This window comes from Leptidea sinapis, chromosome 21, assembly GCF_905404315.1.
Source record: "Leptidea sinapis chromosome 21, ilLepSina1.1, whole genome shotgun sequence".
Taxonomy (NCBI): Eukaryota; Metazoa; Arthropoda; class Insecta; order Lepidoptera; family Pieridae; genus Leptidea; species Leptidea sinapis.
In genome coordinates, this window is record NC_066285.1 from 4029980 (window position 1) to 4174158 (window position 144179).

Sequence of the window (144179 nt, forward strand, 5' to 3'; positions counted from 1 at the left end):
ACAGAAATCGGTAAAATTCTCTATTGTCAAGACTTTTACAATTCTATTGAAAGCTTATAACTTTGATACCGACCTAATATATGTTATACGTTTTGTATAGAATAGCAGCAGATGTATTTAATAATCATATACTGAACTTGAGTTTTTACAAACTAAGTTCTGACTAAAATGCTCTTGGAAGGTATTTACAAACTTTTTCTATAGTATAAGAACTAATCCTAAATGAAACTTTATTCTTCAACAATATTTCTGGTTTTACAGTATTTAATTTTTTTTTATATGAGAGGGGGCAAACGGGCAAGAGGCTCACGGGATGGGGAGAGGTGAGGCAACCGCCCATGGACATCCGCAACAACAGGTGTGTCAAGAAATTCGTTGCCGGCCTTTTTGCACAATGCTTTTTTCTTGAAGATCCCTAAGTCGTATCTGTTCGGGAAGACCGATGCCGGTTGTTGATTCCACAAAGTGGCTGTGCGAGGCAAGAATTTTTTGAATAAAACGCGCGGTTGTGCAATGCCAGACGTCTACGTGATGCGGATGGTACTTTGCACGTAATGTCCGGTGGTGGAATTCGGCCGCTGGAGGCAGTTCGATTCAGGCAGGCAACGCGAGCACACGTGCCGCGTTATCTGTCCTCCTTCGAATATTTTTATTACCTGCGTTATCGCACTATCTGCTCAGGCCACCTGGGCTAGCTATTGTTATCGTGCGCTATTGTTCGGGACTCTTTGAGTCTCGCACCTGTTACGTTCCTTCGCGGAACGTACCTTAGTTATTATCTGTGTTAATTACCCGGTTTTACGATCGTGTTAGTTAGCACCTGTGCTGTGTTTCGCGATTCTGCACGCTAATCGTGTGTGTTTGTGAGTTGCAGTTCGTGCCGTGTGTGTCTTCTCCGCGGGGGCCTGCACAGCGTGCATCGGGGTTCCGGCCCAGCCAGTCTACATCCAGCAAAGCTAAGTCTTAGGCTTAATTATTATTATTAATTACTTTTAATTTTTGCATATTTTATTATTATTAATATTATTTATTAATGTGCAAGTGTACAACTTAACTATAGTTGTCCACTTAATTATTATATTCCCCCTCTGCCTGACCCGGGCAGCAGGGGATGTTGCCCGCCCAACCTAGTTAATAAATATGACAACCATGGCTTCACCAATGGTTCCCGACGAGGGCTTCTTCAGTGCTCTCTTAGATAGGTTATTTTCGGAGAAGATCGCTCCGCTAATGAAAGTAACAATCAACGAGACAGTGGATGCCGATATCAAAGCGAAATCCAACAAATATAACTCATCGTCTGACGTTTCGGGTTCCGACGGGGAATCCGAAATGGAACTAGGTAATGACTCCGACGCAAGCTCCGTAGCTTCGGTCAAACCAAGGAAAGTGATCACCCGATCAGCCCGTCCGCCTGTCCTTCAGGCGTACTTTGACGCGCAGGCGACCCCTAAGGTCCCCGCGGTCAGTCCTGACCGCACGGAAGCCCCTCAGGCTTCCAGTGCTTCACCGGCCCAGCCGGAAACCGCTCTACCGTCGAGAGCGGAGAGTGTCGCGTCAGATGCTGACGGTTTCATCACCGTCAGTCGCAAGAAGAAGCGCGGTCGCGAATCGCCTTCTCTTGATGGCACACCCGCCAAGAAAGCCGCGGCCACGACTGGCTCCACTCCCGCGCCCGCGCCCGCACCCGCTAAAGCCCACGTACCGCCTCCGACCAAGCGCCCGCCTCCTATTTATATAGGAGACCAAGGCCGCTGGTTGGTTATCAAAAACAGGATCCCGAAGACGCTCTCCTTCCAGGCGAGGGCGTACCAATCTCTCATCAAATAAGAGACCAAAGAGGTAGCGGACCACCGCGCCTTGACATCCCTTCTTAGAGAGCTGAGTGTGGGTTTCCACACGTACGCCCTGTCTGAGGAAAAGCGTCTGAGGGTCGTTATTAGGAACGTCCCCAGAGAGTTAGACGACGCCGACATTCTGTCGGACCTCAAATAGCAGGGTTACCCTGCACACGAGGTGCACCGTATGCGCGGAACCACCAACAAACAACCATTTAACATGGTTCTCGTCGTCCTCGACCTCACGCAAGAGGGAAAGGAAATTTTTAACATAAAATCGGTTTGCTCCCTTCAGGGCATCCGGGCCGAAGCTCCTCGCAACCGCGGGGGGCCTGGTCAGTGTCACAGATACCAGTTATACGGGCACTCGGCACGCAACTGCGAACACACCCCGAGGTGTGTGAAGTGGAGCCCCCGGCCTGCGTCTTGTGCGGGGAGAAGGGGCACCCCGCGAGCTATCGCGGGTGTCCCAAGGCAGCCAAACACAAGCGTCACCCAGGGCGCCGCCAGCCGCAAGGCAGAGCAGAGAAGGTGGAGTTCACTCCGACCTTCAAACCTGCGCCGCCTCCGAAGGTAAACGCCTGGGCGAGGTCTCCTCCGGCTGCCAACGCTGCCACAGAGGCCACTCTCGCGGCCCCCGCGCCCCTCCGGCCACCGCTAGCGTCCCGCCCGGCGGCGTCGGTCCCGCGACCGAGGCCACCGGCGCCCGCGTCCGCGGCAATAGGTAACCAAGGCGGCAGTACCTTTGCCTTCATGTTCAAACTGTCAGAGCTGTTCGACATAGATGAAATCATAGCCCTGGCCAGCAGGCTCGAGGCTGTCCGGGACCACCCGCCGTCGCTCCTGCAAGTTATGGCAGACATCGGCAAAATATTCCGTGCCCTCACCGATATAGGGCGAAAGTATAAAAACATTCGCGATGCCTAATTACGTAAGCGGACGGGTTAAACCACATACGCTCCGTATAGCGTATTTTAACGCCCAAGGCCTTAAGCCTCAACTAGACTTGGTGAAGGAGTTCGCTCACGAACGTCAATTAGACCTATTCTTAGTGCAAGAGACATTTCTAAAACCACGTATACGGGATCCGCGTATCGCTAATTATAACTTAGTCAGGAATTATCGCACCCGTATGGGCGGCACCCTCATTTATTTTAAAAGGTCGCTACACTGTATACCTATAGATCCTCCGGTCCTCACTAACATCGAGGCCTCTGCCATCTGGGTCAGTATGGCGAATCACCAGCCGATCACTGTTATTTCAGCTTATCTTCCGCCCAACAAAAAAGTATTATACACAGATATAGAAGCATTACTCGGCCACGGGGCCACAGTCATAGTGGGCGGCGATCTTAACGCCAAACACTCCAGCTGGAACAGTAGAGCCACAAATAGAAACGGAATCTTATTAGATTCGCTGACAGACACGCTGAACTTTTCAGTAATAGCACCCGACGAACCAACACATTATCCGGAAAACGTCGCGCACCGACCCGACATTCTAGACGTTGCGTTACTTAAGAACGTAACGCTCAATGTAAATTCAATCGAGGTTTTTCACGAATTAGAGTCAGACCACCGGCCCGTCGTCCTAAATCTAGGCCCACCGGTAAACTTTCAACCACCGACGAAAACAGTGATCGACTGGCAACGGCTGGAAAAGGATCTCGAGTCTATCAAGTCCGACGACCTTGACCTTATACCGGACGTCATCGACTCGGTCGACACGGCTCACAGTGCTATCTCTCATGTGACGTCACATATACAGAATAGGATCAAGGCCTGCTCCAGGCAGGTTCCGACGATGCAACCGCATCGCCTAAACCTGCCTCCTTTGGACAGACCGGGACTGCAGCCGGCGCTCGATGACGATGAGAAGGCTGAATGCCTCGCCGATAGTCTCGAGAGTCAGTGCTCTCCAAATGCAGTAGCCGACCCGACACACGTTGACGAAGTTGATCGTGAAGTTGAACGTCGCTCCGCTCTGAGCCCTTCAGGCGATGTAATAAAACCCACCTCTTACGAAGAGGTGAAGCTAATCATTAAGGAGCTTAACTCCAAGAAGGCCCCGGGGCCCGACACTATAAACAATAGGGTTCTTAAAATCCTACCCTCGACTCTTATTACTTTATTGGTTACCATTTTTAATATTCTATTGTCTAACAGCGCGTTCCCCGAACAATGGAAGGATTCCATTGTTATCGGTATCCCAAAATCCAATAAACCTAAAGCTAATCCGAGTAGCTATAGGCCTATTAGCTTAATTAACACGATCGGGAAACTTTACGAAAGATTAATTCTCGCGCGTCTTAATCATTACATCGCGGAGCTCAACCTGATACCCGACATACAGTTCGGATTCAGAACCGCTCACTCGTGTCCCCAGCAGGCTCACCGACTCACCGAGTACATTCTCGTACGGCATCAACTTCACGCTACCACGGCAGCCGTGTTTTTCGATGTCGCGAAGGCATTCGACAAGGTATGGCACAACGGCTTAGTATTCAAGCTGTATCAATTGGGAGTGCCAGACAGGCTCGTGCGCATCATACGAGCCTACCTTACTGATCGCTCCTTCCGATATCGAGTAAAGGGCACCCTATCCTCACCCAGACCCATCAGGTCTGGCGTGCCACAGGGTTCAGTCCTCTTTCCCACTCTTTTCTCGCTCTTCACGAGCGACAATCCCAAGTTTCCAAAGTTCAAGTACGCTGACGATACGGCACTCTACTTTGGCTCCGCTCTATTGAACCGCTCAACCTTGAACAGGAACATTAAAGTGCTTCAAGCCGCCGTCGATGAACTAGGCAACTGGTTCAGGAAATGGCGGATTGAAGTGAACCCCACCAAGAGTGCAGCGGTACTCTTCGGTAACGCGAATAGCATCCGCGCTAAAAAACGACCGACCCACGTCATTAAATTGTATGAAACACCCATACCGTGGGTGAAGGATTACAAATACTTAGGAGTCACGTTCAACAGCAATATGAACTTCAAGAAACATATAGATACGGTATGCAATAGAGCCCGATTTGTCCTCAGTCGCCTTTATCCATTTGTGTGTGGGCGAAGCAAACTTCCGCTCAAACACAAAGTGACGCTGTACAAAACCATCGTACGGCCCATACTGTCATACGCAAGCGTCGTTTTCGCGCACACCCGACCGAGCTACTTACGTCGTTTGCAAGTAGTTCAAAATAAATTCACGCGCATGGCAACCGGAGCCCCGTGGTTCATCCGAAACGTTGACCTTCACCGCGACCTAGAGCTTCCGACGATAGCTCAACACTTTAAAGAGATCTCGCGACGCTTCTTTGACAAGGCGCCTTACCATCCCAACATCTTGGTTAGGAAGGCATGTGGGTACACCACCCTTCACCATAGTCTCAACCCAATAAGACGTCCCAGACACGTAACGGTAGACCCGGATGACGACATCACCATCGCGAACGTGACACCCACACAAACACCGACACAGACACGCACACACCGCCTTCGCAGGCGTAGGCGCGGTCAACCACCGCAAACCACTGGCACTCGTCACTCTGACGATGGCCAGCGGCCCGCACCCTAGATACACCACACATTGTTTTGATACCCGACGAGACGTTAGTCCTCGTCCTGTAATCGCTGCACTACACTCACTCACACACGGACTGACTGACGGACTGACATACACCACTTACACAATCACAAACACACTCCACAAACAGACACAAACACAAACATACATGCACACAAACATTTACACTACGTACATACATACAAACACACATACATACAATCATAAACACATACATTACACAAAACATCACCACACTCGCCGGCGAGTGTGTTCTTCACCTTTTCATCTTTCATCTTCATTTTCATTCTCTCTCCTTCCCACAAGCACACAGCCGGTCTGAGGTTCGAGTCTCCTTAGGAGACGCCCCGCGACTGTTGTTGCGTAGTCTTTGCGGCCTCCACGGCCCACGTCCTACTTCGCTGTGAAAGCCAGGGCTGCTAACAGCACAGAGGAGGTTTTAGTCGGTATGGGGTGTCCGCTTACGCGGACACTCGAGTCCAACATATTACGCCCCGTTCCGGGGCGTAAATACGTAACCGTATTTCCTCCTCTCAACAAAAAAAAAAAATCGGCCGCTGGAATCAACCCGAACAGCTCCTCTGAACACTCCCCGTGATAAATGCGGTAGAAGATGCACAGAGAACTCACATCTCTACGCAATGCTAGAGCATCAAGCCGATCGGCGATGACTTGATCGTCGATGATTCGTGCCGCTCTTCGTTGTATGCGGTCAAATGGAAGAAGCTGGTACTGGGGAGCACCCGCCCAGAGGTGAGAACAGTACTCCATGTGAGTGAGTGAGTTAGTGAAGTACTGTCTCGCCTTACTGAGTACACCAAGCGTTTTTGAGGCCAGTTTGGCCTTCTCTTCCACGGAACTGAACGTCGCTTGATATATCGACGCCAAGTATGCCAATATAGGCTGTGGCAGTTAGAGGAGTGATCTCGAATCGAGGGGATACGACAAAGGGAGACTTTTTAGTGGTGAAAGGACAAACTTGTATCTTCTTGGGGTTGAATGGTACTAAATTTTGCCGGCCCAATTCCGAGACTTTGCAAAGCATAGTCTCGATTTCAGATAAAAGTTTGTTCCGGTATCCCGGGACATGTTGGCAAGGCCGGTGTAGCATACCCTGTGCTGTCGTCTGCATAGCAATGATTATTGCTGATTTGCAGCATATCATTGATATGCAGAAGAAACAGCGTAGGGGATAGCACGCAGCCTTGCGGGACACCAGCGTTTATGGGTTTTAAGTCGGAGAATGCACCGTTTATAACAACCTAGATGGTCCGATCAGCCAAAAAGCTAGTGACCCATTTGCACAACTTCTCGGGAAGCCCATAGGATGGCAGTTTCGCTATAAGCGCTTTATGCCACACCCAATCGAAGTCCTTCGCTATGTCCAAACTTACTGCCAACGCCTCTCCCTTCGACTCAACCGCTTGCGCCCATTTTTGGGTGAGGTATGCAAGAAGATCACCAGCTGAGCGACCCTGACGGAAACCGTACTGGCAGTCGCTGATCAGCTGGTGCCCCTCTAGGTATCCCAAGAGCTGGCGGTTGATGATGGACTCCATTACTTTGGAGAAAATGGAGGTAATGGCAATGGGGCAGTAGTTGGACGGATCTGAGCGTACACCTTTCTTAGGGATCGGGTGCACTAAAGCCGCCTTCCATAATTTCGGGACTACGCCTGATGAGTAGGAGAGCCGGAAAAGATGGGGAAAGAACGGCCCCAGTTCCGGAGCACATGTCCGCAGCACTATCGGGGGAATGCCATCGGGCCCGCTCGATTTGTGAATGTCCAAGGTGAGAAGCGCCTTAAGCACGGCGCCATGCCGGATTTTTACCTCCGGCATGTATGACTCGCACCACGGAATATGCGGTGGTGGTGCACCTTGGTCATCCAGAGTCGAGTTGGACGCGAAGAGGGAGCCCAGGAGATCAGCTTTCTCTTTCGCGTCATGTTGTTCGGTTGTGTCCGTGAGGACCCAACATGGCACTACCACTCCTAAAATAAAATCCTCCTATAATAAATTCTTATATTTCATACATGAAAATAAGGGATCAGACGAGCAGGACGTTCAGCTGATGGTAATTGATACGCCTTGCCCATTACAATGCAGTACCGCTCAGGATTCTTGATAAACCTAAAAATCCTGAGCGGCACTACAATTGCGCTCGTCACCTTTAGACATAATATGTTAAGTCTCATTTGCCCTGTAATTTCACTAGCTACGGCGCCCTTCTGACTGCAACAAAGTAATGTTTACACATTACTGCTTCACGGAAGAAATAGGCACCGTTGTGGTACCCATAAACTAGCTGGCATCCTGTGCAAAGGAGCCTCCCAGTGGTAAATAATTTAATAACAGTTTGAACTATGCTACCTATTTATCAGAAAAAATAGGCGATATATAGCTGGCACCCATAAGGTAGAAACCTAAATCTAATAAATAAATAGATATGGTTGGTTGACAAATGACAGCTGCATGTTGCATTCCATTTATTATATATGAATTAGTCGTAAAGTATAGTTATGGATAGATATATTTAAAATAGTGCATGGACAGAACACCAAACGAGACAGATTAAGACTCGTGTTTGAGAGAAAAAGTTACAAGGAGCGACACATAGGCATTTGAGAATGAACTAAGATGGCTTACTAAGAAAAATAGGCTAACTAAAATTGATATGGACAGCAATCCTACCAACCATACAAGCTAAGGAACAAAAGTGGAGAAAAGTTAGGAGAGGAAATGAGAAGAAAACAGCCGGACCTTACTGGCAACGAGAAACAGTTACCAGGACTGATTGGAGAGAGTAAGAAGAAACATTTGCCATTAGAAAAATTTTGAAAAAGGTTTAATAAAGAAGAAATCAATTGGCGGAATTGGTCATTCATAAAAAATAAAAAACTTTAAGTATTTTTTTAAATGGAAACTAATTAACATATTAATATATATGAATCCAGTGTCCTGATGATTGTTTCCAGTGATCTCCTAAACCAATGCACGGATTTTTATTTAATGGGGATTACTTCATGGAGTTTAGTCCAACTTGAGAGACAGGGTAGTTTTTATTTCGATTTGAAACCCATAATTATTTTTATTTCCAATATATGTTTAGTATGGACATATTTTCTATGAGAGAATTTATTTACGCACGGTTTAACAGTTCTACTGTAAGACAATTGCGTTATAATAAAAGGGAGTATATTTACAAAATAATTTTTGATGTTATGAAATATTGTTAATAAATTCATAGTTTTTTTTTATTTATTACGTACAGAACAACGTGTGTCGGATCAGCTAGTATGATATAAAGCTTTTATGCGGACTTCCTTGATAAGTGCTTAAAAATAGAATTAAACCCATACTTGCAGGAAGAAATGAAACTTCAGATGAATGTAACAGAACAATTGAATTATTGAATCATGATATCGTCTCAAGAACCTCTCTGATTCCGTGGAATTATTGATGCATGATGGTAAGTGGTTTCTATTGACTGAAGAACTAACTAGAATCTCTTATTCACATTGCTAAGCCTTCAATTTGTTTTCTTATATTAATCAGACAATACTTATACTTGAGCTATACAATTATTGAAGTATTTCTACGTTACTTTCATGTCTTATTTTTAAATTTCCTCATTGAAGTAATAATTTAACAGATAATTTCTGCAAGTATTATTATACAAGTAATTATTGTTATTCTATTAATTTTATTTTTATTGCTTAGAGATAACATAACAGATCTCCAAACATTATAAATGCGACACTAAATGCAAGAGACCTTAAGCGATAGGAGTTCATTTACGGCCGTTTTCAATAAAGTCTCTCTAGTTACGGATACATTGCTGTCACCGTGACAAGAATCTATCGATCTACAGTTATCTCCAATATAGTTATAGTTCATTGCATTATGACGATAGGTTATTGAAATGTAAGTAAGCGTAAAAGATTTGTCTACCTCTAGTAAGTTAAACTAAGAATAGATAGGTTATTGAAAACGGCCATTAACGGCCGCCCGCCCGCTATCTTTGTAAGATAGTAGTCTATAGTTCAATTTCGCCACAGAGTAATGTAGATTTTCGAATGGATAAAGTACGGTAAAAATACTTGTAGGTCAATGTAAGATATTAAAAGCATCGTCCGGTAACGCGGGAGTCCTCCCTTACACGTGGGATCGTTGTAGAATCAAACAATTTTATTGTTATTTTTTTTATTGTCTATTTATCATCCTTTACTTTACTACTTAATAAAAATATTTCATATTAAATCTGGCCAAAGAACATGATCTATTCTACTCTGTTCTATTCGATTACTTTTTTATTCGCGTCAATTTTCGAATTTGAATAAAATCTAATTATTTAGCTTTACGACCTTATAAGAATGAGTTCTTATATGCGGATATGAACTCCTTGTTACAGTCCCTTCTTTGACTGTTTGGCCAAAGCGCGCATTAGATACTCAGGTTATCAGTAAACTCACATGAATTAGTATTCAGGCAGGTCGCCTTTGTACGACTAATCTAGTTACATAATACTGGGCCTGAATATTGCAGCTACTAACAACGCTAGACGATGAAGTAACAGAGCGCTGGCTAGATTAATCATTATTTTGGAAATAAATTACCGACTTCAAATATGCAAGTACTTTATAAAGAGGTTACTAATTTTAACAGAATTTTTATCCACATCTTGAATTCAGTGCCAGGGTAAACATAATGATAGAACATCCATATAACGAATGTAAAATTTTAAATACCTAAGGTAAGTCATTACCAAGATGAATGGTGTGTCGAATGTACTAGATGTTATTCCATTTTCAGTAGGTACATAATATTATTAAGGATAAAGTCTACTAGGCTACATGCATTCTGCTGTAGTTGTTTTTGAACCCCGTTTTCTATTGGCTGATTATCATCTGATACTCATGACATTCGGTCTAAAGTATTTATTACGAAGACCTTGCCAATCATAAATACCTAAAGCTGCTTTTTATATAGTTAATAGAACTATGAGATGTGCCCTACTGTTTTGGTATAAAACTTGAATTTTGAATATTTTTCATTGATATTTGAATTGTGCTTAGATCTTTGACTATGCCTCTCATTAGTTCGTTTGGCTTATCATCAGCTCCTGAGGTTAGTCCTAGTTTTTATGAATTGATCGCTCTCAATTGCTTGCGAGAGTACTATTGGTATCTTACTAAAATATTCAATTAGCATATTACCCTCATTATGTGCTTGAACGGCTTCCTTATCTCCGATAAAGATTCCTGTAATAAACTGTGGCAAATTTTTGAATTTCTTTAAGTTTTGTTTCTAATTGTAGATGTTCTTTTTAACTGTTGGGCTTTATTCATTTCACGATATTCAAAAGTTTGATAATACCTTTTTTATTACATTTAAATTGGTTATAGTTGTCTAACTATCATGTATTGACAAGTATCATAACTTGCAATGTCCCGGTGGACTATTTTGACTTTTTCATCAGTTTCACTTTACCAAGTGATACGTTATAATATAAAATACAAATGATTGATTTGTTAATAAAAGAATAAAATGCTTAATGTATTGCCAGTCATACTTAGCCATACTTCAAATATTTTTATTCCAAATAGGATATACTATAACTTTTTGGAACGAAAAAGTATGCCTGAAAAAGTCCTGCTTAAATTGTATTATTGTAACTCATGTAAATATTTTGTATTTTTTAAGCAAGAGACGGCTGAAAGTGTATAGCAGTGATTAGAACTTTACGTCAGTCATACTAAAAGTTTTTAGACTAGCGATTTGTAAAATATTTATTAACCAAACAGTCACTTTATTTGAAAATTCAACACTTCCAGAGTACGTTACATTTTAGTTTGTGTGATTGTCATTTGTTTTAACATGGTGTCATCAATTTTGAAATTGAGAGGTGGTAGTGAAATGAATTTAACTTATTTACTCGCGCCATGATTCTCAAGGCTTAAGTCAATATCAAAGTTGCCAGAAACTTCAGTTGGTGATTTTTAATAAAACTTTATCTCGTAGCTCCATGTATTTGGTGAATTCAGACGTGGACTTCTGTTACCAAAACAAATATTGATGCCATTCACGAACTGATTGAAACTGATCAAAAATGTTTCAGTAACTTCATACTGTATTAGATATTCGTTCGAGCCAAGAGCAAACAATGATTTTACATTTACACCTGAAGGGCTAGAAGCTTTGCACTCGATTACGAAAGATCGAGTACGAAAGATTTAACGGTTGAACAGTAAATGACTACATATTGATTTCGATAGTTGCTTGAGTTGATCAGATAATTAATTTTGATGCCAGAGAGTGGCATTTAACCCTCAAATAATATGTGATTTTGGTAAGAATCAAAGAGGATGTAAATACTACGTAATAAGAGGCGGAACTGTCTAAGAAAAAGTATTAGTTTAGTATGAAACGTGCAGTCATTTAACATAAGTTTGAAATAGTAGTAATTACAGTATGGCTATTGGCGAAGAAGTATAATCCGGCTAAGTTTGAAAGCGAACACTTGCTTAAAACGTAGTGGATTTCGAGTATCTCCGTTTTTTACAAGATTATAGCCGTCATCTGTCAATCTATCAATGACTGCACATTTCATACAATCGAGTGAATCGCTTTTTTCTTATAGAGTTGAAAACCTATGTATTAGGCTATTAAAGTTTTTCATTTATTAATCTCATTTTGCAATCGGTGTGTAGTGAGGAAATCCGTGAACACGTGATAAGTGAGACGAATGAACATTAATTAAAGTCTTACAAGTAGTTTAACACATATAGAAGTGTTTCTCTTTGTTTGATCATAGAGAATAATATATTAGTGCAAGGCAAACTTAAATAGAATTTCTTACTTAAACACGTTCAATGGTTATTGAAATGTTATGAATAAAAAGCTCGTCTCAGTCGAAAGCAAACGTATTGAGAGTTATTCTTTCTGATGAAATAACAGAGGCTTTTGACTTTTACTGAATGTTAAAGTCAAAGTCAAAGTCAAATAAACTTTATTCAATTAGGCCTAAACTAAGCGCTATTGAATCGTCACTATAAAATATATCTTTTAAATTACCGAATCTACCAGAGCTCATACAAGAAGACCATACACGAAACTAAACGTCAACTCTTTTCAATCAAATAGAGTATGTATTTTATAATAGCTGTAATGCACATAACAAATAACTGCCTTGTAATGGGCATGGCGTATCAATTACCACCAGCTGAACGTCCTGCTCGTCACGTCCCTTATTATCATAAAAAAAAATAGTTAGTGAGGCGCTGCGCTGCATCCAACATATGAATCGAATTTAAATAATATTAAATATTTCATAAAAAGTAATTAATTCTATATAAATATAAATTATCCTATATTGGATGCGTCAACCTTTAGAGCATGCATTTATGTTTGTGTAAGGATGCATCGTGAACATGATGGTCGTGATTATTGTCATAATTAGTAACCGCATCCAACAATTACCTACACTGATTTATTAACTATAACAGGTCGACCTGGCACCACAAGCAGCACCAATTCACGAGTTGACGCATGGATCAGGCATCGTTTCCTTCACACATTTATTAGAGAATCTGACGACCCGGTACACAACGCCACCGCAAGCAGTTCCATTTCAGTGAGCATGATAAACCGTGTTACGAGTATATATAACATACCTACGCATGATAACTATCAAATTACAAAAATAATAATAATAAATTGAAGGATTCGCGAATAGACTTAGTTCTGCAGCATATGCGGTTAAGAAAATCAGACGGTTAACTGACATAGATACGGCGAGATTAGTATACTTTAGTTATTTTCATAGTATTATGTCCTATGGTATATTGTTATGGGGCAGTGCGGCCGATATTAATACTATCTTTGTGCTGCAGAAGAGGGCTATTCGCGCGATTTATAACCTAGGTCCTAAAGAATCATTAAGAGAAAAATTTAAAGAAATAAACATTTTGACTGTTGCTTCTCAATACATTTTTGATAATATTTTGTATGTTCATAAGCACATTGAGGAATTTTCTAGAAACTGTGACATTCATAATGTTAACACGGGGAACAAACATAAACTTGTTATGCCTACTACTCGGTTGGGTCGAGTTAGTAAGTCTTTTGTTGGGCGATGTATATGCTTCTACAATATGATCCCAGAAAATGTACAAAACAAATGTGTTACGAAATTTAAAAGAATTGTTAAAAAACGTTTGTGTGGGAAAGGTTATTATAGCATAAACGATTTTCTTACTGACACCACGGACTGGGATTAAAGCGAATACCCTCAGGCTCTATAATTATTAATGTTTATTATACGATATTACATTGTAATCCATATTTCATATAAAAAAAAAGCCCGCTGAGTTTCTTGCGCCCATTCTTCTCAGGTCTGAGGCAGTCTCTTTTGAATGGGTGGTAGATTTTGACGTTCAATAAGTGATTATAAATCCTATTTTGAATAAAAATATTTGAATTTGAATTTAAATACAAAGCAAGAACAAACCGAGGGCATCCTCAGGTTTGCTCTTGATGGAAATCACTGATAGTGATAATAGCCGTATCCACAAATGCCAACATGAATCCCGAGGTGTTAGTAACGGAAGCGTAACAAAGTAGAGACCAAGCCCACAATCCGCAATCGTTTCTTTGGACACTTCTGTATCACATCATCAGCCGGAAGACGTCCACTGCTGGACAAAGGCCTCCCCCGAAGATTTCCACGACGATCGGTCCTGCGCTGCCCTAAAGTATATAGTGGGCTTACCACTCGCCAACAATCACTACACAGATTTTTAAAACACACCTTCTAATATTATAAGTGTGAATGTAAGTTTGTTTGTTCGCTTTCACGCCTAAACCACCGAACCGATTATGATAAAATTTACTACCCAGATAGACCAGAGCTTGATAAAGGAGGCTACCTTTCATTGCAAAAAATAAATGGAGGGGTAGAAATAGGGGATGGCAGTTTGAATGGAAATTCGTCATTATCGAAGATAAAACCATGAAACTTTGTATTTAGGCACTTGATAAAATATACTTTATAAACATTTGTTCTAGTATTTTTGAAACTTTGATCTACATGGGGATGAAATAGGAGATTAAAGTTCACAGGGAAATACTATTAAAGAGACTGTCCACAAGGACAAGGGATATGCGCTGTATCATACAAGAGCGCTGAAAGCGGAAAGAGCAGTTTGTGTGTGTATTATTTGAAAAGTATACTAAAACATAAAAAAAAATTGCCCAAAGTAACTATACAACGCGGACGAAGTCATGGGTAAAAATACTTTTTACCGGACACGAAACCGATCGCAATGGAGGCCCATTTTGTATGCCCTATGGCCCAGCTGGTTACAAGAACTTAAGTTAATACTATATACTAATATAATCTGTAACAAATAAATTCCCGAATTAAAAACGATCAATCCAACTTTAAGCTACTCTTACTAACACTGCATTAGATCTATAAACGTCACAATTTTATATCGCGTATTGTGTTGCATTTTTCCTTTATGCTGTAAATTTTAACTTGTATTGAATTTCTAGATTATATCCAAAGACTCACATAATTCAAAAAGATTTTAGAGACAAGTTTATACAAATATTACTCATATAATTGGGTGATACAAGATATTTCGTTCAAATAACATTAACATTAGCAACAAACGTACAATGTGTCGTAATGATAACACGTTTTTATATAAGTTTTAAGTTCAAAGGCAGAATACATTATTTTATGAACGATGTGTTTATATTTTAACATTGCGGAAAAAGCCACAATAAACATTTCGCTTTGATAAAGTCTAACATTTCTGTTGCTCAATGTTGCGAGAAAAAATATATTTGTTTTAATGAAAATATTATTAAACTGGAAACTAACGGTTTGCTCTCTGTTTGATGAAAACGCAGTTATTAGTCATTTTATTCTTGGGAAATGGTCTTTCTTCTGCAGTTTAATTAGAATTATGAATAAAATGTTATCAATCTTTAAGTAATAGTATCTTCAGAAATCCGTACTAATATTAATAATGTGAATGTATATTTGTTACGATTTTACGCCGGAGCTACTGAACCGATTTTGATGAAATTTGGTACAGCGATAGACATGCTTCGGTATAGGATTGGACTAGCTTGGGTATGGAAATAGGCTACATTTTATCCCAGAAAAATCCATGGGTCCCGCGGGATTTGTGAAAATCTGATATTCACGTCGATGATCACGAATCATATGTTTGTTGGGATCGGGAATCTTCAATTCCGAACTTGCTTATTATTTTTAAAAACCCTTTATCGACGCGGACGAAGTCGCGGGCATCAGCTAGTATAGTATACTTCTGGTCTTAATGACCGAATAAAACTTAGTCACAAAAGGGTATGTTATCAATTGTGTAATGGAATAATTAAGACGACTGCTCACAACTTACAGCCGCCATTATTGTCGCCATTGCTGACCTAACAGTCATTCGGGTCCCTTAATTACCTCTTCTTGGTTAAATATTGAAGTTGGCGCCAAATTTATGTTTTGAATTTCGAATGCTTGTGACATAATAAGGAATGGGCATTGTGTGCTACATATTAAGTGGTTGAGGAATAAGTTCCTTGGTAAATAATAGGTATTATAGGAAGTAATTACATAAGTAATTAGTTATTATAGATTCACTTAATTTTTACTAGTCAGTCGAGTAGATTTTTTTTCACACGTCAATTAAAAAAAAATGTAGAGTAAGCTGATGTCCTTCTTTAGAATAGCAAAGCAAATAACTCTAGAATTATATCAGAAATGCTAGTTCATACACGCGACATAGCAAACATTCGCCTTATCGCAAAAATGTGGCCGCAGCATAAAGATTCTAAAAGATTTTAAATATAAAACTCTGTAGTTCTCTGACGTCTTGAGTGCCTTTTCTGACGTCTTGAGAGCCTTCTCTGACGTCTTGAGTGCCTTTATTTAACTAGCCCGTTGACCTTGGCGTCGGTAACGCGCGGCGGCTTAAGACTTGCCATGGCGCCATGCCCTTTGTGGCAGTCTAGCCCAACGGACGGGATAAGGGACGAGACGAGCAGGACGTGCAGGACTGTGTCTGAGCGCGAGGGACTACAATTGCGATCTTCTCTTTGAGGCAGAAGATGTTAAGTCTCGCTTGCTCAGTAATTCAGTACAAGTCAGTCAACAGTACAGTAAAGATAAGGCGCCCTATAACGTAATAGCATGCTTACTTGATGACTCAATTTGATAACACTTCACTTTTGATTAACTTCTTGGTTTCGGGAAATCATGATGACGACCTGTATAGCCGTGTGGTTAGCAATCCTACCTACTAAGCTAGAGGTCCCGCGTTCGAATCCCGGTAGGTACAAGCATTTATATGATGAATATGAATGTTTGTTTCGTAGTCATGGATGTTTATATGTATTTATGTATGTTTAAGTAAGTATATTGTATTAAATATATCGTTGTCTTGCAACCCATAACACAGGCTATATGCCTAATTTGTGGCAAGATAATTTGTGTAAGTGTGTCAATATTATTATTATTATTATGATACGGTGCGCGCGCGTCATGAAAGTTTACTCCCATTATTTTTCTTCTTTTTCACAAAAATTAAACTGTATGACTCCTTGATAAGACACATCCACACCTAACCATTATTGAGGCAGAATTATGACCACGTGGTACTTTTCCAATAAAGCTTCTTTGGAACTATGAGCACTTTATCATTTTGCTTTTTGTATTTATCTACAAATATGTAAATTTTTTCATCAGTAAATAGATATTTCTTATTTAGCCGCGAATCGGGAGAGTAAGCACTTTGATCGAGCAACTTTCTCGAACTGTTGGCATTGACTACCAGTGGGAGGCTCCTTTGCACAGGATGTCGGCTAGATTATGGGTACCACAGCGGCGCCTATTTCTGCCATGAAGCAGTAATGTGTAAGCATTTTTGTGTTTCAGTCTGAAGGGCGACGTAGCTAGTAGGTACAATTACTAGGCAAATGAGACTTAACATCTTAATTTTTGGGTTTTTCAAGAATCCTGAGCGGCACTGCATTGTAATGGGTAGGGCGTATCAATTACCATCAGCTGAACGTCCTGCTCGTCTCGTCCCTTATTTTCATAAAAAAAGAATAATAAAGGCGTTATAAATTTGAATTCTAAAAATATAAGCTTTAAGTTATAACAATTCATAAATATTGTTACAACTTAAAAACCTACTAGGCCTAGTAAAATCATCAAATATAAATTAATCTAAAGTTCACGCAATTTATTACCGATTTTCACTTCAATAACACATTTTTTATCTTATTTTCTCGGAGGCTAAATCTGATCTTTTATTTTCTTTTTATTTGGCTTCAACTTACAAAAGCCAGAAATTCAAGCCGGCATCGCATTTACGAAGCTACATTCCTTTAATTAACATCTGCTCTGTCCTCCTGTTACTCTTTTAAAGTGTGCAAATCAATGAGCATGGGTATTCATTAGACAACTTTGTAATAGGAATCTTAATTACACAATTTGTGTACGAAAAATAAATGACATGAACAACATATTGTTTGTGTTTTATTAACATTTATCCCGGAGAGTGTTCCGAAGAGATGTTTCACCTGATTCCTGCCGCCGAATTCCATTATTGTACGATTGTTTCTCCACGATGCGGTTTTCAAGGAACTTTCTCCCACGTACAACAAAGCTGTGGAATGAGTTTTCAATTAATCCTACGTGGAATACTGTGTTGTAATGGGCAGGACGTAAAACTATTAGTTATAAAACAGTCGCTTTATCAACTCTATAGGCAACCATTATCTGCTTCCCGTACCTCTATTGGATAAGTAAATTAATGCATTTTAGGTGCCACGGATTTCTTTTATTCTACCCGCACTAAACAATCATATACAAAAAAGAAGGTTAAACAACATAGAATTGTACATAATTAGGTTTAGCAAATCGTTCACACATGAAAACCTTAGCTTTACCAATAATCTAATATTAAAATTACTTCAGCGTAATGCACAGAACAGCATATTTTTAAGTTGAACTCGTTGTTCGTATTTATTTCTTGCAATAATGAAAGCCAACTTCAGTTACCAATTATTACAACTTCTAGAGAATTAAACGAGACATTTCTAGGAAATAAGAACCGGTATATTTTAACAGACCAGACAGAATAGGTTTCTTTTAATAAAACGGTTTAGAATGGTTTTTGCATCGCCGAGTCATTTGTGAGAGCTTAAAATAATTTAATTAACAATTTTTTTCGAAATTGAGCATAATTTTGAAATGAATCGGTGATTCGAAATATTGTGTTTATAACCACTTTTAACACGGGATTTTTTATACGTAAGTTATAAACGATTATTACCAATGTAAGGGTATTTCGCCAAACTTCATGGAAGTTCTGAACAGAATTACGATGGGGTTCAGCAAATTCATGGTTAAATCTCTGTGAAACAAGGATGGAAAGCCGTCAGGCTCTTGTCCCAGGCAGTTATAAAAGCATATTCATCATCTAACCGAACTTACTCACCAACTCCATTCAATCGAATAGTAGGCATAACAAGTATGTGTTTGTTTTTAGTCATTTAACATTACGGCTATTGAAGTTATTAAATTAAATTATCAAGAATAATTAAGAAATAATAATTTTTAATTTTCAAATGACCCAACACGCAATTTGTGATTCAGCAGGATAAGTAAGATACTAGGTTTCTACTAGACTTTAATAATTTAATTTAATATCTTTACGCACGTAGCTAATTAAATATTTTATTTTCCTTTATTGTTTCTACTCACGAATAAAAAATATCTTATAAAGTAACAACAACAATTTTGGAAATTGTAATTTTCTCAGTAGCTTATAGCAGCATATAAATATTATGTAATTTGTTTGCCAACTACTTTTCTTCAACGTTTGATAATACTTCAGCTCAACCAACCACACAAATTAGTACAACTGTTCATAATACTAACTTTATTGGCAAAATTAATATTGGTCGAAAAAGCATCCTAAAACAGTTAAATGAACTTGATGTTCACAAAGGGGCTGGACCAGATGGCATTCCACCGTATTTCGTGTCTAGGTGCAGCCTAGCTTTAAGTTTTCCACTTTTTCTTATAATAAATAGGTCTCTTTCTACTGGTATATTCCCTGATATATGGAAAACTGCCAAAGTAGCTCCTATCCATAAAAACGGAGATAAAGACATTATTTCGAATTATAGGCCCATCTCAATTCTGTCCGTATTTGCGAAGTTATTCGAAGTATTGCTCTATCCGTATTTAAAGAGCCATACAAAACAACTTCTCGTACATGAGCAACATGGATTCACTCAATCCCGTTCAACGAGCACTAACTTGGTTGTATACCATAATGAAATAGTAAATGCAGTTGATGCTGGTGTACAAGTAAGCGCTATTTACATGGACTTTGCAAAAGCCTTCGATGGAGTTAGCCATATTATTTTATTGCAAAAAATAAAGTTATATGGAATAGGCGGGACGCTTTTGGAATGGTTTAATTCCTACTTATCGAACAGAACTCAATACGTAGCGGTGAAGGGCTTCAAATCCGACAATTACGCAGTGATCTCAGGAGTACCTCAGGGTTCTCATTTGGGGCCATGGCTGTTCAATTTATTTATTAACGATATTGTATCTCACATCCAACACAGTAGCACTTATCTCTTTGCAGATGACCTGAAGTTATGCAGAACTATAACAAGCCCTTTAGATTGCGATTTATTACAAGAAGATCTTAATGCAATATACAAATGGTGTACTAGTAATAAAATGATATTGAACACAAGTAAATGTTACTCTATCACATTCACTCGCAACCGCGATATACTCAGAACTCAATATAGCATTAATGGTTTAATTCTAGAGGATAAAACTGATATTAGAGACTTAGGGGTTTTTTTTGATAACAAATTAACGTTTCTGCCTCATATTGATAATGTTATTAATAAATCTTCCAAAATGCTAGGCTTCATCATCCGTAACTGTAAAAAATTCCGCAATCTAACAACTAAAATAACCCTGTATAATGCTTATGTGCGCAGTAATCTAGAATACTGTAGCATCGTTTGGTCTCCTCAATACAACATTCACCAATTAAGAGTTGAACGCATTCAAAAACGGTTCTTATGGCACCTTGCTTTTTCTTGTGGGGTACATAAGCAATTGCCATCGTACTGCGATAAGTTGAGACACTTTAACTTGAAAAGTCTTTCTGTTCGACGACAAATGCTAGATCTAATATTTTTATACAAAATAATTAGAAATCAGTTCGACAGTCCATCACTCGTGCACTCCATCAGCTTACGAGTTCCCCGCCGAGTACCAAGGCGTGCGCAGGTCGGAGCTGGCCTGTTCCATCAGCCATTTGCCAAAACTAACCTTAAGCAATTTTCTCCCATACCACGTCTATCAAGAACTTATAACTCCATCTGTGGTGAAGTAGATATTTTTAAAGATTCTTTACCTGCTTTTAAAAAAAATATTACGAGATTGTTAGGCGCCAAAATATGATTAATATTCTTCTTCTTCTTTTTTTTTCCTTCTTTTCAAATTCATATCTTGATTTTATAATTTTTGCTTTATTTTATATAATTGTTTTCTGTGCATGTTGTGACACCTTAATTTGTTGTACATTCAACTCATTATTTGTTAATATTTGATATATTTTAAGCATATTAGAATATAACAACTACTGGTTGTCCTATAAATAAATAAATAAATAAGTAATTCTTCAATACGATAGCACTGTATAAATTTTGTATGTTCGCAGATTGTGGTTTTGTGTATTTCTCCAACATAATGTCTGGAATATTTCTTATTTACAATTCAAATGTGCAATGTTGGTTGAATCGTGGAATGAAGAGTTATTTTGCCGTACAATTTCTTTGAGACCGAGATTTTATCATACTGTGTAATGTTAGCGTATTCTAGAATTAGCGTAGATGAAACATTCACGTCTTGTTTGAAATATAACTTTATCGTTTTAAAATTTTAGACGAGAAATTAGATATAAGAGAATAAAAGATCTTGCAATGTATAAATAGCGAATCGTTAGAACCATATCTAAACTCATCATGAATAAAATATATTTAATTACACAAATAAAATTTTAAAACAAATATTTATGAACCATGCGGGCCTCGAACCCGCGATCTTTTGCGGTCCGTGCCGGAGCTTTTCCCACTGAGCTAATCTTTCGAGTGACGTATGGTTGATAAATCTTGTATGTCTTGTTCAACTCTTAGGTTGTGGCTTCATCTACAGGATCTACTTTGCCGTTGAGAAGTGCGGGTTATCTGTAAAAAGAATAACAAATTGTTTATATTTAATTAATTCAATTTTTTTTTTTTAAGTAAGAAGCTAATACTCAGTTATATAATAATAAGGTTATTATTGTCAACAAATTGTCGAAGTACCTAGACTTAGCACATGAGGCTACTGACATGTGGGAAGTTGATTCAACAATAATTGTCCCAATAGTCGCTTCTGTAAACGGTCTTACAGCAAAGAGCCTCGACCATCATCTCAAGAGGCTCTCACTTAATAACTGGATTAAGGGTCAGTTACAGAAAGCAGCTGTTTTGGGAACGGCACCCATCGTGCGGAAGTTCCTCAGTCTGTCGCCCTAACCACCGGCGGAATTGTCGTGAACCAACGCCGGCGGGACTCTATTTTTTATATTTGTAACATTGTTTTTTATAAATATTTTATATATATATGAATTTAAAAAATAAGATGAAATTATAATAAAGAGAATAATAATAATAAATAAATTAAATTTAAAATTTCAATAATAGAATTAACCATTTTGTCATATAAAACAGCACTAGTGGCTACAGTTGATGCATGTAACAGAACAATTGAATAACTGAATTGTTATACTTAGGAAGACCAATTTAAATAAAACACTTTTAAAGGATTAAAACGCGTGTAATTGTAACGGTTTTACATGAGTTGTTACCGTAAAAGTAACATTTTTATTTTAGGTAACCCGACGTTTCAAGACCTTTCCAGATCTCGTTTTCAGGGGGACTGCAGATGAAGTGAGCCAAAGATAGTATTTGTCATAGTTGTCACTATGAATTTTAGCGCCATTTATTTCCTCGGAGGTGGTATTTGCTGTACACAGATGGTTTTTGGCAAAATTTACTGACAGTGTCCTCTTCTTTTTTGGTATGTGTAGTTATGGGTTTTAATTTAGAGATTATTTGATCCCAGGTGTTACATAATCTTATTAGACCATCTTCTCTATTGCAATTTGGGTGTTTTTTTATTTCGATGGCATCACGTACCAGTCTTGGGAGAAATCTATTCTCTTTTACCAAAACTTTTGGTTGGTCGAACCGGATGTATTGGTTAGGACGGTCTGTTATGTGTTCACATACAGCTGACTTAGAGTGACGTCTGTGTTTGATATTCGCAATGTGTTCTTTAAATCGCCTTGAGATATTACGTTTGGTTTGCCAAATGTAACAGGCCACAGTCGCAGTCTAATTTATAGACACCTGCATCTTGCAGTGGAATATTACACTTTACTGGTCTCAAGAATTGCTGGACCTTCTTGTGTGGCTTGAAAATAGTATTAACTGAAGCACGTTTTAGGATCCTGCTAATTCTGTCTGTAATACCCTTTACATATGGCAGGTAGGCTGGTTGACGTGGCACTGTTGGCGCCTTAATTCTGTTCCGATGCTGACGAGGAGGCCGCAGTTTGTTCTCATGGAGTACTTCCTTGATATGCTGTAACTCCTCATTGAGATGGTCAGCATCACATAGGCGGTGGGCTCTCTGAATCAAATTTGATTTGTTTCAGAGAGCCCACCGATTGATTATTGAATATATTGGATACCTTAAACTATTGTCCTAAAGTTGGCGTATAGACAATCCATGCAAAACTCTCTCGGGAAATCGTCGACTACATATAGTGCCGGAAGAAACTCTTATCATCTACCGAGGCCTCTCTTGAGAAAGTCGCGGAATGGGATAAAATGAAACTTGTTCAGTTTAAACAACAGATAACTCAGGTTTACGCATTAACCTTAAAGAATCCCATTGTTATATCTATATACTCATCTTCGACTACACTTCAGTGCCTCAATAAAGAAAATCAAAAACTAGCTTTGAGGAAACTGGGCGTCATTAATAGATTGAGAAATCAATTTATGCCGGCCTTAACGCTACCTCTCTATAAGTCTTAGGTCTGGCCAAATATGAAGTTTTTTTCTCGTGGTATACCTCAATATCAGTTCAAACCATTTGACCACGAGCAGTGAAATAACTGAGTGAATTATCAGGGATCTCTTTGAACGCATCAATCGCTTCGAATTGCGTAGGGATGGTGCTTCAGTGTGTATCTTCAATCGTATCACGAGGATTTTAAAGAAGAACTGTTACTCCTCCTTTCCACTAACAGCGATGATCGTGGAAAGGAGGCGTGATATGATCGTCTGTCATCGGCAAGTTAATCGTTGATCATCGTGTCAGCAACCACACAATCGTTCGTGATCATTTATTGTGCGGCAGTCCTTCAAGACGGACGAGCTTTATAGCTGCTGCTACCATTCATTTAATTTCAGTATGCAATATTTATGTTTGGGATTGCATATTTCTGGGTAGTTCTGATAAAGTTCTAATAATTTAAATGTTTCTTCATTTGACCACCCAGTCGTCATTGTATTTTACTCGCGCTATGTAAATAAAAGGAAACCAAAAAAAAACGTACTTCGCCCCGACGACTCGCGTCGACGCGAAGTACGTACGGCTTCGCTCACTGTCCAGTGTCCTCCAGTGAATGAATGACCTGCGATCGTGTGGGCACGAGCACCCGACAACCCGCGAGTACCCTTTGATGCGTGCCCGAAAAACCGATAAATCACCGATCGCCGCGATTACTAAGACGATCACAGACGATGATCGGCGACTAGAAGCGAATAAGCTCTCCACACGATCGTGCTTTCTTTTTTTTTCCCCGAGACCTTTAGACCCGATTTCTACCACAAACTTAAATATAATTCGCAGCACCTGGATTTATAGCGTTCCATGTGCGGTTTTCTAAGAACTTTCTTCCACTTACTACCAAACTATGTAATGAATTTCCTTATATGGAAATAAAAGGACAAGAGATTAGACGGCGGTGATCGCTTAACATCAAGAGCCATATTAACAAAATCGAAATGCGAAATTTCGGTTGCCGGATCGTACATTTTTCTATTACGAAATTATTTCGTATCCGAATAACGATACGAAGTTCGCGATTAGACATTTTGTATTTCGTTTGCCTTATTTCCAAATTCACTTGATATTATTATGATTGTAACTACAAGCTCACTTTATGTCTATGGTTCCGATTCAAAATCCGTCCGCACAATTCGGATCCAAAGTACTTTGGTAATAGGATTTAATTCGAAGTTCGACGTTCTTTCGTTTCGGACCGAAACCTCGGCGTTCGATTTTGGTAATAGAACTCCTGATATCCCACACGGTCACTTGCTTTTATTTGGAAACTGTTAGTTTTCAGTCCATTATCACTAACGAAAATATTCTATTATCTATTACATTACAAATGCCCGCAATACCAGCAGCGATCGCAGAAGCACATCCATATACTGGAACTCAGTAGGCAACACATACTATTCGATAGGTTTGCACCTTACTGCATAAACTGAATATAATAAGAGATTAAAGCGCGTGGTATCGTGATGTAATCATCTTTGAACGCCTAATGCTCTGCAATGTGTTTGCTGGGAGATTAATGTTATGCTCTCAAACATGAGCGTTTAAAAATGATGTAAAACAAAATACCATGTAATAAAAACTATTGGAATGAAGCTATTTTCAACTTTTATTTTGCTTATTTTACAATTATTTAAAAATTTAAACTACTGAGAAAGAATAGCTATTTCATTCTTTTTAAAAACTGAGCATATAAATAATGAGCTGTATAAATACTAACATGATTACAATATCATGATCATATTGACAACCCTACCTATCACCATATACCAATTTACAGCATTTCGTTAATGTACAGGGGCTTAAATTAGTTATAAGGTGAGCTAGGGTTGAGAGCCTAACTTGATTAGTGACGAATATCAATACACTGCAGTATTAAACCACTTAATTATATCGAAGTAGCCACCTGTATCGATTCTATGTGTAATTTAGAGTAGATATATACCCTATAAATATAAACATATAGATCCCGTCAAGTTGCAGAGGAAATTCATGCAACAATTGGTGATGCGGATGTCCATCACTTCCCATCACATACAAGTATTGCCCTTTTCGAGTCTTATATAAAAAACAATCAAGAGTTTTAATTTTAATCGTTTTATAAAATATGTTTGACTCGTGTACTGTTTTTCTCTTATAGCTGTCACTTCCGCTTGACTTATGGTCAAGAAAAATAATAATAAATCTATCTCCCGCACTAAGTGAAATATACACAAATTTAATAAAACAGAGAAATAAAAGAAAATAAAATTTAAGTTTTTTTTATATAAGTATGATCTACTATAAAAACAATCTGCAAAAAATTCAGCCTTGCACTGTAATTTTAGTGATACGGAAAATTTTAAAGCAAAAACGTATCTTTATATTACTTCGTTATCTGTCTGTCTAATTTTTTCAGGAATGCGTGTGGGAATCAAGTCGACAACATCAAATGCGTTGCAGATTCTTTAAACTTTAAACTTAAAAATGTAAACCGTGTGTAGAAAAATGCATGCGCAAATTTCGATGTTGATGCTATTTTAAAAAGAAAATTTGTCATTCAATAGTTTTATTAGACAGATATCTATTTTCATGAGAAGAGAGAAGGGAAGAGTAGTTACAAAACGAGAAGGCCAAAAGTATTATTAACATACTATAATCTATACTAATATTCTAAAGCTGCAGTGTTTGTTTGTTTGTTTGAACGCGCTAATCTCTGGTACTACTAGTCCGATTTGAATGATTCTTTCAGTGTTGGGTAGTCCATTTATCGTGGAAGGCTATAGGTTTGTTGGTATGTTTTTTTTTCAAAATTAGGAATCCGTAATAAAATTTGCTATTTTGTAACACAAGGTGTAAAATCGAAAACCAATTTTTGCGTGCGCTGCAAAAACTATTGACAATAGAACATAGGCAATATTTTATTACTTATAAAACTATTGCGTGAATTATACTTTATATGGCAAAACAACGTTTGCCGGGTCAGCTAGTCTATATATATAATGAATAAGGTCTTTTTTCAGGCTCTTTCAAGCCTAAACCACTGATCGTATCGACATGAAACTACCACCATTTGATGCGAAATTTTTCCTAGATGGTTTATGGCTACTTACTTTTCGAATTCCAACGTTCCTCCCTTTTAAAATTCGCACAGCGAAGCGGGCGGGAACGGATAGTTGTTAATATATTATATTTGAAGCATTTAAACAAAAAGCAATCATATACCGTGAACTTATAATGTCAAGAAAGTAATTTTTCGCTTCCAAAATATTATTAGAGCTTTAACCACGTAGAAAAGACTGTTTCCTTATTAGTTAAAAGAAATTATATCACCTGATCGATATTTTATTTTTAGTTTTGTTTAAGATTTGACTATGGATGTTTCACATCTATCAAACATAACGTGGTGTATTTTTAAGAGTGCCCGAGAGAGCACGATTCGCATTTATCCTGCACAAAGTTGCGGGTATAACCTGGTTCACCATATCACTACATATTATAAAACAAACTCCTCTGCGCGTCTGTCTGTCTGTCTGTTCAAGATAAACTTAAGAACTACAGCACCGATCTTCACGCTGTTTTCATCAATGGATAGCATGGTTCTCGAGGAAGGTTTTAGTATATAATTTGTTAAGTTTTTGTATACATTTTATATACATTACATATGTTGAAGATGTCGGAAAAAATAAGCCGTCTGGGGGCTATTAATGAAAACGCTGTCTTAACTCTTTGATAATATGTTTTACCATATTCAAATAATAAAAGAAAATATTTTCAGCATACCTACACATAGGTGTGAACCACGCACCAGCACAATGCATTTACATCACAAAAGCTTTGCTCGTGCATCCTAACGATTGTTAATTGTTTAAACTCACAAGAGTGAAGACAACACGGACCGTGCAATGACTGAATGTTAATTAGTTTACAAAACTACATTCGTAGCGACGTAATCGCTATTCTGTCGTGAAAATATTATTCATCCAATTAAAAATAAAATATGTTTGCACATTTCAGGTTCATACGTCCAAACATTTATTATTCCAACAAAACAAATCTTATAACTATATTTACAATACTACGACTACATAAAATTAAAATTATCATTACGTGGAAGCGTACCAAGAATACTGACAGCATTACCGCGTTGGAGAGCAAGGCAAATCCGTTGACCGAAATAGCTGCCAGCGCTCGGGTTTCCAGTAGCCTTATCGAGGCGCGAAGAAGAGATTATTTTGAACATTCTCCGCGCGTCTGGGCCCCACGGGCCAAGTGTCTCGACACCAAACGGCACAAAGATGTATTACTCCCTGAGACCAACATATTTGCGACGTTTGCTGTCTTCGACAGTCGAAGCAGCAGCCCCAGCACCAACTGACGTAACTTGGACATGAGAAGGAGCCAGAGTGTAAACGCAAGTACCAGCGCCCTTCCCCGTGCCCAAGCCACCAGCGTCATTCCATCAGGACGCTTGCCATCGCGGCGGGTAATACCATTTGGCTCTAAAACAGCTGGTATATTAAGAGCGGCAAATGCCCCGCGGATGACTTCATTAATGCTGGCGTGACGACTGATACGGCCTGCCGATTTTAGGCAGGATAAGCTGTGACATCCAAGAGAATCTACCTGAACGCCACATCTACATTGATGTGGTTCATTCAGTTTTATACCTAGCCGGAGTGATACGCATATTGACAATGTTATGTCAGTAGATGAGATCAAAAGATCATCAAAGGCTGACTTACAAAGAAGTGCGTCCCACTTTACTTGTGCGTGACACTTTAAATCGTCTGGAAAATTTTGAATGTTTGCAATATTTAGCCAAGCATTGTTAGCTTCGTTCAAATACACAATCTTTGAGTTACCTGGTACATGATTTACAATTCTAGTAACCAAAGGTGCGCACTATGAACTGAAGATAGAAATGCTGGTAAGGTAACGCCCGAAACTTTGGCGAGTACCCAAACCACCAAACTGGATCGGTAAGGAGGCTTGAGACCATGCACGATCTGTAAACGCGCAATTCAAAACGGTTTCTAAAATATTTTAAGTGAAATATCAATCACATCAAGCAAATTTGGAAATTTCCATAATCAAAAGTAAAAATCAGAAAGTCCGCAATGAATACAAATATATCAACTCTCATTCTTGTTGAAATAAATACAATTTGCCCTGTACTTTCCCCGGGGCGTAAAAAGAATAGGGGAGTCCCAGGCCCATGGGTATCGTAAGAGGCGACTAAGGCCTTTTAGAAGTGGGAGAGTCATGCTGCCGTCTTATAACGTCAGCACAATCGGGCCAGACTCGTCCGGGTTAATTACCACGCTCGCACAGAATACCGGCGTGAAGTAGCGGCCTAGTGCCGCTATGTTTCGCATAGGTTAGTGTCGAGGACCGGAGGCCATCCCCTCCGCTGAAATCGTAGTCTTGGGTGATTTCAACGGACACAGTGCCGAATGGCTTGGATCACGTACCACAGACTACGCAGGGCGATCTGTGCATAATTTTGCAGTGGATAGCCACATGCCGTCCTTATGAGATCTTCTGCTGACTACACATCCCGATGGTTACCAGGTCTTTGTCGACGCCCCTCTCGGAACGTCCGACCATTGCCTGTTCAGGAGTGTAGTGCCTATCTGACGCCAACGTCGCAGACCACCAGCGACCCGCCGCGTTTGGCACTACAAGTCAGCAGATTGGGATAGGATGCGTTCCTTTTTTGCATCCTACCCTTGGGGCAATTTGTTTCCCTTCGGATGATCCTAGTGCCTGCGCCGTTACAGTCGCCGATGTGATACTGCAGGGCATGGATATTTTTATACCAAGCTCTGTAGTACCGATCGGTGGCAGATCACAGCCCTGGTTCTATGCCGTATACACGGGCCATGCAGGTCTCTCTGGGGAAGAAACTTGTGTCTTCTATCGAGTCCTCTCTCGAGAAGGTCGCGGAATGGGGTATATTGAACCTTGTCCAATTTAACCCCCAGAAGACTCGAGTTTGCTCGTTTACCACTAAAAAAACCCCATTTGTCGTATCACCGCTCTTCGAGAACACTTCTCTTAAAGCCGCGCCTAGTATTGGAATACTGGGTCTCGAAATCTCGAGTGATTGCCAATTCCGTGGCCATCTAGCCAACTGAAACATGCGTCCAATTAAGCTTAATATATATCTAACTTAAATTCATTAAATTTTGCGTTTTTCTTAAATTTCAATGTGACTGGGAGACAAACCTCAAATCGCTTAAATTAATCAAGTGCAAAGTTATTTCAAAAGTACAGAACCTTTTTCGCCTATTTTTAAGGACATTTTATCAGCAGCTTCACTAGCTTTTGTTTAATTATTAAATATATTTTATAATAATCTCATATTACGAAAAATTTGTTTGATATTGTGTCCTGAACATGTTTTTACTTTACAGCACATTTTTTTTCTGATATTGACAATAGTAAAATGTATTTTTCACTGTTACAACGTGATGTATTGTAGACTTTTCTCCATGGTCTTTCAAGGTGATATGAATCTTAAGAGCGTTCAATCCCTTCAAATCCCGATGACTGCGATAACCATTTAAGAAATTCATGAAGGTCTCATTAAGAATTATATTATTAGTAAGAGTATTTTTATATAAATTGATAAACTTCATCAGTATAGTCATAAATATACAACGTGAATCAAAAAGGGTATAACTATGCTTTGAACCCGACATTCCTTAGGTCATCTCTGATGACTATGTGAAGTCAGAAATGAATTAGCGTTATATTTGAATACAATATTTAAAGTCCACAGTTTTCGCAAAAACTATGCATCCCGCAACCCTTATCAGCTATTTTTCTGAACTCTATTTGACCTAAAACAGATGAATAACGTAGATGTGACATATCAGATAATAGTAAAATGCCTACTGTTCATTGCACCTGTGAGGAAAATTATAATCTCATTTTGCCATGAAGACGAAGTTATTTTGTATGTGCATTTTCTTTAGCTGACATTAAAAATCATTCTAAATTTGTATTTACTTTAATTACCACTAAAGATAGGTAATTCTAATCCAATTATGAAACTCTGTAATGCATATTTTTAGGTTAAAAAGTTCGGCCTATCGGCATTTTTACTCTTTGAATTGTGTGAATGTGAAAATCATGATTCAAATATTTACTGCTCTGTAATTGGAGAATGTTTATGTGTTTGTAAAATCAAAGGGATTGCCGATTGTAAAGGAACCTACACACCGGACCATTTTTAATTCAAGATTCTTTTGATGTGTTGGAAATTAAATGAGTTCTCATTTTTTATAAGTTATTACCTAAGCACTTTAATGTAGGATTATTTTAATGATTAATGTCTCAAGGTGACAAGGTGATAAAAAAAAGCCCGCTGAGTTTGTTGCGCCCATTCTTCTCAGGTCTGAGGCATTCATTTTGGAATGGGTGGTAATTTTTGACTTTCAATAAGTGATGTCACATCTTATTTTGAATAAATATATTTGAATTTGAATTTGACGAGCGCAATTGTAGTTCCGCACGCGTTTTTGGGTTTTTCTTATTTCTTGATCGGCACTGCATTGTAATGGGCAGGGCGTATCATTTACCATTCGCTGAATGTGCAGCTCGTCTTGTCCCTTCTTAACACAAAAAATGTATTATCCAATAAAGATAATTCTAATAGGCTCCTATTAAGAAATTGTTCCCCACGGATAACTTAAGTCAAAAATGTGTTAATAATAGATAGGTAGGTATTTTATTCCCGGGCTGGACATTTGCAAAGCGTTGGGTTTTTAGTATGAAATTTCTGAGTAGCAGCCCAGAGCTTAGAAATGTGGAGGCTTGCCCCTATTATGTGGGTCAATATGAACCTTGTCCAATTTAACTCCCAGAAGACTCAAGTTTGCGCGTATACCACTAATAAAACCCCATCTGTCGTATCACCGCTCTTTGACAACACTTCCTTTTGAATGATTGTCCATTTCTAGGCCATCTGGAGACCAAAGCCAAATAGGCTGTCATCTCTGGTCTGGCGCACCCCAGTATAAGCTCGATCTATTTGACCGCGCGCAACGCAGAGCAGCTCGAATTGTCGTGGACCCAGTGCTCTGTGAACGACTGGATCACTTGGCGTTACGTAGAGACATCGCCTCATTGTGTGTCTTCTACCGTATTTATCATGGGGAGTGTTCCGAAGGAGTTCGATTCAGGCAGGCAACGCGAGCACACGTGCCGCGTTATCTGTCCTCCTTCGAATATTTTTATTACCTGCGTTATCGCACTATCTGCTCAGGCCACCTGGGCTAGCTATTGCGTTCCTTCGCGGAACGTAGCTTAGTTATTATCTGTGTTAATTACCCGGTTTTACGATCGTGTTAGTTAGCACCTGTGCTGTGTTTCGCGATTCTGCACGCTAATCGTGTGTTTTGTGAGTTGCAGTTCGTGCCGTGTGTGTCTTCTCCGCGGGGGCCTGCACAGCGTGCATCGGGGTTCCGGCCCAGCCAGTCTACATCCAGCAAAGCTAAGTCTTAGGCTTAATTATTATTATTAATTTCTTTTAATTTTGCATATTTTATTATTATTAATATTATTTATTAATGTGCAAGTGTACAACTTAACTATAGTTGTCCACTTAATTATTATATTCCCCCTCTGCCTGACACGGGCAGCGGGGGAAAAAAAAACAATAGATCAGACAGTGGATCCCGCTTTTAGAGTGAAATCCAAAAAATATAACTCGTCATCTGACGTTTCGGGTTCCGACGGGGAATCCGAAATGGAACTAGGTAATGACTCCGACGCAAGCTCCGTAGCTTCGGTCAAACCAAGGAAAATGATCACCCGATCAGCCCGTCCGCCTGTCCTTCAGGCGTACTTTGACGCGCAGGCGACCCCTAAGGTCCCCGCGGTCAGTCCTGACCGCACGGAAGCCCCTCAGGCTTCCAGTGCTTCACCCGCCCAGCCGGAAACTACTCTACCGTCGAGAGCGGAGAGTGTCGCGTCGGATGCTGACGGCTTCATCACCGTCAGTCGCAAGAAGAAGCGCGGTCACGAATCGCCTTCTCTTGATGGCACACCCGCCAAGAAACCCGCGGCCACGACTGGCTCCACTCCCGCGTCCGCGCCCGCGCCCGCTAAAGCCCGCGTACCGCCTCCGACCAAGTGCCCGCGTCTTATTTTTATAGGAGACCGAGGCCGCTGGTTGGTTATTAAAATAGGATCCCGAAGACGCTCTCCTTCCAGGCGAGGGCGTACCAATCTCTCATCAAATTAGAGACCAAAGAGGTAGCGGACCACCGCGCCTTCACATCTCTTCTTAGAGAGCTGAGTGTGGGTTTCCACACGTACGCCCTGCCTGAGGAGAAGCGTCTGAGGGTCGTTATTAGGAACGTCCCCAGAGAGTTAGACGACGCTGACATTCTGTCGAACCTCAAAGAGCAGGGTTACCCTGCACACGAGGTGCACCGTATGCGCGGAACCACCAACAAACAACCATTTAACATGGTTCTCGTCGTCCTCGACCTCACGCAAGAGGGAAAGGAAATCTTTAACATTAAATCGGTTTGCTCCCTTCAGGGCATCCGGGCCGAAGCTCCTCGCAACCGCGGGGGGCCTGGGCAGTGTCACAGATCCAGTTATACGGGCACTCGGCACGCAACTGCGAACACCCCTGCCCTGCCCCCTGCCTGCGTCTTGTGCAGGGAGAAGGGGCACCCCGCGAGCTATCGCGGGTGTCCCGAGGCACTCAAACACAAGCGTCACCCAGGGCGCCACCAGCCGCAAGGCAGAGCAGAGAAGGTGGAGTTCACTCCGACCTTCAAACCTGCGCTGCCTCCGAAGGTAAAAGCCTGGGCGAGGTCTCCTCCGGCTGCCAACGCTGCCACACCGGCCACCGCTAGCGTCCCGCCCGGCGGCGTCGGTCCCGCGACCGAGGCCACCGGCGCCCGCGTCCGCGGCAACAGGTAACCAAGGCGGCAGCACCTTTGCCTTCATGTTCGAACTGTCAGAGCTGTTCGACATAGATGAAATCACAGCCCTGGCCAGCAGGCTCGAGGCTGTCCGGGACGACCCGCCGTCGCTCCTGCAAGTTATGGCTGACAACGGCAAAATATTCCGTGCCCTCACCGATATAGGGCGAAAGTATAAAAACATTCGCGATGCCTAATTACGTAAGCGGACGGGTTAAACCACATACGCTCCGTATAGCGTATTTTAACGCCCAAGGCCTTAAGCCTCAACTAGACTTGGTGAAGGAGTTCGCTCACGAACATCAATTAGACCTATTCTTAGTGCAAGAGACATTTCTTTAACCACGTATACGCGATCCGCGTATCGCTAATTACAACTTAGTCAGAAATGATCGCACCACCCGTATGGGCGGCACCCTCATTTATTTTAAAAAGTCTCTACACTGTATACCTATAGATCCTCCAGTCCTCACTAACATCGAGGCCTCTGCCATCCGAGTCAGTATGGCGAATCACCAGCCGATCACTGTTATTTCAGCTTATCTTCCGCCCTACAAAAAAGTATTATACACAGATATAGAAGCATTACTCGGCCACGGGGCTGCAGTCATAGTGGGCGGTGATCTTAACGCCAAACACTCCAGCTGGAACAGTAGAGCCACAAATAGAAACGGAATCTTATTAAATTCGCTGACAGACACGCTGAACTTTTCAGTAATAGCACCCGACGAACCAACAAGTTATCCGGATAACGTCGCGCACCGACCCGACATTCTAGACGTTGCGTTACTTAAGAACATAACGCTCAATGTAAATTCAATCGAGGTTTTTCACGAATTAGAGTCAGACCACCGGCCCGTCGTCCTAAATCTAGGCCCACCGGTTAACTTTCAACCACCGACGAAAACAGTGATCTACTGGCAACGGCTGGAAAAGGATCTCGAGTCTATCAAGTCCGACGACCTTGACCTTATACCGGACGTCATCGACTCGGTCGACACGGCTCACAGTGCTATCTCTCATGTGACGTCACATATACAGAATTGAACGTCGCTCCGCTCTGAGCCCTTCAGGCGATGTAATAAAACCCACCTCTTTCGAAGAGGTGAAGCTAATCATTAAGGAGCTTCACTCCAAGAAGGCCCCGGGGCCTGACACTATAAACAATAGGGTTCTTAAAATCCTACCCTCGACTCTTATTACTTTATTGGTTACCATTTTTAATATTCTATTGTCTAATAGCGCGTTCCCCGAACAATGGAAGGATTCCATTGTTATCGGTATCCCAAAACCCAATAAACCTAAAGCTAATCCGAGTAGCTATAGGCCTATTAGCTTAATTAACTCGATCGGGAAACCTTACGAAAGATTAATTTTCGCGCGTCTTAATCATTACATCGCTGAGCTCAACCTGATACCCGACATACAGTTCGGATTCAGAACCGCTCACTCGTGTCCCCAGCAGGCTCACCGACTCACCGAGTACATTCTCGTACGGCGTCAACTTCACGCTACCACGGCAGCCGTGTTTTTCGATGTCGCGAAGGCATTCGACAAGGTATGGCACAACGGCTTAGTATTCAAGCTGTATCAACTGGGACTGCCAGACAGGCTCGTGCGCATCATACGAGCCTACCTTACTGATCGCTCCTTCCGATATCGAGTAGAGGGCTTCCTATCCTCACCCAGACCCATCAGGTCTGGCGTGCCACAGGGTTCAGTCCTCTCTCCCACTCTTAACTCGCTCTTCACGACCGACATTCCCAAGTTTCCGAGTGTCCAGCTCGCTCAGTACGCTGACGATACGGCACTCTACTTTGGCTCCGCTCTATTGAACCTCTCAACCTTGAGCAGGAACATTAAAGTACTTCAAGCCGCCGTCGATGAACTAGGCAACTGGTTCAGAAAATGGCGGATTGAAGTGAACCCCACCAAAAGTGCAGCGGTACTCTTCGGTAACGCGAATAGCATCCGCGCTAAAAAACGACCGACCGACGTCATTAAATTGTATGAAACACCCATACCGTGGGTGAAGGATTACAAATACCTAGGAGTCACGTTCAATAGCAATATGAACTTCAAGAAACATATTGATACGATATGATATGATTTTTCCTCAGTCGCCTTTATCCACTTGTGTGTGGGCGAAGCAAACTTCCGCTCAAACACAAAGTGACGCTGTACAAAACCATGCATACTGTCATACGCAAGCGTCGTTTTTGCGCACACCCGACCGAGCTACTTACGTCGTTTGCAAGTAGTTCAAAATAAATTCACGCGCATGGCAACCGGAGCCCCGTGGTTCATCCGAAACGTTGACCTTCACCGCGACCTAGAGCTGATGATAGCTCAACACTTTAAAGAGATCTCGCGACGCTTCTTTGACAAGGCGCCTAACCATCCCAACATCTTGGTTAGGAAGGCATGCGGGTACACCCCCCTTCACCATAGTCTCAACCCAATAAGACGTCCCAGACACGTAACGGTAGACCCGGATGACGACATCACCATCGCGAACGCGACACCCACGCAAACACCGACACAGACACGCACACACCGCCTTCGCAGGCGTAGGCGGGGTCAACCACCGCAAACCACTGGCACTCGTCACTCTGACGATGGCCAGCGGCCCGCACCCTAGATACACCACACATTGTTTTGATACCCGACGAGACGTTAGTCCTCGTCCTGTAATCGTTTCACTACACTCACTCACACACGGACTGACTGACGGACTGACATACACCACTTACACAACTACAAACACACTCCACAAACAGACACAAACACAAACATACATGCACACTAACATTTACACTACTTACACACATACAAACATACATACATACAATCATAAACACATACACACACACTTACATACATTACACTAAACATCACCACACTCGCCGGCGAGTGTGTTCTTCTCATCTTTTCATCTTCATTTCATCTTCATTTTCATTTTCATTCTCTCTCCTTCCCACAAGCACACAGCCGGTCTGAGGTTCGAGTCTCCTTAGGAGACGCCCCGCGACTGTTGTTGCGTAGTCTTTGCGGCCTCCACGGCCCACGTCCTACTTCGCTGTGAAAGCCAGGGCTGCTAACAGCACAGAGGAGGTTTTAGTCGGTATGGGGCGTCCGCTTACGCGGACACTCGAGTCCGACATATTACGCCCCGTTCCGGGGCGTAAATACGTAACAGTATTTCCTCCTCTCAAAAAAAAAAAAAAAGAGTGTTCCGAAGAGCTGTGTCACCTGATTTCTGCCGCCGAATTCGGTCCTCCACAGTGCAGTTTTGCAAGAGCTTTCTTATAAATGAACTTCCTGGTGCGGTGTTTCCGGGATGATACATATTTGAATTGATATACAATTTTTAAACTTTTCTCATTCAGATATACCTCAGGAACATTTTCTGGTCCCTTTGCAGATCTAAATACCATTAAAACGGTTTTATTAACATTATACTTCAATCCATGACTGTTAGCATAATTTTCACATATTACCAAATCACCAGCGTAACTTAAATTATTGATGCATACATTTCCCCTTGTGAGAGCCTATTCTGGCCTTCCTGAGTTCGAAGATCAAATCGTTGATGTAAAGATTGAACAGATCAGGAGAAGTCAAACCTCCTTGTCGCACACCGCAATCTAGTCTGTAGCCACTAGATAGGGTGTCGGCCCATTTAACGTAGTTAATTTGGTTCACATAGCGCGAGTACGATACAATGACTACTGGGTGGTCAAATGAAGAAACATTTAAATTCATAGGACTTTATCAGAACTGCCAAAAAATATGGAATCCCTAACATAAATATTGTATACAGAAATTATATGAATGGTAGCATCAGCTATAAACTCCACGTCCGTCTTGAAGGACTGCCGCTCAATATATTATCACGGACGATCGTGTGAATGCTTACACGAGGAGCAACGATTAACTTACCGAAGACATACGATCATACAAGTAACGATAATCGCCGATAGTGGAGAGTAGGCTTAAAATGTAATTCATTTACAAAGCCCGACTATCATAAATCTTCTCTATAATTCGCTATTTGCAAATGGTAACATTCAACTATTATTCATCTGTGGATTAATAATTTATAATAATGAATGACTCTTGCTAAATTATGTTGTATTATATCTTTATCTTAACCCGTGGGCGGAAAGGGCTTAGCAAATACGCACCACGTTCTGTATGGAATATGGGCGGGTATTGTAAATATCGTCGGATACATTGCGTTATTAATGACGTTATGAGCTAACAAGGACCGATATTAATATACATATAGATCAAACATACATTCTCATACAACTATTACAGCTTTATTTCTCATGAAATGTAGGCTTTTTATAGATAAGTTAAAGCACTTGACGACCTCATTTTAGCTTATAGCTCTGAAGTTTAAGCTAAGGTGTCAGATTCAAATTCGCGGTAAGTACAAACACGTATATGTACGTCGGTCACACTAAAAGTTTTGCGTAACTTGAAAAAACAACTTGTTATAACCAAAATATTTTGTTTATTGCTTTTCAAAATTCTCTACTCTACATTGAAAATGTTATTTTAAGCGATCAAACCATTTTTTAAAACAGGAGGACCACAGATCTGAAGGCATGTTTTCTACGTCGTGATTGAACGCTAACACTGCCACTTCGAAATTGGTAAAAGTGAAACCTCTCATCAAATCTGTGATTTTGGGGAAAATACAGAAATCACAGGGTGCTAGGTCGAGGCTGTGTGCAGAATGGGTGACGAGTTGTACTTTTTCGGAAGCTAAAAATGACTTAGTTTTGTTGGCCGTGTGTGAAGAAGCGTTGTCATTATGTAGGAGAACGCGGTTTTTTGGTAGTCTTTGGCGAACTTAACACCCTGGGTAAACAAATAGTAGAATTCCACTCGGCATTAACACTCTTATGATCCTCAAGTGCAATTGTGCAGATAGTAGTATTTTATTACCAACGTTTCTCGCCTGCCTCACTTTTGTTGGCCTGTTCTCATTTTCAATGACAATAAAAAACAACGAAATCTTAAATAAAAAACTTACCTTATCAATTAACACTAAAAAGTAAAAGATAACAAAAAACTACGCTTAAAAAACCGTCTTCAAAAACTCAAAAGTATAATATATAAATTCAATATATAACATAAGAGATTTAATACACCTTTAATAATAATTTACTGTTGATATTTTTGCTTTAAGAGGATTTTGCTATAATTTTGATCAGTGAGTTACCAAAGAAAAAAAAATCTAAAAAGATTAGTAAGAAATACCTACATTCAGCTCACTGTATTCGCAAGGAACTTCGCAATAAAAGGAAATCAAAATACAATGTGTTTGCGCCGCATTGTCTATTCTCTTGGTTGTAATTTTTGTTATGGCAAACTATAGTGTAGATAGTTCCTGTAGGAATAGATAGAAACCTATAGACAATAGACGCATTAGTATATGAATGGCTGATCTAATGCCAATAGACTCTCGCGCTGGTTAATAAATCAGTTGTCACCGGGCACTAGCATAGTCGTACGCATATTCATTAATTCATCAGTGGGCACCGGTGTATTCGCATCGCATCCAAGTACTCGGTGTAACGCATTCATTGTCTAAACGCCGAGCGGACACACGCTTGAGCACCTACGCCAGGAAGTTCCTACTTTGGCTCGTGGAATAATATCTGGGACTGTTATAAGGTTTCCTATAGGATCGGTGAATTTTGGAAGAGATTTATGTAGGCACATTGCAATCAACCAAGAATCATGAGGAAAGAAGTAAAATGCACTCCACCTAACCTTTGAACACTCCCACGCCACTCAGGTGGCGGCGACGCAGTAGCTCCAACGGTCCTGACTCTTATATTCCAAGGTGGAACGTCACACTAGCGATCGCAAGCTTGCAAAGTTTATATGAATGATAACGTAGAAACTAGCATTGAACATCAACACTGGTGGGGAGTCACGAAGCTTGTGGTAGACGTGATGACCACAGGATGACACTCGGAGTAAGCACGGCTTACTTAAGTAGTGCTAGCGACCACGCCCGAGCAAAGCTCAACAGCCTCTGTTCGCTTGTCAACCCAAGCGGGGTTTGTGTCACGGATAGCGGAGCAGGTCTATCCTCAAGATTCCTAATAAAATCATCAAGTACCGTACATTCCTAGAGGCTTAGCGGGGGCCCCCAGCACACCATCTCTCCTCGGAACCTCAGGTATGTCTGTCTATTGTTTCGCTATAACTAATTTTCATTTTTAATATTATATGTTTTCCTAAGCACGCACACGCGCTTATGTACAATGCAAATATTATTACGTTACTACATCATTTCAATTTTGATTCTCTAAAAACTTTTAGTGCGCCCCTTCCACAATCAAACAAAGGAGAAAATATTTGCCTTGCGTTTGAACTACCAAAGTTCCTACGTCCGTTTGTGTACTTCAACTTCCGTCTGTTTTGGTTTACTTATTCAGTTTTGTCGAATTTCGTTGTAATGATAGATGTATGTAGATAATAAGTTTTGTTTGTTTTTATGCACAGCCAATATAATATGTTTTTTTTTTCAAAGAGTTGGATGCTGCAGCGCAGGACCGGTCGTCGTGGAGATCTTTGGGGAGGCCTTTGTCCAGCATCGGACAACTATAGAGTGAGATGATTATGAAATATATGTAAAAAATGCTTCGTAGATACTTAAATTGGGGAAAGTTAAAATGGTGTTCTATTTTAATATCAGAGCCAAGCACAGAACATCACTCTATATTTACCCTTATGAAAATAGAACTAATTTTATAGAGAAGTAAGAAATAATAATATATTCTTTGTTTAACGCGCTTTGATTGAAAAAAATCTTTAGTCTTATTGAATTGCGCGATTTTCTTGGGAGCAATGCAGCTGGTATCGATTTCTGTGCTGATGATGAGAGCTTGCTAAGTCAAATTGCTCTATCTACGATTTCAGTAACGATTATTGTGAGATCAAAATGAGATACATGTTTTGACTGCGTCTTCGCATATTATATCCTTCATAATGTAATGTATATATATGTCGCAGTCATATAGTCAAGAACGTTATATTTCACTAGTAACATTATAATAGAACGGTGGATTGTCAATCGACTTCATTTCTTACAATTTAACGGCCTGGTTTGAGTGACATTGTAATATCACGGGTACACTATAGTGATATTGTAAGGCAATGATATTTTGACAATTTTACTGGTCGTTAGTTTAAGAGGCCGTCTCTGATTGGTCTGTTTCTTGTATTTAATGTATTGTTATTATGTTTTAGTTAAACATTAGTGTAATCAACTAATTGTTATCTAAGCGAATCGGCCTTTGTTCAATAGTAGGTCCCAAAACAAATTTAGACTGTTGACCACAACGTACGAACCGAGCGTAGCGTGCCGCGTCAGCGGCCAGCGAGTGTTAGAACACTCACACTAAACACTAATTTCAGACGGAAAATTCTATACACGCTCCAATGTATTCTATTATTGTTTTGCAAATTGCGTATGAAAAGAAATTGACCAATAAGAATGCTCGACGTCTCATACTGTTAACTTCATTTGTAATATACCCTGATTTATTATAATATCATTATAGTGTACCCGTGACATTACAATGTCACTAAAACCAGGCCATTAAATTGACAATATACCTACGACACTTTATTCAAAAAAATATAAATAAATGTTAATAATACATCAAAATGTAAACTTGTGATGCTTACTTCTCGGTCACAATCCAAACAAATATAATAACTTCCTTGTGCATGTAGCGATAGATTCCGGGCTGTTACATTATAAACATTCTCAAAATGCGTTTGGTTGAAATAAGTTTGACGACATTGCAATAAAATGCACTTGCGTAATAATGTGTCCAATTTAATATTACGTGCCTGGAGGAGGGGTTACGCCCAATTAGGGAAGGGTACTCGAATACAAAGGATGTTCAACACAGCTAATGCAAAATCGTAAAAATATTTGAGACAGCTATATTTGTTCGGTTTAATTCTAGCACAATATAATTTGGTTTAGTCATATAGAGGTTATTAATGGAAATAGATTGATGGGACAAAAATGAGAAGTGCCAATAATTTGGTAATCTCTCTCATAGCACTTAATAGTTTAATTGCCATTTTCTTAATACCTCAAAATAAAAGTAATTGATTATAGATAACCAATTACTTCAATAGATTGAAGATAGCTTTTAGTAAATCAAAAAGACTGATATAGTCTGCAAAACGCGCCGTGTGGTCTTTGGAATATTCGTATAAACATTCGCACATACGACCCTCAAAACTTAAATCAAAAATATGGCCAACTCTCGGCTTCCATCAATACTACTTGTGAAGTCTTAATAATTTAAAAATTACTTTTTTATAGCAACAATTGTCCAAAAAAAGTCTAAGTGCGCTATTATTCTTCCCCCCGCGAAGCCAGTGTTTGCGCGTTCGCTCACTATTGTCCTTCCCTCCGCGAAGTCAGTGTAGGCACAACACGTGGTAGAGGTGGGCAAGAGAATTTTGCTAAACTCAATGTATTTTTGATTTAATGACCACTTGCAACTGCTCACCGTCAAGCGAATGCGTGACCTGACTGCCCGAAAACGGATGAAGACAGCAAAACAGCTTACATTGACGGAGATGTTTGAAAAACAATGATTTTTATTTCTAAACTTGTACATAAGTACATTTTATTTATATTTAAAACATGTGAAAATATCATGTTTCTTTCATTTAATTCAATAAAAAAATAGTGCAATATCAAAACGTACCTTTTTTTCTCTCCAATGGCAATTTTTTTTAAAAAAAACTCCGAATATTTGATTATCCGAATGGGTCCCGGTCCCCATTAATTCGGATAATTGGAGTTCTACTGTACATTGGATCTCTGACCCTTTAAGAGCAACAACTCTGAGCCAGCACAAATATTGCTAATACACCTATAAATGCTCGTATCTGCATTGAACATACATTTAGTACAGATTGGGATATGCTGTACAATGCAGAAAATAGTTTAAGTACATTTACGGCTCAACAAATAGAACATGCTTTTTCTCTTATAAATGCTTTGAATACATTTTTAGATTTTTAACTTAACTATTCAAAGAATTGGTGAGAATTTATTTCATTACTGGCTTGGAATGAGTAAAGCTCAATTTGAGCTGATATTATATGAAATTCCTCGTCTCATTGGAGCACATAGAAGCATTTTGGGCTTAGGAGCACTTTTAATAAAGATGAGAACTGGTGACTCAGATGAGCGCTTATCCCAATTATTAATGGTTCCAAGGCGAACCTTAGAAAGACTAATGGACTCAGATAAATATTAGTGCAGGATTTTGTTCCTAGAAATCTGGGACTGCAACACATATCTCGACAGCAATTGTTGCAACATAATTTGATGATACCAAATGCAATTTATAATGAAAATAATGAACATACAATAATTATATGTGATGGCACCTACATTTATATAAATAAAAGTTCATATTATATTTTCCAAAAGGACACATATTCCATTACATAAATATAAAAACTTGTTAAAACCATTTTTGCTGGTGGCTCCTGATGGCTATATTGTAGATTGCTTTGGCCCATACTACCACATTTGATGCTGATATAATGAAGTCTCTTTTCAGAGATGAAAACTCTTCTCTCAGACAATACTTTGAAAAACATTATATTTTTATTCTAGACAGGGGATTTAGAGATTCAATTATTTTGTTAGAGGCTTGCAACTTTAAAACATATATGCCAGATTCGCTGCTTGAGGGTGAACATCAGCTCACCACTGAACAAGCAAATAGGAGTCGCTGCGTGACCATATGCCGTTGGGTAGTAGAAGTAATTAATGGCTACTTCAAACGAGACTACAAAATATTTCTTTAATAAATCTGTACCCCATATGATGCAAATGTTTAGTATAGCTGCAAGCCTCTTAAATAAATTCGGTGTTCGATTAAAAAATAGGAATGATGATGAACAAATTATTAACGTAATTAGGGAACGATTTCCATTGACTAATAATCTTTCTGATTATGTAAATATGATAAACATGAATAGAAGAACATCTACTTTTACTAGTATTTCAGCTCATTCCAATAATAATTTTATAGATTCTAGAATATAGTGAAATAATATTATTTGCCTTAGGAACATACCAGATCCGACAGGCAAGATCCTATTATAGTGAACATATATAATTGAAATAAGCAAAGAAAACATAAATGTTTTAGAGTATGGTTTGAGAGGAAGTGGGAATAATTCTCTAATAAGAGGTAAAATTTAATCCAGACACATTTCAAACAAAATATACTATGTTTATATATTCATTGAAAATAATGTGTCTGGAAGGGAAGCATATCTAGCTATCGTAGAATATTGCTGTAATTGTTTAGTTGGAAGAAGAACGGTTGGGTGCTGTACACATGTAATGACATTGGTGTGGTATCTCGGGTGGGCAAGGCATCCGCTCGCAATATCAGCGCCAGCAGCATTCCTTGATGCTGTAGTTCTAAGAGAGAATTATGAATAAAGAGTTTATATCTAGCATATTTTTCACGCACATTTCCAGACAGATAAACCCAATAACACTTGCCCGACCCGGGAATTGATCCCAGGACCTTATGGTTCGCAGTCGCTTATGGTATCGCTGTACCACTGAGGCAATCTGGTGCATTAAAAGTTATATTATAGTGCGACTTAATAGTAGATTTTAAGATGGCGTTTAGCGACTTACTTCTCACGAGTGTTTTTAGTTTCTTATTGCGGTTTGGCAGATGTTCTATTTTTTGGGTAATACTCTAGGATAATCTGAATTAATTAGAAACGAGATTGCCGAATATATACTTGTAGGCTACATCGCAGTCGGGGAAAAGGTAGTTCTTAATTCGAATCTCAAAATAATTGTTAACGTTATTATAAAAAATAGTGGCTGTTTAGACATAATTCTCAAACGGAAATTGTTTAGAGCATAAGAACAATCAAATCTAACTATAGTTTATTTTGGGACATCATAAATAAAAGTCGAGTCCAGCTCCTATACAAGTTTGGCTATGATTCTTTCCTTATTATTCAGTAACTAAACTAGTATTATTCAGTGAGATAATACGAGTTCTGCTATTCCTAAGTTGAGAATAATCATGAGAGATGTAATATAATTCAAAAAATTAAGTTACTGTTATCGAGTACAAAGTCGAACGATCAAACGCGAATCAAGAATTAACGTCATTTAATTTGGAGTCCATGGAATGCGAGTATAGTGTGCCAATATGTCGTGACATCACGCTTTGATTCTAACTGCGAGTTATTAGCCCTAGCATTTTGGAGCTTTTGCCGTAGTCCACTCAATAATCGGTATTTTGGGATTAATTACAACCACAAAAAGGTATAGAAAACTTGAGAATCTTCTGTATTTTTGAAACTATTAACGAAATGTATATATGACCTTTTTCAAAATTATGTTACCTAGCCCAACCTGCTGGTTAAGTCATCAGCCATCTTGAATTGCCTCAGGAATATAAAATCTATGTAAACCCATAGAAACCAAACCAAATAATACAGAAAATGTTAAGATTCACTTGCCTGAACCTGATAATCCGAATCGTTGCAAAAATTTAATTGAATGCTACTGCACTTACGTCGTCTTTTCGCTTGCATAAGCAGAAGCTAGGAATAACTGCCTGAAGACGAAGGTTTTCAATCAGTGTGTGTTGCCAGTGATAAATTACGATACGCAGACGTGGTCGCTAACTATGGGCCTTGTGAGAAAGCTAACGGTCGCTCAGAAGGCAATGGAGAGGGCTATGCTCTGAGTTTCCCTGCGAGATCGAATATGATAGAATCAGAAATGAAGAGATCCGAAGGAGAACCAAAGTTATCGATATAGTTCAAATGATTGCGAAACTGAAGTGGCAGTGGGCAGGGCACATAGTACGACGAACAGATGAAGAAGATTCTTAACTTGTACTACTCAACCAATAGTCTATACAGCTTCTTTTTAACACAGAGAGTATACAAGAGCTTTTTAAAATGAACTAGTTCCTACCGCATATTTCACCATCAGATCACACGTCTTAAACTTACCATCTGGGTGTTTGGTATCCCTGTACAGTCTTAAAGTTTTGTTACTTCTTTGACTCTAACCTTAAAGGCTTACAATGCTCTTGTGACCCTGGTGTTGCTGAGTATGGGCGACGGTGATCACTTACCGTCAGGTGACTACGCTCGTTAGTCACCCTAATCCTAAATATTTAATTCAATGAAACCGCCACACATTATATTTAGTCAAAATTCACACTTCAAATATAAATTATTATAGAAACGAATATTGCGTCTTCTTTGACAAGGCGCCTAACCATCCCAACATCTTGGTTAGGAAGGCATGCGGGTACACCCCCCTTCACCATAGTCTCAACCCAATAAGACGTCCCAGACACGTAACGGTAGACCCGGATGACGACATCACCATCGCGAACGCGACACCCACACAAACACCGACACAGACACGCACACACCGCCTTCGCAGGCGTAGGCGCGGTCAACCACCGCAAACCACTGGCACTCGTCACTCTGACGATGGCCAGCGGCCCGCACCCTAGATACACCACACATTCTTTTGATACCCGACGAGACGTTAGTCCTCGTCCTGTAATCGCTTCACTACACTCACTCACACACGGAATGACTGACGGACTGACATACACCACTTACACAATCACAAACACACTCCACAAACAGACACAAACACAAACATACATGCACACAAACATTTACACTACGTACATACATACAAACACACATACTTGCAATCATAAACACATACATACACACTTACATACATTACACAAAACATCACCACACTCGCCGGCGAGTGTGCTCTTATCACCTTTTCATCTTCCATCTTCATTTCATCTTCATTTTCATTCTCTCTCCTTCCCACAAGCACACAGCCGGTCTGAGGTTCGAGTCTCCTTAGGAGACGCCCCGCGACTGTTGTTGCATAGTCTTTGCGGCCTCCACGGCCCACGTCCTACTTCGCTGTGAAAGCCAGAGCTGCTAACAGCACAGAGGAGGTTTTAGTCGGTATGGGGTGTCCGTGACACTCGAGTCCGACATATTACGCCCCGTTCCGGGGCGTAAATACGTAACAGTATTTCCTCCTCTCAAAAAAAAAAAAAAAAAGGAATATTGCGTAAATATATTTTGACAAACCAAAATCACCGACATAGCCCAATTGATTGCGAAATTGAAGGCAGTGGGCAGAGCACATGGTTCGATGGACAGATGGCCGGTGGGGCAGAAAAGTCCTAGAATAGCGACCACTTACCGGAAGACGAAGATGGACCGACGATCTGGTCAAGATCGTAGTGATGACCACGATGAAGACCGATCGTCGTGGAGATCTTTGGTGGAGGCAGTCTAGCATTGGACGTCTTCCGGCTGATGATGATGATATTTTGACAACGCATCGTCCAAATAATGTGAGGTACATTACCAGATTCAGCTTCAGAGTGGGTATTGCTCAAATATGAAAGTTTTCATTTCACATTCACTGGATGGAGCAATCTCTGAAGTCGCTGCGCCTTGCTTTCACGAATTTACTATACTCCAGCACTTTTAAATACGTGACCGCAATTTCAATACAATGCGAACTTTGTTATATCAATTGAAATCGCGTCCACAATGGAAATTGCGTTTCAAATATTTGCAGTACGGTATTTTATTACTGCATTAAATTTGCTTTCCACATGAATTGAGTTTTTACCTAAGTAAGTTAGTAAGAATACTACGGCACCTAAGTACCAGATAAAAAGGTGAAAGGTGATTAATAGTTATCAGAGGTATGAAATAATCTCAACGCATCATCATCATCATCAGCCGGAAGACGTCCACTGCTGAACAAAGGCCTCCCCCACGTTTTTTTATGTTCAAACAGACAAAGTAGCGGGTACAAGTCGTATTATTATAAAATTAATGATTAACTATTAGGAAATTAATTTACTACATCTTCCACAAAGCTTTGGTTTGACGTTTGACGATAGCAGAGTCTAAACATTATTAAAATTACCTTGTTCTTGTTTATCGTCAACCCAAAGACCCACTCATTACAACATTAGCTGTGTTGACATAAATTCTAATTCCGAGCGGACGCTTCGTCGCAATACCAAAGCTTTTATTCTTTAGAATTTTGAGTTAGGAAAATTTGTTGGGCTTGATGGATTTTTTGTAAAAGGAATCACTTTGTCATCGTGTCAAATAACACACACAACTCTTGTTCCTATTCCTTGTTCCTTGTTCAGATTATGTATTCTATACGAAATATTATAAACTTTATAAATTTGATTATAAATAATTAACATTATCTGGTTTATACATAAAAACGAGCTCTCCGAATTTGATAAAAATAGTAAAACTTGTACGTACATATGCGAAATAATTTAAGGTCTATAAGCACTTGACATTTATTTGTTCGCAATTTTAATGTCTTATATAAATCAACGTGGTTTTGATCTTGGAAAATGTACACGTTAAAATTTTAATTTGAAAAGTTATTGTTTGTTGATTGGAATCTGGATATATTCAGCCCAGTTTGTTCTCAAAAAAGTACATTCAATCCTTAAAAAGATCTAGATTTGTCTTCCACTTGGAGCAAGTTAAATAGTCGACTATGTGCCTTTTTCTTAGTTTAGTGGCTACTGGATCTACATTTTGGTAATAAGTTCTACGCACACACTGGATATTTTCACCGGGTAATTTAAAACAATAGTCAACTACGGCAACTTCAGAAGGCTCCTGCAGCATGTCTTTTGGACGGATGATTATTCTCTTGTTTTACTTTCACAATTTCTCGTTCAAGTAAGAATTAATTGATGCCAAGGATAGGTTAGCTTTGGCATCTGGTAGTTTTATATTGGCTGCCGAACGAATGGAGTAGACATGCATACATCCTAAGAAAAATCAATATTAATTATTAATTATATATAATATTAATTACAAATTTAAGCAGAATAATTGATAAATTGTAAGTAGAGGTATTTGGTGAGTATTGCATGATATGTAGATGAAGATTATTTTTTTGTTGTTTGGGTGAGTTCTCATAACAGGCTTCGTCATGCTCGCTTAAATTTCACTGCTTGTGGCGGCGACATGGGACGGGTCGTCCCCAACCCTAAAATATGGTTGAGGGACGCGATGTTTAGCTCAAGCGTCATGCTCGTGAACGGGCTCTGCTTATGGTGGTAGGATGATCCTGTTGCCTGAGGCTCAACTTCAGATTCTTAAAAGTTATTATATACTTTTTTATAATCGCTTTTAAAATGCTCACAGAATACCTTTATTTATTTAAGGTGCGTGTGGATGATGCAGCTACTGTACTGAATAACTTATGTATTAATTTACATTTACTTTTTTGTCTCGTGTAAGGCATTGACTATTTTACGTTTGACTGTGTTTGTTGCATCACTTTACATATTGTATTGTAATTTAAATGATTTGTAAAACGATGAATATGTAAATCTTGATTTAAAAGAGTGGCAATGTGCTTCTTGCTACTTCTTCTCATTAGCTCAACCCTTTAAGAAGTAGCAGTGAATTCAATATAAAAAAAAAATTGACAAGTGTCATTTCCGTGACCTATATAAATAAAGTGATTTTGAGTATTTGATTTGATTTGAGAGTGTAACATACAACTCCGTATATTTTGATTCTCAGAAAATGAGTAACACCTGGAGTCCTTGGTTTTTTTATGATAAAACAGGTGAATTGTGTAATTGAAAATTTCTGGAAAAACTTGAATGCTTAATAATTCATTGTTCCATAAAATAATCACAATGCATATAAAACTTTTCATGTTTGAGTTTACATAAATCTATGAACCAATAGACATTGAAGTTTATTTGCACAACATTTTGTTAAAAAAATATTTCAAATTAAAACGATAAATATATTTCAAATAAAATAGATTATTCCGTATACTGTGGGTAGCCATTACTCACATCAACCTCGATTTGAACGACTGGGGGTCGTTCGTATTCGAGTACTGTGCAAATATTATATTGAGTGCATATTCTGAAGTTTCAATAAGTTGCTGTATCATTTGAGGACTCGTTTAAGCCGAATTTGATCAATTTTCGAATGGAACTTATGTCAGTCACATTTTTTAACTATATTGTACCAAGCTGTAGAGTTTGGTTGCTTGTTTGTTTAAGTACACCTCTGGATCATCCTGGGCGATTTAAATAATTTTAATTTTTTTTTCTGTATTTCATAGCCAGATTCGTGAGTAATAATTAGGCATAATTAGGAAACACTTTTGTGTAGTTATTTGGAAGTAAATGCGCACGCGATCTATTTTATGCCGGCGTAATAGTGAGTGGTTAAGAACGCTTTCGCACTACGTCCGATCTGAATCCGATCCGTAACGGTTGACGGAAAGAAATCAGATGACGGAAGTCGGATTTAGTTCGTAAACTACCATAGAAATAGTTCTACGACTACTTCGGACCGTATTTTCACTGGTACGGATCGGATTCGGATCGGACATAGTGTTAATATTCGAAAAATATAAAACTGATCCCAGGTGTTGCGGATTTCCATGGGCGCTTGCCTCATTACTTCCCATCATTCCAGCCTGGCCAGCTTCGTTGTACATGACATAAGCTGGATGGACACCACAGTAAAGCCTTTACTTACGTTATTTTGATGTAAGCTCATAATTTTGGCTTTGATTTATTTGATGAATTATACTGAACAGTAATGGGAAGGGCTTATCACGTACTGACCATCAGATGAAAGTTTTATAAGTCGTTCGTGTTAGTCTTGTAAGAATAATTGCGTATTTTTATACAATCTCATTAATTAATCTTATTCTAGTTACGATTTTTGTTATTTTTGGAATCGGTGTCTTTCCGCCGCGACCGCTCTTGCCTCCTTACGTCGCGTGTGTGATTCAAGCACATCTCACCTATAACTATGTATGTAGTTACAAACCAACCTTGCCTGACACCGACTCCAAAAATAACAATAATCGTTACTAGAATTAGATTAATTAATTGGATTGTATAAAAATACGCAATTATTTTCATACTTTTTTGTGCGTATTATATTATATCTATTGTTTTGGAATAATGTTTTTGAAGTGGGTTGTTTATTTTGTTATTCTTTTTTTTTGATTTTTAGTGAATTTGAAGTACGCTAACTAACAATTTGTTTAAATATGTGTTGATATTAAGCATATCTTTTTTTTCAATACAGCAATGAACGTACAGGCTTTGCAATTTGATTACAGACAGTTAGAAATTCTGCCACAGAGCGTTCCCTTACCTCCTCCTTTTTTGAAGTTGGTTAAAAACTGAAAAACACACTTTGGCTGAAGAGATAATGGTTGAAATTTAAAACAAACATCAAATCCGAGATCCAAAGCGGGTCGATAGATGTATAAAATTATATGAGTTTCTTACTACTTCTTCTCATTAGCTCAACCCTTTACGAAGTTGCGGTAGATTCAATAAGAAAAAATATTTTTATTTTGACATTCATAATTCATAATTTTGTCATTTCCGGGACCTACGTGAATAAACTGATTTTGTTTTGATTTGATTTGATATAAATTAACAAAAGTTTCATTTTGCAAATTGAAAAATGGAATAATTTTATCAAATTAATGTATTGTCAACGGTCCTCGATACATCTATAAAGTTTGAACGAAATCTGGCCGTTTAAAGTGGGTTGAAATCGCGCCCAAATAAGTCCATTACAAGCAAACATACATACAGTACATCTAATAAAAAGCGTGTAAAAATCAGACGTTTATCCTTATTTAGTATTCCTATTATTATGTTGTGCCAAATTTAAAACCGGACAAACTAATAGCAGACTCCTGCAGCCATCTAAATCCCAAGTACCCAGAATAATTATAGCATCATTAACATTCACTTTTAATGGTTATTGTCTATGAAAGTTAATTAATTATTTAGCAGACTATGAGCGACATTGTCAGGCCCATTATGAATACGTTGAAAGGGAATCGCTTTTGCTAACATTATAACAACTAGTGATATTAAATGCTTCTTACTTACACGCTTCTGTACTTAACTGAAATATTTACATATAAAAAATAAAATAAATAAATAAATAAATCCTTTATTTTGCTAGAAAACATGTAACAATGGGTGTAAGCGATTTTATGGTGTCAATGTTATCGGCCATTTCTGGCATGCAAAATTATCCTTATAAATTCATGTTTCATTTCATTCATTACAAAATTCTACTTATTACTCGTATTATTTTATAACATTATTAAACTCTATATAAAATGCACTATTGGTATTATAAGATTTCAAGACTAGAATTAATGTATTTTTAAAAGTCAATTTAATCTAATCTAATGTGCCAACATTTTATGTACGGAATAAAAACATTTATCTATAAGCCATCTAAAAAGGTTTCCCTGTCACTGCACGATACTTACGTTAATAAATCGATATTTTAAATAAATAAGAAAAAAACGTTTATATTGACATGAGTAAAATAAATTTGCAAAAAGCTTTGTTAAGTATTTTTAAACTTTGAAAGCTTTATGTCTCAAGCTTAAGAATTAATTCTATTGTAGTTGATTATATATAGGCACATATGTGAATTTGCTAGAAAGTGTCATAACCATAATGTTAACACCAGGAACAGACATAAACTTATAATGCCTTCTACTCGGCTTAGCCGAGTTAGTAAGTCTTTTATGGGGCGATGCATGCTTTCACAACAAGATCCCAGAAAATGTTCAACACAAAGGAATAACGTTTTTCAAAAGAATTGTTAAAAAACGTTTGTGTGGTAAAGGAGACTATAACATAAATAACTTTCCTCGGCCCTCAGGCCTATTAAATAATAAGTTTAATTGTACAATATTACTTTGTAAACATATTTTTTCGATGAAAAAAAATGCCCTCTGAGTTTGTTGCGCCCATTCTTCTCAGGTCTGAGGCATTTGTTTTGGAATGGGTGATAGTTTTTGACTTTCAATAAGTGATGTCACATGCTATTTTGAATAAAAATGTTTTAATTTGAATATGTAAAATACTTTATAACATCGCTATCGGATATTAAGGCTTTGAGCACACGTAAAGGTAAATACTAAAGATTATGTAAAAACATCGACTGTTATAGATCTTAAATTGAAACTGACACTACATGTCAATGTCTGAGATTGATATTCAGGTAGATGCTGTGCAAAAAATTGCTCGTTATCAATATATGAGTGATGAGAAATATGGAAAAACTAACCGATATTCTTTGAAAGTAGGCCCTTGAGGTGCGATACTCGCATTTTTGAAATACCCGCTGTTTTAAAATTTGGATCTTTATAAATTTTTTATATTATGTAAAATGGGGCAAATGGGCAAAAGGCTCACGTGATGGTAAATATATGTTCTAAGCATAATGACATGAAATTTATTTATTGTGTCAAATACAGTATACATTATAGATCTTAAATTTATTGTAGTGTCTTCTATTCGGCTAATTAAAATGCAAAAAAATTACTTAAAAATTAGAAAATCCTTAACAGTATCATTTTTTTTTTGTCAAATAACCATTTAATCATTAAATCATTTCTGTTGAAAGTTTTTTTATTTTTATTCACATTGCGTATGTACTATTTAGGTATAATGTTGTTCTGGGACAGTGGCCATAAACCAATCCATCTGGAATTCGGGTGGAACGAGGATTCAATTTAATGGCCCTTTTAAATATATTATTATTTTCTTGTTGATTGAGTTCATAAAGTGTTTGTACTAGGTAAGAAGTTTCTCGCAAAACACGCTGGAATAAATCGAATAATCAAAAACTTAATTATTTTTATGAAAGTTCTATGTGAACTGCGTTTTAGATAAAACACTATTCATACAAAAAAGTTCTTTGTCTCAATCTATACTATCTAAGTAAGGGCACTAGTTAATTATTATCTAATAATCATGATCACTGAATGGCACTGCTTGCTCCTTCCCTGAAATACGTGCGAAGCGAACGATGGCTGGTTCATGCGTCAACTCGTGAACGGTTGCTGCTTGTGGTGCCAGGTCGACCTGTTAAATTAAATAAGTCATTGTATTTGTTGGATGCAATAACTAATTGTGACAGTGGCCGTTGAGTTTCTTATGTGTTCTTCTCACGAGCTCAACTTTTTACAAATATATTATAAATTCAGTAATTTAAAGAAATATTTGTTGTGACAATTCAAAAACGTTTAGTTTAATTAAGCCTATTTGAATAAAATTCATTTCACTTTGAATTTATTTGTCTTTGACTTTAATCTAATCATCCACTGTAACGATCAAATATAACTAAACAAGGAGGAAATTCGATAATCTAAAAATTACTTTTCATTGAAGTTTTAACGATTCATTGTATAATAGTTTCTAGCTGTAGAGTAATCGTAACACTATTCAAAGTTAACATTTCAGGGTGTAGTTAATGTTATTGTTGTAGCGAAGTGGAATCGCATAGAATTCAACGAGCCCATACTACCGTTGTGTACATTAAATGTTCAGCTGTATACTACAGAAGACTATCATTATTATGTTACAGTCTAGTCTAATTACAAACATCGTAAAAATCGCACATTAGGAGCAAAATATATTTTGTTATAAGATTAATTTGTAGAGTTATTGGAGATACTATTAATTTTATACTACACATTTTAATAATAAAATATTTTATTTGCAGCTAAAAATCTAATCTAAAAATCACAAAAAATAAAACAATTCTTAAACTAAATTAAAATTAAAAAATAAAAGATTCCATACTTATTAAAAGACTAGGAACGTTAGCCGCAAATAAGCTCAAGCTCGGCATATGCTGGCACACATATTATGCATGCTCAGCGACGATCTTCCGCTTGAGCCATTGTGACTTCGTAACTGTCCCAACACTTATCTATACTAATATTATAAAGCTGCAGTGTTTGTTTGTTTGTTTGAACGCGCTAATCTCTGGTACTACTGGTCCGATTTGAATGATTCTTTCAGTGTTGGGTAGTCCATTTATCGAGGAAGGCTATAGGCTATGTTTTTGTTTTTTCAAAATTAGGGATCCGTAATAAAATTGCTATTTTGTAACTTAAGGTGTAAAATCGAAAACCTATTTTTGCGTGCGCTGCAAATACTATTGACAATAGAACAAAATGATGTACAGGCTATAATATAGGCAATATTTTATTACTTATAAAACTATCGCGTGAATTATACTTTATATGGCAAAACAACGTTTGCCGGGTCAGCTAGTGCGCTTTAAATATACAAATTTAATACGAACTTAACATAAGTAATAGGAAAAACTTTGAATTTAAAACATTACTACAACATATTGCAATTATTAGAATTTTATTTTTTATTAATTTATTTTTTATATTTTAAACCAATTGCCCTGGTGTAAAAATCAAGATTGTTATATTGTTATTATGCTTGCCAAAATATTTATTCCAAATATATGATAAATTGTACCTTTTCCCAAATTTAATATAAATTTGACCACACCACAAAATGAGCACCTTTTCAGGGTATCAGGGTGCCCACTATGATGCGGATATCAGGTCTGTTTAAGATGCTGATGTATCTTCGTTTACATGTGAGCAACTTTTGATGTTTGCTTATCAGATATTCTGTAAGTTACCGATACATAACTGTATCGATAAATATGTTTAGTTGATTTCAATTATTTCATCCGCTTCAGTTACCGTTACCCAATAAACCAAAGTGTCTCTCAATCCGTTGTACTCTCGCTGTGCGTGTCCAAACACCAAGGGTAATGGCATGTGTACGTTAATTAGCACCCGTTTGCAGCTCTAACTTACTAAACATATGGCAGAATCAGTAATTAAAGTGAAATATTTGACAACGATTCAAATGCGTTTAGTATTTCAAGAAAGTTTGTCTTTGACAGTTCCGAATTCCTTTTTGAAAAAGAAACGGTCTTTGCAATGTGTGTTTGTGATTGCGTATGTTCCGCTCAAGGGATAATGTCTGGGACTGTATTAAGGTTTCCTCTAGGATCGCTGGTTTTTGGCTCGTTTAATGTTGTTTATTTTTTTATGTAGGCACTTGCAATCAACCAAGAATCATGAGGAAAGAACTAAAATGTACTCCACTAATCTTTTAACTCTCCCATGCCACTCAGGTGACGGCGACGCAGTAGCTCCAACGGTCCTGACTCTGGTATTCCAAGGTGAACGTCACACTAGCGATCGCAAGCTTGCAAAGTTTATATGAATGATAACGTAGACACTAGCATTGAACATCAACACTGGTGAAGAGTCACGAAGCTTGTGGTAGACTTGATGACCACAGGATACCACTCGAGGTAAACACTGTTTACATATGTAGTGCTAGCGACCACGCCTAAGCAAAGCTCAACAGCCTGTATCCCCTTGTCAACTCGAGCGCGACTTGTGTCATCGGATAGTGGAGCACGTACAACTACCCTAATGATTCCTAATAAAATCAGCAAGTACCGTACAGTGATTCTCATTCTATCAGTCTGTCCTTGTGCAAGTGTCAGTGGAGTGGAAACGGTTACAGGACGAGACCTGACACTATATGTCCAAAATCACATGATGTGTTGAGTAGTTTAGGCGTGAAAGCGTAACAAATAAACAAGCAAACGGACAAACTCACATTTGCATTTATAATACCATATAGATAAAGTTTAAATAAAAATATGTATAACGTACATTATTTTTGAATAATTTCATTTTGTAAAGAGAAACATTTAACCTTTCACTGATCAGCTAATTCACTTTTATTTCAAATGTTTCCTGTTGTTAAGTTATAATTAATTTATTCAAATACCTGACAGGCACAAACTTCAGACACTTAAAACACAAGGGCTATCGCTGTAATCGTTTTTCTTTGTTAAGTCTGTTTTAGCGAGTTTTTATCCGATGGTTTCAAGAGCACAATAGATTCTGGCAACGTTTTGTGTTGATAAAACCGACGCAAATAAATACTTATGAATATGAACATTTATAGCTGTAGTAATCGTTTAAGCTTAGATTATTTATACGTCTAGATAGATTTAACAGCTGTGAAAACATCGAAATAATTCGAGTTAAGAGTTAACCTCTATTTTGAGCAATGCACGCACACTAACACAAAGTGTTATACAAATCTCGAGTGTAAGACGTAGCTTGTCACGCACACTAAAGTATGAAACCTGGCCTGTTTTCATCGGTTATTTAACAGCAAGAGATCTATCTAGATGTAAAAACTATATAAGCTTTTAAAGCATATCTGTATCCACTACCTATAATTTTAATGTTTTATGCATTAAAGATTTAGTAATCTCCCTTATATTTTTTGTGTGATTGTTAAAAACCTTTATACATATGACACGCGCTATTTCGATTATGGCGGATTTTCGTTAGAGCATCAACAAACGATATGGATATCTCAAGTTTGATATAGAGTTGTACTTTGCTGTTTTGAAAATTAAACGATGTTTTTTTTATAAACATAATAATTTCTTAAAATGATGTTGTACAAATATTATTTTCTTCTAGAGCCTCTTAAAATGTGTTGTTTTCTATGGACTTCATTGATGGTTAGAATTTTCGACTTTATAATTAGATTCAATTTTGAAAAAGCTTTGTTAAGTATTTTTAAACTTTGAAAGCTTTATGTCTCAAGCTTAAGAATTAATTCTATTGTAGTTGATTATATATAGGCACATATGTGAATTTGCTAGAAAGTGTCATAACCATAATGTTAACACCAGGAACAGACATAAACTTATAATGCCTTCTAAGCCGAGTTAGCCGAGTTAGTAAGTCTTTTATGGGGCGATGCATGCTTTCACAACAAGATCCCAGAAAATGTTCAACACAAAAGAATAACGTTTTTCAAAAGAATTGTTAAAAAACGTTTGTGTGGTAAAGGAGACTATAACATAAATAACTTTCCTCGGCCCTCAGGCTATTAAATAATAAGTTTAATTGTACAATATTACTTTGTAAACATATTTTTTCGATGAAAAAAAATGCCCTCTGAGTTTGTTGCGCCCATTCTTCTCAGGTCTGAGGCATTTGTTTTGGAATGGTTGATAGTTTTTGACTTTCAATAAGTGATGTCACATGCTATTTTGAATAAAAATGTTTTAATTTGAATATGTAAAATACTTTATATCATCGCTATCGGATATTAAGGCTTTGAGCACACGTAAAGGTAAATACTAAAGATTTTGTAAAAACATCGACTGTTATAGATCTTAAATTGAAACTGACACTACATGTCAATGTCTGAGATTGATATTCAGGTCGATGCTGTGCAAAAGTTTGCTCGTTAACAATATATGAGTGATGAGAAATATGGAAAAACTAACCGATATTCTTTGAAAGTAGGCCCTTGAGGTGCGATACTCGCATTTTTGAAATACCCGCTGTTTTAAAATTTGGATCTTTATAAATTTTTTATATTATGTAAAATGGGGCAAATGGGCAAAAGGCTCACGTGATGGTAAATATATGTTCTAAGCATAATGACATGAAATTTATTTATTGTGTCAAATACAGTATACATTATAGATCTTAAATTTATTGTAGTGTCTTCTATTCGGCTAATTAAAATGCAAAAAAATTACTTAAAAATTAGAAAATCCTTAACAGTATCATTTTTTTTTGTCAAATAACCATTTAATCATTAAATCATTTCTGTTGAAAGTTTTTTTATTTTTATTCACATTGCGTATGTACTATTTAGGTATAATGTTGTTCTGGGACAGTGGCCATAAACCAATCCATCTGGAATTCGGGTGGAACGAGGATTCAATTTAATGGCCCTTTTAAATATATTATTATTTTCTTGTTGATTGAGTTCATAAAGTGTTTGTACTAGGTAAGAAGTTTCTCGCAAAACACGCTGGAATAAATCGAATAATCAAAAACTTAATTATTTTTATGAAAGTTCTATGTGAACTGCGTTTTAGATAAAACACTATTCATACAAAAAAGTTCTTTGTCTCAATCTATACTATCTAAGTAAGGGCACTAGTTAATTATTATCTAATCATCATGATCACTGAATGGCACTGCTTGCTCCTTCCCTCAAATACGTGTGAAGAGAACGATGGCTGGTCCATGCGTCAACTCATGAACGGGTGCTGCTTGTAGTGCCAGGTCGACCTGTTATAGTTAATAAATCGTTGTATTTGTTGGATGCAATAACTAATTGTGACAGTGGCCGTTCAGTTTACTTATATGTTCTTCTCACGAGCTCAACTTTTTACGAATATTTTATAAATTCAGTAATTTAAAAGAAATATTTGTAGTGACAATTCAAAAGCGCTAAGTTTAAGCCTATTTGAATAAAGTTTATTTGTCTTTGAATTTATTTGACTTTGACTTTTATATCATCCACTGTAACAATAAAATATAACTAAACATGGAGGAAAGTTCGATAATCTAAAAATTACTTTTCATTGAAGTTTTAACGATTCATTGTATAATAGTTTCTAGCTGTAGAATAATCGTAACACTATTCAAAGTTAACATTTCACGGTGTAGTTAATGTTATTGTTGTAGCGAAGTGGAATCGCATAGAATTCAACGAGCCCATACTACCGTTGTGTACATTAAATGTTCAGCTGTATACTACAGAAGACTGTCATTATTATGTTAGAGTCTAGTCTAATTACAAACATCGTAAAAATCGCACATTAGGAGCAAAATATATTTTGTTATAAGATTAATTTGTAGAGTTATTGGAGATACTATTAATTTTATACTACACATTTTAATAATAAAATATTTTATTTGCGGCAAAAAAAAACACAAAAAATAAAACAATTCTTAAACTAAATTAAAATTAAAAAATAAAAGATTCCATACTTATTAAAAGACTAGTAACGTTAGCCGTAAATAAGCTCAAGCTCGGCATATGCTGGCACACATATTATGCATGCTCAGCGCCGATCTTCCGCTTGAGCCATTGTGACTTCGTAACTGTCCCAACACTTATCTATACTAATATTATAAAGCTGCAGTGTTTGTTTGTTTGTTTGAACGCGCTAATCTCTGGTACTACTGGTCCGATTTGAATGATTCTTTCAGTGTTGGGTAGTCCATTTATCGAGGAAGGCTATATATAGGCTATGTTTTTGTTTTTTCAAAATTAGGGATCCGTAATAAAATTGCTATTTTGTAACTTAAGGTGTAAAATCGAAAACCTATTTTTGCGTGCGCTGCAAAAACTATTGACAATAGAACAAAATGATGTACAGGCTATACTAAAGGCAATATTTTATTACTTATAAAACTATCGCGTGAATTATACTTTATATGGCAAAACAACGTTTGCCGGGTCAGCTAGTGTGCTATAAATATACAAATTTAATACGAACTTAACATAAGTAATAGGAAAAACTTTGAATTTAAAACATTACTACAACATATTGCAATTATTAGAATTTTATTTTTCATTAATTTATTTTTTATATTTTAAACCAATTGCCCTGGTGTAAAAATCAAGATTGTTATATTGTTATTATGCTTGCCAATATATTTATTCCAAATATATGATAAATTGTACCTTTTCCCAAATTTAATATAAATTTGACCACACCACAAAATGAGCACCTTTTCAGGGTATCAGGGTCCCCACTATGATGCGGATATCAGGTCTGTTTAAGATGCTGATGTGTCTTCGTTTACATGTGAGCAACTTTTGATGTTTGCTTATCAGATATTCTGTAAGTTACCGATACATAGCTGTATCCATAAATATGTTTAGTTGATTTCAATTAATTTATCCGCTTCAGTTACCGTTACCCAATAAACCAAAGTGTACAAAAACTTAATCCGTTGTACTCTCGCTGTGCGTGTCCAAACACCAAATGGCATGTGTACGTTAATTAGCACCCGTTTGCAGCTCTAACTAACTAAACATATGGCAGAATCAGTAATTTAAGTGAAATATTGAGCAATGATTCAAATGCGCTTAGTATTTCAAGAAAGACTGTCTTTGACAGTTCCGAATTCCTTTTTGAAAAAGAAACGGTCTTTGTAATGTGTGTTTGTGATTGTGTATGTTCCGCTTAAGGGATAATGTCTGGGACTGTATTAAGGTTTCCTCTAGGATCGCTGGTTTTTGGCTCGTTTAATGTTGTTTAATTTTTTATGTAGGCACTTGCAATCAACCAAGAATCATGAGGAAAGAAGTAAAATGTACTCCACTAATCTTTCAACACTCCCATGCCACTCAGGTGACGGCGACGCAGTAGCTCCAACGGTCCTGACTCTGGTATTCCAAGGTGAACGTCACACTAGCGATCGCAAGCTTGCAAAGTTTATATGAATGATAACGTAGACACTAGCATTGAACATCAACACTGGTGAAGAGTCACGAAGCTTGTGGTAGACTTGATGACCACAGGATACCACTCGAGGTAAACACTGTTTACATATGTAGTGCTAGCGACCACGCCTAAGCAAAGCTCAACAGCCTGTATCCCCTTGTCAACTCGAGCGCGACTTGTGTCATCGGATAGTGGAGCACGTACAACTACCCTAATGATTCCTAATAAAATCAGCAAGTACCGTACAGTGATTCTCATTCTATCAGTCTGTCCTTGTGCAAGTGTCAGTGGAGTGGAAACGGTTACAGGACGAGACCTGACACTATATGTCCAAAATCACATGATGTGTTGAGTAGTTTAGGCGTGAAAGCGTAACAAATAAACAAGCAAACGGACAAACTCACATTTGCATTTATAATACCATATAGATAAAGTTTAAATAAAAATATGTATAACGTACATTATTTTTGAATAATTTCATTTTGTAAAGAGAAACATTTAACCTTTCACTGATCAGCTAATTCACTTTTAATTCAAATGTTTCCTGTTGTTAAGTTATAATTAATTTATTCAAATACCTGACAGGCACAAACTTCAGACACTTAAAACACAAGGGCTATCGCTGTAATCGTTTTTCTTTGTTAAGTCTGTTTTAGCGAGTTTTTATCCGATGGTTTCAAGAGCACAATAGATTCTGGCAACGTTTTGTGTTGATAAAACCGACGCAAATAAATACTTATGAATATGAACATTTATAGCTGTAGTAATCGTTTAAGCTTAGATTATTTATACGTCTAGATAGATTTAACAGCTGTGAAAACATCGAAATAATTTGAGTTAAGAGTTAACCTCTATTTTGAGCAATGCACGCACACTAACACAAAGTGTTATACAAATCGCGAGTGTAATACGTAGCTTGTTACGCACACTAAAGTATGAAACCTGGCCTGTTTTCATCGGTTATTTAACAGCAAGTGACTCTATCTAGACGTAAAAACTATATAAGCTTTTAAAGCATATCTGTATCCACTACCTATAATTTTAATGTTTTATGCATTAAAGATTTAGTAATCTCCCTTATATTTTTTGTGTGATGGTTAAAAACCTTTATACATATGACACGCGCTATTTCGATTATGGCGGATTTTCGTTAGAGCATCAACAAACGATATGGATATCTCAAGTTTGATATAGAGTTGTACTTTGCTGTTTTGAAAATTAAACGATGTTTTTTTTATAAACATAATAATTTCTTAAAATTATGTTGCACAAATATTATTTTCTTCTAGAGCCTCTTAAAATGTGTTGTTTTCTATGGACTTCATTGATGGTTAGAATTTTCGATTTTATAATTAGATTCAATTTTGGTCTGTATGACTTAGCCTGTTGCGGTGGTTTTCCAGGCTTTAGCAGTATGATAACCTCGGCCACTCACCCTATATTAGGAATATTTTTTAGTCTAAGCGATGCATTAAACGTGGTCAGCTTTAGGTTTGCATGTAAGGTTTTAGAACTTCACCTGTAATCACACCAAAACCAGAAGTGTTATTTCATTATGTTGTATAGCTTTGTAAGCTTTTTGTAGCTATCAGTTTTATTCCAATCTTGATCTCCCCTCCATAGAAGAAGAAGGCTATTTAAGAAAAATATATATATTTAGTAAATGAATATATTGACACAGCAAATATTTACATATTATCAAAGTATAAATATATGAAAACCACAAGCAAAAGTTACAGCTTAACTACATGTGACATTAATAGGTATCGCGTGCTTTGTAATCTCGCTGTCACACACCACGTGGTGCGGCGTGACATAAAGGACTTGATGGAGTGGACGAAATTGGAATTTATACCCTATGATTTAAATACTTATTTTTGCGAAGTTTTTATATTTCTGCTTTGAATTTTCAAAGTTTTTCTGCAATAGATTTATATATATCATATAAAAGTATGCCGTAATATGGTTCGTCATGCCCACTGAATCTCATTGCTTGTGGCAGCGTCACCGTCGTGTGCCGGGTCGTCTCCTTCCTTCGACTACGTGCGAGGGGTACGATGGCTGGTCCATGCGGCAATTCGTGAACGGGTGCTGCTTTTTGATGCCATTTAATAAATCATTGCATTTCTTGGATGAAATGCAACTAATTGTGACAGTAATCACGATCACGAAGCATCCTTACACAAACAATGAATTCAAGCTCTAAAGGTCGATGCATTCAATATACGATAATTTATTATTACGCATTATCGAGCTTTCATGTCGTCTGTACACTGGTATATGTAAGTCTATGTTGAGGGTGGAAGGGACTATGGGAGCAGTGAGTGTATGCATGAAAGTTTTTGTAGAAATGAAACCTATTCGTACAAAAAACAATCTGTTTACGTTTTTCAACGACGCTTAAAACTGCATCTAATGCCGCGAAGAATATGAATATTAAACATCGCGTTCAGAAGATCGCTATTATAAATTCCAAAAAAGTTTTCTGAAACGATTTATAGATTTTTGAACTTGAAAATAGCCATAAGTGTAAGGGATAGGCATGACGACTTGATATTTTTTTATTTGTAGAGGGAAAATCAAAAAAGCGCGTACCATAAGAAGAAATGAAATGGATTTTTTTGTCATGGACAGTATGTACATAAAATTATTAAAATTTTTGTGAGATATAGATACACTTACGGCCGTTTACAGTACCTAGTAGTTTTACCTTTCTATCCTTAGTTTAACTTACTAGAGTTAGACAAATCTATCCTTTTACGCTTACTTACATTTCAATAACCTATCGACATAAAGCATTGGACTATAACTATATTATACTAAGATCTTCTCTAGAGATACGTTATTGAAAACGTCCGTTACGGCCGATCCCAATATACTATCTACAGATAGAGATAAATTACTACCTTCTACTGTCAGTAATTAGTTGTCCTTAATCTGAAGATGTCCCAATATACCCGATAAGTCATTCTTATCGCCTTATATTGGGACGCGTGAATTTCAAGTTCCATACAAATTTCTATCGTTGGTAAGCTATACGTCGTCCCATTGACAGACAGCGTGTACGGATAAGGTAAGCTACCGTCGATAAGTCTATTGTGACAGAAAAGTCAACGACAGTTACGATTTTTATCTCAAGTAAGAGATAGACTGAATATTGGGAACGGCCATAAGTCAGTAATGACGTGACCCCGAACTCCCAACCTGCTTAAGGATCGCGAGAAAAGCCGATCAAAATAATATAGTATGTATATTGTCTACAATGGGAGGCTCCTTTGCACAGGATGCCGGCCAGATAATGGGTACCACAACGGTGCCTTTTGCTGCCGTGAAGCAGTAATGTGTAAGCATTACTGTGCTTCGGTCTGAACGACGCCGTAGCTAGTGAAACTACTGGGCAAATGAGACTTAACATATTATGTCTCACGGTGATGAGCGCAGTTGTAGTGCCGCTCAGAATTTTTGGTGTTTTTCAAGAATCCTCAGCGGCACTTCATTGTAATGGGCAGGGCGTATCATTTACCATTAGCTGAACGTACTGCTCGTCTCGTCCCTTATTTTCGTAAAAAAATAAATTGTTTTATAACATGTCGTGTCTGGCTACCGTTTAGGGTTACTCTAGTGTTATAAGCGACGACCTTGAAAAAGGTCAACTTTGAAATTATGTTGACTAGTGATGGGGTGCGTGTAAACTCGCTCATTCAAACGCAGCATAAAACAATTTACGTTCACTTATTTCATTTCCCAAGTTTACACCGCGTGGTGGTGTCACGCCGTTCTGATTGACATAAGAAAAGATTTTCTTACACGGATAACAGAGTTTCTGATTCAATTTATGGTTTATTCAAATATTAAGTTGAATTTTATAAAAGGGGAGAAATTTTATACACCCCAGATTTCTGACATCAAACTAAGCTTTCAGAGAAGTATTAATTTCACAATTTATTTACTTCACATAAGTATTTTAGAAATAACTTGAAAAACTTAACCGTATCCTAAATATTTGTCGACGTAACATTTTGGTAAAAAATATATAGTGTTAGATTTTAACAATAATAAAACTCAAAAATCTACAATCAAGAATATGCAATACTTAGATTAATGATTGGTTTCCGCTACGCTCCAACTAGATAGCGCGAGCGTAGTCATATAGGGCGGCAACTAATACTAAGCCCGTAGGCATACTAGAGTCAGTCTCGTGTGGTCTCGTGGTGTGAACAATGTGTGACGTTGAAGTGTCACAATTTCATGTTCTGTCAAATTTATAATTAATTTCAATGTAGAATAACATTAACCGTATGTTACAAAACTTCAAAGATGCCATTGAGTGTCAAGATGCCACGCACATACACCTAATAGAAGCCACAATAAAAAAGCTATTGATCTTAGGTAGTGCGGTATCTACTTGTACTTGTACGCAGCACAGACCAATCATTATTCTAAGATACAATATTTACAAAAACTATCTAAACACAAAACTCTGTAAATCTTAGATTTATGAAAAAGTTGGTTAATTAGAAGAGACCAATGCTAGACAAGTACCTACTTGTTTTAATTGACGCATATCCTAGTCAGAGGTAATATTCGACCCGAATTGGTGCGTGATGATGGAGCTTCAGTCATGAGGAGGAGATCGAAACCTGAATGCGAATTTCAAATTCAGGACGGTTTTTGTCACCAACACAAATTTTCCTTAATATAGACGTTGTGGTTGTTGTTGGTTGTAGCGTTTACAATCCTAGTCAGACCGCGCCTTAATACAATATACTTAAACATACCTAAATACATATAAACATCCATGACTCGGAAACAAATATCCATATTCATCATATAAATGCTTGCACCTTCCAGGATTCGAACCTTAGTAGTTAGGAAAAGTTCAGAAAAAGCTCTTATGTCGGTTAACTATAGATGTTTTTCTATTGACACAATGAAAATCTTCTAGCCAAATATAAAATACTAACCCTGCACTCCTGACTTTTCCTTCTTATTGTCATGTTCCTACGTTTATAACATAGTTGATAGTTCATCTGAACTAAAAGAAATCTCAATATTTACTAATTGAAATATTAGGAGTCTTAATATTTTTAACACAATTACTCGTATTATAGGTATAAGTACTAGGGGGAAAACTTCAAGTTATGATGTCTGAAAAGTAAAGACACTGTGCTTGCTTTGTCGATTGACTCTCAAAATTCGAAAACAATTATTAGTTCTAAAACATGATACAAGAAAGTGTTCAATGCAATTGAAAGAATTTAACGTAAATTGAGATTTATTGGATTGTGAAATGGTTTCATTAAATCTGCATGAATTTAAATTGTATGTTTAGTGACTAGCAATTTAGCAATCTGTTTGATTTTATGTCAATAAAGACAATTTGACTTTGACTTTTAAAATGTAAAACGTGTTACAGCGTAATCTGATGTGATGTCAACTGAAGTCGTTAGTGATCAATTATCCTGGATGGCAATTATCAGGAAAAACGAGTATAACGTGTCCATTTCCTCGATTTCACATATTTTGGAGGTTAAGACTGGGGACCGAGCCAACGGCCTTGAGGAATCGAGTAGAGCTACGTTACCTCTCCTGTCCGAGATCGCCATAGCTTTAATTCAGAATTAGAGCATAATAAACAAATTTGTGTACAAAAATAATAAAACAATATCATGTTAAATAGCATTGGTAAACAGTTAATAATTTTTCATACAATTTTTATCTAGATTGAATGATTAACATGGCTCCAACTGTAAAAGTTAGGGGTTACTTTGGTGGAGTTTTTTTCGCAATGTCTATCAAACATAGAATTGTAAAGAAAGAATGAATTCTCTTCTCATGTTCTGTAGACATGTAATCGTTTATTTATAAAAATAAAAGGTTTATAAGAACCGTTACAAAATGGTTTCAATTATGCGCTATTTTGGCGATTTCTTGGGATATCGGCCTTAATATTAAATCACAATAATGGAATGGCGCGTTAAGGAATAAAGTGGACTTGAAGCGGTCTCTCATTTACAGAACACTTCAAAAGCTAGGTATTAGTTGTTGGTTTGTATATCGTACAATCTTTAGATACACCATAACATCCTCTAGTACTGCCCCCATCCAAACTATTTAATGAAAGCGTACGTGGTTGCCGTTCAAGGACTTTACTGCCCCAACGGCCATCTGTCCGGACAAATCTAAGATAAGGAAAAAAATCTCAAACAATTAAGATTCCAGCTAGAACTATTCCACGTATCATGAAAGCCGTCTCGAAGCTCGATACCTATTATAAATATGCAGGACATTATTAAACTACTATTAAGTAACCTTATAATCCCTAGTCGAAGAGAGTGGCTCGATAAAAAATATTGCTATCCCGGTAAATATAGAGTATAATTTTCTGTAGATTATTTATACGTCTAGATAGAGTATCTTGCTATTAGACAACCGATAAAAACAGGCCAGGAATAATACTTTAGTGTGCGCAACAAGCTACGTCTTACACTCTCGATTTGTATGACACTTACTTAGTGTGCGTGAATTCCTTAAAATAGAGTTTAGTTCTATACACAATTTATTTTGAGGTTTTCACAGCTGTGTATAGTCCATCTAGACCATAGGTTCTCAATGTGGGCGATAACGCCCCCTTGTGGGCATTTGAGAGTTTCGGGGGGGCAGTAGAAGACCCAGAGAAAATTAGCGGGCATTGAGATGGCGCAGATGGGGCTTGGGTAGATTAAAAATTATAGTGTAAAAAGGCAAAAAATATACGAAAATACTCTAGAACATATTCTCAAAGTGGGCGATGAGCAAAATAAGGTTGAGAAACTATGATCTAGACGTATAAATGATCTGAGTTCTTTTCACTGATAAAAAAAAAGTTTTTACACCACTATTGCACAGTACAACAATAAGCAAAAACACACAATGTTGGCTCATAGCTCCAAAGAAGATTCACAAGTGATAGGGAAAGTGCAACGTAGTTATCATCCTGTGTCTGTGTCTTACAAATGAGTCATAAAGCTTCATTTTTGTGAAAAAGGAGTAAAAACTACAGTATCAGTTTCAGGAGACTATCATTTGTTTTATAAGTTAACCCTCCAACTGTCAAAATGAAAAGGAAAGTTATTCTAGCAGAAAAATGTCGTGGGTGCCTACAACGCTATACCTGCGATTACTGATCTGTCGGATCAAGACTGGCAACGTGTTTTCAACGTTGGTTTATAGAAATGGAACTAATGTGAATGATTGAAAGTATTAAGAAAACATGTAGTTTAAGTAAGATGAAGCGAAATTTTTGAACCCAACTACTTCGAATCTTGAATGATTAATATACCTTTTCTGTTATTATTGTTTATTATTTTTAATTTTGTCAGTAATAAATCACTGAACTGAAATTAGCATTAAATTTTTAGTTCTGATAAATATACTTGGTATATTATAATACCATTTAAGAGAAGTCTTTAGTATAACACTTTGTTGTATTTATTTGTTTCAAAATTCATTTTATAAATCGTCGTATTGAAATCGCCTTTGGTAAATAAATTCACTTTGGTCGACAACTTTATTCTGCCGACATTGTTTCATGACCCTCAGCAAATAAATCGACACGGACAGTTTGTTGAGTACCATCCAAATGTTTTAGATAATATATTTAGACCTTTTGAGACTGCTTGGAACTGCTCATAAATATGGAAAATACTTGTTTTGTGAGATAGTATCAATTAAAATGTAAGAGTTTCTTTTTACATGCTTTTAATTAGCTTCACCTGCATGTATGTTTGTTTGTAGCCAACTTATTTGGGCGCGATTTTGACCCACTTTAAACGGCCAGATTTCGTTCAAGTCTTCGTAGATTTATCGAGAACTGATGACAATACATTAATTTTTAATAAAATTATTCCGTTTTTCAATTCGAAAAACAGATTTTTGTTAATTTTGTATAATTTTTGCATGTATTTATAAGGCAGGAATTGATGTTCATTTTAAATTATAACTATCTTTTCTACCAAAGCGTGTTTTTTAGATTTTTTATTTCGTTGACTACTGCTTAGGTAATTATAGAGATCTTTTATGTGAAAGCCTGTTGATAGCTCGAAAAATGTAGGTTTCTATATTTTCTGAATGAGATCAGTTCTAGCTGTTGGCTTTCGTAAAAGTGTTAAATAAAGAGTCAGGGAAAATGAGCTTTCAAAATAAAATTAAGACACGTTATGTTAGTACTGAAGAAAAAAATAAGATTGAAAGGCAATGGTTCCGCTACAAATAAGATCAAGTCATAAATTCCTTTACGACAAATAGAACTACAGCCTGAAGGCTGTAGTTTCTCAAATGAATCAATCAATTAGATGAAATAGATCAGTTGAAAGTATTGAAGGTATTGTTCGTTTTTTTAATGTGCCCATGTTAACTATCAATGTAGGTCACCAGTGGGAGGCTCCTTTGCACAGGATGCTGGCTAGATTATGGGTACCGCAACGGCGCCTATATCTGCCGTGAAACAGTAATGTGTAAGCATTACTGTGTTTTGGTCTGAAGGGCGCCGTAGCTAGTGTAATTACTGGGCGAATAAGACTTAATATCTTATGTCTCAGGGTGACGAAAGCTATGCCTGGCCAGTTATACTATGTATACTAAACAAGCTGGTAAATTGAGATAGTAAGGCCGTAGTAAGTGTACGTAGCATGCGTGCCAAACACCTCTGGGTGCATTATTGAAGGAATTGTAGATATCATTTTATGTTTGTTTGTTTGGTACAACTCCAAAGATACAAAACCATTAGACCACCACAAATCTACATATTTCGCTAAGGGCGTACAGCAAGAGTGAATCTTTATGTACATATGACATTGACGACTTGACGAACTCCTTAGCCCAGTGTTTAGTGACCCTGCCTACTGAGCTAGAGGTCCGGGTTCGAATCCCGGTAGGTGCATCATTTATATGATGAATAATGAATGTTTGTTTCCGAGTCATGGATGTTTATGTAAGTATATTGTATTATATATATCGTAGTCTTGTACCCATAGTAATGGTTTGTTTGCCTATGCCTAGTTTGGGGCAAGATAATTTGTGTAAGAGTGTGTCAATATTATTATTTATATATTATATTAAAATGGTAGCAAAGTTAAAACTGTTTTATATAATATATTTTGTCTTTTTGTGTATATTTTATGCCCGGGCAAAATGCTAAAACTACTAAAAAGATCAAATACAAATTTCGCTTGAATATTAAGTAACCGTCTGGAGGTTTGGTGCTTTATAGCGTCTACGCGGATGAAGTCATGAACAGCAGCTAATAACAAAATAACACACGCGTTTAATATTGAGGATAGGTGCTGCATATGGAATACGTTGCACATTGTCGTTGTCAAGGTATTTTGGTATTGAAGTTGGAATATCAAAGGCACATCCAAGGATATTCGTGGCACAAACTTACTGCGAAGCTATGCACCAATGAACTATTTCGTTTGAACAATTTGTGAGATGTTCGAAAATCTACGGATAGTTTCACATGGTGATGCACGGAGTACAAAGTTTGTCAATAAAGTTAAACTAATTAACTTCGTTGTTATTGTTCTATATTTCTTAAGCACAAAACGAGAGAATAGTATATTTTACAAAAAAAATGACAAGATTTATGTAAAAGTACCTTTATATACATGTATAATGATAGTTTTTAGGATCGGCCAATTAATAAAACGATAATGTGTTGTTCTGAAATAATAAAAGATTTATTATGCTTTATAGTTTTTAACACACTTAATTTATGACTTCACCATATTAAAACAAACATGAAATAATAAAAGAAACGACATTAAAGTTTATTCTTTAAATATTCCAACTCCTTATTAATTAATATTGATAGTTTCAACTTTCAATTCTAATCTTTTCTATTTTACCTCTAACCTCCAAGTTTGTAAAATGTGATAAAACACAGATTAGACACAAGTCAACACATTCATTAATGCTTTGACATTCCTTTAGTCACTGTGGTAAAATTCACATTAAAGGTAATTAAGAAAATAGGAATGTGTTTTCTTTACACATGTAATGTATAAAATTCTCGTGTTGCAGTGGTTGTAGTTAAACTCCTCCGAAACGGCTAAACTGATTTGTATGAAGTTTTGTGAGTATATCGAGTAGGTCTGAGAATCGGCCAACATCTATTTTTCATATCCCTAAATGAAAAGAGTGACCCACTCCTAAATATTTTTTATTTATTTTTCACCAAAATTTTTAATTTTAATTGTATTATGATTCAGCATAAAAAAATACATACATTTTCAAATTGTCACCCCTGTATGATGAACACCTATTTTTGTATCGTGATTTTTATATTATTCTGTTCCATTCACAGATAGCAATAGGGCTGCAAGATGGTAATCGAATATAATAATTATTGTAGCCCGATAAATTTTATTTCCGATATATTTGGTAGTTTTGAGAATCTGTTTGTCATCTATTTTTTATACTTACCAACAATTTTAATTATTGAATTTTTATAACATTATATGGCAATACAACGTTTGCTGGATCAGCTAGTATATATATATCGGCGCAAATACTACAACACGAATTGAAAACACGTGCACGTGCACCGAGCCTCATAAATACGGCCGCATTTCAAAACACGTTTATTCGCACGTGCGCCGGGTTCTATAAATACAGCCACACGGTCGACACTAACCCATTCATCTATTAGGCTCCCCTATCCCCTTCAGGTCCACAACCAAGTACTTGGGTGTGACCCTCGACTCCCAACTCACCTTCAGGCCTCACGTCAAGAAGGTGACCGGAACCGCCCGCTTCTATCTGTACCGCCTAAACAGTATGTTAGGTAGGCACAGTAAAATGTCTTTTAGGAACAAGCGAACACTCTTCAAGGTTTGCATTCGACCGGTTTTGACTTACGCCGCTCCAGTTTTCGCTCATGCGAAACCCAATATTATAGACAAATTACAAACAGTTCAATCCATTTTCTGCCGTAAGGCTGTCAATGCCCACTGGTGTGTTAGAAACGCAGACCTTCACCGGGACTTAGAGCTCCCCACCATCCAACAACACCTTAAGTGCTTGTCTGAAACTTTCTTTAAGTCCTCAGACAATCACCCAAATCCCCTGATTAAGGAGGCAGCGGATTATACCGCCTCCCCTCCTTCACGTCATCAAGTCAGGAGGCCCAGACACGCCCTCTCCGATCCCCCTAACAAACTCTCGTCTGACCTGGAACGCCTCTTGGCATCCGGGGACAATCAGACGCACTCACCTCTATTTTGTGATCATCCTTCTGATGTGACTAGTCCCAATTAGATAGCACCCTCTGTGCAATATCCCAGCGGAAACTCCATAGGGAGTGCCGCTTGCGCCTCTCTCTCCCCATGAGAAGGTCGCCTTCGATGTAGGCTTAGAGGGCACCTGCCCAAAGCCAACTGCAGGTGATGTTTAGTGGGTAGGCACCTAGGTTTCACGTGAGTCCCACATAACCAACGCAAACTTAGGCTGCGTTGGTATGCATGAGCATTCACCACCTCCCTCCCGTTGTTATCCCGGAGGGTAGCCCATTCCCTTGCTTGGGCGCAAAAAAAAAAAAAAAAAAAAAAAAAAAAAAAAGACACTCGAGTCTGTCAAGCTCGGGCTGTCGTACGGTACGGACATCTCTGCGACGTCGTAACGCTGCCCGTTGAAAAAACGAAAGTAATAAAATACTTACTCGTGTAGTTTTCTGAGAAACCAATGAGTGATCTTCAGCAAGATAGCAATTGTGATGTCAACAGTACTGACGTCCACACCTTTTAAAAACAATACAGAGGTTCTTTCCTCGTCATATATATATATTGACACACTTTTACAGTTTTTGTTAGTTGCCTAACTTTTTGTGTTTATTCGGTAAGTCTGAGAATTTCCGCGATAACGTTTTATAAAAATTATATATCTATGAACGCCGCCTGCATGCACGAAAAAAGCGTCCCATCCCGTCTGAGCCGAGTGTGCAAGCGAGAGCGAGGAACAAGCGATAGAGAGACAAGATCGCCCTATGCTTTCGGCTCGGATGCATCTATATCTCTTCCACTCCATCGGCCGACATTGTTTTTCCACGTAACTCCTTCCTTCTTTTTTGTATTATACAAAAAAAGATAATTCAGTGATAATAATTCAATTAAATTCTAAATGCAGTTTTTCATCAATGTCTTCTAATGACGAGATCACGTTAAATTATCGCCCGTTATCCGATTTTATTGTTTTGCAGATATTTTAAACTAAAAATTTATACGATAAATTATTACAAAATATATACATATTAATAATAATAATATATTCTTGATAATGTAATATATATACATACACATACAGGCACATAAGTAAGTGAATTTGCTAGAAACTGTCATAACCATAATGTTAAGAACACCAGTAACAGACGTAAACTTATATTGCCTAAAACTCGGCTAAGTCAAGTAAGTAAGTCTTTTGTGGGGAAATGTATATGCTTTTACAACAAGATGCAAGAAAATGTTCAAAACAAAAGTATTACGATATCCAAAAAAATTGTTAACATGTTAATGTTTAAAAACGTTTGTGTGGTAAAGGTTACTATAACATAAATGACTTTCTCAATTATACCATATATTAAATATTAAGCTTAATTGTATGATATTACTTAGTAACCATATTTTTTTTTATTAAAAAAAACCGCTGAGTTTGTTGCGCCCGTTCTCCTCAGGTGTGAGGCATTCTTTTTGGAATGGGTGGTAGTTTTTGATTTTCAATAAGTGATGTCACTTCTGTCACATCTTATTTTATGAAAACATTTGAATTTGTATAAACTTTATTAGCAACACTGCAGGACATACCTACATCAAAAATTATAATATAAGTAAAAAAGCGCGTAAGGAAGGCTTAAAGGCCGGCAACGCTCCTGTGATTCCTCTGGTGTTGCAAGAGATTGTGGGCGGCGGTGATCACTTAACAACGGGTGACCCGTACGCTCGTTTGTCCTCGTATTCCATGAAAAAAAAAGAAAGCAGTACAATCACTTTAGTGTTGCCAATCGGAGGCCCACTCAGTATACGTCGAGTCGTCTGAGCTTCGACACTGATTTTCAGTGGGCACCGTGTTTGTGTGGGACAACGACCACGACATACAAATACATCTGAGTCTATTCATTAAAATTAAAGAGTTGATCATAAAATAAATCTATAAATTAAACCCTTTCCCATTCCGAGAATAATTATGTACTCCTGTTGTTATTCAGCACGTAATTAAAACTTTTGAAGTGATTAAATGGTATTTAAATATAACGACGGTGTAAAATTACTGTGGAGCGTAATAATAGTTTATCGTTATTTGAATAATAAGGGAGTTTATTTTGACTTCGTTCATTACATTCAAATGTAATTGTCTATAGTACCATATAAATGGAACACTTATTTACCAAACTTTTGTAATAGTCTTGTATTATAATGATGAAGCATTTGTTCTATAGAAATAAATTTGGATGCAATGTTCATTCGAACTCTAACAAATAGCGAGATAGCAAAGCAACTGTTTTAATTTTTATTTGTAAAAAAAGTTCTTCTGCAACCTTAATCTACCTAATGCTGAGTAAAGGTCTCTTCCATTTTAGACCATTTTGTGCGGTCCAGAGTTTTCCGCATCCAGTCCTTCAAAGCCGCTCGCATCAAATCCTCCGTCCATCTTGCTGGCTGTCTCCCAACATTCCTGAACCCCTTTCGTGGTCTCCATTCCAACAAATTTTTACCCAAAAAAAAAAAAAAAAGTGTAAAATATAATTAGTTTCACAGCACACTCGGCTACACAATATTCGTAGTGTTCAAATAACTATAGCAGCATTTAATTAATTATCAGGAGACCGCTTATCCGATTTAGAAGTTGGTTATTCTGAAGTGTGTAGTATTATGGAGCTGAAACAAATAGGATAGTACAAAGTCTCAAAAAAATATACATATGTGTAAGAATTACTGTTTCGGTCTGAAGGGCGCCGTAGCAAGTGATATTTCTGGGCAAATAAGACTTATCGTCTTATGTCTCAAGTTGACGAGCGGGTTTTGGGGTTTTTCAAGAATCATGAGCTGCACTGTATTGTAATGGACAGGACGTACCATTTACCACCAGCTAAACGTCCTGCTCGTCTCGTCCCTTATTTTCATAAAAATAATATACATAGGTACCAATTTTCGTTCCAACACCGTACCAAGTTAGGTTGAACATCCTTTCTTATGTATAAAGATTGGATGCGTTCCAATATTTGAAAATTAACTCACTATCTTAGCTGAATTTACTAAAAGATTTTTTTCGGTAACACATTTTATAATAGGTTTTTTTGTACATTGTTTGTTGGAGTAGGTTCTATTTGATTCTTTTAGATCAATCTACGTCTACGATTGACTCGATTCCTTTATTTGTTTCAGAAACGCACTCCGCGTTCAGTTGTCATTATAAACAAGCTATTTTAACTAGCATTGTTTGTATTTCAATTCGAGTATTTTCAATTCGTACATTCTTATTTTGTTGATTATGAGAACATTTTGGTCCTAATACGAGATTTTTTAAGATCATATTTCACGTAAAGTAATTTGAGTTTTTATCGTATAATAAATGATAATTTAGAAAATAATACAGGTTGTAAAAAACATCCTGTATATCTCCCAGAAAATGTATGTAACATAATATTATACACATTAATTATTTTCAGGAAATAAACATTTTTTTTTTTAATATTTCATAAAAGAATGAAAAAGTCATAATGTACCGTATTATAAAAGGTTGCACCGCTGCCTGCGGCCATTTTGATTTTTCCGCGCTTACGCACACTCACTGTTACCTGAATCTGAACCTGTTCGTGCGCTTGGCCACCGCGCATAGCTTGACACTACAAGACGCACTAAAACGTTCACTCATATGAACACCGATAATTATCCAAAAGTGAATAAAAATTTGAATAAAGAAATAAATCTAATTTCCGCACTTGTCAGCATTTTATGTCAAAGGACACCGCCTTGCCCTTATTCGTTTGGTCGCAAAGCTCATGTTAGTTATCCGCCAATGGACCGAGTTCAGGGCGATGACCCTACTACCAATAAGTCAGGGGTCCTAAACTTTTTTGACAACATTAAAAATGAAATGTTCTCTTTACTGTAGCGTTTAATCTTATGGGTTCTTATTTTATTGTTAGTACTGTCTCTACGTTTTATTGCATATCCGTGTCAAATATCGTACATGAATATTTTAACATATATATATATACAATGTATAACATGCCAATAACGAATCATAATAAATAAGTACAATTAACAGGGGATTGCAGTAGCTGTATGAATAAAGATTACAAATTACTATTTAATTATTATATGAAATTATTTTTAGTGAAATAATATTTAATATTATTTTTTACATCTTATATCTCAAGTAGACGAGCGCAATCGTAGTGCCACTCAGAATTTTTGGCAATTTCTATCAATTACCATCAGCTGAACGTCCTGCTCGACTCGTCCCTTATTTTAATAAAAAATATGGATTAAGACCTGTTTTTATGCTTTACTCAGAAAGTATTAGGGTTTTACTCAATACCATGTGTCCACATATTGCCTATATACATATTGTATATTAGAAAGATTAGAGAGTACTTGCCCTGTGCTGCCCCGGGGCGTAACAAGAATAGGGTAGCCCCAGGTCCAAGGCTGTCGTAAGAGGCGACTACGGGCTTTTTGAAAGTGGAAGTCACGCTGCCGTCTTATGACGTCAGCACAATCGGGCCAGACTCGTTACCACACTCGCACAGAATACCGGCGTGAAGTAGCGGCCTAGTGCCGCTATGTTTCGCATAGGTTAGTGTCGAGGACCGGAGGCCATTCCCCCCCCGTCCTTCCTCCTAATTTCATGCCTCATGCCGGGGTATGTGTGTACGTTAGGGAGGATATCTGCTGTCGCCGTCTCGGCAATTTTGAGGGTAGGGACCCGTCTACTCTCTGGCTCCGCGTAGATTGTCCCATAGTAGTAACGCAGAAACGGATCACCTCAAGGGCTGCGTTCAAGCGGCATTTGATGACGTGCTTGCTCAGATCCCCTCCGCTGAAATCGTAGTCTTGGGTGATTTCAACGGGCTCAATGCCGAATGGCTTGGATCACGTACTACAGACTACACAGGGCGATCTGTGCATAATTTTGCATTGGCGTATGGTCTGTCCCAATTGGTTGAGTTGCCAACGCGGCTCCCGGATGTGGATAGCCACATGCCGTCCTTTTTAGATCTTCTGCTGACTACACATCCCGATGGTTACCAGGTGTCTCTCGACGCCCCTCTCGGAACGTCCGACCATTGCCTGGTCAGGAGTGTAGTGCCTATCCGACGCCAACGTCGCAGACCACCAGCGACCCGCCGCGTTTGGCACTACAAGTCAGCAGATTGGGATAAGATGCGTTCCTTTTTTGCATCCTACCCTTGGGGCAGGGTTTGTTTCCCTTCGGATGATCCTAGTGCCTGCGCCGTTGCAGTAGCCGATGTGATACTGCAGGGCATGGATATTTTTATACCAAGCTCTGTAGTACCGATCGGTGGCAGATCACAGCCCTGGTTCGATGCGTCAGTTAAAGCAGCATCTGACTGCAAAAAACAGGCGTATCGAACTTGGGTTGCGGCGCTGGGCTCAAAGGATCCGAACTGCAAAGTTCTGAAGAGGAAATATAACCGTGCCTCCAGATTTGTTAAGCGGCAAATCGCCCGTGCGAAATCGAAGCACGTCGTCAAAATTGGCGAGCAGCTTTCCAGCTACCCGACCGGAACACGCAAGTTCTGGTCGTTGTCGAAAGCTGCTCTTGGTAACTTCAGCCAGCCGTCCATGCCGCCGTTGCACATGAGGAATGACACCCTGGCCCATACTCCATGCCTGAAGTACAGTTCCGGCAGAAGACTGTTAAGCGAGCTCTGTTTTCGTTGGACGTCAGGAAGTCGAGCGGGCCGGATGGCATTTCTCCAATCGTGCTTAGAACGTGTGCCCCTGAGTTGACGCCGGTGCTAACGCATTTATTCCGGCACTCTTATTCAAAAGGATGAAGTCCCTGATTCATGGAAGTCAGCCCTTGTCCATCCGATCCCAAAAAAAGGAGACAGTTCGGATCTGGCCAACTACAGGCCTATTGCTATTACCTCCCTGCTCTCCAAAATCATGGAGAGCATAATTAACCGCCAGCTCTTGGTATACCTTGAGGGTCACCAGTTGATCAACGACCGGCAGTACGGCTTTCGCCATGGTCGGTCGACTGGCGATCTTCTGGTATACCTAACACATAGATGGGCGGCGGCTATTGAAAGCAAGGGGGAAGGCTTGGCAGTTGGTCTGGATATAGCGAAGGCCTTTGATCGTGTATGGTACAAGGCGCTCCTCGCAAAACTTCCATCATTTGGGCTTCCCGAGAGCTTATGCAAGTGGACCTCCAGCTTCCTCACTGGGCGCAGCATACAGGTCGTTGTCGACGGTTATTGCTCAAATCCCAAGCCCGTGAGCGCTGGACCTGTGCCCCAAATTGGTGTGCTATCTCCCACGCTGTTTCTTCTGCATATCAATGATATGTTGGACACCGCCAACATGCATTGCTATGCAGACGACAGCACTGGAGATGCCGTATACACGGGCCATGAAGGTCTCTCTCGGGAAAACGTTGAGTATTGCCGGGAGAAACTTGTGTCTTCTATCGAGTCCTCTCTCGAGAAGGTCGCGGAATGGGGTAAGTTGAACCTTGTCTGATTTAACCCCCAGAAGACTCAAGTTTGCGCGTTTACCACAAAAAAAAAACCCATTTGCCGTATCACCACTCTTCGAGAACATTTCCCTTAAAGCCTCGCCTAGTATCGGAATACTGGGTCTCGAAATCTCGAGCGATTGCCAATTCCGTGCCATCTGGAGGGCAAATCCAAATTGGCTTCGAAGAAACTGGGCGTCATAAATAGAACACGGCAATATTTCAAGCCGGCCCACATTCTAGCGCTCTACAAAGCGTAGGTCCGGCCACACATGGAGTATTGCTGTCATCTCTGGTCTGGCGCAACCCAGTATCAGCTCGATCCATTTGACCACGTGCAACGCAGAGCAGCTCGAATTGTCGGAGACCTAGCTCTCTGTGAACGGCTGGATCACTTGGCGTTGCGTAGAGACGTCGCTTCATTGTGTGTCTTCTACCGCATTTATCACGGGGAGTGTTCTGAAGAGCTGTTCAACCTGATTCCTGCCGCCGAATTTCACCTTCGCCCGACACGCCACAAGTTACGATATCATCCCCACCATCTGGATGTGTGGCGGTCCTCCACAGTGCGGTTTTCAAGGAGCTTTCTTCCTCGCACTACGAAGCTGTGGAATGAGCTTCCTTGTGCGGTGTTTCCGGGACGATACGACATGTGTTGCAGGAGAGTGTGGGCGGCGGTGATCACTTATCACCAGGTGACCCGTACGCTCGTTTGTCCTCCTATTCCATAAAATAAAAAAAAAGAGTACACTAATGTTGCGACCGCTAGATTGGTGTACTTCAGTTATTTTCACAGCATCATCACGTACGGTATTTTACTGTGTGGTCATGCTGCTGACATTGACATAGTGTTTGCTCTGAAAAAGAGAGCTGTTCGTGCTAAATATCAACTTGGTTAAAGACAGTCTCTCAAAGAAAAACTTAAAGAAATAAATATTATGACTGTTCATTGTCGGTACATTTATGAAAACTTAATATTCATTCACAAAAATCGTCACCTTTTTGCTCTTAATAGTGATTTTCATTATTACAACACTAGAAATAAGGGATTGCTTGTGACTAATTCTAGTAGGCTTCATAAGATACATAATAGCTTTAAGGGTATACACTTTTATAATAAAGTCCCATCCATTTTTCAGGCATTATCTATAAATAAATTTAAATGTTTTATAAAAAAATGCCTGTAATAAAGCTGGCCTGTTCTCATCGGTCAACTGTTACAGACTAAACTTTATTCATAAATAAAAAATCATTAGTTCTTTGTAATTTAATCCTCTTTGGTCGTCTTTTTCCTACGACTTAACTTAACGCTAGATTCGGCTCTCTTATTTGAAAATCATATAGACAATATGACAGCAAAAGCTTATAAAATGCTTGGTTTTATATTCAGACAGGGAAATGACTTCAAAAATATTCATACTTTTAATCTTTTATATAATGCTTATGTCAGACCATATTTAGAATATACTCACTCTCGATTTGTATGACACTTACTTAGTGTGCGTGAATTCCTTAAAATAGAGTTTAGTTCTATACACAATTTATTTTGAGGTTTTCACAGCTGTGTATAGTCCATCTAGACCATAGGTTCTCAATGTGGGCGATAACGCCCCCTTGTGGGCATTTGAGAGTTTCGGGGGGGCAGTAGAAGACCCAGAGAAAATTAGCGGGCATTGAGATGGCGCAGATGGGGCTTGGGTAGATTAAAAATTATAGTGTAAAAAGGCAAAAAATATACGAAAATACTCTAGAACATATTCTCAAAGTGGGCGATGAGCAAAATAAGGTTGAGAAACTATGATCTAGACGTATAAATGATCTGAGTTCTTTTCACTGATAAAAAAAAAGTTTTTACACCACTATTGCACAGTACAACAATAAGCAAAAACACACAATGTTGGCTCATAGCTCCAAAGAAGATTCACAAGTGATAGGGAAAGTGCAACGTAGTTATCATCCTGTGTCTGTGTCTTACAAATGAGTCATAAAGCTTCATTTTTGTGAAAAAGGAGTAAAAACTACAGTATCAGTTTCAGGAGACTATCATTTGTTTTATAAGTTAACCCTCCAACTGTCAAAATGAAAAGGAAAGTTATTCTAGCAGAAAAATGTCGTGGGTGCCTACAACGCTATACCTGCGATTACTGATCTGTCGGATCAAGACTGGCAACGTGTTTTCAACGTTGGTTTATAGAAATGGAACTAATGTGAATGATTGAAAGTATTAAGAAAACATGTAGTTTAAGTAAGATGAAGCGAAATTTTTGAACCCAACTACTTCGAATCTTGAATGATTAATATACCTTTTCTGTTATTATTGTTTATTATTTTTAATTTTGTCAGTAATAAATCACTGAACTGAAATTAGCATTAAATTTTTAGTTCTGATAAATATACTTGGTATATTATAATACCATTTAAGAGAAGTCTTTAGTATAACACTTTGTTGTATTTATTTGTTTCAAAATTCATTTTATAAATCGTCGTATTGAAATCGCCTTTGGTAAATAAATTCACTTTGGTCGACAACTTTATTCTGCCGACATTGTTTCATGACCCTCAGCAAATAAATCGACACGGACAGTTTGTTGAGTACCATCCAAATGTTTTAGATAATATATTTAGACCTTTTGAGACTGCTTGGAACTGCTCATAAATATGGAAAATACTTGTTTTGTGAGATAGTATCAATTAAAATGTAAGAGTTTCTTTTTACATGCTTTTAATTAGCTTCACCTGCATGTATGTTTGTTTGTAGCCAACTTATTTGGGCGCGATTTTGACCCACTTTAAACGGCCAGATTTCGTTCAAGTCTTCGTAGATTTATCGAGAACTGATGACAATACATTAATTTTTAATAAAATTATTCCGTTTTTCAATTCGAAAAACAGATTTTTGTTAATTTTGTATAATTTTTGCATGTATTTATAAGGCAGGAATTGATGTTCATTTTAAATTATAACTATCTTTTCTACCAAAGCGTGTTTTTTAGATTTTTTATTTCGTTGACTACTGCTTAGGTAATTATAGAGATCTTTTATGTGAAAGCCTGTTGATAGCTCGAAAAATGTAGGTTTCTATATTTTCTGAATGAGATCAGTTCTAGCTGTTGGCTTTCGTAAAAGTGTTAAATAAAGAGTCAGGGAAAATGAGCTTTCAAAATAAAATTAAGACACGTTATGTTAGTACTGAAGAAAAAAATAAGATTGAAAGGCAATGGTTCCGCTACAAATAAGATCAAGTCATAAATTCCTTTACGACAAATAGAACTACAGCCTGAAGGCTGTAGTTTCTCAAATGAATCAATCAATTAGATGAAATAGATCAGTTGAAAGTATTGAAGGTATTGTTCGTTTTTTTAATGTGCCCATGTTAACTATCAATGTAGGTCACCAGTGGGAGGCTCCTTTGCACAGGATGCTGGCTAGATTATGGGTACCGCAACGGCGCCTATATCTGCCGTGAAACAGTAATGTGTAAGCATTACTGTGTTTTGGTCTGAAGGGCGCCGTAGCTAGTGTAATTACTGGGCGAATAAGACTTAATATCTTATGTCTCAGGGTGACGAAAGCTATGCCTGGCCAGTTATACTATGTATACTAAACAAGCTGGTAAATTGAGATAGTAAGGCCGTAGTAAGTGTACGTAGCATGCGTGCCAAACACCTCTGGGTGCATTATTGAAGGAATTGTAGATATAATTTTATGTTTGTTTGTTTGGTACAACTCCAAAGATACAAAACCATTAGACCACCACAAATCTACATATTTCGCTAAGGGCGTACAGCAAGAGTGAATCTTTATGTACATATGACATTGACGACTTGACGAACTCCTTAGCCCAGTGTTTAGTGACCCTGCCTACTGAGCTAGAGGTCCGGGTTCGAATCCCGGTAGGTGCATCATTTATATGATGAATAATGAATGTTTGTTTCCGAGTCATGGATGTTTATGTAAGTATATTGTATTATATATATCGTAGTCTTGTACCCATAGTAATGGTTTGTTTGCCTATGCCTAGTTTGGGGCAAGATAATTTGTGTAAGAGTGTGTCAATATTATTATTTATATATTATATTAAAATGGTAGCAAAGTTAAAACTGTTTTATATAATATATTTTGTCTTTTTGTGTATATTTTATGCCCGGGCAAAATGCTAAAACTACTAAAAAGATCAAATACAAATTTCGCTTGAATATTAACTAACCGTCTGGAGGTTTGGTGCTTTATAGCGTCTACGCGGATGAAGTCATGAACAGCAGCTAATAACAAAATAACACACGCGTTTAATATTGAGGATAGGTGCTGCATATGGAATACGTTGCACATTGTCGTTGTCAAGGCATTTTGGTATTGAAGTTGGAATATCAAAGGCACATCCAAGGATATTCGTGGCACAAACTTACTGCGAAGCTATGCACCAATGAACTATTTCGTTTGAACAATTTGTGAGATGTTCGAAAATTTACGGATAGTTTCACATGGTGATGCACGGAGTACAAAGTTTGTCAATAAAGTTAAACTAATTAACTTCGTTGTTATTGTTCTATATTTCTTAAGCACAAAACGAGAGAATAGTATATTTTACAAAAAAAATGACAAGATTTATGTAAAAGTACCTTTATATACATGTATAATGATAGTTTTTAGGATCGGCCAATTAATAAAACGATAATGTGTTGTTCTGAAATAATAAAAGATTTATTATGCTTTATAGTTTTTAACACACTTAATTTATGACTTCACCATATTAAAACAAACATGAAATAATAAAAGAAACGACATTAAAGTTTATTCTTTAAATATTCCAACTCCTTATTAATTAATATTGATAGTTTCAACTTTCAATTCTAATCTTTTCTATTTTACCTCTAACCTCCAAGTTTGTAAAATGTGATAAAACACAGATTAGACACAAGTCAACACATTCATTAATGCTTTGACATTCCTTTAGTCACTGTGGTAAAATTCACATTAAAGGTAATTAAGAAAATAGGAATGTGTTTTCTTTACACATGTAATGTATAAAATTCTCGTGTTGCAGTGGTTGTAGTTAAACTCCTCCGAAACGGCTAAACTGATTTGTATGAAGTTTTGTGAGTATATCGAGTAGGTCTGAGAATCGGCCAACATCTATTTTTCATATCCCTAAATGAAAAGAGTGACCCACTCCTAAATATTTTTTATTTATTTTTCACCAAAATTTTTAATTTTAATTGTATTATGATTCAGCATAAAAAAATACATACATTTTCAAATTGTCACCCCTGTATGATGAACACCTATTTTTGTATCGTGATTTTTATATTATTCTGTTCCATTCACAGATAGCAATAGGGCTGCAAGATTGTAATCGAATATAATAATTATTGTAGCCCGATAAATTTTATTTCCGATATATTTGGTAGGTTTGAGAATCTGTTTGTCATCTATTTTTTATACTTACCAACAATTTTAATTATTGAATTTTTATAACATTATATGGCAATACAACGTTTGCTGGATCAGCTAGTATATATATATCGGCGCAAATACTACAACACGAATTGAAAACACGTGCACGTGCACCGAGCCTCATAAATACGGCCGCATTTCAAAACACGTTTATTCGCACGTGCGCCGGGTTCTATAAATACAGCCACACGGTCGACACTAACCCATTCATCTATTAGGCTCCCCTATCCCCTTCAGGTCCACAACCAAGTACTTCGATGTGACCCTCGACTCCCAACTCACCTTCAGGCCTCACGTCAAGAAGGTGACCGGAACCGCCCGCTTCTATCTGTACCGCCTAAACAGTATGTTAGGTAGGCACAGTAAAATGTCTTTTAGGAACAAGCGAACACTCTTCAAGGTTTGCATTCGACCGGTTTTGACTTACGCCGCTCCAGTTTTCGCTCATGCGAAACCCAATATTATAGACAAATTACAAACAGTTCAATCCATTTTCTGCCGTAAGGCTGTCAATGCCCACTGGTGTGTTAGAAACGCAGACCTTCACCGGGACTTAGAGCTCCCCACCATCCAACAACACCTTAAGTGCTTGTCTGAAACTTTCTTTAAGTCCTCAGACAATCACCCAAATCCCCTGATTAAGGAGGCAGCGGATTATACCGCCTCCCCTCCTTCACGTCATCAAGTCAGGAGGCCCAGACACGCCCTCTCCGATCCCCCTAACAAACTCTCGTCTGACCTGGAACGCCTCTTGGCATCCGGGGACAATCAGACGCACTCACCTCTATTTTGTGATCATCCTTCTGATGTGACTAGTCCCAATTAGATAGCACCCTCTGTGCAATATCCCAGCGGAAACTCCATAGGGAGTGCCGCTTGCGCCTCTCTCTCCCCATGAGAAGGTCGCCTTCGATGTAGGCTTAGAGGGCACCTGCCCAAAGCCAACTGCAGGTGGTGTTTAGTGGGTAGGCACCTAGGTTTCACGTGAGTCCCACATAACCAACGCAAACTTAGGCTGCGTTGGTATGCATGAGCATTCACCACCTCCCTCCCGTTGTTATCCCGGAGGGTAGCCCATTCCCTTGCTTGGGCGCAAAAAAAAAAAAAAAAAAAAAAAAAAAGACACTCGAGTCTGTCAAGCTCGGGCTGTCGTACGGTACGGACATCTCTGCGACGTCGTAACGCTGCCCGTTGAAAAAACGAAAGTAATAAAATACTTACTCGTGTAGTTTTCTTTGGAAGAACCAATGAGTGATCTTCAGCAAGATAGCAATTGTGATGTCAACAGTAATGACGTCACACCTTTTAAAAACAATACAGAGGTTCTTTCCTCGTCATATATATATATTGACACACTTTTACAGTTTTTGTTAGTTGCCTAACTTTTTGTGTTTATTCGGTAAGTCTGAGAATTTCCGCGATAACGTTTTATAAAAATTATATATCTATGAACGCCGCCTGCATGCACGAAAAAGCGTCCCATCCCGTCTGAGCCGAGTGTGCAAGCGAGAGCGAGGAACAAGCGATAGAGAGACAAGATCGCCCTATGCTTTCGGCTCGGATGCACCTATATCTCTTCCACTCCATCGGCCGACATTGTTTTCCACGTAACTCCTTCCTTCTTTTTTGTATTATACAAAAAAAGATAATTCAGTGATAATAATTCAATTAAATTCTAAATGCAGTTTTTCATCAATGTCTTCTAATGACGAGATCACGTTAAATTATCGCCCGTTATCCGATTTTATTGTTTTGCAGATATTTTAAACTAAAAATTTATACGATAAATTATTACAAAATATATACATATTAATAATAATAATATATTCTTGATAATGTAATATATATACATACACATACAGGCACATAAGTAAGTGAATTTGCTAGAAACTATCATAACCATAATGTTAAGAACACCAGTAACAGACGTAAACTTATATTGCCTAAAACTCGGCTAAGTCAAGTAAGTAAGTCTTTTGTGGGGAAATGTATATGCTTTTACAACAAGATGCAAGAAAATGTTCAAAACAAAAGTATTACGATATCCAAAAAAATTGTTAACATGTTAATGTTTAAAAACGTTTGTGTGGTAAAGGTTATTATAACATAAATGACTTTCTCAATTATACCATATATTAAATATTAAGCTTAATTGTATGATATTACTTAGTAACCATATTTTTTTTTATTAAAAAAAACCGCTGAGTTTGTTGCGCCCGTTCTCCTCAGGTGTGAGGCATTCTTTTTGGAATGGGTGGTAGTTTTTGATTTTCAATAAGTGATGTCACTTCTGTCACATCTTATTTTATGAAAACATTTGAATTTGTATAAACTTTATTAGCAACACTGCAGGACATACCTACATCAAAAATTATAATATAAGTAAAAAAGCGCGTAAGGAAGGCTTAAAGGCCGGCAACGCTCCTGTGATTCCTCTGGTGTTGCAAGAGATTGTGGGCGGCGGTGATCACTTAACAACGGGTGACCCGTACGCTCGTTTGTCCTCGTATTCCATGAAAAAAAAAGAAAGCAGTACAATCACTTTAGTGTTGCCAATCGGAGGCCCACTCAGTATACGTCGAGTCGTCTGAGCTTCGACACTGATTTTCAGTGGGCACCGTGTTTGTGTGGGACAACGACCACGACATACAAATACATCTGAGTCTATTCATTAAAATTAAAGAGTTGATCATAAAATAAATCTATAAATTAAACCCTTTCCCATTCCGAGAATAATTATGTACTCCTGTTGTTATTCAGCACGTAATTAAAACTTTTGAAGTGATTAAATGGTATTTAAATATAACGACGGTGTAAAATTACTGTGGAGCGTAATAATAGTTTATCGTTATTTGAATAATAAGGGAGTTTATTTTGACTTCGTTCATTACATTCAAATGTAATTGTCTATAGTACCATATAAATGGAACACTTATTTACCAAACTTTTGTAATAGTCTTGTATTATAATGATGAAGCATTTGTTCTATAGAAATAAATTTGGATGCAATGTTCATTCGAACTCTAACAAATAGCGAGATAGCAAAGCAACTGTTTTAATTTTTATTTGTAAAAAAAGTTCTTCTGCAACCTTAATCTACCTAATGCTGAGTAAAGGTCTCTTCCATTTTAGACCATTTTGTGCGGTCCAGAGTTTTCCGCATCCAGTCCTTCAAAGCCGCTCGCATCAAATCCTCCGTCCATCTTGCTGGCTGTCTCCCAACATTCCTGAACCCCTTTCGTGGTCTCCATTCCAACAAATTTTTACCCAAAAAAAAAAAAAAAAGTGTAAAATATAATTAGTTTCACAGCACACTCGGCTACACAATATTCGTAGTGTTCAAATAACTATAGCAGCATTTAATTAATTATCAGGAGACCGCTTATCCGATTTAGAAGTTGGTTATTCTGAAGTGTGTAGTATTATGGAGCTGAAACAAATAGGATAGTACAAAGTCTCAAAAAAATATACATATGTGTAAGAATTACTGTTTCGGTCTGAAGGGCGCCGTAGCAAGTGATATTTCTGGGCAAATAAGACTTATCGTCTTATGTCTCAAGTTGACGAGCGGGTTTTGGGGTTTTTCAAGAATCATGAGCTGCACTGTATTGTAATGGACAGGACGTACCATTTACCACCAGCTAAACGTCCTGCTCGTCTCGTCCCTTATTTTCATAAAAATAATATACATAGGTACCAATTTTCGTTCCAACACCGTACCAAGTTAGGTTGAACATCCTTTCTTATGTATAAAGATTGGATGCGTTCCAATATTTGAAAATTAACTCACTATCTTAGCTGAATTTACTAAAAGATTTTTTTCGGTAACACATTTTATAATAGGTTTTTTTGTACATTGTTTGTTGGAGTAGGTTCTATTTGATTCTTTTAGATCAATCTACGTCTACGATTGACTCGATTCCTTTATTTGTTTCAGAAACGCACTCCGCGTTCAGTTGTCATTATAAACAAGCTATTTTAACTAGCATTGTTTGTATTTCAATTCGAGTATTTTCAATTCGTACATTCTTATTTTGTTGATTATGAGAACATTTTGGTCCTAATACGAGATTTTTTAAGATCATATTTCACGTAAAGTAATTTGAGTTTTTATCGTATAATAAATGATAATTTAGAAAATAATACAGGTTGTAAAAAACATCCTGTATATCTCCCAGAAAATGTATGTAACATAATATTATACACATTAATTATTTTCAGGAAATAAACATTTTTTTTTTTAATATTTCATAAAAGAATGAAAAAGTCATAATGTACCGTATTATAAAAGGTTGCACCGCTGCCTGCGGCCATTTTGATTTTTCCGCGCTTACGCACACTCACTGTTACCTGAATCTGAACCTGTTCGTGCGCTTGGCCACCGCGCATAGCTTGACACTACAAGACGCACTAAAACGTTCACTCATACGAACACCGATAATTATCCAAAAGTGAATAAAAATTTGAATAAAGAAATAAATCTAATTTCCGCACTTGTCAGCATTTTATGTCAAAGGACACCGCCTTGCCCTTATTCGTTTGGTCGCAAAGCTCATGTTAGTTATCCGCCAATGGACCGAGTTCAGGGCGATGACCCTACTACCAATAAGTCAGGGGTCCTAAACTTTTTTGACAACATTAAAAATGAAATGTTCTCTTTACTGTAGCGTTTAATCTTATGGGTTCTTATTTTATTGTTAGTACTGTCTCTACGTTTTATTGCATATCCGTGTCAAATATCGTACATGAATATTTTAACATATATATATATACAATGTATAACATGCCAATAACGAATCATAATAAATAAGTACAATTAACAGGGGATTGCAGTAGCTGTATGAATAAAGATTACAAATTACTATTTAATTATTATATGAAATTATTTTTAGTGAAATAATATTTAATATTATTTTTTACATCTTATATCTCAAGTAGACGAGCGCAATCGTAGTGCCACTCAGAATTTTTGGCAATTTCTATCAATTACCATCAGCTGAACGTCCTGCTCGACTCGTCCCTTATTTTAATAAAAAATATGGATTAAGACCTGTTTTTATGCTTTACTCAGAAAGTATTAGGGTTTTACTCAATACCATGTGTCCACATATTGCCTATATACATATTGTATATTAGAAAGATTAGAGAGTACTTGCCCTGTGCTGCCCCGGGGCGTAACAAGAATAGGGTAGCCCCAGGTCCAAGGCTGTCGTAAGAGGCGACTACGGGCTTTTTGAAAGTGGAAGTCACGCTGCCGTCTTATGACGTCAGCACAATCGGGCCAGACTCGTTACCACACTCGCACAGAATACCGGCGTGAAGTAGCGGCCTAGTGCCGCTATGTTTCGCATAGGTTAGTGTCGAGGACCGGAGGCCATTCCCCCCCCGTCCTTCCTCCTAATTTCATGCCTCATGCCGGGGTATGTGTGTACGTTAGGGAGGATATCTGCTGTCGCCGTCTCGGCAATTTTGAGGGTAGGGACCCGTCTACTCTCTGGCTCCGCGTAGATTGTCCCATAGTAGTAACGCAGAAACGGATCACCTCAAGGGCTGCGTTCAAGCGGCATTTGATGACGTGCTTGCTCAGATCCCCTCCGCTGAAATCGTAGTCTTGGGTGATTTCAACGGGCTCAATGCCGAATGGCTTGGATCACGTACTACAGACTACACAGGGCGATCTGTGCATAATTTTGCATTGGCGTATGGTCTGTCCCAATTGGTTGAGTTGCCAACGCGGCTCCCGGATGTGGATAGCCACATGCCGTCCTTTTTAGATCTTCTGCTGACTACACATCCCGATGGTTACCAGGTGTCTCTCGACGCCCCTCTCGGAACGTCCGACCATTGCCTGGTCAGGAGTGTAGTGCCTATCCGACGCCAACGTCGCAGACCACCAGCGACCCGCCGCGTTTGGCACTACAAGTCAGCAGATTGGGATAAGATGCGTTCCTTTTTTGCATCCTACCCTTGGGGCAGGGTTTGTTTCCCTTCGGATGATCCTAGTGCCTGCGCCGTTGCAGTAGCCGATGTGATACTGCAGGGCATGGATATTTTTATACCAAGCTCTGTAGTACCGATCGGTGGCAGATCACAGCCCTGGTTCGATGCGTCAGTTAAAGCAGCATCTGACTGCAAAAAACAGGCGTATCGAACTTGGGTTGCGGCGCTGGGCTCAAAGGATCCGAACTGCAAAGTTCTGAAGAGGAAATATAACCGTGCCTCCAGATTTGTTAAGCGGCAAATCGCCCGTGCGAAATCGAAGCACGTCGTCAAAATTGGCGAGCAGCTTTCCAGCTACCCGACCGGAACACGCAAGTTCTGGTCGTTGTCGAAAGCTGCTCTTGGTAACTTCAGCCAGCCGTCCATGCCGCCGTTGCACATGAGGAATGACACCCTGGCCCATACTCCATGCCTGAAGTACAGTTCCGGCAGAAGACTGTTAAGCGAGCTCTGTTTTCGTTGGACGTCAGGAAGTCGAGCGGGCCGGATGGCATTTCTCCAATCGTGCTTAGAACGTGTGCCCCTGAGTTGACGCCGGTGCTAACGCATTTATTCCGGCACTCTTATTCAAAAGGATGAAGTCCCTGATTCATGGAAGTCAGCCCTTGTCCATCCGATCCCAAAAAAAGGAGACAGTTCGGATCTGGCCAACTACAGGCCTATTGCTATTACCTCCCTGCTCTCCAAAATCATGGAGAGCATAATTAACCGCCAGCTCTTGGTATACCTTGAGGGTCACCAGTTGATCAACGACCGGCAGTACGGCTTTCGCCATGGTCGGTCGACTGGCGATCTTCTGGTATACCTAACACATAGATGGGCGGCGGCTATTGAAAGCAAGGGGGAAGGCTTGGCAGTTGGTCTGGATATAGCGAAGGCCTTTGATCGTGTATGGTACAAGGCGCTCCTCGCAAAACTTCCATCATTTGGGCTTCCCGAGAGCTTATGCAAGTGGACCTCCAGCTTCCTCACTGGGCGCAGCATACAGGTCGTTGTCGACGGTTATTGCTCAAATCCCAAGCCCGTGAGCGCTGGACCTGTGCCCCAAATTGGTGTGCTATCTCCCACGCTGTTTCTTCTGCATATCAATGATATGTTGGACACCGCCAACATGCATTGCTATGCAGACGACAGCACTGGAGATGCCGTATACACGGGCCATGAAGGTCTCTCTCGGGAAAACGTTGAGTATTGCCGGGAGAAACTTGTGTCTTCTATCGAGTCCTCTCTCGAGAAGGTCGCGGAATGGGGTAAGTTGAACCTTGTCTGATTTAACCCCCAGAAGACTCAAGTTTGCGCGTTTACCACAAAAAAAAAACCCATTTGCCGTATCACCACTCTTCGAGAACATTTCCCTTAAAGCCTCGCCTAGTATCGGAATACTGGGTCTCGAAATCTCGAGCGATTGCCAATTCCGTGCCATCTGGAGGGCAAATCCAAATTGGCTTCGAAGAAACTGGGCGTCATAAATAGAACACGGCAATATTTCAAGCCGGCCCACATTCTAGCGCTCTACAAAGCGTAGGTCCGGCCACACATGGAGTATTGCTGTCATCTCTGGTCTGGCGCACCCCAGTATCAGCTCGATCCATTTGACCACGTGCAACGCAGAGCAGCTCGAATTGTCGGAGACCTAGCTCTCTGTGAACGGCTGGATCACTTGGCGTTGCGTAGAGACGTCGCTTCATTGTGTGTCTTCTACCGCATTTATCACGGGGAGTGTTCTGAAGAGCTGTTCAACCTGATTCCTGCCGCCGAATTTCACCTTCGCCCGACACGCCACAAGTTACGATATCATCCCCACCATCTGGATGTGTGGCGGTCCTCCACAGTGCGGTTTTCAAGGAGCTTTCTTCCTCGCACTACGAAGCTGTGGAATGAGCTTCCTTGTGCGGTGTTTCCGGGACGATACGACATGTGTTGCAGGAGAGTGTGGGCGGCGGTGATCACTTATCACCAGGTGACCCGTACGCTCGTTTGTCCTCCTATTCCATAAAATAAAAAAAAAGAGTACACTAATGTTGCGACCGCTAGATTGGTGTACTTCAGTTATTTTCACAGCATCATCACGTACGGTATTTTACTGTGTGGTCATGCTGCTGACATTGACATAGTGTTTGCTCTGAAAAAGAGAGCTGTTCGTGCTAAATATCAACTTGGTTAAAGACAGTCTCTCAAAGAAAAACTTAAAGAAATAAATATTATGACTGTTCATTGTCGGTACATTTATGAAAACTTAATATTCATTCACAAAAATCGTCACCTTTTTGCTCTTAATAGTGATTTTCATTATTACAACACTAGAAATAAGGGATTGCTTGTGACTAATTCTAGTAGGCTTCATAAGATACATAATAGCTTTAAGGGTATACACTTTTATAATAAAGTCCCATCCATTTTTCAGGCATTATCTATAAATAAATTTAAATGTTTTATAAAAAAATGCCTGTAATAAAGCTGGCCTGTTCTCATCGGTCAACTGTTACAGACTAAACTTTATTCATAAATAAAAAATCATTAGTTCTTTGTAATTTAATCCTCTTTGGTCGTCTTTTTCCTACGACTTAACTTAACGCTAGATTCGGCTCTCTTATTTGAAAATCATATAGACAATATGACAGCAAAAGCTTATAAAATGCTTGGTTTTATATTCAGACAGGGAAATGACTTCAAAAATATTCATACTTTTAATCTTTTATATAATGCTTATGTCAGACCATATTTAGAATATACTCACTCTCGATTTGTATGACACTTACTTAGTGTGCGTGAATTCCTTAAAATAAAGTTTAGTTCTATACACAATTTATTTTGAGGTTTTCACAGCTGTGTATAGTCCATCTAGACCATAGGTTCTCAATGTGGGCGATAACGCCCCCTTGTGGGCATTTGAGAGTTTCGGGGGGGCAGTAGAAGACCCAGAGAAAATTAGCGGGCATTGAGATGGCGCAGATGGGGCTTGGGTAGATTAAAAATTATAGTGTAAAAAGGCAAAAAATATACGAAAATACTCTAGAACATATTCTCAAAGTGGGCGATGAGCAAAATAAGGTTGAGAAACTATGATCTAGACGTATAAATGATCTGAGTTCTTTTCACTGATAAAAAAAAAGTTTTTACACCACTATTGCACAGTACAACAATAAGCAAAAACACACAATGTTGGCTCATAGCTCCAAAGAAGATTCACAAGTGATAGGGAAAGTGCAACGTAGTTATCATCCTGTGTCTGTGTCTTACAAATGAGTCATAAAGCTTCATTTTTGTGAAAAAGGAGTAAAAACTACAGTATCAGTTTCAGGGGACTATCATTTGTTTTATAAGTTAACCCTCCAACTGTCAAAATGAAAAGGAAAGTTATTCTAGCAGAAAAATGTCGTGGGTGCCTATAACGCTATACCTGCGATTACTGATCTGTCGGATCAGAATGGCAACGTGTTTTCAACGTTGGTTTATAGAAATGGAACTAATGTGAATGATTGAAAGTATTAAGAAAACATGTAGTTTAAGTAAGATGAAGCGAAATTTTTGAACCCAACTACTTCGAATCTTGAATGATTAATATACCTTTTCTGTTATTATTGTTTATTATTTTTAATTTTGTCAGTAATAAATCACTGAACTGAAATTAGCATTAAATTTTTAGTTCTGATAAATATACTTGGTATATTATAATACCATTTAAGAGAAGTCTTTAGTATAACACTTTGTTGTATTTATTTGTTTCAAAATTCATTTTATAAATCGTCGTATTGAAATCGCCTTTGGTAAATAAATTCACTTTGGTCGACAACTTTATTCTGCCGACATTGTTTCATGACCCTCAGCAAATAAATCGACACGGACAGTTTGTTGAGTACCATCCAAATGTTTTAGATAATATATTTAGACCTTTTGAGACTGCTTGGAACTGCTCATAAATATGGAAAATACTTGTTTTGTGAGATAGTATCAATTAAAATGTAAGAGTTTCTTTTTACATGCTTTTAATTAGCTTCACCTGCATGTATGTTTGTTTGTAGCCAACTTATTTGGGCGCGATTTTGACCCACTTTAAACGGCCAGATTTCGTTCAAGTCTTCGTAGATTTATCGAGAACTGATGACAATACATTAATTTTTAATAAAATTATTCCGTTTTTCAATTCGAAAAACAGATTTTTGTTAATTTTGTATAATTTTTGCATGTATTTATAAGGCAGGAATTGATGTTCATTTTAAATTATAACTATCTTTTCTACCAAAGCGTGTTTTTTAGATTTTTTATTTCGTTGACTACTGCTTAGGTAATTATAGAGATCTTTTATGTGAAAGCCTGTTGATAGCTCGAAAAATGTAGGTTTCTATATTTTCTGAATGAGATCAGTTCTAGCTGTTGGCTTTCGTAAAAGTGTTAAATAAAGAGTCAGGGAAAATGAGCTTTCAAAATAAAATTAAGACACGTTATGTTAGTACTGAAGAAAAAAATAAGATTGAAAGGCAATGGTTCCGCTACAAATAAGATCAAGTCATAAATTCCTTTACGACAAATAGAACTACAGCCTGAAGGCTGTAGTTTCTCAAATGAATCAATCAATTAGATGAAATAGATCAGTTGAAAGTATTGAAGGTATTGTTCGTTTTTTTAATGTGCCCATGTTAACTATCAATGTAGGTCACCAGTGGGAGGCTCCTTTGCACAGGATGCTGGCTAGATTATGGGTACCGCAACGGCGCCTATATCTGCCGTGAAACAGTAATGTGTAAGCATTACTGTGTTTTGGTCTGAAGGGCGCCGTAGCTAGTGTAATTACTGGGCGAATAAGACTTAATATCTTATGTCTCAGGGTGACGAAAGCTATGCCTGGCCAGTTATACTATGTATACTAAACAAGCTGGTAAATTGAGATAGTAAGGCCGTAGTAAGTGTACGTAGCATGCGTGCCAAACACCTCTGGGTGCATTATTGAAGGAATTGTAGATATAATTTTATGTTTGTTTGTTTGGTACAACTCCAAAGATACAAAACCATTAGACCACCACAAATCTACATATTTCGCTAAGGGCGTACAGCAAGAGTGAATCTTTATGTACATATGACATTGACGACTTGACGAACTCCTTAGCCCAGTGTTTAGTGACCCTGCCTACTGAGCTAGAGGTCCGGGTTCGAATCCCGGTAGGTGCATCATTTATATGATGAATAATGAATGTTTGTTTCCGAGTCATGGATGTTTATGTAAGTATATTGTATTATATATATCGTAGTCTTGTACCCATAGTAATGGTTTGTTTGCCTATGCCTAGTTTGGGGCAAGATAATTTGTGTAAGAGTGTGTCAATATTATTATTTATATATTATATTAAAATGGTAGCAAAGTTAAAACTGTTTTATATAATATATTTTGTCTTTTTGTGTATATTTTATGCCCGGGCAAAATGCTAAAACTACTAAAAAGATCAAATACAAATTTCGCTTGAATATTAACTAACCGTCTGGAGGTTTGGTGCTTTATAGCGTCTACGCGGATGAAGTCATGAACAGCAGCTAATAACAAAATAACACACGCGTTTAATATTGAGGATAGGTGCTGCATATGGAATACGTTGCACATTGTCGTTGTCAAGGCATTTTGGTATTGAAGTTGGAATATCAAAGGCACATCCGAGGATATTCGTGGCACAAACTTACTGCGAAGCTATGCACCAATGAACTATTTCGTTTGAACAATTTGTGAGATGTTCGAAAATTTACGGATAGTTTCACATGGTGATGCACGGAGTACAAAGTTTGTCAATAAAGTTAAACTAATTAACTTCGTTGTTATTGTTCTATATTTCTTAAGCACAAAACGAGAGAATAGTATATTTTACAAAAAAAATGACAAGATTTATGTAAAAGTACCTTTATATACATGTATAATGATAGTTTTTAGGATCGGCCAATTAATAAAACGATAATGTGTTGTTCTGAAATAATAAAAGATTTATTATGCTTTATAGTTTTTAACACACTTAATTTATGACTTCACCATATTAAAACAAACATGAAATAATAAAAGAAACGACATTAAAGTTTATTCTTTAAATATTCCAACTCCTTATTAATTAATATTGATAGTTTCAACTTTCAATTCTAATCTTTTCTATTTTACCTCTAACCTCCAAGTTTGTAAAATGTGATAAAACACAGATTAGACACAAGTCAACACATTCATTAATGCTTTGACATTCCTTTAGTCACTGTGGTAAAATTCACATTAAAGGTAATTAAGAAAATAGGAATGTGTTTTCTTTACACATGTAATGTATAAAATTCTCGTGTTGCAGTGGTTGTAGTTAAACTCCTCCGAAACGGCTAAACTGATTTGTATGAAGTTTTGTGAGTATATCGAGTAGGTCTGAGAATCGGCCAACATCTATTTTTCATATCCCTAAATGAAAAGAGTGACCCACTCCTAAATATTTTTTATTTATTTTTCACCAAAATTTTTAATTTTAATTGTATTATGATTCAGCATAAAAAAATACATACATTTTCAAATTGTCACCCCTGTATGATGAACACCTATTTTTGTATCGTGATTTTTATATTATTCTGTTCCATTCACAGATAGCAATAGGGCTGCAAGATTGTAATCGAATATAATAATTATTGTAGCCCGATAAATTTTATTTCCGATATATTTGGTAGGTTTGAGAATCTGTTTGTCATCTATTTTTTATACTTACCAACAATTTTAATTATTGAATTTTTATAACATTATATGGCAATACAACGTTTGCTGGATCAGCTAGTATATATATATCGGCGCAAATACTACAACACGAATTGAAAACACGTGCACGTGCACCGAGCCTCATAAATACGGCCGCATTTCAAAACACGTTTATTCGCACGTGCGCCGGGTTCTATAAATACAGCCACACGGTCGACACTAACCCATTCATCTATTAGGCTCCCCTATCCCCTTCAGGTCCACAACCAAGTACTTCGATGTGACCCTCGACTCCCAACTCACCTTCAGGCCTCACGTCAAGAAGGTGACCGGAACCGCCCGCTTCTATCTGTACCGCCTAAACAGTATGTTAGGTAGGCACAGTAAAATGTCTTTTAGGAACAAGCGAACACTCTTCAAGGTTTGCATTCGACCGGTTTTGACTTACGCCGCTCCAGTTTTCGCTCATGCGAAACCCAATATTATAGACAAATTACAAACAGTTCAATCCATTTTCTGCCGTAAGGCTGTCAATGCCCACTGGTGTGTTAGAAACGCAGACCTTCACCGGGACTTAGAGCTCCCCACCATCCAACAACACCTTAAGTGCTTGTCTGAAACTTTCTTTAAGTCCTCAGACAATCACCCAAATCCCCTGATTAAGGAGGCAGCGGATTATACCGCCTCCCCTCCTTCACGTCATCAAGTCAGGAGGCCCAGACACGCCCTCTCCGATCCCCCTAACAAACTCTCGTCTGACCTGGAACGCCTCTTGGCATCCGGGGACAATCAGACGCACTCACCTCTATTTTGTGATCATCCTTCTGATGTGACTAGTCCCAATTAGATAGCACCCTCTGTGCAATATCCCAGCGGAAACTCCATAGGGAGTGCCGCTTGCGCCTCTCTCTCCCCATGAGAAGGTCGCCTTCGATGTAGGCTTAGAGGGCACCTGCCCAAAGCCAACTGCAGGTGGTGTTTAGTGGGTAGGCACCTAGGTTTCACGTGAGTCCCACATAACCAACGCAAACTTAGGCTGCGTTGGTATGCATGAGCATTCACCACCTCCCTCCCGTTGTTATCCCGGAGGGTAGCCCATTCCCTTGCTTGGGCGCAAAAAAAAAAAAAAAAAAAAAAAAAAAAGACACTCGAGTCTGTCAAGCTCGGGCTGTCGTACGGTACGGACATCTCTGCGACGTCGTAACGCTGCCCGTTGAAAAAACGAAAGTAATAAAATACTTACTCGTGTAGTTTTCTTTGGAAGAACCAATGAGTGATCTTCAGCAAGATAGCAATTGTGATGTCAACAGTAATGACGTCACACCTTTTAAAAACAATACAGAGGTTCTTTCCTCGTCATATATATATATTGACACACTTTTACAGTTTTTGTTAGTTGCCTAACTTTTTGTGTTTATTCGGTAAGTCTGAGAATTTCCGCGATAACGTTTTATAAAAATTATATATCTATGAACGCCGCCTGCATGCACGAAAAAGCGTCCCATCCCGTCTGAGCCGAGTGTGCAAGCGAGAGCGAGGAACAAGCGATAGAGAGACAAGATCGCCCTATGCTTTCGGCTCGGATGCATCTATCTCTCTTCCACTCCATCGGCCGACATTGTTTTCCACGTAACTCCTTCCTTCTTTTTTGTATTATACAAAAAAAGATAATTCAGTGATAATAATTCAATTAAATTCTAAATGCAGTTTTTCATCAATGTCTTCTAATGACGAGATCACGTTAAATTATCTCCCGTTATCCGATTTTATTGTTTTGCAGATATTTTAAACTAAAAATTTATACGATAAATTATTACAAAATATATACATATTAATAATAATAATATATTCTTGATAATGTAATATATATACATACACATACAGGCACATAAGTAAGTGAATTTGCTAGAAACTGTCATAACCATAATGTTAAGAACACCAGTAACAGACGTAAACTTATATTGCCTAAAACTCGGCTAAGTGAAGTAAGTAAGTCTTTTGTGGGGAAATGTATATGCTTTTACAACAAGATGCAAGAAAATGTTCAAAACAAAAGTATTACGATATCCAAAAAAATTGTTAACATGTTAATGTTTAAAACCGTTTGTGTGGTAAAGGTTACTATAACATAAATGACTTTCTCAATTATACCATATATTAAATATTAAGCTTAATTGTATGATATTACTTAGTAACCATATTTTTTTTTATTAAAAAAAACCGCTGAGTTTGTTGCGCCCGTTCTCCTCAGGTGTGAGGCATTCTTTTTGGAATGGGTGGTAGTTTTTGATTTTCAATAAGTGATGTCACTTCTGTCACATCTTATTTTATGAAAACATTTGAATTTGTATAAACTTTATTAGCAACACTGCAGGACATACCTACATCAAAAATTATAATATAAGTAAAAAAGCGCGTAAGGAAGGCTTAAAGGCCGGCAACGCTCCTGTGATTCCTCTGGTGTTGCAAGAGATTGTGGGCGGTGGTGATCACTTAACAACGGGTGACCCGTACGCTCGTTTGTCCTCGTATTCCATGAAAAAAAAAAGAAAGCAGTACAATCACTTTAGTGTTGCCAATCGGAGGCCCACTCAGTATACGTCGAGTCGTCTGAGCTTCGACACTGATTTTCAGTGGGCACCGTGTTTGTGTGGGACAACGACCACGACATACAAATACATCTGAGTCTATTCATTAAAATTAAAGAGTTGATCATAAAATAAATCTATAAATTAAACCCTTTCCCATTCCGAGAATAATTATGTACTCCTGTTGTTATTCAGCACGTAATTAAAACTTTTGAAGTGATTAAATGGTATTTAAATATAACGACGGTGTAAAATTACTGTGGAGCGTAATAATAGTTTATCGTTATTTGAATAATAAGGGAGTTTATTTTGACTTCGTTCATTACATTCAAATGTAATTGTCTATAGTACCATATAAATGGAACACTTATTTACCAAACTTTTGTAATAGTCTTGTATTATAATGATGAAGCATTTGTTCTATAGAAATAAATTTGGATGCAATGTTCATTCGAACTCTAACAAATAGCGAGATAGCAAAGCAACTGTTTTAATTTTTATTTGTAAAAAAAGTTCTTCTGCAACCTTAATCTACCTAATGCTGAGTAAAGGTCTCTTCCATTTTAGACCATTTTGTGCGGTCCAGAGTTTTCCGCATCCAGTCCTTCAAAGCCGCTCGCATCAAATCCTCCGTCCATCTTGCTGGCTGTCTCCCAACATTCCTGAACCCCTTTCGTGGTCTCCATTCCAACAAATTTTTACCCAAAAAAAAAAAAAAAAAGTGTAAAATATAATTAGTTTCACAGCACACTCGGCTACACAATATTCGTAGTGTTCAAATAACTATAGCAGCATTTAATTAATTATCAGGAGACCGCTTATCCGATTTAGAAGTTGGTTATTCTGAAGTGTGTTGTATTATGGAGCTGAAACAAATAGGATAGTACAAAGTCTCAAAAAAACATACATATGTGTAAGAATTACTGTTTCGGTCTGAAGGGCACCGTAGCAAGTGATATTACTGGGCAAATAAGACTTATCGTCTTATGTCTCAAGTTGACGAGCGGGTTTTGGGGTTTTTCAAGAATCATGAGCTGCACTGTATTGTAATGGACAGGACGTACCATTTACCACCAGCTAAACGTCCTGCTCGTCTCGTCCCTTATTTTCATAAAAATAATATACATAGGTACCAATTTTGATAGTGTTCCGTTGAACATCCATTCTTGTGTATAAAGATTGGATGCGTTCCAATATTTGAAAATTAACTCACTATCTTAGCTGAATTTACTAAAAGATTTTTTTCGGTAACACATTTTATAATAGGTTTTTTTGTATATTATTTGTTGGAGTAGGTTCTATTTGATTCTATTAGATCAATCTACGTCATTGACTCGATTCCTTTATTTGTTTCAGAAACGCACTCCGCGTTCAGTTGTCATTATAAACAAGCTGTTTTAACTAGCATTGCTTGTATTTCAATTCGAGTATTTTCAATTCGTACATTCTTATTTTGTTGATTATGAGAACATTTTGGTCCCAATACGAGATTTTTTAAGATCATATTTGACGTAAAATAATTTGAGTTTTTAACCGTATAATAAATGATAATTTAGAAAATAGTACAGGTTGTAAAAAACATCCTGTATATCTCCCAGAAAATGTATGTAACATAATATTATACACATTAATAATTTTCAGGAAATAAACATTTTTTTTTTTAATATTTCATAAAATAATGAAAAAGTCATAATGTACCGTATTATAAAAGGTTGCACCGCTGCCTGCGGCCATTTTGATTTTTCCCCGCTTACGCACACTCATGTTACCTGAATCTGAACCTGTTCGTGCGCTTGGCCACCGCGCATAGCTTGACACTACAAGACGCTCTAAAACGTTCACTCATACGAACACCGATAATTATCCAAAAGTGAATAAAAATTTGAATAAAGCAAACTATTTAATTATTATATGAAATTATTTTTAGTGAAATAATATTTAATATTATTTTTTACATCTTATATCTCAAGTAGACGAGCGCAATCGTAGTGCCACTCAGAATTTTTGGCAATTTTTATCAATTACCATCAGCTGAAAGTCCTGCTCGACTCGTCCCTTATTTTCATAAAAAGTATGGCTTAAGACCTGTTGTTATGCTTTACTTAGAAAGTATTAGGGTTTTACTCAATACCATGTGTCCACATATTGCCCACCTAGCAGATAGACTCAGTTCTGCGGCATATGCTGTTAGAAAGATTAGAGAGTACTTGCCCTGTGCTGCCCCGGGGCGTAAAAAGAATAGGGTAGCCCCAGGTCCAAGGGTGTCGTAAGAGGCGACTACGGGCTTTTTGAAAGTGGGAGTCACCCTGCCGTCTTATGACGTCAGCACAATCGGGCCAGACTCGTTACCACACTCGCACAGAATACCGGCGTGAAGTAGCGGCCTAGTGCCGCTATGTTTCGCATAGGTTAGTGTCGAGGACCGGAGGCCATTCCTGCTATATCTGCTGTCGCCGTCTCGGCAATTTTGAGGGTAGGGACCCGTCTACTCTCTGGCTCCGCGTAGATTGTCCCATAGTGGTAACGCAGAAACGGATCACCTCATGGGCTGCGTTCAAGCGGCATTTGATGACGTGCTTGCTCAGATCTCCTCCGCTGAAATCGTAGTCATGGGTGATTTCAACGGGCACAATGCCGAATGGCTTGGATCACGTACTACAGACTACGCAGGGCGATCTGTGCATAATTTTGCATTGGCGTATGGTCTGTCCCAATTGGTTGAGTCGCCAACGCGGCTCCCGGATGTGGATAGCCACATGCCGTCCTTATTAGATCTTCTGCTGACTACATATACCGATGGTTACCAGGTCTCTGTCGACGCCCCTCTCGGAACGTCCGACCATTGCCTGGTCAGGAGTGTAGTGCCTATCCGACGCCAACGTCGCAGACCACCAGCGACCCGCCGCGTTTGGCACTACAAGTCAGCAGATTGGGATAAGATGCGTTCCTTTTTTGCATCCTACCCTTGGGGCAGGGTTTGTTTCCCTTCGGATGATCCTAGTGCCTGCGCCGTTGCAGTAGCCGATGTGATACTGCAGGGCATGGATATTTTTATTCCAAGCTCTGTAGTACCGATCGGTGGCAGATCACAGCCCTGGTTCGATGCGTCAGTTAAAGCAGCATTTGACTGCAAAAAACAGGCGTATCGAACTTGGGTTGCGGCGCTGGGCTCAAAGGATCCGAACTGCAAAGTTCTGAAGAGGAAATATAACCGTGCCTCCAGATTTTTTAAGCGGCAAATCGCCCGTGCAAAATCGAAGCACGTCGTCAAAATTGGCGAGCAGCTTTCCAGCTACCCGACCGGAACACGCAAGTTCTGGTCGTTGTCGAAAGCTGCTCTTGGTAACTTCAGCCAGCCGTCCATGTTGCCGTTGCACATGAGGAATGACACTCTGGCCCATACGGCAAAAGAGAAAGCCGATCTCCTGTGCACTCTATTTGCCTCCAACTCGACTCTTGACGATAACGGAAAAACACCGCCGACCATCCCGCGGTGTCAGAGCTCCATGCCTGAAGTACAGTTCCGGCAGAAGACTGTTAGGCGAGCTCTGTTTTCGTTGGACGTCAGTAAGTCGAGCGGGCCGGATGGCATTTCTCCAATCGTGCTTAGAACGTATGCCCCTGAGTTGACGCCGGTGCTAACGCGTTTATTCCGGCACTCTTATTCAAAAGTCGTAGTCCCTGATTTGTCCCAGCCCTTGTCCATCCGATCCCAAAAAAAGGAGACAATTCGGATCCGGCAAACTACAGGCCTATTGCTATTACCTCCCTACTCTCCAAAATCATGGAGAGCATAATTAACCGCCAGCTCTTGGTATACCTTGAGGGTCACCAGTTGATCAACGACCGGAAGTACGGCTTTCGCCATGGTCGGTCGACTGGCTATCTTCTGGTATACCTTACACATAGATGGGCGGCGGCTATTGAAAGCAAGGGGGAAGGCCTGGCAGTTAGCCTGGATATAGCGAAGGCCTTTTATCGTGTATGGCACAAGGCGCTCCTCTCAAAACTTTCATGATTTGGGCTTCCCGAGAGCTTGTGCAAGTGGACCTCCAGCTTCCTCACTGGGCGTAGCATATAGGTCGTTGTCGACAGATATTGCTCGAACCCGAAGCCCGTGAATGCTGGAGTGCCCCAAGGCTGTGTGCTATCTCCTACGCTGTTTCTTCTGCATATCAATGATATGTTGGACACCTCCAACATGCATTGCTATGCAGATGACAGCACTGGTCATGCCGTATACACGGGTCATGCAGGTCTCTCTCTGGAAATCGTCGACCAGTGCCGGGAGAGGCTTGTGTCTTCTATCGAGTCCTCTCTCGACAAGGTCGCGGAATGGGGTAAATTGAACCTTGTCCAATTTAACCCCCAGAAGACTCAAGTTTGCGCGTTTACCACTAAAAAAACCCCATTTGCCGTATCACCGCTCTTCGAGAACACTTCCCTTAAAGCCTCGCCTAGTATCGGAATACTGGGTCTCGAAATCTCGAGCGATTGCCAATTCCGTGGCCATTTGGAGGGCAAATCCAAATTGGCTTCGAAGAAACTGGGCGTCATAAATAGAGCACGGCAATATTTCAAGCCGGCCCACATTCTAGCGCTCTACAAAGCGCAGGTCCGGCCACACATGGAGTATTGCTGTCATCTCTGGTCTGGCGCACCCCAGTATCAGCTCGATCCATTTGACCGCGTGCAACGCAGAGCAGCTCGAATTGTCGGGGACCTTGGTGAACGGCTGGATCACTTGGCGTTGCGTAGAGACGTCGCTTCATTGTGTGTCTTCTACCGCATTTATCATGGGGAGTGTTCTGAAGAGCTGTTCAACCTGATTCCTGCCGCTGAATTTCACCTTCGCACGACACGCCACAAGTTACGATATCATCCCCACCATCTGGATGTGTGGCGGTCCTCCACAGTGCTGTTTTCAAGGAGCTTTCTTCCTCGCACTACGAAGCTGTGGAATGAACTTCCTTGTGCGGTGTTTCCGGGACGATACGACATGTGTTGCAGGAGAGTGTGGGCGGCGGTGATCACTTAACACCAGGTGACCCGTACGCTCGTTTGTCCTCCTATTCCATAAAAAAAAAAGAGTACACTAATGTTGCGACTGCTAGATTGGTGTACTTCAGTTATTTTCACAACATCATCACGTACGGTATTTTCCTGTGTGGTCACGCTGCTGACATTGACATAGTGTTTGCTCTGAAAAAGAGAGCTTTTCGTGCTAAATATCAACTTGGTTAAAGACAGTCTCTCAAAGAAAAATTTAAAGAAATAAATATTATGACTGTTCATTGTCGGTACATTTATGAAAACTTAATATTCATTCACAAAAATCGTCACCTTTTTGCTCGTAATAGTGATTTTCATTATTACAACACTAGAAATAAGGGATTGCTTGTGACTATTTCTAGTAGGCTTCATAAGATACATAATAGCTTTAAGGGTATACACTTTTATAATAAAGTCCCATCCATTTTTCAGGCATTATCTATAAATAAATTTAAATGTTTTATAAAAAAATGCCTGTAATAAAGCTGGCCTGTTCTCATCGGTCAACTGTTACAGACTAAACTTTATTCATAAATAAATAATCATTAGTTCTTTGTAATTTAATCCTCTTTGGTCGTCTTTTTCCTACGACTTAACGCTAGATTCGGCTCTCTTATTTGAAAATCATATAGACAATATGACAGCAAAAGCTTATAAAATGCTTGGTTTTATATTCAGACAGGGAAATGACTTCAAAAATATTCATACTTTTAATCTTTTATATAATGCTTATGTCAGACCATATTTAGAATATGCCTCGACTGCTTGGAACCCACGTTATACAAAATATATAGATGCTATAGAAAGTGTACAAAATAAATATATTAAAAGATTAAATTATAAGTTTCAAAATTGTAATACTCCTAAATTTAATTACCTATCTTTACAACAGCGTAGAGAATACAGAGATCAAGTTTTCCTTTTCAAAATATTACATGACTTAATTGATTCCAATCGTATTTTAAGTAACATTAAACTTAACTGTCCAAAACATTATACACGTTCTATAGATACATTCTTTATCCCTGTTCGTAGAACTAATTATACTAGGAATTGTTTTATTATAAGAGCATGCAACACTTATAATAATAATTATAGTCACTTAGACATTTTTCATAGCAGCTATCCAACTTTTACTAAAAAAATTAAAGAATATCTTAAACATTCTTAAAATATGTCCAACCGATAAATTTGATAAATTTTGTTTCATTTGTATTTTTGTGTACTTTTTTCGCCTTATGATTCAGTATATCAGTATATAAAATCGTTATATTTTGTATTATATTCACTCCTACTTTGTTTATATTTAAGTGGAAACTTTATTGGCTTGTGTAATATAAATTATGTGTTACAATGTGTATATAAATTAAGCTGTTTGTTTTCCAATAAATAAATAAAATAAAAGACTTAACTTACGTTGCATTATGCGATACATTAAGTGCAAAACAATAGAATGTAGTGGACGTGACGGTACGAAGCTTTGCATGCTCAGAATATCTACGTGCTTTTATATAAGACCAAATTAAATAGAGCTTTACAGCGCTTGGTTACCATTTCTAAAAATGTAAGTACCAAATATTACCTAAAGGAGCTTAAGTATTGACGTTTTCATGCCAAAAAATGTTTAAGGAAAAATGCGTAAAACTCATTGAGCAATAGCAGAATGCGCCGAAAATAGAATTCTTATGATGTAGGTAACAGTGATAATATTATATATTTTCTTTAAATTTTTCAGAATCGAAAGTCTTTCTCACGCGTCAGAAATATGGCACTATGACTGTGTTTGTAATTGCAATGTAACCTAGCCAAGCGAAACTCTCTAAGAATAAAGCGGTTCACTCAATTGTATGAAACGTGCAGTCATTGATACATTGACAGATGATGGCTATAATCTTGTAAAAAACCGAGATAGCCGATATCCACTACGTTTTATGCAACTGTTCGCTTTAAAACTTAGCCGGATTATACTTCGTCGCCATATTGTAATTACTGTCAGATCTCACTGCACGTTATATTAAACTTCTAAATTAAATTAAGCATATTTTTTACTTATGCCTCTTATAACGTAGTATTTACACCCTCTTCGATGTAACGTCAAAATTGATAAAAATATTATGATGAGGTTCCTTTAGAGGAATCGCATAGTACCTTCTCAAATTGATAATATTTTGATAATTATATACTGAAGTAACAGTAAAAAATAATGCCTCTGGAAGTAACTAGCCGGCCTAGTAATTATATGGAATATTCAATAGTTTGGTTTCTAAAAATATCTTTTGTCCGGTGTGTCTCAAACTGGCTTGTTAATTTATTATTTACTAGCTGACCGGACAGATGCTGCTCTGTCAAAAGAACAAAATGTGATGTATGTAAATATTCGGGAATAATGTAGTCTAAAGGCAGCGTAAAACGTATTTCCGATTGATCATACCGTTCCTTGTTTGTGGTAGGCAAGACGGTGCGAGGGAGGATCATGTCGCATCAAGAAATTATATGGTGTAAAACAGTAAAATATATAACTTATTAAAACTTTGTGCCCTTTGATGTCGAGACACTTGGTCCGTGGGGCCCAGAGGCGCGGAGAATGTTCAACATACTACCTTCGCGCCTCAATAAGGCTACTGGAAACCCAAGCGCTGGCAGCTATCTCGGTCAACGGATCAGCCTAGCTATCCAACGCGGAAAAGCTGTCAGTATTGGTACGCTTCCACTTAATGATAGTTTTAATTTAACGTAGTCATAGTATTGTAATATAGTTATATGTTATGTTTTGTTTGAATAAATAACTACTTATTTAAAATAATAAGTATTAATATCGTATTTGTGTAGGCATTTTTTACAGAACCCCTTTATCATCGCCAATTTTTTAAAGTCTTAAGATGAATATAATATGTTATCCTTAGAATATAGACATATGCCATCGTTGACTTTTCTGTAGTTATATAAGATATAAACCACCATACATTTTTTTGTTATATTTCAAAGGGTTTAGACAGCAGCGTTTTCGTTGAAAGCTCCCAAATTGCTTATTTATTTCCGATTCCTTCAACAAATATCATTGATATTTAAAAAAATTATGCTAAAACCAAAAAAAAATATTTACTAAAACCTTAACCAAGATTGGTGAAAACAGCATCGGTGCAGTAGTTTTTGGGTTTATCGCAAACAGACAGATGGACAGACACGGCGGAGGACATTGTTTTATACCATGTACTGATTCTCAAAAAAGTGTTTCGAAAAACAGCTATGCTATTCTATAAGTTTATATTATCTGAAATCTTACATATTGGTAAAAATGTATTTGCTTTTAGTATCTCAGATTTGATCGCAAATAAAATACACAAATTCAATAAGTCCATACATCCTTACAAATGTGCTACATCAGATTTTATGCAGCCTTATTCGATCATTTCTCTCAGTGTATTGTAACTAAATTGAATTTCTACATCGCATCAATATTTTCGTAGCGACGAAATTTGTTTTTTTTTTTATTTATAAGTACCTAATACCAGATTATTTCGGATAAATTTTTCTGTAGTTAATAGCCTTGTTAAAATATAGTGGAGGACGGCGATCCATAAACAAAAATCGTTTTAAAAACCTTTTTTTATAAACCTCTCTGCTCTAAATAGTGATTTTCATTTTTAAAGAAAATAAGGAATTGCTGGTAACTAATTCTAGTAGGCTTCATAAGGTACACAATAGCCTTAAGGGTAAATGTACAATTTTATTAAAAAGTCCCAGCCACTGTTCAGGCATTAATATAAATAATCTGTCGTAACTCCTACTACTTCACAGCTGAACATCTAAGTGATCGGACAGCCTGGGACTAGATTATGATTATGGCAATAGCAATTACAGTACAATATTGTATAATTTATTATAAAGAGCGCTATAAAAATAATGCTGGGAGAGTTTCTCACGCCGCTTCTTTTATCTCAGAGCGCCATTTGTTTCCGAAACGGTGGTAGTGTTAGAAATGACATCAAAAAGAACTCTAAAGGAATCAATTTTGAGAAAATTAATGCCTTTTATTCCCGTAAACGTTAGTTGTGGTGGCTGTTCTATTTCCGAGAAATCTGCCTTAGTTGTTAATTTAAAAACTATTCGCATACTTGCTCATAGTTAAATGTATCTTCATTTTTTTTATGGAATAGGGGGCAAACGAGCTTACGGGTCACGTGGTGTTAAGTGATCACCGCCGCCCACATTAAGGCCTGGCCTTTAAGGTGTACGCGCTTGTTTTGCAGGTACCCATGTCGTATCGACCCAGAAACACCGCACAAGGAAACTCATTCCACAGCTTTGTAGTACGAGGAAGAAAGCTCCTTGAAAACCGCACTGTGGAGGAGCGCCACGCTTCCAGATTTTGGGGATGATATCCTAACATGTGGCGTGTCATGCGAAGGTGGAATTTGGCGGCAGGAATCAGATTAAACAGCTCTTCGGAACACTCCCCGTGATAAATGCGGTAGAAGACACGCAATGAAGTGACGCCTCTACGCAACGCCAAGTGATCCAGCCGTTCACAGAGCACTTGGTCCCCGACAATCTGATACAAGCTGATACTGGGGTGCGCCAGACCAGAGATGACAGCAATACTCCATTGTGCCCATTGAAATCGCCCAAGACTACCATTTCAGCGGAGGGGATCTGTGCAAGCACGTCATCAAATGCCGCTTGAACGCACCCATGAGGTGATCCATTTCTGCGTTACAACTATGGGACCTGTAGATGCGTGTGTACGCATAGATGCGGATGAGGTCCTCTAAATCTACGCGGAGCCAGAGAGTAGACAGGTCCCTAACCTCAAAATTGCCGAGACGGCGACAGCAGATATCCTCGCTAACGTACACACATACCCCGGCATGAGGCAAAAAATTATGCTCAATTTTGTACCCGGGGTACGTTAAATATGACGTATCGCTAGGTCGGGATATCTGCGTCTCCGTAAGGAAACACAAGGCTGGCTGCACCGTCTCAAGGTGGTGGTGGACGGCGTTTAAATTGGAGTGAATTCCCCTGATGTTACAAAAGTCCACATTAAGCGTGGAGCGGGGTGCTGTGGTGTTGCTGCCCTGTTTGTCCTGTGACATGCGCTATACTGTGCCCTCCCCAGGATACGAGGGGCAGCCCGAACGCGAATGCTCGGGCAGAGATTCTCCAGCTCTGGTAGAGTACCGGTACCCTCCTGAGGTAATATCTTTTGAAAGACCGCTCTCATATTTTGTTGGGGTTGAGGGGGACGAGGAGGGGGAGGGCCTTAGGTCCTCGACACTAACCTATGCGAAACATAGCGGCACTAGGCCGCTACTTCACGCCGGTATTCTGTGCGAGTGTGGTAAGTAACCCGGACGAGTCTGGGCCGATTGTGCTGATGTCAAAAGACGGCAGCGTGGCTCTCCCACTTTCAAAAAGCCCGTAGTCGCCTCTTACGGCACCCTTGGGCGTGGGATTACCCTTTTCTTTTTACGCCCCGGGGAAGCACAGGGCACATCATAATAATACTATAATGCTCGCTTTATTTCGAGTGAGTGTGGATTGATGCATCTACTGCACTGAATTCATATTAGAATTCTACCAGTTGGAGGCAGTTTTGCATAGGAAGCCGGCTAGATTATGGGTACCACAATGGTGCCTATTTCTGCCATGAAGCAGTAATTTCTAAACATTACTGTGTTTCAGTCTGAAGGGCGCGGTAGCTAGTGAAATTACTGGGCAAATGAGACTCAACATCTTATGTCTCAAGGTGACTAGCGCAATTGTAGTGCCGCTCATAATTTTTTGGTTTTTCAAGAATCCTGATAGGCAGGGCGTATCAATTACCATCAGCTGAATGTCTTGCTCGTCTCGTCCCTTATTTTCATAAAAAAAAGAATGTTAGTTTGAATATTTTTGTGGCATAATTTTTTGTAATTGTAAAGATTGTAATTGTTGAATGGATATTAGTTGATAGCCACTTTTCCTTATTAAGGCTTAATATTTCCCGTGGTAGTGGTAAATGGTCTACAATATATGTTTTTACATTATAAGTTTCATTCTTTGGATCGTATAAATAGCCATTCTCATTTTTTTTGGTGTTATTTGTTTCTGAAGTGGCACTAGTTTTTTATCTACATTCCTGACTACAAAATTCAATAAAAAAACATTTAAAAACAATTAAAAAAAAATCTTATCTGCACCTTAATCTACAATCGACATCTTAAACATATCAATAAATGTGATATGATTATTAAATTCAGTTAAAAGTTGTTTTTCCATATAGATGCAATTGAATGTGGTAAAATTTTTGTTGTGATAAACATAAAATCTTAAATCAATTTGAGTTTCGAAAGCTTTCCGTTAAGAAGCGCACATTAAGGAAAGCTCGGATGTGTCGGCAAGAATCAGAAGAAATTTCATTAGCTTTTAAGAACACTCCGATGAATGCGGAAGACTTACTAAAATCAATAGTTATTTTCTTTAAACAATTTTATGTTTTTAAAGTGATAACCCTCACTTTTGGGATTAATACACAAATAAAATTTGAAAACAAAATTTTAAGAACGATGCGGGACTTGAACCCACCACCACTCGCGTTCCATGCGTATGTTCAAAGTTCAAAGTTCTTTATTTTCCAGAAACATTCACAAGTAAAGTTTCTACAAATTTAAGAGCAGGCACATGTTTCGTCTTGACAGACATGCAAATATTTTTGTGGTTTCACTTCACAATATTATAAACCTAACACAATCAATAATTACTGCTACAATTAATTGAATCAACGAAAAGCCTACGAAAAGACCCTGCAATACACATTTACTAGTTATTTATGCAACTGTTGTGTAATAAGGGGTATTAAAACACGAATGTGGATTTAACGAGTGTTTTAATACCTAATTATCAACAGTTGCATACAAGACTTTATCTACACACATAATATGAATCCTCTTAAAGATTCTGGAACAGTTAGCTTACTGCTAACATTAAAACACCAGTCCTAATAGTAACCTAATATCATTCATTACTGATTATATACAAATAAACTAAGTATTAATGAAACAATTATTTATCTTAGTAGCAATTTATATTTTGTATAGTGCAATAATTAAAATTCACCCGAATATAATGATCTTTTGCAGCGTATAAAATTAATCGCTCATTTTTTGTAAACAAAACAATAAAAATATCGAAGAAAAATGGCGGGGATTCGAATAACCTACTTTTTTTTACGGCGCGCGACGTTCTGGGAGCGTGGAGCGCGTGTAAACGAAAATGTTCTTTTTTTGAAATTCATACAGATACCACGCATTGAGCAATAAGAATGTAGCGGTATGTTGAAACTCTTTGCGCATGAAGGGATAAAAAAAACATAGGAGTGTTGTTATGAAATTCAGTACAACATTACAACACTCTTTTGGATGATGTAATGGTTATTAGAACATTGGGTGTTTTAATGTTGGCAATAAGCTAACTGTTTCAGAATCTTTAATAGAGGATTTAAAGCATGGGTGTAGATAAAATAATAAATGAAATGCTAAGTGATAATGTAGTAAAAAAATCACAACAAAATATAATATTATTGGTAAAAATAGTATTGGTGCCAGTTACCACTTCGTTTGATAATATTCATTTATTGAGTAAAAACAATATTTTTTAAAAGTGTTAATAATTTAAATTTAAATCTATTTAACACTGTCTCCTCTCTTTTTTCTTTATTGAATATTTCTACGCACATAGTATGACAGTTTTTTTGGTACAAAGTGGTTCTAATGTGGGGTTCTTGAAGTCTCGTAGGATCACGCGATGGAAATAAAGAACATTCGCCCATCCGAGTGAATAGATTTGAATTTTTCTTAACAATTAAGCTAGCATCTAGTACGTAAATTTCGGTAACAGTCAGTTTGTTTAAATTTAAATATAGAGGTCTGCAGCTATCGAAGGGCCCTATACCAGCCACAGCTCTTATACATCTCTTTTGAGCCAGTAATATTTTGTTTATGTTTGTGGAGTGTCCCCATAGTAAGATACCATACCTAATTATAGATTCTATATAGCCATGATAGGCAATGATTGCAGCTTCTTTTGATATAGCCTTTCTGGTTCGCCTAAGAGCAAAGACAAACCTATGTATCCTGTCAACTAGTGATTCTTTATGGGCCTTCCAGTCTAAATTTTTATCTATACTCATACCAAGGAATTTTATAGTGGGGACTTCTTCTGTGCTCTCCCTTCGCTTCAAAACATAACAAATTGTTTAGATTAGCAAGAGCGACATCTCAAGTCAATTTCCTATGATATTATCAAAACATGATCAATGTAAGAAAATTAGTCGATTATTAGGAGACCGAAACGGAGAATTGAACGTGGGCTAGGCATGAACGAACTATTTACAGCGTTTAAAGAAGAACTAACCGAAATTTTTGAAAGTAAATTCTCCCAACTGCACACGGAACTTTAACAACTAAAGAAGCAAAATCTAGAAATGAATAAATCAAATACAGAGATGGCCAAGTGTTTGGACTTCATGTCCACTAAATATGATGAAATGAAAGGAAAATTTGACCAAGTCCTTCAAAACGACCTCCAAGAAAAAGATGACATCAGGTTGCATATTTGCAGTCTTGAAGAGAAAATTGAGAGCCTAGAGAAGAGCATACGAGCATCAAGCTTCGAAATTAAAAACATTCCGAAAAAGCAGGCCGAAACCAAGAATGATCTCGTTAAGGTTGTGTCCAGCATTGGATGCGCCCTTAAGCAGAACTTACAGGATGCAGAAATCCATGACGTGTATAGGATTCCCGTGAAAAAGGAAGGAACCCCCCCCCCCCCCCCCCCATATTGGTCAAGTTCTCGTCTATCCTGCGCAAAGAGAATGTATTGGAGTCGGTCAAAGAATTCAATAAAGGTAACAACGAGAAATTGAATACTAAGCACATTGGCCTTGACTCACCGTCCGCTCCAATCTATATTACGGAGCATCTAACACCAAAAACTAGCAAGTTGTTTTTTCAATGCAGAGATTACGCAAGATCCCACGACTACAGCTTTTGCTGGTGCTCACGCGGCAAAATATTCCTGCGGCAGAGAGAAGGCGACCGATTTATCGTGGTTAGAAATGAAAAACAACTCGATTAAATTAAAACTAAGGTGTAATGGACGTACTGTCGCGGCCCGATGTTGAAAATAATCGCTTAAACCGTTATTTTTGTATTACCTCTAAAACTATGTAAAGTTATCATTTATAAGATAGTTCAATGTAACGGTATATATTTAAAACCTTTCATATGCATACTGGGTACACATTGCAATACTGCGTTGACGAAAACTAATTTGTTTTATATAATTTGTTATTTTCATGTTCTGAACATACACGTATACCAAATACCTCCTATTACACAGACTACACATACTGACCTAAGCTACATACAGTTCTCAATAGCCTGTCTTTGTTTTTTAATATACAATTCATTCGAAAGCCTAACAAACCACACCTACTACGAATCACACTGCCACACATACTTACAAACAAGACATACTAACACTACTACACCTTCCAACTTTAAGCATTCATACACACACAAGCTTCATTATATTACTATGTATTTAAACTACCAAACACAGTCAAGATCTATTGCATATTTAATAATTAATTTTTATACATCAATATTTACAAAATATTACATAAAATTACAATCTATAAACAAGCCAAATAATATGAGCAAATTCACAACGATCGCATTCTTATACTACTCTATGATATTGTGTTACGAATCTACTAGACAATGTGGAGAACAAGAACGTATATTATACTTAAGATTCAAAATTCAACAGTCAATCTGTGCATGATGACATAGAGGACACATGTAATATTCCCTGTTCAGTAATTGACGAGCCTCATATTTTATCTCTGGACGATACAAATCACTTCAATATAATTTCGTTTAACATACGAAGTATTAACAAAAACCTCGATAACTTCTTGATATGTATTTCACAACTAAAAGTCCATCCAGATATCATTATTTTGTCGGAATGCTGGTGTAATGAATCAAGCATCCCTCGAATCATAGACGGTTATAATGTATATTTTAAAAAGCGTAGCTTTAACCAAAACGATGGGGTTATTATGTATATGAACTCTGATATACAAGGATACGTTTATGAGGTAAATATCAAAGAAGCAAATTGTCTGGCTGCAAAAATAGGAAACATGACTATTCTCGGTATATACAGACCATACTGTTTCAGAGAAATCCGGCCCTTTATTGAATCTCTGGATATGGTCCTTACTACAACCAGGTCTCGTAACATCGTCTTAACCGGTGACATAAATATAGACACTGTTAACCTAAGCAACAAAAACACTTCCGATTACCTGGACGTAATAGGGTCCCATGGTCTACACGCTGCAGTAAATAAACCAACCCATGGAAAAACATGTCTTGACCACTTCATGATCAAACTAGTAGGACACCCCAGATGTTATGTTTTAAATACAGACATGACAGACCATTTACCACTGCTACTATCGATCCCTGGTTCCCCAGCACCCCGAATACCCGACCAAGGAGCATATACTAGAACCAAAACCGATTTTGACGGAATCAAGAAATATTTAGTAGAATATGATTGGTCAGACTTTTTATTAATTACTGAAACTAATGAAGCAGCTCAAATACTGACTAATATACTTCAAGAAATTATTCTCAAGTTTACGCATACCACTATACTTTCACGCCGAAAAAGGCCACCCAAACCGTGGATTACCTGTAGTATAATTAAGTGTATTAAAAGACGGGACCATCTTCATTCAGTTGCCAAGAAATTTCCGGAAAGTGCGGAACATAAATTAAAATATATCAGTTATAGAAATACGTGTAAAGAAATAACTAAGAAATTAAAAATAAATTATTATCAAAATAAACTCCGGCAACAAAATGGGAAGCCATTGTGTTTCCCAGGTTTCTTTTTTCTTAAAAAAAGAAACCTGGGATGTTATAAAAGAAATATGCCAATTAAGCCCGCAAAAAACCTCGGCTAATGAATTATTAAGCTTGGCTTCCAATCCACTGGAATCCCTAGAAGAAGTTTACGATTTCTTCACTAATGTAGGAAGTTCATTGGCTAAGGAAATATTAAATTCCACCAATAAAACCGAAGAACAGTTAATATCCCAACAGGGAACACACGCACTTAAAGGGAATTCGATGATGTTAAACCCCACAGATCCAATAGAAATTAAAGGTATTCTCGGGAACCTAAAAATAAAAATTCGCTGCGCACCTGGCGATGATGGCGTACCTACGAGTATATTGAGAAAGTTCCGGGATATCTTTTGCTATCCTATTGATCGTCTTTGTAACCTCAGTATGATGACAGGTACTTTCCCACCATTATTCAAGCAAGCGATGGTTGTTCCAATTTATAAGAGTGGTGATAAGCTGTCCATCTCAAACTACAGGCCCATCTCACTACTAAGAGCAATTGGCAATCAAAAATATTGTGGTTGATCACAGCGAACGGTAGCTAGCACCCTCATGTTGCTTTGATTTAAACAGAGAGGCCAATTTCATTAAGAGGGGCGGGTTTAAAAGTATAAATCTGTTTTCTTCTGTTCATATCTCCGATGGCTATTCAATCACGATGTGGATTTAGATACGGTTGGGAAATCATATGTATAGTAATAGTGGATTCAATTAATTACATTGCTAACACAGGCTTAAACTTAAAAGTTAGCCGTGTTCCGTCATTTTTTGTGCCAGTGGTAGAAGAGACCAGTCACTAGTATAGGATTTATTAAAAATAAGGTTAACCTCAAATAAATCGTACTCTGTACCGACAAATGTACTTAAGGTTATTTTCTTATATATTTACCGCCTCATTTTTAAGCTTAATTCATAAAATAAGGTATCAAAGTAAAGGAATCTAGACCTTATGTATCACATTTGAGGTTGAGTATGACATAATTAGCTGTTACGTTAATAACTTGTTTACTTTACTTGTTATTGTTTATTATTTACGCTATGCTGTTCGATCGATCGAGGATAATCCCTGAGTTATAAAAAAACGCTAAGTAAAATTATTCCAAATTTAAAACTTAAGTCATTTTAAATTTGGAGTAACTTTTCATTGCGTTAAATAATAAAATAGTAGAGTTACAAATAAGATGCTAACGCGCATCATTACTTATTCAGTAACTGAGTAACCAACGTTATTCAAATTCAAAAAACTCTTTATCATTCAAATAATCTTTCACATTATAGTAAGTCTTACCTTACCTTTTTAAATTGCAAATTTATGTTTGTTTCAATAGTGCGAGTTAACAAGTGATATAACTACGTATTTGTTATTGGTCAGAAGGTATTGCTGTATAGTTATTGGTCTCTAGTAAGAATTGTTCCACTGTCAGCTGGAACATGTTATAAGTTATATGAGAAAATCAACTGGTGTTTTTGAACTGCCCTGGGCTTCCCCGGGGCATAAAAACAACAGGGAAGTCGAAGGCCCAAGGTTGTCGAAACAGTGGGAGGCTTCTTTGCTTCATCATCATTATGGGTACCACAACGGCGCCTAAACATTATTGTGTTTCAGTCTGAAGGGCGCCGTAGCTAGTGAAATTACTGGGCAAATGAGACGTAACATCTCAAGGTGACGAGCACAATTTTTGGGTTTTTCAATACTTCTGAGTGGCACTGCATTGTAATGGACAGGACGTATCAATTACCATCAGCCGAACGTCCTGCTCGTCTCGTCCCTTATTGTTATAAAAAAATCCTGTAGTCCTGATACGTTAAATATTATGTAAATGTTATAACTTTATGAATAAAGAATAAAAATACTCGTATGTAAAAAAAAGGATGGTGTGTTTTTTTTTTTTTTTTTATGGAATAGGAGGACAAACGAGCGTACGGGTCACCTGAAGTTAAGTGATCACCGCCGCCCACATTCTCTTGCAACACCAGAGGAATCACAAGAGCGTTGCCGGCCTTTAAGGAAGGTGTACGCGCTTTTTTTGAAGGTACCCATGTCGTATCGTCCCATGGTTTTATGAAACCACGGTAAAAGTGAAACTTTTTTTCGCATTATAGACATTTAACTAAAAAATTTTGGAATAATATTCCATTAAGGGTATTAAAATCGCTTTATCAATTTTATTTTTATACTCGGGAAATTTGCATTAAACACAGACAAAAACAAACAAAATAGCGTGAAGCACTGGCACAAATGAGTAATAGTATATTCACTACACGGTCAGCTGCTGCGAACTATAGGCACCGCCCGTCCGTCACGCGACCTGCAACACACAGACGAAAAAGTTTATGACGATGTACAAAAAGTTTCACTGTAAATACACTGGCGTATTTATCTAGCCGGTATCGTATGCTATGAAGCCAGGAAGGTGCAAGGAAGAGCCCTACTTGATGGTTCGTAATCAAAAATATCTCATACTTCATTAATGTTGCACCACGGATCGAGTTCATTATAACTTCGAGCATTTGCAATTAGTGGCCGGAATATATAATATATAGAGAATACATTAAACAACTAAGGGGATAACTTTTAAAGATAATGTTTACAAGTTGTTATTAATCGCATACAACTTTACGTAAAGACATTTCTTGTACAATTGTTAGAGCGAATTCAATTTAGACATTTCTAATTTGAGACTATTCAGTTACCAGAGTTTATTAGATGGGTCACTTTCATCTGAGCTTGTAAATGAGATTAGTTTTAGTGTCTCTAATTGCTTTTAAACCTACGTGAAAAAGAGGACGAGGTTATCAAGTGGTTGTTATCACATAGCTCCGTTGTATACCTATTATTTAATTTATTTTTCATTTAAATATATACTTTCTAAACAATATGTTATGTTTTTAAAATGAGAACCCTCACTTCTAGGATTTTATTTGTGTATTAATCCTAGAAGTGAGGGTTATCACTTTAAAAACATAACATATTGTTTAGATTTACAAGAGTGACATCTCAAGTCAATTTCCTAATATGCAAAATATTGGGGTTGAGCAGATTATCGACTGTAAAGTAGATCCTGTAGATGAAGCCACAACCTGAGAGTTGAACAAAGCAAACAGAATTTTATAACGAGGCGGTACTCGAACGGTTAACTCATTTGGTTAGAGCACCGGCACGGAACGCCGGAGGTCGTGGGTTCGAATCCCGCATCGTTTATAAACTTTTGTTTTTCAAGTTTTATTTGTGTATATACTTTCTCATTACTAAACCAGTATATATGTAAGAATTGATGATGAATTCTAAGATTGCGTTAGAGATTTTCTCAATTTTTTTAAGCTGACTAATAGTGTTTTTGTATTTGTTGATATTTTCAACAACAAAGCATTTTTATGCAGAAAGTATCGTATTTTGTCGATCTAGATCTGATGACGAAAACCGCAAATGTCTGCCAACATGTTTTGCGGTAAGTATTTCATGGGCTGCAATGTAAGCAATCAAATTTTAAAGGATATTTATGAAAATGTTGATATGATGGGGATCAATCTGGTGTAAAAATCTGGTGACGAAGTCTGAAGGTGTGCTTCGAACTTTTTGAAAAACCATATATCATAGTCGTGTTTGAGCATACAGTTATCGTAAACAAACCAACTACACAGATTATAACTTAAAAACATACTGACTTCAAATCTGTATTTAAAAAAGCGACCTACAAAGTCATGTCTGATTTCACCGTGGCTAATAATTGTGGTTTTTTTTATTTTTTTGGTCTAACATTTTTTTTGCAATTTATTCTCAGAATCTAATTGGCGAACCTAAAACGACTATACGTAGCAACATTTAAAAAATATACGTAACAGCCATCTTGTTTCATGTAATGGTACGTTACATATATTTATGCGGAGGAGACAAGAGGCAAATTCTTGGAACAGAAGCGTTAGAATATTGTTAAATTGTATTCAAGCTTGCGAGCATCAAAAATAAAAGAATTTTATATCGTTTATATCTTCTGTGGTAATTGGTTCGTTTGAAATAATATTTTAATGGATTTTCCTCATGTAAATTATGCTTTACAGAATTGAAAGTCTGAATAAGCCCTGTATTTGTGCTTGAAGAGCAGTAATTACTTGGTAAAATTTTCTTTAAACATAAAAACAGAAGTGAGGAAAATTGCTGGAACCCAAAGTACCTTATTAAAGAGCAAAGTGTAGCTATAGAAGAGGTAGTGACAGCAATTAAGAATAAAATGTTAAGTAATTTGGTTTTATGTTTAAGATAGATGAAAGAGATTGGCTGCACAAAATATTTCTAGGGCAAATGTGGAAGTGTTTAAAATCATGAAACTAGGGCTTATATTGAAATTATTAATGTGATAAGTAAACCAATTTATGAGGCTATAGTCAAATCCTTCATATCGAATTTTCTATTTGATCCAGCTTACAGCTAGCCAGATAATTACAAAAAGTTTCATTAAAACATTAACTTCTTATTTGCAGAGAATGGCAAATCATAATATGATTGGTTTCTAGTCAAAAGTAAGAAATGGGAGAGAGTCGTACATTTTATTCTCAAGAACATTCAAACTAACTGAAATAACCGAATATTTCTGACTGTCAATTAAATACATTATTGAACTGAGATTAAAAACTTCAGTAGATATGTGTCAATTTGGATAATTTACGTGAGTTATGAAGATTTTTTAGATAATGTGACCTCGTGAAAGCATCATTGTAGTAAGAAGTTGTATTTTATGAAGATGGGTTGTTTTGTTTTCCTTCCTTCGTTTGGAAAAAGCCGTGTTTTTTTGGTAAGTGCGATTATCAAATCTCGCAGCCTTTAATTATCTTTATCTACACCCATGCTTTAAATCCTCTATTAAAGATTCTGAAACAGTTAGCTTATTACCAACATTAAAACACCCAATGTTCTAATAACCATTACATCATCCAAACGAGTGTCGTAATGTTGTACTGAATTACATAACAACACTCCTATTTTTTTTTCAATCCCTTCATGCTCAAAGAGTTTTAACAGATGCCGCATTCTTATTGCTCGATACGTGGTATCTGTATGGATTTCAAAAAAAGAACATTTTCGTTTACGCGCGTTCCACACTACCAGAAAGTCGCGCGCAGTAAAAAAAGTAGGTTATTCGAATCCCCGCCATTTTTCTTCGATATTTTTATTGTTTCGTTTACAAAAAATGAGCGATTCAAATTAAACGCTGCAAAATAACATAATAATCAAGTGAATTTTAATTATTGCACTATACAAAATGAAAATTACTACTAAAATAAATAATTCTTTCATTAATAAGCACTTAGATTATTTGTAGTAATGGATGATATTAGGTTACTTAGCTTAATGTTAGCAGTAAGCTAACTGTTTCAGTATCTTTTAGAGGATTCATATTCTGGGTGTAGATAGTCTTGTATGCAACTGTCGATAATTAGGAATTAAAACACTCATGTGATACTATTATCACACTCGGCTTCGCCTCGTGAGATAAATCCACATTCGTGTTTTAATACCCCTTATTACACAACAGTTGCATAAATAACTAATCTTGTATATGAATTTATAATAAAAATTGAAGTCTTTTTGTAACTAACAAAATTTAAGCAAATTAACACCCCATTACTGTTTAACAAAGCATAATATCGTTTTAACGCCATAAGCCCTGTCCTATTTATATTATTATTCATAACGCTGTCGCTACACGGTCGGATGCTGGCTAAATAGCATTGTTTTGGAATATTGAAAGCAATGTACACAAACCCTAATTATGCTGCTTTCCTGCTATTATGGAAAGAACTGCGTGATAAAGGTATAAATAAATAACATATCTCTGAATTCATCAGTATTAATTATACAAATAAAATTTATAAACAAAATTTATGAACGATGCGGGACTCAAACCCGTGACCTGAGGGTTATCACTTTAAAAAATAACAAATTGATTAGGTTTACAAGAGCGACATCACAAGTCAATTTCCTAATCGAAGAAGAAGAGGTTATCACTTTTAAAAATAACAAACTGATTGGATTTACAAGAGCGACATCACAAGTCAATTTCTCATCCCAGAAGTAGATGTTATCACTTTAAAAAATAACAAATTGATTTGATTTACAAGAACGACATCACAAGTCAATTTCCTAATCCCAGAAGTAGAGGTTATCACTTTAAAAAATAACAAATTGATTAGATTTACAAGAGCGACATCACAAGTCAATTTTCTAATCCCAGGAGAAGAGGTTATCACTTTAAAAAATAGCAAATTGATTAGGTTTACAAGAGCGATATCACAAGTCAATTTCCTAATCCCAGAAGTAGAGGTTATCACTTTAAAAAATAACAAATTGCTTACACTATTAATTACATATATATTATAAGATGTTAACAAAACTGTTCATTTGCTGATATATAATGCTAAAATTCAACCCCTAAGATTTGTGATTTTATGCAGACGTATATATTGAGTGTTAGAGATATATCATTTCCCAAATTAAAATGTTTCTTCTTTCATTAAATAAATAATATATACTCTTAAATAAAATACTGTTTATGAATTTAACACTGAAAAAGGTTGAATTGGAAAGACAATGCAACGATGTATAAGTAATGTTGATTTTTTACCGATGTCTAAATACTTATTTATTCCGTAAAAAGTATTTTAATTTATTTTAATAATTTTTATGTCGTGGTTCAACAGGACGTTAGCCACATAAATGTCGTCATGTATATTTGAAATGTATATAAATGAACAACAAAAAAACTGACAGAATAACTAATTTATTACAGTTAATTAGTCTGACCATAAATACTGTTACGGTTAAAAAAAACAAAATTTTACATTTGAACTTGGAATCTGTCATTTTTATATGATTGTCCATTGAGTTTTCTTATTTTGGCGCCAATACATTGTACAATGCGATGTTAAGATGGAGTGGAGTTATAAAGAGAACCGAATCGCTGCGATTGCATTACACAAAGTAGGTATGGAGCCAAATGCAATTTTTGAAACTCCCTATACGCTTGGTATTAGTAACATGTTTGTGTACCGAGCTATCAATAGCTACAATGAAACCTCCTCTGTTCGTGATAGAAAAAGATCTGGCCGTCCACGTAGTATTCGTACTAAAATGGTGGTCAAAGCAGAACTCTACTCTTACTCTCTTAAACTCATAAATCATAACCCAGCGGATTAAAATCGAGACTAGACGACGTCCAGTCTTCAGCTCTGATGAAGTCCGAAACGTTGGTTTCCAAGCGCCGAGTCTTGCTGGAAGGACCATTCTTGGTTATTGAATATGTTGTGGTTAAGGGGCTCCACTACCTTCTCAAGAATAGTATCTTGATACACTTGTGCCGATGTTTTGATACCTTTTTCATAAAAGTATGGCTCAGTCACTCCTTATATCACTCCTTCATAGCTAATACCCCACCAAACCATCACTGAAGTAGAATAGTGCCGTTGCACTCTGTCGACTAATTGGGAAGCTTCCTTAGAGCTTTGAGCATAAACACGGTCGTTTAGTTTGTTAAAATTTTGCTCAATTGTATAAGTTTTCTTATCCGTAAACAAACATTTTCTGTGACCTCCCTTTGCGTACCGCTTCAGTAATTATTTCGATTTTACCATCACATTCTTTTTTAAATTATCGGTTAAGAAATGACCAGTACATCTTTTATAAGCTGCAAGTCTTAAGTCATCTTTTAAAATACGCGACATGGTTCTAGGTGCTTCTTCATCTCCCGAGATAAAATCTTTTGCTTTCGGACAGGATTTCTTCGAATTCTTTCCATTACATGCTTTGACCACCTTTTTCGTACGAACACTATGTAGACGGCCAGATCTTTTTCTGTCACAAACAGAGGAGGTCTCACTGTACCTATTGATAGCCCGGTACAGAAACATATTGTTACTAATACCAAGCGTATGGGGAGTTTTAAAAATTGCATTTGGCTCCATACCTACTTTTTGTAATGCAATCGCAGCGATTCGGTTCTCTTTATCACCCCGCTCCATTTTAATATCGCAAACTATAGTGCAATGTATTGGCGCCAAAACGAGAAAACTCATTGGACAATCATATAAAAATGACACATTCCAAATTCAAATGTAATATTTTGTTTATTTTTTATTGTAACAGTATTTACGGCCAGACAAAGTACATAAAATTTAAGTAATAACCTAAATTTCAATATTAAATAGTTCAATTTAAGTTCACACTTCTGTCAGGCGTTCCAAAACGCACACGTTTTTTTATTATATATTTTGATCAAAAAGTCAGGCTGCTTTTTAATTTAATAGCAGTCTAAACCGAAAAGCAATCGCCTCCAGATAGTCTTGAATATGCCGTTTGATTCACGGCTCCAGTAATCTTGCACTGATTTATAGAGCGAAAAATTGAAATTCACGAATCATTTGTTCTTAAATATAAAACTTTCTTAGCAATTTTATAACATGAAGCTGGGTTCGAGATTTTTTTATTTAATTTTGCGTAGCATAACTTTTTTAAAAATGACTTCGATTTTAGGGGGCTGTAACTAATGATATTGACTTAATGATGCTATTGTGATGATGCTCAGGATGTTGGGTCTTTTCGTTTACATTATGAATATTTTAATTAATATTCTTTCTACTTTCTTAATACTTCCTCCCCACCAAAAAACTAAACATCTAATTAAATGTATTTGGCATAAAGATTAAGATCTGAATATACTTAAGTATTAATTTTCATTGGAATGCTAGAATTAAATTGAAAATATTCATTCAATGATTATTATAGTATATAGTAGGTAGTATTATAATTTTCATTGATTATAACTGATTATTATTATTATTATTGTAATGATCAAAAATGAATAAAATTATATGGGCTAAGTATAAAGGATTTTATTAACAAAAAAAGTCAAAACGTAACAATGAAAACTTCAAAAACAAAACAGTGGTAGAACAAAAATATTACGACATGTACCTAACGGTAATGAAACTGCAAGCCGTACTTACACAACAGGACGAGCGCGAGGGGGTGAAAGGGGAACGGGAGGGGGAGAGGGAGAGGGAGATAATATGGCAGTGTATTTTACACAAATTACCTTGCCCCAAACTAGGCATAGCCTGTTCTATGGGCACAAGATACTGATATATTTAATACAATATACTTACTTAAACAAACATAAATACTTATAAACATCCATGACTCGGAAAACATCCATATTCTTAATATAAATGTTTGCACCTACATATAATGGCCATGTTAAAATTTAAGATATTATAAAAATACCAAAGGTTTTGTTTTCAACGTAATATTGACTGTATAATACTTAGGATTATGCCCACAGATTAAATAACATCTCATCTCTTAAGTTTACTCATAGTTTGCCATCTGTGAGAATTTAATATTTTTATCTTACGTCATTGTGATAAGCAAATGTTTATTACGATTTATGTTAAGCTGAAAATAATTGCATGCTTTATCTAGGATTAACCTATGTTTGTTATTTATGGAAACATTTCTACGCCGGTAGCTAATTATAGTGTGTGAGATTATTAATGTCTGTTCTGTATTAATAATTAATATTATTTCATGGTATTACTAATTCAGTTTATTATATTTTTATAATGTCATAGAAGCCGTTTGATTGAGTATTAATATTGTTAATCTTTGCCGGGACAATTTATGTATTTGTCCAAGTCGTATATTTATTTCAAAGATTGTATGACAAATTATATGCACCTTCAAACAAAAATTGTAAAGGATCTTTCATAATCAATACTGTAATTTATCAGTATGTAATTTATTGCATTGCCATTATCAATCCAAGCAAAGTTTCTCTCCAATATTCGAATATCTGTTACATAAATGTTTATAAAATATTTATTGTTCATGCGGCGTCCACAAATTCTTATATCACTTATATTTGCGCTCGAGGGAAATCAATGAACAGCAAATGTTGACAGACTGCCATTTCGCTTTTCGTAATCCGAAAGAAATATTACGTTCAAAACATAATGCCTGAAATCCACAAAAGACGGAGATGGATAATCTCTCGGGATTATTAATGTTTTCCTTTCTGATACTGTGTTGGCAAGGCTTTGCTCAGAGTCTAGAATTATTGCTTGGCGTGAGGAATGAATCGCTGAGTATTTCAATGAATCCTGTACATTACGAACGCGATGTTATAAGTTATCTGAAAGATATTATGAATGAAAGAGTTATTTTTATAATTTTTATAATTCTAATTATTAATAAGTTTGGAATCTGTCATTTTTATATGATTGTTCATTTAGTTTTCATATTTTGGCGCCATTCATACAATGTATTCATTGTACAATATTTCGCGATATTAAAATGGAGTGGGGTGATAAAGAGAACCGAATCGCTGTGATTGCATTAACAATGTAGGTATGGAGCCAATTGCAAATTTTAAAACTCTCCATCCGCTTGGTATTAGTAAAATGTTTGTGTACCAAACTATTAATAGGTACAATGAGACCTCCTCTGTTTGGCACTAAAAAAGCAGTAAGAGAAAGAATTGAAAGAAATCCTGTCCGAAAGCAAAAGATTTTTTCTCGGGAGATGAAGATAGCACCAATAATCATATCGCGTATTTTAAAAGATGACTTAGGACCTGCAGCTTATTTGTGACTTACTGGTCATTTCTTAACTGATAATTTAAAAAAGATTGGGGTGGTAAAATCAAAACTACTACTGAAGCGGTAAGCGAAGGAAGGTCACAGAAAAATTTTGTTTATGGACGAGATTTTTCTTACAATTGACCAACATTTGCACAAACAAAATGATCGTATTTTTTTTATGGAATACGAGGACAAACGAGCGTACGGGTCACCTGTTGTTAAGTAATCACCACCGCCCACAATCTCTTGCATCACCAGAGGAATCACAAGAGTGTTGCCGGCCTTTAAGGTAGGTGTACGCGCTTATTTTGAAGTTACCCATGTTGTATCGTCCCGGAAACACAGCACAAGGAAGCTCATTCCACAGCTTTGTAGTACGTGGAAGAAAGCTCCTTCAAAACCGCACTGTGGAGGACCGCCACGCATCCAGATGGTGACGATGATATCCTAACTTGTGGCGTGTCGTGCGAAGGTGGAATTCGGCGGCAGGAATCAGGTTAAACAGCTCTTCGGAACACTCCCCGTGATAAATGCGGTATAACACTCACAATGAAGCGACTTCTCTACGCAACGCCAAGTGATCCAGCCGTTCACAGAGCACTTGGTCTCCGACAATTCGAGCGGTCAAATGGATCGAGCTGATACTGGGGTATTTATGCTCTGATCTCTAAGGAAGCTTCCCAATAAGTCAACAGAGTGCAACGTGGGCACTATATGACTTCAGTGATGGTTTGGTGGGGTATTAGCTCTGAGGAGTGATATAAGGAGTAACTGAGCCATACTTTTATGAAAAAGGTATCAAAACATCGGCACAAGTGTATCAAGATACCATTTTTGAGAAGGTAGTGAAGCCCCTTGACAACACCATGTTCAATAACAATAAAATAAGCTCGGTCTACGCAAGTCATGGTTTGAAACGAACGTTCCGGACTTCATCAGAGCTGAAGACTGGTCATCGTCTCTAGCTCTAAACGCCATGATAATTTGGAGTCCCTGAAACAATCCGAACGATTACAGTGAAGAGTTTTCTCATGGAAAGAGTGCGTGCTTCTAAATAGATAACAAACCTCAACGTTTAAAGGACTATATTGCAGCCAACGGAGACCACTTTGAATAAGCTTTTTATATTTTAAATCTCCGCTGTGATTTTTGCATATAAAGAGGAATGTTAGGAATGTTTATAAAAAAATACGACAGGGCGACGAACTCTGCTATTGCCTGCATATATAACAAAAAAACATATATCTTTCTGTCGATATTATTTGTCTGATTTCTACTTCTGCTTGCTATTTCTTCTTTGTCAGAGTGCCCTGCTTTCAAAAGCGGTAGCTTATTTAACGAAAAAGTGTACAAAATTCCTTGCGAATCTATTTTGAAAATATACTTGAATAGATTACAACTCAGGGTCTTAAGATTTAAGCTGGTAAATGAATAATGAGGCGTTTTGTGGTAGCATGCGCTTAGAGTTTATCGGTGCAAATGTGCATTAGTCAAGCAAGAGTAGTGGAAAACGTGTTAGGTGTCAATCTAAATCTACATATAGATTGCATCAAGCGAGACGAGAGACAGCTCGAATATATATTAAATTGGAAACAGACGGGGCCTCCTCGTTGATGGACGTGTAATTGTGATTGTAAAATATAATATGCTTTCTTGTAACAATAATTATGACGGGTACTGACGATAGATATTCTATAAATTTGATGCCAATATTTCGATCCAATTGCATGGATCGTGGTCGTGGGTCAGAACTGCTGAGCAATGAAAAACTCTTGACACATTGACACTTGACACTGTCATCAATCTGTCCACGTGGCGTCTAGTTCGTTTTGGTCTTTGATTCCCCAATTCACGACACACACTACTTTCGGATCTTTTTGTTGCATTTGTACTGCAGAGTGAGACCACGGGATTCCTTGTTTGCGCTAGTCTAACACCATCATCCCTATTAAAATTGTTAGGATGCTTTTTTATTTCGATAGCTTCCCTAACAAGCAATGGGATGTATTGGCGTTTAGCAGAAATTACTCGTGGGTTATACAGCACGATGCAGTGGTTGGTACTGGTATTGAATTTTCTTATACTTACTTAAATGTTAGGTATTCATGAGCTGCCACACTCAAATTGTTACACTTATTCTTAAGTTAAAATGTATGTTACACAACAGAGTGTAACTAAAAAACTGTAAGCGAGTGGTTGGAGATTCTTAAAGCCACCTATTAGAACTTCGTTCTTCAAATAAACTTTGATAGCAATTGTAATGTGCCTCGTTTGGTCATGAGTGAAGCAAGTAATCTTTACTATGTAGCACTACACCCGGGGACGTCCGCTCGCAACCGATAGCCGATTGGAACTGGCACTCCCGCTTTTTTTTTCGAGAGGAGGAAAATACTTTTACGTATTGAAGACCTCGAAACGGGGCCCATATGTCGGACTCGAGTGTCACTAAAAACCTCCTCTATGCTGTCAGCCCTGAAGGCTTTTACAGAGAAATAGGACGTGGGCTGTGCAGGCCACAAAGACTACGCAACAACAGTCGCGGGGCGTCTCCTAAGGAGACTCGAACATCAGACCGGCTGTGTGCTTGTGGAAGCACGGCGCTCCAGCTGTACTGTGCATTCCTTATATAGCACTCAACGTCACACGGTTAATGTCACTGTGACAATGATTTTTAACACATACTCAATTTAGACTAGATGTCAATACACTACAGCAATCATTCTTACGGGGCATTGACATAACACACAGTCAATTCAAGCTCATATGAAATTCTCTTCGATAGATCACTGCGCAGAAGACATGCTACCTAGTTTAAGGTTACGGTTAGCGGAAGGCACTTTGTATTTGAGTTTAATAGTAGTTGACATTCCTACTTGTACATCTGTTGTGTTAAACTTTGTGCACTATTCGGGCTTTAAAATTTGCTTTTTGAATATGATGACAAATTTTTTTAAGGTGTCTTTAATTTAATTAAGTGTGTCTTATTATTTCTTATTATCTCGAATATTTTCTCATTTTTACGTAGATATTATTTGCTTAGTAGGTGGTAAAAGTCTAGTGCCACACACTTATATTTAGTTTAATACATATGCTTATCATACGGAGGATTCATAGTTTATTATGTATTAATATTGTTCTCATGTAAGTGACAGTTTATATGTTATTAATGAGAATAAACGATCTCTTAACCTAAAATATTACATTTGGCGATGATACAAATGTTTAAATTAAAAGTGTATGGAAATCGTCCCTTCTTCTTGTTTAAAATATATTTATGTTGGTATATTAAACCAGGCTATCATAAGACAAGGTGTTCGTTCATCGGATACGGATCTTTCTGTGCTTTGACGATACGAAATTATATTTCAATATCTAATCTATAATTATTCGATTTTCTAATATTATGAAAATTTTCATATTTTTTATTCATTAATACAGCCGTATACAAGCTCGTTTGTGAAGTAAGTGCAAAAGGGTTTTATAAATGTACGGCTGTTCAAAGGCTGTTCAGTAATTGCATACACGCATGAAGTGCTGTGATTATCCGTACTAAATAGTGATACCATAAACAACTTATATCGTAGGATACATAAAACACACGGCGTGTTTTCATTTACTGGACGATTATTTTTTTTTTATTTTTTTTTCGATATACATTATTTACAAAATATGAAAAAATACTACACATTGTAAAAATTACAGAGGTTTCACCTCAATGCATTATCTTAGTCTACGCCTTATGCTAGTTTTTTACAATATTTATATTACAAATAAATATAATACGAACTTAAAATTAAGTTCTAAATACATACAATTATGTACCATACTTATATTTATTTCAACAAGGAAACCATCTCCGAAGCAACCAAAATTCAATGGATTAATAGCTGCCAGCGCTTGGGTTTCCAGTAGCCTTGTTGAGGCGTAAAGATAGTACTTTGTACATTCTCCGCGCCTCTGGGCCCCACGGGGCGAGTGTCTACACCAAACGGCACAAAGATGTATGACTGTGACCGACATATTTGCCACGCTTGCGGTCTTCGGCAGATGAAACAGCAGCCCCAGCATTAACTGACGTAACTTGGACATGAGAAGGAGCCAGAGTGTCGACGCAAGGCGCACATCAGCGCCCTTTCCTGTTCCCAAGCCACCAGCTACATAACATTTACATAAAATATGAGAGTTAAATCTTACTCACTATTTACACAAATCATAGTCACCCTACAGCGGTGTGAATATTGCAGGTGACACAAGTAACAAGGCTATCAATAACGCGGACTGTACTCGTCACATTATTCAGTTCGGGCTAACTTCCACCGATGAATGCTCAATTACTAACGGTCAGTCATCTGTAAATTAATCGACTACAAAACTGCAAATATCTCTATACATATAAATGAAATTGCAGTGTCTGTTTGTAATATAGAAATAACCGTTGTTTACTACATAATATGTATATTTATACATTACATACATCAAAATATTTTTTTTTACAATTTTTGGTCTGTCTCTCTGTCTGTTTGTTCCGGCTAATCTCTGAAATGGCTGGACCGATTTTGACGGGTTTTTTATTGGCAGGTAGCTGATGTAATAAGGAGTAACCTAGTTTTTTTTAGAAAAATTATTTTATTTTAGAAAAAATATAGTTGCAATGTCCAAGAAACGGTCTATCTCTAAAATAATTTATAAGGCACAACAACGTTTGCCGGGTCAGCTAGTTCTAATATATAATATTTTAACAGTGCTTCAAGATTTGTTATTGGTATTGTTTTAGGAGTAACAACGATTAGTCCTAAAACATTTATTATACATCCTATCCTCCATCCTGTCCTAAAACATCATTATTTATAAAAAACTAACCTAAACTAAAACTATCTCGTGAACTCCAGTTATATTTGACTGTTCTTCATTTTTATGCAACTCTAGTATTCATTCAATATTCTCAATTGAATAAATAATAATTTGAAACAGAAACTCTGTTATCCGTGTAAGAAAATCCTTTTTTATGTCAATCAGAACGGCGTGACAGCAAGCACTACGCGGCGTCAACTTGGGAAATAAAATAAGTGCTTTTCCACGTAAATGGCTTTATGCTGCATTTGAATGGGTGAGTTTACACGCACGCCAATATTAAGAATCCTCTCACAATAGGCTAGTTATTACACTACGCTTACTTACACGATATACCATAAATATAAATCAATTTACATGTCCAAGTCTTGGAGCGCTTTCGCACTACGTCCGATCAGTGTCCGATCCGAATCCGTTAAACACGGTCCGAAGTAGTCGTAGAACTATTTCTACGGTTGACGGAAATAAATCGGATGACGAAAACCGGATCTAGTGCGTAAACGACCACAGAAATATTTTTTTTATGAAAATAAGGGACGAGACGAGTAGGACGTTCAGCTAAGTGTAATTAATACGCCCTGCCCTAATGCAATGCCGCTCAGGATTCTTGAAAAACCCCAAAAATTCTGAGCGGCTCTATAATTGCGCTCGTCACCGAGAGATAAGATGTTAAGTCTCATTTGCCCAGTATTTTCACTAGGTACGGCGCCCTTCAGCCTGAAATACAGTAATGTTCACACATTACTGGTTCACTGCAGAAATAGGCACCGTTGTGGTACCCATAATATAGCTGGAATGCTGTGCAAAGGAGCCTCCCACTGGTAAATATAGTTCTATGACTACTCCAGATCGTGTTTTCACGGATACGGATCGGACTCTGATCGGACGTAGTGCAAAAGCGCTCTTAGGCTGTGATCGTAGTACTATAACACTTTCACAAAGTCCTACTATTCACGCTATTCCTACTAGCAGGAGTTAGCTCCTTTGAGCCATCTAAATATGCATAAAAGCTTCGGCATAGTTTTTGATGACTTTATCGACAAACTTTACATTTCAGACCTGATGATGATTATCTTGTCATACAATATGCACCCTGCATTAAACAAATTAATTTTTCAACATTACCATTTCAAATTTTAAAAAAATAACCGATCGGTTAAAATTACTCCGAAGTGAATTTAGCAAGAGTTGAGGGCTAAAAGTATTAAAGCTTCAACAGTTTAAACATATTTTTTGAGATAATAAAAAAAGATTTTTGAAGAAAGTGCCGTACGGCACACTACGCCCTGACCAAGTTCTGACCCTCATTTTGTTTATAAGGTAGTTTATTTTGCATGGTCTTTTAGCTTGTTTCAATAGATTTCTAATACATTATCCTAATTATAAGCATTTATTAATACACATGTAAAATAATACGCATTGCGCGCTGCGCGCGCCAGAATCGTGCCGATTACGGAAGGTTAAAAAGTGAAAACAAATCGTCAAAACAAGCTATTAAAATCAAATTTGACCCAGTCAAAGTTTGGGTGTCGTTTCAGACGGATAGGCAATGTACTAGTACTAGATAATGATTTAGCTTACGTAGATAAATATACAAATTTATATATAATATAACGATGCGGAACTGGAACTGGCGCCTCTCAGGTTCCGTCTTACCCACTGAGCCCACCGTCTAGGTGACGCATCGATCGAAATTTTGGTTTGTCATGTTGTAGTTGTGGCTTCATCTACAGGATCAACTTTATAGTTGATAGGTTATCAGCTCAAATAAAATTTGAAAAACAACAAAATTTACGAACCAACGGGACTCGAACCCACGACCTCCGGCGTTCCGTGCCGGTGATCTAACCAAATGAGCTAACTGTTCGAGTGACGTCTCGTTATAAAATCTGGTATGCTTTGTTCAACTCTCAATCTCTCGAGTCCCGCATCCATAAAAGTTTGTTGTTTTTCAAATTTTATTTGTGTATTAATCCTAAAAGTGAGGGTTATCACTTTAAAAACATAACAAATTGTTTAGGTTATCAATTGTAAAGTTGCTCAACCCCAATAATTGCATATTAGGAAATTTACTTGAGATGTCGCTCTTTGAAAATATATAAACAGTTATTTTGAAGTGAGATCCCTCACCTCGAGGATTAAATATGAAAATTTGAGTGACTGAAAGATATGTATGTTTTGGAACCCAGTTATTACCATAGTCTGCTAAGTAATAAATAAAACACCAATGCGATCGATAAAAGCACTTTGCACAACAGAGCGGAAGTCAGCCGTATCATGTTAAATCGGGTCAAGTGAGGATGCTAAGGGTTTGAACATGGCATACTGTTCAAATAAGATTTATTTCACTACTGTATGTATACCTCTCTGTATGGCAATATAGTTTTTAAGAATAAAGAATAATAATATTTGATTTTATAGTTTATCGTTGCTATATGATTATATTGTTAACCACCGTAATTAAATCTCATTATCATCATCTCAGCCGGAAGACGTCCACTGCTGGACAAAGGCCTCCCCCAAAGATCTCCACGACAATCGGTCCTCCGCTGCCCTCATAAAACGCATTCCGACGATATTGTCAAGATCGTCGGTCCATCTTAGGTTAGGTACGTGCGATCATTTATATGAAGAATATAGATGTTTGTTTCCGAGTCATGGATGTTTATATGTGTTTATGTATGTTTAAGCAAGTATATTGTATTAAATATATCGTTGTCTTGCAACCCATAACGCAGGCTATGTATATGCCTAATTTGGGGCAAGATAATGGCCATTTGAGGACATACTGCCCTAACGGTCATCTACTGTCGAGCTGTGCCAGCCTGCCTACTACTTCAGTTTTGCAACCAACTGCGCTACGTTGGTGACTTTGGTTCTCCTACGGACCTATCATTTAGCGCGATTACAAGAATAAGCAAACAAAATTGACATTTAGCGCTATTCTTTTATATATAATTCGATCAGGTTGGATATTGGGAATTTGAATTAAAGTACCAAATAAAATTATCTGCCAAAATATTGGCTTGTTGGCTCAGTGGAAAAGCGCTCGCACGCAATGCAAGAGGTCGTGGTTTCAAATCCCGTATCGTAAATTAAGTTAGTTTTTACATTTCATTAATGTAAAATAAATTTTATCAAAATAAAATTTATTGAATCCCAGAAGTAAAGGTACTCACTGATAAAAGAAATATAATTTATTATTTGAAAGAGTGATACATAAAGTTAATTCCTAATAATAAGTAATTAACCATAGTATTTTCTTTGATTAACTCAAGAGTGAGACATTATAAAATATACTTTTTTAAGGATTTAAACGATTACTGGCAAATACCACCTCCGAGGCAACTTAATAAACTTAACAAATACTCTCTCAAATCCTGTCAACCACAGTCCTGAAAACGCGCTGTGCAAAGGTCACGTCGGGTTATATCTATACATATAATAATTACAATCCAATTCCATTTTCATATATGGCGCTGAAACATGGACTTTAAAGAAAGCCGACTGAAAACGAATCGATGCCTTCGAAATGTGGTGCTGGAGAAGGATGTTGGGGATACCTTGATAAGCACACCGAACTAATATGTCGATCCTGAAACGGCTGGGCATTGTGAATAGGCTCTCTACCATCTGCTTGCGTAGGGTCATAGGACCACTTCGACCACTTCGCCAGAAGAGATGAAGACAACCTGGAGAGACTGATGGTAACAGGGAAGGTGGAGGGAAGAAGACCAAGACGAATGATCCCCATGCGATGGACCGATCAGATTCGTACTGCCCTTGAAACCACTGTCCACGACGCTTTACACTCCTCTTTCGATAGAGGTAGATGGCGGCAAATAAAACGCAAGAAAGTACTCTGTCGAGATGATCACGACCCTCAGCACTGAGGAAACCGACGCGAGGAGGAGGAGGAGAATATTTACAAGCTGATAACTGATGCACTTAAATTCACCTTAACAAATACCTATATAAATTACACAAATACGAAAAATTTTGAAATTTAGCTCTTACAATATATATTCCGTTTATCAGTACTGTCAAACTGTGCATCAATAATTTATCTCATAGAATTATTCATACAGAAATTCAATTATTAAGAAATATTTCAGGGATTTGGGATATTGAAATAAAAAAGTTGGATCAAACTGTACACGGAGTACAAAATTTGATTAAAATCGGTGCAGTAGTTTAGGAGTTCAATGCAGACAAATAACGTGACAAGAAATTTTTATATGATATAAAAATTTCCACCTCCTATATAACTGGAACCATAAGGCGTAGAGACTTGAAAATAATTTGACGAAATTACACCTTCAAGAGTTTTTTTATTATGAACAGAACAACGTCGGTCGGTTTAGCTAGTAAAATTATAATAAAAAGAAATTTCTTGCAAAATGCACGGTTGTGGAATGCCAGACGTCGTGCGGATGGTGGGATTCGACCGCTGGAATCAACCCGAACAGCTCCTCTGAGCACTCCCCGTGATAAATGCGGTAGAAGATGCAGAGAGAACCCACATCTTTACTGAACGCCAAAGAATCAAGCCGATCTGAGTTTAATTGATTGTCGATGATTCACGCCGCTCTTCGTTGTATGCGGTTAAGTGGAAGATGCTGGTACTGGGGGAGCACCCGCCCAGAGGTGAGAACAGTACTCCATGTGAGGCTGAATTTGCGCCTTATATAGTTGCAGGCGCTGGCTTATAGTGAAGGACTGTCTCGCCTTACTGAGTACTCCTAGCTTTTTAGAGGCCAGTTTGGCGTTTTCTTCCAAGTCAGCATGGAACTGAACGTCGCACGATATATCGACGCCAAGTATGCCAATACAGGCTATGGCAGTTAAAAGAGTGATTTCGAATCGAGGGGATACGACGAAGGGAGACTTTTTAGCGGTGAACGCACAAACGTGTGTCTTCTTGGGGTTGAATTGGACTTAATTTTGTAGGCCCCATTCCGCGACTTTGCAAAGCAGTCTCGATTTTAGACACAAGTTTGTTCCAGTTCTCGTCGACGCTTTCCCGGGACATCTTGGCACGGCCGGTGTAGGAAGCATACCCTGTGCTGTCGTCTGCATAGAAATGAAAACTGCTGATTTGCAGCATATCATTGATATGCAGAAGACAGTGTAGGGCACGCAGCCTTGCGGGACACCAGCGTTTATAGGTTGATAATAACCTTGATGCTCCGATCAGCCAAAAAGTTAGTGACTCATTTGCACAACCTCTCGGGAAGCCCATACGATGGCAGTTTCGCTATCAGCGTTTTATGCCACACCCGATAGAAGGCTTTCGCTGTGTTTTTGCAATAGTTTTTGCAGCGCAGGCAAAATTAGGTTTTCGATTTTACACATTGTGTTACAAAATAGCAATTTTATTACGGATCCCTAATTTTGAAAAAAAAAAACATAGCCTATAGCCTTCCTCGATAAATGGACTACCCAACACTGAAAGAATCATTCAAATCGGACCAGTAGTACCAGAGATTAGCGCGTTCAAACAAACAAACAAACAAACAAACACTGCAGCTTTATAATATTATAAGTATAGATTCAGTAAAAATGTCAGCTATAACTATAGCTCGACTAGCAATCATACCAAGATTTATGAATGACGCGGTACAGGACAAAAGTGTAATTGTTTGTTTTGACTATTTTAAGAGTAAATTTTAAATTAATTTCAATTGTTACGAAAATATATTATAATTGTGTCGCATAGCCAGTTATGTAAACGGACCATAAAAACACAGTCCATCACTGGCCGAAATGTTTTTGCATACGTGATACGACAACGAACTACGTCATGTCACACAAATGTGCCATGCGAGTCATTTGCAAGTTACCTATTTGACTATTTCGAAAAATATTTAATATAAGAATGAAAAATGAGAAGAGTAAATTGTTGTAAAGTTAAAATAAAGTTGAAAGAAATGACAAAAATAATGTATTATACTACCAGTGCGAGGCTCCTTTGCACAGGATGCCGGCTAGACTATAGGTAGCACAACGGCACCTACTTCTGCCGTGAAACAGTAACGTGTAAGCATTACTGTGTTTCGGTCTGAAGGGCGCCGTAGCTAGTGAAATTACCGGGCAAATTAGACTTAGCATCTTATGTCTCAAGGGAACTAGTGCAATTGTAATGCCTCTCAGAATTTTTGGGTTTTTTCAAGAATCCTGAGCGGCACTAGGTTGTAAATTATTACGTATCAATTATTACCAGCTGAACGTCCTGCTTTCTAGTCCCTTATTTTCATAAAAAAAAATCAAAGGCAGACTAGATGTTGAATTTTTTACTATTTTATAAACTTATTCCGTGTATCTTATACTCAAGGTACACTATAGTTATCTCTGTTACAAATTTAAATTAATGCAAATTATCATTCAAATTTGCATATTTAATTACTCTATGTGCTATGCCAGCCTAGTACGTGTAGTCTTACTGGAATAATCCACGATGCACTTTTAAAAAGCGTATCACAGATATATATTATAAAATTATGTGCCAAATTTTACGACAGGACGATGATGCTCCAGATCTTCATGAGCAATTGTCTCGTATCTTGTCCTAAATTCAATAATCTTCGCCCACGAAAATATAAACTTTTCTTGGTCCCGCTTCATCGCACCGTTGCCCGAGCCATGGCACCTATACCGCGTTCATTGGCATCTTTCAAAGCGCTCTTGGACAAGAATGCTCAATGGGATCCATTCAATGATGGATAGAATTCCCTGGTTTCTGAAATACTAAGGTACGCGGAGAGCATTGATATTGTATAATTTATCCAATTATTCCTTAATATTCCTTTTTTGTGGTAATTTTTCCTTTTAGTGTTTCGTCTAATTAGTGTAACTGGCACTGCCGTGTTAATTGGCCAATAAATAAATAAATAAAATAAATGAATCATGTTACGTATCTATATAGTATGGTCTCCTTACAATTTGACTTCACTTCTTTTTTTAATGAAATGAAACTTTATATTTCAATTAAATTTATACACTCTGTCATTTTGCTTGCTGTGTTGCATATACATATATGTGGACGGAAGAAGACCAAGAGGAAGGAGCCCCATGCGATGGACCGATCAGATTCGCACTGCCCTTGAAACCTTGTTTCCGACAGGGGCAGATGGCGGCAAATAAAACGCAACAAAGTACTCTATCGAGATGATCACGACCCTCAGCACTGAGGAAACCGATGCGAGGAGGAGGAGGTTGCATATATATATATATATATATATATATATATATATATATATAATATATATTCCTATCCTTCCAATCATATTTTTTCATTACTCAAAATATTGTCTGTTATAGACAACAGTTGTTAAGTTAAGTTTAAGTTAATTGTTAGAACAACCAATACATGATTTACTTTGTATAACGTCAATTTTAAAATCTACGTCTTATTGTGACTTCTTACTAATGAATTTCAAGAGTAGAGGCTTATGATAAGCATATTTACATAAAAAAATTGTTATGTTTTATAGTGATTGTTCGAGTCACGCATCGTTCATAAAATTTTGTTTTCAAATTTTATTTATGTAATTATTAATCCCAGAAGTGAGGGTTATCACTTCATAACATAACAATTTGTTTAGATTTGCGAAAGCGACATTTCAAGTCAATTTCCTAATATGCAAATATTGGGGTTGGGCAGGCTATCAACTGTAAAGTAGATCCTGTAGACGAAGCTGAGTCCTGAGAGTTGAACAAAGCATACAAGATTCATCAACGAAATGTCACTCGAACTAGTTGGTTGGCTAAGTTGAAACAGCGCTCACACGGAATGCGAGAGGTCGCGGATTCGATTCCGCATCGTTTATAAAATTTTGTTCTCAAATTTTATTTGTATATTTACATAATTTTGCAAGTATAGAACCTAGGTCGATTTCTCCTGCTCACACGGCCATCTTTCTCAGATCTGAAGCATATCGCGTGCTTGATAATCTTACCGTCACACACCACGTGGCGGGACGTGACATAATGGCTTGACGGAGTGGAGAGTACTGGAAGTTTTACCCTATGATTAAAATATGACATCACTTTGTTTTACGTTAAGTTTTTACTTTTTTTGCTTTCGATTGTAGCATTGATGTTGGGCAATAGATATAAGTGTTGAATTATATTATAGCATCCGGACGACCGAGCCTTGTTCGGATATTTAAGAATGTACAAAACTTGAACATAACAAAACTAATAGGACATCTGGATTCGAACAGGGGTCTTCTGCTTTCCGGATCACCCAATCCATCTGAGCTATTATAGCCTTGTATATAGTGGCAAAATTTACCTTTGTATTCTAATGTTAATGTAGCTCTTTCTAATTAAAACACGGATAAAAGTATTTTTTTTAAATTGAAACCTAGCTAGATTGATTTACCGCCCCCGAAATCCCCTGCATACTAAAATTTATGAAATACAAATATATATACAAGAATTGCTCATCTAAAGATATAAGATAATCTAACTTTTAATTAACTAATGAGAAAAGTGAACATAACCGATCTTGTTTATGACGAAACTTAAAATTTTATCACTTTAATTTCAATCTACCTTATAAATTTACAAAGTTAAGTAAAACTAAAAAGTATTTATTAGCGCTATTCTTGCAGACTTTATTGGGGGTTTATATGTAACTTTCATGGTTCACTGCACTAGTATAGTTCACTTTTCATTAGGCACGATTGGTTGAAGAGTTCTTCGAGAAGTCCACATGATATTGAAGTTTTAACTCATGAGCTTCTGTATGTTTTTAATATTTTTTATGAATAGAAACCCCTTAAGATCCGATGAAGGTCGTCCGTTTCTTATACACCAGGGCTCATTTAAAATACCTCAGCGCCTTTTTGAAAACGACATCTAATTTGTATATTTCTTTGTTTGCTACAATTCCAAATATTAATACTTGTAAGTTCAGCAAGCATAAGGAATTTTTAAATTTAACGAACTTTTCTTGTCTTTACAAGCTATTTATTTTCTACAAGCCGAAGTTTGAGAACCGCCGAAGCGCAAAGATAGTTGAAACATAAGAAGTATCTTAGTTAACAACAATAACTACTTAGTTACTACAACAGCTGCAAGATGAGTTAATCTGGAGTTGTAACAAACGTTTCAATTGTTAAGATGCCTAAGTTTTTCACAAGCTACTTTTTATCACTGCGATATCTCTGTGGATGTTTTATTACGGAAGCAATTCTTAATTAATTTATACCGCTTTTACTCATGCGGTGCGACGTCTTATGTGAGACGGGACGTTATCGCAAACCCACTACACCCACCCTGAAGAAAGATCTCCGATCACAGACTAGTCGGTACCAACACCGATGAAGCAGGGGTTAAGCTGATTTAAATAAATTTTTCGGAAGAGTTTTTGGAATTTAATGTCCTTAGTCTTCTAGAAAATTTATTGAAGTAGGCGTTACTTTGCGGAAATCCATAATCATCCAAATGTTTTATGTTTCTTAAGTGTCAATTCACCCAATATTTAAACAATTCGACACGTGTTTCGCCTCTGCACGCGGCGTGCTCAGGACATGTTGACTCACCAAAATCTGGCATGAGACTCAAGGTCCAGGTCCTTAGTCTTCGTCTAATTTAATGCAAAAATAGAGAGTGTGTGACTTATGTACACGCGTTAGAAGTTATACTTCTTTGGCGTATGGAAAAATAAATCAAATTAAAGTTAATACCAGAAATAAAACAAACGAAAAAAAAAATATATGTTTTAGATAATAATGTAATAATTTTTAATTAACGATGTAAATAAATTATACATACTGACAATTTACCTCAAATCTATAAATGCACTCAAAACAGTTTATTCAAATCAGTTTTATCACTAATATTCAATATATATAGATATACTAATAAATTATTAGTAAATACTATCACCGTCGTTTATGAAATTGATTTAATAAAAACACCAAAATAATATTTATTTATTCACACTGTTTAATTGTACTGTTACGAAACACGTGTTCTAAATATAAAAATACTAGATAGTTATCGATTTTCATTCCACCTAGAACTAACTTCACGACGTAGAATTCAGGTGTCGGTGTGCGCGTGCATCGTAAAAATTCACTCTCATCATTTTTCTCCATCGCGCCAAAAAAAGTATATCTTCAATGATTTAATTAGACTCTAACTCAATTGTTATGTTGTTAACTCAAATGTCAACTCTAATTGTTAAAGTTTTTGGCTACTTGCATTAGGTTTTGTGATACATAATAATTTAATATAATATTAATTCAAATATATGGAAATTAAAATGAATTATCTGTACATTGATCTTCACAGAGTGCGCCTGCAATTAGTATTCGTAAGTAGTCCCTAAGAAAAACTCAAGCTTTCCTCCACTACGTCTATTGGAACAGACCACAAAAAAATGACTTTTTTGTTTATTGTGATCAGATATACAGTTGAGGATTTTGTATTTTTGTACATTTTTTATTTGATTATATAGCATGTAAAAAGTTTTAAGCTCACACTAAATCACTTAATTATTTTTTAAAATTATTTCCCGTTACAGAGATAAAATAAGTAATAATTTATTCAAATAACTGACAGGCAGATACTTGCAACGCAAAGAAAAATCGCTGTAATCATTTTTCTTCGTCTATTTTAAAAAGATTTTCTCTTAAGGTTTCATAAGCACAATGGAGTCTCGGCAACGCTTTGTGTTTACATACAAACTGACGCTGAGATGGGCAAGACTTTTTAACGCCACTCTTTTGATTGTATGATGCGATTGTAGTTTTCATGAGAAGCGGATTAAAAGTAATCACTTTAACTTGTATAATATATATAGGCTGATTAGTAAAATAAATGTAAAAAAATGTGAGATAATATAATTCTTGTGTTGGTGTATTCATAATCGTTCATCTCCTAAACTGTAAAAGTTCCCGTATAAGTCTATATAAATCTTTAGGTGGCTGTAATTTTGAATGGACTGATGTCTATAGACCAGTAGGAGGCTCCTTTGCAGAGGAGTTCCTGGAGGAGGAGAGAGGATTTCCTTTCCTTTCCTTTCCTATGATTACGGGTACCACAACGGGGCCTATATCTGCCGTGAAGCGGTTATATGCAAGCATTACTGTGTTTCGGTCTGAAGAGCGCCGTAGCTAGTGAAATTACTGGGCAAATGAGACTTAACATCTTATGTCTCAGGGTGACGAGCGCGCAGTTGTAGTGCCGCTCAGAATTTTTCGGGTTTTTCAAGAATCCTAAGCGGCACCGTATTGTAATGGGCAGGGCGTATTAATTACCACCAGCTAAACGACCTGCTCGACTCGTCCCTTATTTCATTAAAAAAAGTAAAATCACTTGAAAATACAACTTCTACTTTCCAATGGCCAAAGATTTTGATTTGTACGATATAATTAACTTTAAAAAAAATTAAATATGAAAAAACAAAGAAATATTTTCTTGATGGCAATAATTTGAGCTTAACTACATATGACATTAATAGGCATCGCGTGCTGGATAATCGTAGCGGTCACACTCCACGTGACGGCACGTGACATAATGATTTAACGTAGTGGATGAAACTGGCACCTTTACCCTATTATTAAAATATTACTTTATATTGCCAAGTAGTGTTACAGACCTATCTGGTTTCAACTGTAAGCAAAATTTCATAGTTAAAATCTGTGATATATTTTGCATTGCAAAAAATACAGGCACTATTATGTATAATTTAATTTATGCAAAGCGCGTACACCTTCCTTAAAGGCCGGCAACGCTCCTGTGATTCCTCTGGTGTTGCAAGAGATTGTGGGTGGCGGTGATCACTTAACAACAGGTGACCCGTACGCTCGTTTGTAATCCTATTCCATAAAAAAAAATGACGACCCATATAGCTGAATGGTTAGTGACCCTGACTCAGGGGCGTGCATACCATATAGGCATTTAGGCAGTGCCTACCCCGTTAAGAACCTACATGAATAAAGCACTAGTGTTAAAGTTTATTCAGATTAATTTGGTTCTGTAATTCTATAATCAAACATTTATAGAACATACACTCAAAATTCTTTTCCTTACGCTAGATTGTAAATATCTACAGATTGCATATTCGATATCCAACTTCAATATATAGACCTAAAAACCTAGTATTGTCGGACTACAACAACTACTACTAGTTAAATCTAGAGTGCCTACCTTGCAAGAAAACCAATGCACGCCCCTGCACTGACTACTAAGCTACAGGTCCCGGGTTCGAATCCCGGTAGGTACAATCATTTATATGATGAATGTTTGTTTCCGAGTCATCGATGTCTATATGTATTTATGTATGTTTAAGTAAGTATTAAATATATCGTTTTCTTGCACCCATAGTACAGGCTATGCCTAGTTTGGGGCAAGATAATTTGTGTAAAAGTGTGTCAATATTATTATTATTATTTAAATATTTTTAGTATGTCGTTAGCATAAATGACTAAAATTTCTTATCATCTATAAGAATATAGTTTTTAATATTTCAAAACTGGAATCAGTATTTTAGTCATGTTAACAGAGAGCTTGACAATTATAAGGGTTGTAAGGATAGTATGAAAAAAGATTACTATAATTTTAAAGGTATTTTAGCAATTTAAAAAGCAATCATTTAAAAAAATTGAAATTAATAAGTAGTATAACTTACCCTAGCAACGATTACGGCATGTGATCAGATATTATAAAAATTTATATTATTAAAAAATTCAAAATACAATATTTCTAAGCTAAGTCAAACATTTAATAAATGTTTTATGCTTCCTAAGAATGGCATGCATTCCACCAAGCTTATGATGTATTTTGTAGGGATGCCCTTCAGTCGATATGACATGTTTAAACTCATTGATATTTTATGAAAGTGGTTGGACAGATCGTACTTGCCTTTTTAGGAGGTCCCACACGTGTTCAATAGAGTTAAGAAGGCCTACCATCAACTTTTAACTAGCGATTCAATTCCGATGCAGTTCACTTTAGATACCTAAACTGAATAGCTAAGATTCGTATCATGAAGTGCCTATAACTGAATGGAGTTTGAAATTTGAATCGCTTATGGAAGAATGAACGAAAAAAATTTGTCAGTGGTTCGTGATGTAAGAAAAAGATGACGCTATACAGTCGTTGCATAAGTCTGTCTCTCTTACTCGAACGATATGCGTTGCGTTTAGAAACCTAGAATTAACAAAAAAACAGCCGCCTTCAAGAACACTATTCCAAAACAATATATATAATGTGCACTAAAAAGTATAAAAATAATTGCGTATTT